At 40.0% G+C, this 121896-nt stretch overlaps 1 protein-coding gene and 2 long non-coding RNA genes across 4 annotated transcripts; 1 reads left to right on the forward strand and 2 right to left on the reverse strand.

The window, feature by feature from the left end:
- The first annotated feature begins 30934 nt into the window (after window positions 1-30934).
- RAB2A (RAB2A, member RAS oncogene family) lies at window positions 30935-92612 on the forward strand. Its single transcript, XM_081117320.1, has 8 exons — window positions 30935-31334; window positions 49940-50011; window positions 55611-55678; window positions 66585-66667; window positions 67105-67197; window positions 74655-74766; window positions 89165-89233; window positions 91291-92612. The coding sequence occupies exons 1-8, from the start codon at window positions 31289-31291 to the stop codon at window positions 91384-91386; spliced, it is 639 nt and encodes a 212-aa protein (XP_080973446.1). The 5' UTR covers window positions 30935-31288; the 3' UTR covers window positions 91387-92612.
- On the reverse strand, window positions 87171-101596 carry LOC308547263. Its single transcript, XR_013997484.1, has 4 exons — window positions 101422-101596; window positions 94196-94363; window positions 92901-92995; window positions 87171-87673 (listed from the first exon to the last, which is right to left on the reverse strand). It is a non-coding gene; the product is annotated as an uncharacterized lncRNA (long non-coding RNA).
- A 3907-nt stretch (window positions 101597-105503) lies between these two features.
- LOC308547264 lies at window positions 105504-110802 on the reverse strand. 2 transcript variants are annotated; one of them, XR_013997486.1, is made up of 4 exons: window positions 110436-110802; window positions 109697-109747; window positions 108826-108935; window positions 105504-105563 (listed from the first exon to the last, which is right to left on the reverse strand). It is a non-coding gene; the product is annotated as an uncharacterized lncRNA (long non-coding RNA). The 2 variants fall into 2 exon arrangements; XR_013997485.1 differs by lacking the exon at window positions 109697-109747.
- Between the last annotated feature and the right edge of the window lie 11094 nt (window positions 110803-121896).

Below are 121896 nucleotides of genomic sequence, written 5' to 3' on the forward strand. Positions count from 1 at the left end.
AAAGAAAACAAAAGAAATAGAAAAATGCAAGATGGTCATGAGTGAAAAGAGTAAATATGAAGATTTCAATTGTCCCCAACATATTATATAAATTTAGTTTATTCCAACAAAAATCTTAAAATGTAGGAAGAGAGTATGACTTGGTGTCTGAATCTAAAATTCATATATAAGAGTAAAGGAACAAAATTAGCTAAAAGAATTTAGAGAATATAAAAAAGAGGAATTACCATGTCAGTTCTCAGAATTTATTTGAAAGCTATAATAGTCAATTATAATTGTCAATAGTTATTGAGTACTTACCATGTGCCAGGCGCTGTACTGAGAACTTAAGGTGTAGTAGCTCATTTAATACTCACAACACCTCTATGAATTAGCAGTTATTAGCATCTCCTTTTTACAGAGGACAAAACTGAAGCAGAGAATTTAAGGGCATGCTCAAGATCAATGTCGTATCAGTTGTATAAGGCAAATTAACCAATGGAACAAAATAGATTTCTCAGAAATATCTATATAGTTATATAAATATACATGCGCAATGTATACATGTGGGTATATACATGTGTATATTTGTGTGTATATTCAATGCATTATATTATATTGGAGACATAGATAGATATAGATATAGATATAGTGATAGGTGGAATGTACAAGGGGGTTCATTACAAGTTCTTTACATTTAATTTATGTTTAAAATATGTATTTGGAAACTACTACAAATAGGACATTGTACCCGTGGACTATGACAGAGATAAAGGCACACCTGAAACCTGTATAATTTTGTTAACCAATATCATTCCAATAAATTCAGTTTTAAAAGCAGGATGTTTCATGTGTTTCTGGCTTGGGTGACAATGTGGAACCAAAGGAAGGGAAGGGAATTGACAGGCAGGGGAGGTGGGAGGAGAGGGGGGAGGAAAGGACAGGAGAAGGGGAGGGAGCTGAGAGGCCAGGAAGTGGATAAATTAATTCAATTTTCCAAGGGCCCAATTTTAAATACTTATAAGATATCCAGAGGGAGAAGCCTCGGAAAGAGTTGGAAACATAAATTTACAAATTTTGAGTTAGACAGAAGAGTCATCATTTTCAGTTTACAAGAAGAAGGGAAGAGTATTTTCATATTACATGTGTGCTGTTTAGACCATGCTCTAAGGAAACAGTGATCCTGACCAGGCATCTGGGGAGAAAGAAAGAAGCCCTGGACATGAGGGCTGGGTGAGGAGGAGACTCAGGGGGAACGAAAACCCGCAACCCGAATGTGGGCTGGAGGCAGAAACGTGGAACAAGAACCTACACAGGGTCAGAGAGAAGGGCCTGCCTTTGACTGCAAGCCCGGGGGAAAGGCCTGGTCAGGGGCCGCAAGGAAGCCTCTCCTGGCTGCGTGCTGAAGAGAAACTTGGTCAGAGTTGGGAAACAGAAGGTTTCAAAATGAAACTCAGCTACCGCGGGCTTCCTTCTGCTACTGAGAAGTCACCTGTCTGCTCTTCACTAGCGACAGCGTCAGTTAGTGGGTCCCGAAAGTGTCTTGACTTCCCTGAGCCTTGCCTCTTGCTCCGTCAGTAAAGGATGATCCTGCTGACCACGGAGGGTCGTCGTGAAGATTAAACCGCTTTGCGGGTGTGAAGCACTTGGCACAGCGTGTTTCTGACGTGAGCTTTTAAGATCCGCTCCCTTAGCAGCTCTCAGTACACGCTAGGGCCCTGCCATCGGTACCGTCCACACTGTGCACGCGCCTCTCGGGTGTGCCCGTCGGATATCTGGAAGTCGGTGCCTTTCGCCCATCTTCACCCACTGTGTCCACTCCCCGCCCTCCAGCTCTGGCAACGCCCCTGTTTCCTCAGACCTCCCAATTTTCTTAACAACCCGCTCTGACAGGAAAGCAACCTGATGCTGGTAAGTCACAGAGCTGGTAAATGCTGGAAGGAAAATGCAAACACTGGTTTTCTGATTATAAATAACACCTTTTCCGCACTGACCCATGGAAATCTTTCACTTTGATTCCATATTTTTAGAAGCTTAAAACCAGAGTGCTATGGGGAGCATAGGAAGCATTTTGAATCACAGTTCGCAGATAACATTTTGGAACAGTTGGGCTGTGTTTTGTTAATTTGATTGATCTGAGAGAGAGAGAGAAACACCAACCTGTTGTTCCACTTACTGATGCATCCACTGGCTGTACGGCCCTGCCGGGAGACGGAGCCCGCAGGGCACCTCGACGGACGGGGCACGCTCCAGCCAACTGAGCCACCGGCCAGGGCTGGAAAAGTTCAACTGCAGTGATTCTAAGCTACCAGTTCGGTAACTTAGGAAGAAGTACAAGGACAAAATGCAGAAATCTGTGCACGTGGCCCCACACTATCTTAGATATTTGCCCAGATTGTAACTGTTTTACTAAGAAGCAAGGAATACGTTAAAACAGCTAATTCTTCACTGTCACAAATGAACATTCAAGCAATAGGCAATTAATCACTAGCCGTTTCTTATGCAAATATTATTTCAATGCGAAATCATTTCCATAAGTGCAACTGTGAAATTCAGGAAATTGAAACAGAACACAGTTCAACTGTTACAAGTGTGCCTTACTCTCTAGATATGTTTCGTAAATGAGAGCTGAATTTTCGAATACAGTTTCCCATTGACTTTTATTTCAAATTTAAAGATACTTTTCCATTTTTTTCAAGTAACATACATATTTTCAGTTACAGACTGTGTTACAGTATGAACAGCCCTATTTATCACAATACACAAAGGAACACTGGCTGTTCCTTTTACAATTAAAGCCAAGAAACATGGCAAAGTGCTTTTAATAGTGACTATTCAGTTATGGTGATTAAACGTGAAAGTCACACTAGCTGGGTGACTTTAAGTTATTTAAACTCTTTAATCCTTAATTTCCTTAACTGTAAAATTTCCTTAACTGATTATCCCTACCTAATGGCATGATTGTGATTATAACATGAAACGCCAGATGCAAGATGCTTCATCCAATAAGTAAGTGCTCAATAAGTAATAACAGTAGAAATAGGGAGAGTAGTAGTGGTAGTAATTGCAGTGGTAATGCAACGGTAACAGTAGCAGTAACAAATAATCAGAATCACGGAGACCACTGGTAAACGGTGAGACCCTGACCTCATGAGCAATGAGAGGAATTTTGAGGATTCTTCTGAGAGGAAGAGGTGAGAGGAATGATAGGGGAGGGATGCGGGAACCAGAACAAGGTGAGGATTTGGGCCATCCAAGGGGCAAAGGCAAAGTGAGGAACCCCCTGTGGTGGGGCATGCAAAGGACTTTTAAAAAACAAAATTTCTAATTTGTTTTTCTGCTGAATTTGGCCAAGCAGTGTGCACAGCGGGGCCCCTCCTGGTGACCCCTAAATGCTGAAGAAAGTTAAGTTCCTGACTGAATTCTTTGTGGGAGTCGATTTTTGTAGCAGTTAAGGAAAGGGCAGAGTTTGACAGGGATGGCAGGCACCGACCCAAGAACCAGCCTCAGAGATCTTGAGGTGGACTCTGAACTTCTGCAGGATGTGGAATGGGCACCGGAGTTCATCCTAACTAGATCTTAGGGGAAGGGAGACATAGCTGACATCTGTTAGGCATTTGCTACCTGAATTCTTTTTCCTTCCCATTTATCACCATCACCACCAAATCCAAATTCCCCTGGTTCACTCCTATTCACTGTTCCGACTGTTACTGGTCCAAAGTCCGTGTGTCCGACACTTTGAAAGATCAAAACTCAAAAAGTCAGCTTGGAGTAAGGAAATGTTTATTGATCGAGAAGGCGCCAACTGAGAAGATGAGAGACCTAATGGTGCCTCGAATCCAGCTTCATAAAAGTACAGAGTTCAGGCTCCTTTCAAGTCCAGGGAAGGAAAAAGGGGAGGGGCAAGAGGTGATTGACAATCACCGACATCTGGGCATCAGCAGGGGCCTGAGGAAGAAATCTCTGAATCTCTTTGTTCCCGGTAGGTTGACTCCAGCTGATCTGAGTCTGGGCTTGTGGCTCCTGCAAATCTTTGATAAACAATCATTATTTTTGTACATATTTCCCCCACCCCCGTGGAGAGGCACCTTCCAGCAAGGGCCTGTTTTTGTAAAACCTCAAACTGCCACAGAATTCCTCTCATGATCAGCCTATCTATGTGCAAGAACACGGCGAGCCCGAACAAGGTGGAGTCGGGGAGGCTGAGCAGTTCACTGTTACAAGATGTCAATTTTCAAGTTACTGAAGGTCTTCCCAGGCCCTCCCGTGTCCAGATTAGATGTCACTGCTCGGCTCTACAATAGCACCCTATTCACTACCCATCACAGCACTTTTGTGAATCATTGACTCTCCCCCCAAATAGACTTTAAGCTCTGTGAAGACAAGGCCAACGCCTTTTTGTATACACCACTCTGTTCCAAACACAGAGCACTGCACCCAACAGGAATCAGTAAGTCTTCTTTAAAAGAGAAAACACATTGAAGAGGGAAGGAGGGAGGGAAAAGGGAGACAGTGACCAAAGCACGACACACTGTTTTTAAAAAGGATAGCCCAGTTCAGCTGGCCATGGCAGGGGAGAGCCTAAAACCCAAACACTGACCCAAAGCAAGGTTTGTTCACGACACTCTCACTCCCTGTCCAGGACTGAGCTCTCAGAGCCGTGGCCACCGGAGGAAAATTTGCAGGAGGCTGTCCATGGTTTCTAAGGAATGTACTTTTTTTCATCTTTACTCTCTGGATTAATCAGTTGCTCCAGGAACAAAGACACTAGAAAACTTAGTTAGAGACAAAGAAGGCAAAGAGATGTTTCCCCCTCTGCGCTTTTCCTTCCCCTTATAAAGGGTTGGCTTAGCCTGGCGATGATCAGGATCTCTTGTGTTAAAGTGAGATGGGGTGTATGTGTGTGTGTGTGTGTGTGTGTGTGTGTCCCCAAGACTAGAGCAGCAGACAAATGAAAACCATAGCAGTGCCGAGGTTCAAACTGTCAAGAGCAGAGCCCGAGAGCATTCATTCCGAGTATATGGCTATATTGCTAAGAGTTCAACCCAGAAGACTAGAGTGAGTGTGAGCAGACTTTCAGAGGGAAGAAAGGAGCACATTATTTAAATATTACTAGTGGATATTGTTTAAAATATGCAGCTACTTCCACCCATAGCGCGTGCAGCTTGCTTCTGAGAGCCAGTCCAAGCGTGGTGTGCAGGCGAGTCTGTCCAGCTTCAAGCATTGGGGAACGGAGTGACTAATCACTGCTCTTCGCTCAGCTCTTCATTCCCAAGAGCTGGATAGGCTCCCCCGACGACAGCCTGTGAGTAGAAGGGGTTTTAAGTAAACGCTCCCGATGCAGACAAAGGTGATGATGCTCACAGTGGAGGCTGGGCAACATTCCAGGACAGATTAAGAAGAAAACTCACCTCTCCAGCTGAAGGCCAGGGGCAAGGGAGAGGGCGTCCTGCCTGGCCCAAGGGCTAAGCAACAGATGCACAGGATTCCTGGTGGTGTTTATTAGCAAATGGGGTCCCGGAAATTAAACTAATGATCTAAGGGAGTTGCAATGCCAGAAAAAGGGAAAAGAAAGAGAGAGAGAGAGAAAGCTCAGGCCTAACAAAAAAAAAGGGTGAGATTTCGATGGCCAGGAATAGACAGCTTGGGTCCCACGCAGCCCTGCACCTCGGCCAGCTCTTCATTGATGCTCTGAGCAAGTCTGCCTGCTTCAGACTGGGTTTTCGGAGCTACACGTGTACAAAGGAGAAAGCACTCCAGGAAATTCACCCTGGGGAGACTGAGATGTAATCTGTGACGCAGGATGGAGCCCGGAACCCCAGGGTGGTTGTGAGACTGCAGGGGAAGAAGGGAACATCAGCTGCCTTCGGAAACATGAAGGACAGACAGATGCTCTCACTTCTTGCCTGGAAAGTGCCCCACTTTACCAGGCTCTGAAGCAGAAGGAGACAATGGAACAGGAAATCTGGGAAGACCTGCGCCTCCAGAAAGGATTCAGTCTCTCGGCAGTGTCACCTGGGAAAGACTCGAAGAGGAATTCATTCAAGCGTGTAAGGTGTCATCTTCTTTTCCCCCCTTCCATCCTTAGAGTGAAGATACCAGTTCAAACAAGAAAAATGTGAGGAATTCCCGTGCCCAGTCTGATGAGGTCAGCAACTGTCTACTGCTCAGCGCAGCAGAAAACCCGATTGACCTTTACCAAGCGGTGAGATAAACAATTATACAGAATGGGCACTTTTCCTTTTTATTTAGGGGTATTTATTTTGTTTTTTTTAATGTTTTTTTTTTTCTTTTTGGTCTTTTTTTCTGTTATTGTACGTTTCCTTTTAAAATAATTTTAATTTAGTAATTGTGTATCCAAGGAACTAGTGAAGTTTAATTATTTACATACAGAGCATTTTAAAAATAAATTTATTAGGTTATCATGAATTTGAGGAATTGGTGGAGTATAGATGCTGAAGTGTTAAGTAATAACCATTTTTTGGTTCAAGGTAAAAATGAAATAAATAGATATGATTAAAAATTAATTACAAAGTTAAAATTAGATTTGTTTTTAAATCTTGCCTATAAATCTTCTAATACTATAATTGAAATACAAATGTGCATAGGCCTTCAAAATTATTTCCCCCTATTTACCTGATAAATACTGACTCAAGAAACTATGTTGAATTCAATCAATTATCTTTAGATCACCTAGTGACAGTTCAATTGTCCTTGCGTAGCTTTGGTTTTTGAGTGCAAACACGATGCTCAGTTTCCCACACAGAGTACACTACTAGCATATGGTACAATGCATGATTTACTACTAAAAGCTGCTTGCAAAGGAGGTCTGCAGAATGAAGATTTCTCAGACGTCTGAGAGGATTCTTCTGCTCCTGCTGTTAAAACATATTTTGTGGACTTAAAATATATTTATGGAACCAGGTCTGCTGGCGTCTTATCGTCTATGACTGGATTTCTCAGTGTGCCAAGTATTTTTTTATGTTGATCATTTTAGTAAACCTTTTTGTATCCCCCGAGTTCTCAATACAGTGACACCCTGCCCCATCTGTTCGTCTGTCTCTCTCCTCTGTAAGTCCCCTGCTATGTTGCCAAGGCAACACTACCTGCTACCACATCATAACGAATGGTCAGCCCTTCACTAGACTTCTCATATCAAATGCAACTCTTGGCTTTCAAAGCCATGGCATTTTATCCTTGGGGTTACGGTTTCCTCTCTCGGAGTTACCTGCCTTGTGAGGCTGGAGGCATTCTCCAGGGCCATCTTCCCACTGTTTCCTTAGCCAAGAGCTTCCTTTCACAGTTAGGAAGCCAATACCACCCCATCTTTCACCCTAGCAGACTCAATCACCCACAGAAGCATCTAGAGTTATGGGGATAAAAAAACAAACCACTGGCAGGAATGATGTATTTCACAGAACTAGAACAAAAACTTCAGAAATGTATATCAAAGCATAAAAGACCCCTAATAGCCACAGCAATCTTGAGAATTTACAATAGCCAAGATTTGGAAGCAGCCCAAGTATACATCAGTAGATGAGTGGATAAAAAAAGCTGTATTTGCACAATGAAATACTACTCGGCCATAAAAAAGAAGGAAATCTTACCCTTTGCAACGGCATGGAATGGACCTGGAGAGTGTTACGCTAAGTGAAATAAGTCAGTCAGAGAAAGACAGATATCACATGACCTCGCGTTCAGGTTGGATGTCATGAGCAAAATAAACTAACAAACTAAAAACAGACTCACAGATACAGAGAACAGACTGACAGCTGTCAGAGGGGAGAGGTGTTGGGGGCTGGGTGAAAAAGGTGAGGGATTAAGCAAAACAGAACAAAAGCCTCATAGACAGAGACAATGGTATAGCGATGACCAGAGGGAACGGGGTTCAGGGGGAGGTAGAAGAGGGAAAAGGGGGCATAAATGGTGATGGAAGGAGACTTGACTTAGGGTGGCGAATGCACAATATAACATACAGATGATGTATGATAGAATTGCACACCTGAAACCTATATAATTTTATTAACCAATATCACCCCAATAAATTCAATAAAATAAAGAAAAGAAAGAAAACCACTGGCAGGAAGACTCACACCAGTAGTTTTCAAACTTTGGTATGGCCTGGAATAACCCAGGCTTCGTGTTAACAGTTTACCACCTCTGTAATCTGCTCTTCCTTGATTCTAATCAGTAGCTGTGGAGTGCAATCGAGGCTTCTTTTCCACAAGCTCCTGGGTAGATGTACAACAGAGCTTAAGGAAAGTGACCTAGATTTCCTAATTCAGGGGACACAGAATCATAGTTTAGACAATGTTTTTGTGTGCATAGGACTTGAGTTACCTGCATCAGCATTGCTGGTATATTTGATTGAAAATGCAAATTATTGCTTGGCTGGCATAGCTCAGTGTTTGAGCATTGACCCATGAGCCAGGAGGTCACAGTTGGATTCCCGATCAGGGCACATGCCCAGGTTGCAGGTTCGATCCCCAGTAAGGGGCATGCAGGAGGCAGCCGATCAATGACTCTCTCTCATCATTGATGTTTCTATCTCTTTCTTCCTCTCCCTCTCCCTTCCCCTCTCTGAAATAAATAAAACCATATTTTTTAAGATGTAGATTATTGGGCCCCACCTCCTAAATCAGAATTTGAGCATGGGGTCCAGATATCTGTATTTTAACAAGCATGCAATGCAACTGTGATGACACTAGAGAGATCAACCAGGCTGGATCCAAATCCCAGCTCTGCCACCTAAGAAATTATAGCACATTAAAAGAACTTCTCCATATCTTTTTTATCGGTAAAAATGAGGGTGATAGTATCTATCTTATTAAGGGATTATGCACATGAAATAAACAGAAGCCGTGCACTTTGGGCTACTTCTGAATTAGGCATGGTGCACTAGAGAGGACATTTAATAGAATTAGGCAAAACCACCATCTAGTCTGGCCATTATTTCTGAGTAATGATGGAGTCTTTTTAAGGACAACCCGGGGGACCTTCTTTCAACCAAAAGTCATGCTGTAAAATTCCAGCACAGTTTCAAGGGAGAGAGCAAAGGGTGACAGAAGTAAACATGTCATTTCAATCATTTCAGGAATCTGCTGATCCAGAAAATATTTTTGTGTTTCATAAAAACCTGGATACGGATAGTGATGCACATATACACTCCCCGAAGGGAGAAAGGTAAAGAGCTGCCCTGCACAATGGTGTTTCAACACATTTTCTTCCTCTGCATTGCTCCAGCAGCAGGATATTTCCTAGACTTAAGAGGAAGAACACTTCTTTCTACCGGACTCTTGTTTCCTGAGTCACATTAAAGATCTTTCTCCAGCAGTCACTGACCTTCCAGATTTCTAAAACCCTTTGATAATGATGCATCCATAACCAAGAAAGACAGTTACTCCCTGGAGGTTTGCATTGGCCATCTCACAGGTTTGGGGGTGCAAAGTCAAAGCTATCTGGAGTTAGGGTAGAAGCAAAGCATAACATTCTGATTCCTCTGTTTCTAATTTCAGTATGGCAGGGTCCTGCTCGGTTGAAGGTTGCTGCTCATTTCTAAATGGCCCTCTGAAAATAAACAACTCACAGAAAAAAGATTCCTCAAAAGTAGCAATGGTGAACTTAAACACCCAGAACCCTTCCCACTGATCAACCTCCTCTGCTAGGCAGGGATGGAGAACAGAGAGCCTGATGTTGGGAGTAACACTAGGAAGACAATTAAATAATTGGAAAATAAAACCTTTGGGGAAGGGCTAAAGGAAATAAGATATTTAGCCTGAAGAAGAGAAGGCTGAGGAATGACCTAATTATAGGCTTCAAGTACATGAAGAATTAATCTACAGCAGATGGTGACCAGCTGTTTTCAATTCCCATCGACTATAGTACAACAGAAAATTGGCTTAGGGGGTAAAATAAAGGATTTAGGATAGATAAAAGAAGGAATTTACTGGGTTTTGAGGGTCACAGAGGTTAAGAGGAGATAGGCTCTATTACTTAGGGAGATGACAGCCACTCCTTCTTTGAGTTTCCTGGTTTGGATTGGTTTGTTGAAGTGCACTGAGGGGGAAAGAGAGCTTTCTTCTGGCTGGTGAAGGCCAGACCCATTCTGCAGTTGTTCGTCACACCTGTGCTTTATTCATATACCTCCCCATGGTTGTAGTTTTGTTTTGCTTAAGTCATTATGATCAGCTCAGCGGCATTTATCAAGTGCCAAGTGCATGCCAGGCATGGTGAAAGAGAACTATATAGATTTCGCTCTCTATCCTTCAAACATGTGCCATTTGACAGTTCTATGCATTTATTGAGTACCTCTGAGTGTCAGGCACTGTTTCAGGAATAGGGGCTATCCAGGTGAATAAAATACAGTTTTTCTCAGCAGCAGTGGAAACTGGGGGAGGGGAGGCTGTGTCTGTGTGTCTGTGTGTATGTTAGTAGCAGGGGAGGCATGTGATAATCAGGAATTAAAAACACACAAATGATATGCCTTTAGTGGCCTATCATTCTGATCCATTTACCAAGTCATATTCATCACCTGCAGTTTGAGAACCCCCCTTTTTACTATAAAATGTAGTAAGAAATACATTTGAACTGTGATACAATGTACACGCACATACACATACACATATGCATTCATACACACACAGCTGAGAAAAGCTGTCACAGAATATTACTTTATTACCACTTTTATGTTTCCTATTTTATTCATTTTTTTAATGCTAGTCAACTCCAATACATTCATTTTACAACTCTCTAATTGGTTATGACCCAGAGTGTGGAAAACACTAATATGGGGAAGTTTTGCTGAGGCCTGAGGGACAATAATTCATACTTTATGCCTCACTCACAGGGAAAAATGTAGGGTGTGGGTCTAGACTAAGAGAAATAAGCCAAGGGTCTCCCAGTCCTCTCCGAACCTTAAACTAAAAGGTATATATGTTCTAGTCCAAGTCACCAAGGTGAAAGAGTATGGGAACAAGAGTCCCAGGGAGTAATAAAGCCCACCGGGTTAAGGCTTGCTGGGATTGTCCCCTATGTTCCATACCCTTTGGGGTGCTTGGGGCAAGGGCAGTTGACTAAGAAGGTTAAGAAGAATCAGTGGCCTAACAGATAAGACATATTTGAAGTCAAGAAGATACCAAGCCTAGAGGGAGCCCAGCGATATGGAGGTCACTCATGAGACAACGCAACAGACACAGCTGCAAAGGACCACAGGTGCTGCCAGCCCCAGTGGCTGCTACAGCTCAAAGGTCATTCTCCCTTAGCAGCGTGAGGGGATGACACAGGTCTACTACTCACTCTGACCTGAAATAATGACACTATAAGTCAGCATCGTATCCTACTACCTGGGGAGCCTGGCCAGTGTGGCTCAGTTGGTTGGAGTGTCATCCTGTGCACCAAAGGGTCATGGGTTCAATTCCCAGTCAGGGCACATACTCAGGTATTGGGCTCGATCCCTGGTGGGGGTGCATATTGATGGTTTTTTCTCTCTCTCTCACTCTTCCTTCCTCTCTCTCTAAAAGTAAATAAATAAATAAGTAAATTAATTAATTAAAAAAGATATCATCAGGTGGGGATGAAAAATAAATTTAAAATAATAAATAAATAAATAAATAAATAAATAAATAAATAAATAAAACAAGCAGAAAAGCAGAACAGAAACAGACTCATAGATACAGAGAACAATTTGACGGTTGCCAAACAACAACAAAACAACAATTTTAGTAAGTTGAATCTAGTAATGTAAAAAAAGTTAAACTGTCTTTATTCACTGATGACATCATTTAGGTAGAAAATTCAATAAAATCTACTAGAAAAAGCTACTGGAACTAATAAGTGAATGAAGCGAGGTTGCAAGATATAAGATCAATAAACAATGTAATGGTATTTTAATTTTAGCAATAGTTCAAAATTGAATTTTTAAAATACCACTTATAAAGCATCAACAAATATGAAATACTTAGGGATAAAAAATATAAAAGGTCTACAAAAGATATGGAAGCCTTACATAGTGAAAATCACAAATCATTACAGTGAGAAATTATTGAATATCAAATAAATGGAAATACCTTGTTCATAAATGGAAAAATTAGTGTTAAGATGGCATTTCTCCCCCAAATTGATCTATAGATTGAAACAATCCCAATCAGACCCAGCAGACTTTTTTTGATACAAATTAACAGGCTCATTCTAAAATTCATATGGAACTGCAACCACCTAGAATAGCAAAGGCAACTTTGAAAAAAAACAACACAAATTTTGAGGGCTAATCCTATGTGATTTCAAGGGTCACTATAAAACTATATTAGTCAAGACAGTGTGCTATTGACATATAGACAAACAGACCATAGAATATTCAAGAAATAGGCTGACACATATATGAACAACTGATTTTTTATAAAGGTGCAAAAGCACTTGTTTCATAGTAGATTTTCAATAAATATATGTAGTAGTGTATCTTGCACTTCTATATAGTTGGAAAGGATTAAGTACCGTGTTTACCTGTAGACATCGTGATGTGTCCAGAGACATCCATTAGTTACTAGATGCCTACTACTTTGTGATGGCGAGATCACAGGCAAGGCAAGTCTCCCAGCAGCCCGGACACAAATCCCTCTTCCTCAGGCAGGCCGGGGCAGCACATCAGAGACCACTACAGGGCACACAAGCAATGGTAGGTAGGGTGACAAAAAGCTTTGTGCCAGGTGCCCCGAATGTAGAGGGTACAACACATTAATGATTTTTATAAACGTTAGCACCTAATTAGTAATAATGACTAGTTAAAATTACAAAGTTGACTTGAGAGTCATTTTATCCTTTTAGCCCAAGTGCCAAAACTGCTAGCTAGAGCTCTGCTTGAGGGCAATTTTTGTGGCTGTAGCCTGTGGGAATCCTGAGTGAGTCATAGGTGGCAGCAACCTGGAGCCTGGCTACCAATTTCAAGGGGATAAAGATGAAGCAACCTGAAGGTATTTATGATTCCCAAGGCTGGGGAGGAATAGCCAGCCCTTAGGGCAAATGGGTCTTTATCTAGATTGACAAGTGTTTAGCCAGATAATGAGCTTAATCTTTCCCTGGGACATGCAGATCTTGTGATTTTTACAGGCAGCCTCACAGCACCGGCTGCAGGTGGGAGGCATGGTACCATGTCGAGTGTTGGAACCACCACACCAAAGTAAAAGAAGAATGTCTTCCCTTCACCTTTCAGGCTTGTCATTAGCCATGAGTCAAAGCAGTTGGCAGTGAAAGATTATTACTCATAAGCACCATTTTTTAATGTTTTTTAAGTTGATTTAAGAGAGAGGAAGGGAGGGGAAGAGAGAGATAAGAAACATCAGCGATGAGAGAATCATCAACCGGCTGCCTCCTGCACACCTCCTACTGGGGATCGAGCCTGAAACCCAGGCATGTGCCCTGACGGGGAATTGAAACGTGGCCTCCAGGTTCATGGGTTGACGCTCAACCACTGCACAACACCGGCCAGGTGATAAGAACAATTTTTAAAAGAACTTGGTAGGAGAAAAGGCACAGAAGGAAAGAACTTATATGAGTAGAGAATGAACAGCATTATCACTGGAAATATAACATGTGAAGCAGTGATTGGTCAGAACCATAGATGGGGAAAATATTCAGCTGATGAGCAAGTAAGACATAGTGACTAATTCTTAAGACTTTCAGGAGTTAACCTCTAACTGGAAAGGTGTTTGGAAAAGGCTGCACATTAGAGATGAAAATTGATTCACCAGGTGACTCATAAAACCATGAACCTGTGGCTTCAATATTCAGAATGCATTTTGTTTAGGACAAAGTTTCGAATACAAGAGGTTTTTGTTGGTACGGTGGTGGGTTTGTTTTCTTTGTTTTTAATCAGAAAAATCCAAGGACCTATACTCTCAAGTTGTCACGTTTCCTTATAATCGTGCATGACTGTGCATATAACTTTGCTCACTCAATTCAAAGATTTGAATTCCAGAAATATAAACTCAGCACTATCATTTTTTTAGTGCATGCTATAGAATAGGGATAAATTCAGGAAAAGTAAAGAAGACTATATAGTTAAGAGTTATTTGCAGTCAGGCAGACCTGGGTTCATATCCCAGCTCTGCCACTTACTAGCTGTGTGGCCTTAGGCAAGTTCCTTCATCTGTCTGAGCCGATGTACTTATCTGTAAAGGGATCCAACAAGAGTACCTATCGTGTAGGGTTATCACAGGTATTAAATGAGACCGCACAGGCACACAGCCCAGGAAATAGTATCTATCCACCAAACAGTAGCTGTTGCTACAATTGCTACTGCTGCTGTGTTGTCGTTGTTGTGGCGTTGTTGTTATGGTAATATCAAGCCTAAATGTAAGATCCCTAGCAGAAAGGGGACATTCTGATCCATGCTTCAAGAGGAAAGTGTTCTTTAACCTTTCAGGGAAATAGTGTTATCAAGGAAAATGAAGTAAAACAAAGATTAGTTGGGAATCCCACATTTTCTTTCCATTTACTTTCTTCCCCAGTGGTTGAGTGAAAGGCAGCTCGGGGGCATGGTTCTTCTCAAACAATAGCTATACCCCAAAGCCTAGGATATAAAGTGCCAGAAAATCCAGCTGCCTCCCAGGGTTTCGGATTAAACATCAATGATGGGGCAGCCTCATTTTCATGTCCTGTTTCAGGGGAAAGGTGAAAGTTGCCAAATTTTGTGGTATAGAGGCTCACATCAGCTCCACACTAGCTGACTTCTGCTTACCTAGTTTTTCTTTTCACACACTTCAGATTGGCAGGAAGGAGGTCTGCATCACTTTTGCAGTAGGAGTTACTCTTCACCTCAGTTCTTTCAGGACTCCAAACCTTTTGACATCAGCACACATGAATTATTGGTACTATAAAATAAACATTGATGCCCTGGCTGGGTGGTTCAGTTGGTTGGCATCCCAATATACCAAGGCTGCAGGTTCAATCTCAGGTCAGGGCACACACAAGAATCAACCAATGATTGCATAAATAGGTGGAACAACAAATCGATGTTTCTTTCTCTCTCTCACCAATAACTTTCAAAAATATATTGATAACAAATACTTTTTAGAAGGGCTCAGGACAGTCACAGCATAATCTGCATGCCAACTGTGTCATCTTTTGCTGTTTTTACTACTTCTTTTCCAGCAAAGCCCAAAGCAACCTGAACTGCAAGAGGGTTGATGACTTGTCCAAGGTAAAGTGACTGAAGGATGAGCTAGGAGAAGACTTTGTTGTTCCACCTACTTACGCAATCATTGGTTGATTCTTGCATGTGCCCTGACCAGATTGAACTCCTAGAACAATGTTTTTTCATTTTCTTTTTCTCTAGTTTTATTGAAATGTTATTGACAAAGAAAATTATAAATTATTTAAAGTGCACATCGTGATAATTTGACACATATATACATTATGAATGGATTCCTTTCATCTAGTTAATTGACACATCCATCACCTCACATATTTATAAACGTTTGTGTGTGTGTGAGGGAACGTTTAAGTTCTACTCTCAGCAAATTTCAATTACACAAGACAGTGCTATCAACCATAGGCACCATGTTATATATTAGAGCCTTATATACAACAATGTTCTTTCCACCATAATTATTTTTTTTAATCAACAGGCACAAGCATACATCTATACTATATGTCAGACTCTGTGCTCAGAATTAATTTTTCATTTTTATCTCTCTCTGAGATGTATTTTAAGGAACTGACACATTGGCACATATGATTGTGAAGGCTGGTGATTCCAAAATCTGCAGGGTACGCTGACGGGCTGGAGACCCTGGGAAGAGCTGGTGATACAGCTTGAGTCCAAAGGCAGTCTGCTAGCAGAATTCTCTCTTCATTCGAGGAGATCAATCTTTTTTCTATTAAGGCCTTCAACTGATTACATGAGACCCACCTACATTATGAAGGTAATCTGCTTTAAACCAAATCTACTGATTTAAACATTAATCTCATCTAAAAATACCTTCACAGAAACATCTAGAATTATGTTTGACAAAACATCTGGGTCCTGGCCTGGCCGGTGTGGCTCAGTGGGTTGGGCGTCAACCCGTGTACCAAGGGGTTGCCGGTTCAATTCCCTGTCAGGGCACATGCCTGGGCTACGGGCTTGGTCCACAATGGGGGGCATGCAGGAGGCAGCCAGTCGATGTTTCGTTCTCACATCAATGTTTCTCTCTCTCTCCTGGCTTTCTCTCTCTCCAAAAAGCAATAAACTATTGAAAATATATACATATATATGGGTCCTTTGGCCTAGCTAAGTTGACACATGAAACTAAACATCACAAGTGGGAAGGGAACAAATGGAAAAGGAAAACAAAGAAAGAACCCTAATGGACACAATACTGAAGAGCCAGGCAAAGCAAGAGCAGGCTAAGGCAGAGAAGAGCAAGGAGAGTGACCACACCGATGTCAGGAGAATTTCAGAAATGGTGCCAACGAAAGCCAAATAAAAAAACAAAACAAAAAGACTACAGTGGTCAGTGGTGGTCAATGACACAGAAAATCAAGAAGATGAAAGGTAACATAATTCACTGGATTTGGGAAACAGGTATTTGGTGATATGCCCCGTAGTTTCAGGGACACAGTGGAGGTAGAAACTAGATTGAAGTCAAATGGAGAAGAAATCGCTAAAAAACAAAAGCAAAAATGACCGCTAGAAATGGCGAGAGTGGAGGGGGTGCTCATGTACTGCCAGAAGTGTAAGTAGTATAAATTTTTCTATCAAAAGTCTTTAATATGATCATACAATTTAGTAGAACTATTCTACTTCTAGAAAATTATCCCAAGTAAATGAATAGATGTCTATGCCAAGATTTAGCTATAAGCTATTTATCTGAATATGGTTTCTAATGGTATTACCAAAAATAAAAATAAAAAAGGGAAGATTCTAAATGTACAATAATTGGGTACTGAGTAAACCAATTATGTTCTATCCAGGGCAGATTTACTGCGAAGATAATGAAAGCTAAGCTTTGGAACATTCACTCGAGTGGACTCCTTCAATACAGTGGGGTATGTTCTCATAATTTTGTACAAATAATTTTATAGTATTTTCCTCAAATATGGATCTCCAGATTGTATAATCTTTAGTCCCCTCCAAAACTGGATCCCTTCTCTGTGTAGTCATATAGTTATAAAAATTAAGCCGTGCTTAATAAACAAACAACTCCCCCAAAATGGGCAAATGATTTGAACAGGGATTTCATCACAGAAGAGATGTTGATGGCACAGGGAAAATCAAAATACCACTTCTAACCCGCTAGCATGGCTAAGTTTTTTTTCGATGCTGGTGAAAATGCAGAGCAAATAGAGCTCTCCTACATTACTGCTGGGAACGCAAAATGGTAGCACACCACTTTGGAAAACAGTTTGGCAGCCTCTTACAAAGTTAAACATATACTTGCATATGACTCAGCAACCTCACCCCCAGGAATTTACCCAAGAGAAATGAAATTGTGAGTCCACACAAAGGCCTGTCCACGAATGTTTAGAGCAGCTTTATTAAAGATCACCAAAGACTGGAAACACCTCAAATGTCCATCAATTGGTGTATGGATAAATAATCTGTGGTACATCCAGATTTTTTAAGATAAATTGGACTTTATTAAAATTAAAATCTTCAGCTATTTGAAAGACATTTTTAAGAAAATGAAAAGACAAGTTACAGATTTAGAGAATTCACAATATATGTATTTTACAAATGACTTGTATCCTGAATATATAAAGATTTTTCACAAATCAATAAATCCAATTAGAAAATGGGAAAAATATTTGAGCAGATGTTTAACCAAAGAAGAGATTCTAATGGCAAACAAGCACACAAAAAGGTGCTCAACAGCATTAGGAAAATGCAAATTACAACCTCTGAAATCATTGAGAAACCACTGAACACCTAGAATGGCTAACATAAAAGAACAAATAAACAGAATAAATTCAACAAAGTACTGATAAATAGAAACAAAGTACTGATATATTCAACAATCTGAATGAACCTTAAAAGTCTGTTTTAAGTGAAAGAAGCCAAATATATACATACAAAAGAGTACATGTTGTATGATTCCATTTATACGACATTCTGGAAAAGATAAAACTACAGGAACAGAAATCAGATCTGTAGTTGCCAGGGTCTGAGAGTGGGGAAGGAAATTTGGGGATGACAAATGTTTTATAATTTATTTCTTGTTGGGTTTATATGACTGTATATATTTTTCAAAAGCATCAAACTGAGCACTTAAAAAAGAGTAAGTTTTACTGCATGTAAATTATATCTCAATAAATCCGACCTAAAGAATGAAATTGTAGAAAAAAAATTTGATTTAGAGAGGAGAGAAACATTGATTTGTCGTTCCACTTATTTATGCATTCATTCATTTTTTTAAATAGCTTTTTTTTTTCCCCCCATTTATCTTTATTGTTGCAAGTAACATTGGTTGATTTTTGCATGTGCCCTGACTGGGAATTGAACCCACAACCTTGATGTATCAGGATGACGCTCTAACCAACTGAGCTACCTGGCCAGAGCTAAAAAAAATATTTAATGACATGGAATGGTGACCCTGTAATATTACTTAAGGAAGAAAGAAATTTATAAAATAATCTATATTCCTATTTAGATCAAGCATTTTATGTAGAAATACATAAATTCATGTACAGAGAAAAGAACAGAAGAACATACACCAGTATTTCAACCACAGTTGCTTTGGAGGCTCATGGGTGGATTTTAATTTTATATTTTGGAGCATATGCATTTTCCAAATTTTCTTTGAAAGTACATATATCATGTGATTTTTTTAAGTGGATTTTTGTTGGTGGAGGTGGGGTTGAGGGTTTTTAAAGAACATATGAGAAATGGGGGATTCTAGCCTATTCTGACAAGCTTAGCTGTTTAGGGAGTTATTAGAAAGAGACTCATCTCAAGGAAAGGGTTTTTTGTTTTGTTTTGTTTTGCTTTTTATTTTAAAATGAGACTTTTCTGTCTGGGAAGAGTGAGAACAAGACACCTGTGCGATCAAGCACTCACGTGATACTGCCTGGGAGACACAGTCATGAAACAGTGTTGGGAGCAAGACTCACTTATGCTCAAAAGCCTTGATGACTCACCTCTCCCCGAATAATGATTTTGTTTTCCTTGGTGCCCACCCACATATACTCTGTGTTCTAACCAAGAGTTGACTCATCATTCCCGACCACGGCCTGAAAACTCCTGCTCCATGCCTCTACTCTGTTCCTTCTGTCTAGAATGCTCTCCCATCCCTCTCTCCCCAGCAGCAACAGTTAATCCCATGCACTCTACAAGAGGCCTGTACCACTTTGACACTGTAACCTAGCTACACTGTCCCACAGTTGTCCGTGACTCCTCTCCTCTCATTAATCCTAACTTCTTAGGCTCTTTATATCCTCTACAACATGGAACACAGTGCCTTATAAATATTTGTTGACTTTCACTGAACATGGCATCAGATTGAGGGTGCCAAATTATGGTACTTCCATAAACTGAAATGCTTATACAATGAACAAGTTCTATTCCACAATGATTAGCAAAAAACATAAAGATCTCTGTTTTCATTGATCTTAGAATCTACTGAGAAAAAATAATATATAAAATGTAGAATTGCAAACAATGAGGAAAGTTTCACTAAATGTGGTAGACTTTGGTGGTCCCCAGTGAACCATGCCTCCTAATAGGTTCCCCTTGTATAATCCCCATGTTGACACTGGTTGACCATACAAATAACTTTGACTATTGGGCATTACATACGTGGCTCAACCAAAGGTTTGATGAACACTTGCACAATGGGACTAGACCTCCTCAAATGCACTTTCTTAGAATCTAGTTATCATTCTGTGAATAAGCCACCAGCCACGTGGTCCATGTAGAGGATCACCAAGGTCCCTGACCAACAACCCAGTTGAGCTCCCAGTAGGTGGCCTGCATGATATGCCTTGTGACCTTGAGATGCTATCTCAGCACCTCCGTGAAGACTACGTAAAGCAGAACTACATGATCAACCAAAAAAAATCACCCAAAATAATACCATTAGCACTTAAACCACTGAATTTTGGAGTGATTTGTAACACAGCAATAGATAGTAAAAATGCAAGGCTATAAGAACAAAAACAAAAAATCCTGTCTAGGCTGGAAAATTGAGGACTTTCCAGAGAAACTGATGATTTACATGGACTCTGAAAAAGAAAAGGAGTTGTTATCTTCCAGAGAGAGAGCAGTATGCACAAAAGCCTGTGTTTGAAGGGAAAAAATGCATTGAAAACCAGAATGAAGGTAATTTTCTTATGAACCTTCATCTAATTATGAAACATAGAAAGGCAAACATATGTGTGCATACATATTTTTATTTTATACAGAAATAGTATATTCAAAAAGGAGATGAAAGCCCAAAGCTAAAACTGATATGCCTATTCTTGTTATTACTCCAGACTTGCTATTATGAACCATCTGTGACATGAACACATTGTGCTGGGACCATCTGTAATGCTCCTAATCTAATGGTTTAAATGATGGCTCATGCTATCATTAGAAGATATTAGCACCTCAAAAAACATTTGTTGGAAATAACAAGGTACTGATCCCTTCAGATCCTAGCAAGTGGCTATACTGTAAACTAATGCACAAAAGAGCAGGCAGAAAGGAAATGAACACTCTTTGAGTCCCTTCTATGGACCAGGACATTTACATTGTCTCATTAATCCTCTCAGTAATCTCGTGAGGTAAGTATTGTTATTTCATGTTTACTTATTAAACAAAATAAGGTCTTTAAAGGTTCATTAACTTGCTCAAGATCACACAGCTCCTTGCCCAGCCAGTGTGGTTCAGTGGTTGAGCATCAACCCATGCACCAAGAGGTCACTGGTTTTTGTTTTGGTTTTTCAATCCTCACCTGAGGATATTTTTTCCAATGCTTTTCAGAGAGAGTTGAAGGGAAAGAGAGAGAGAAACATCAGTGTGAGAGAGACACATCAACTGATTGCTTCCCGCACGAGCCCTGGATGGGGGCAGGGATCAAGCTTGCAACCAAGGTATCTGCCTCTGGCCGGAACCGAACCCAGGACCCGTCAGTCCAAAGGCCAACACTCTAACCACTGAGCCAAACTGGCCAGGGCAAGAGGTCACTGGTTTGATTCCCTCAGGGCACATGCCCGGGTTGGTTGGTGGACCTGAAAGTTCCAATGCTCTTAGTCTACGTAGGGACCCCACCTTAAGTCACCTCATTAGCATAAACTCAGGTGTGATAAATAAAGGGGGGGCTTCTTATGAATAACAAAAGACACTCCTATCACTCAGGAATTTCCAAGGGTTTTAGGAGCTCTGTGCTATAAAAAAGAACAAATATATTTCTTATTATACCACACCTCTTCATGAAGCCAGAGATTCAAGGATGGCCTCTTGTCTACAGCAGCATTTCTTAGCAGGAGGTGAAACTGACATTGTGGGTTGGACAGTTCTTTGCTCTGCAAGAAACTAGTTATCTGATTTATGTCCCCGAATTCTCTAATGAAACTGCACTGGCAATGTTCACTGATTTATACCTTAATGATAAATCCAATAGGCATTTTCATCTTTATAATTTCTAATCTTTCTGTTAAATGGGTTATTCAAGTCTTCCTTCAAAAATTGTCTCCTTTTGGTGTCTGTACTACCACCCTCTGATGCATAGAGAATCTATCTGGGGTCCATGAACCACACAGATATGGATGGGGGTGGGGGAGGACTGCTTCCAAACTACACGTGATTGACAGTACAGTCATTGGATTTTACAGCAAGGGTTCACCTAAGGACTTGGAAATGTTACCAAACTTTCAGGGCCCTCTCCTATGCAGTCAAAATGAAAGCTAACTATCTCTGTGCTTCAGTTATCTGTGATATGCAAGAAGCTCTAAAGTGCAGATATCCAGGCTGGACACCTCTCCTCTGAGGCCAAGGCAGGCATTGAGGCTGCTTATTACTTCTTTGCAAAATGTATTTCTTCCTCGTAATGAACTACTGGTTTTGGTGTGTTCTGTCTTTAGTTCTCTACAACAAAATAAATTTTATTAATTTATTATTCATTTTTATTGCTTTTATTGCATATTCTGTTAATTTTTATGAACTCTTTGGTTTTAATAGATACATTAGGAGTCTGGAATTTCTCATTAGTTTTTTTTTATCATTATTGATTTTAGAGAAAGAAAAGGAGGAAAGGAGAGAGAAACATCAATTTGTTGTTTCACTTATTTATACATACATTGGTTGCTCCTTGTATGTGTCCTGACCAGGGATCAAACCTGCAACCTTGGTGTATGGGGATGAAGCTCTAACTAACTGAGCTACCCCACCAGGGCTCTCATTAGTTTTAATAGAAACATCACAGTTGCAATGGTTTGTTAGAGTTATGTCAATTTTTTTTAATTACATTTCCACTTTATGTTTGAATTTTTCTTCCAAGTTTTGGAAGATATATACCCTGAGTTGAAAAGGTCTATAATAGGTATACCTTATACTAACCTGCATATGTTCCATGCTGGTAGACAGAAATCTAATATGGTAGGCAGAAATCTATGATGGCCCCCAAGATCTCTACTCCCTGGTGTACATATACTTCTCCTAGTTGTTTAATCAAATACTAATTTAGATGCTTATGGGGATTTTGAAGATGCAATTACTGTCTCAAATCAACTGACTTCAAGATAGGGAGATTGTACTGGGGGGTCCAGACCTAATCAATTAAGTTTTTAAAAGAGATGGGGCCCTGCCCGGCCGGTGTGGCTCAGCGGTTGCGCATTGACCTAGGATTCAGGAGATTGAGGTTTGATTCCAGGTCAGGGCACATGTCCTGGTTGTGGGCTTGATCCCCAGTGGGGGGCATGCAGGAGGCAGCCAATCAATGACTCTCTCATCATTGATGTTTCTATCTCTCCCTCTCCCTTCCTCGCCCTAAAATCAATAAAGATATATTTTTAAAAAGAAATAAATGAGATGGGGCCCTTCAGGACAAAGAGATTCAAGGCATGAGAGATTAAAAATGAAGGAGAGTCTCTATTGTTGGCTTTGAAGATAGATACAGTCACATGGCAAGGAATGCAGACAGCCTCTAGTTGCTAAAGCAGCTCCTCGCTAGTAGCCAGCAAGGAAACAGGGACCTCAGTCCTTCAACTGCCAGAAGCTGAATCCTGCCACACCACATGAGCCTAGAAAAGGGCCCCAAGCTCCAGATGATAATGCAGCTAAGCTGATGCCTTGATTAACCTTGTGAGACCCTGAGTAGAGAACCCATTCACACGATGCCAGACTTCTGCCCTAGATTAGTGAGATAAAAAAAATGGGTTAAACAAAAAACAAAACAAAATCTCATAGACACAAACAACATAATGGTTATTACCACAGGGGAAGGGGGGGGGTTGAAGAGGGTATAGGAGGGATAAACGGTGATGGAAGGAGACTTGAACTGAGGTGCTGAACACACAATACAATATACAGATGGTCTATTATAAAATTGTACACCTGAAACCTATATAATTTTATTAACCAATGCCACCCCAATAAATTCAATTAAAAAGAAAAAATATATTTTTAATTTAAAAAATATGGGTATTGTTTTTTGCCCTCAAGTCTGTGGTATTTTGTTACACAATTGAAAACTAATCCAGTAGTACATGCTTACATTGAGATATGACCTCTATACCATATGATGTGGTGTGAGTCAGCACAGTAGGGACTGCACCATTCCTGGAAGCCTTTTCTACTCTGAACAACTTGCAATAATTCAACTATACACACGAGTGGCTGGATAGATATTTTTCTTTTTTTTTTTCCATACAAGGAATCTTACCTGTTGTGCAAAGAGGGTTATTTGGCTCCCTGGAAGGTTCTGGGCTCCATGAAGGCTCTCCATTTCACAGTTCTAGCTCCAGTTCTTCTTAGAAATGAAGAGATCCAAAGGCCTATGACCAGGGCACTGATGAGGGCAACCCACCCTTTGGCTCCAGTTAAATCTCTAATGTTTGAGGTGTCAGCTGTGGATGCTTGTTTCCTGGTCCTGCCGAAACTCCTGAAGTAGCTGGTTTAGGAGCGTAAGGTTGCCAGGGGTGGGAAGCAGTTCTCTTCAGTTTAGATCACTGCATTCTTGGTCCAGTCCTAATGATTCCAATTTGGGATCTGCAGCATTGTCATGTAGTCCCCATTTTGAACCTTCATATCCAGGGGCGAATACTTGAAACAGCTTTGGGATTGTTTCTCTGTGAGTCAGAAGTCAGTCATGCATATGGCTCGTCTGTTGGTGTCACCCAGCCTCCCATAGTCAATGGGCTTCTCAGAGTAGTCCCTCATCTCATCCTCGAGCACCCATGACATCTCAGTGCGTTCGTGTGACACTAGTCTCATAAACAAGTTGAGCAATAGGTGGGACTTGGGGCCAAGTCCCTGGTGGCAGAATAGGAGGCCATGGGAGAAAGTGGCAGTGACCAACAGCAGCATGTTGCATAAATACTTTTTATGAAGTTAATGTGTCCTCAACTTTTTTTTTTTTTTAATATATCTTTATTGATTTCAGAGAGAGGAAAGGAGAGGGAAAGAGATAGAAACATCAATGATGAGAGAGTCATTGATTGGCTGCCTCCTGCACGCCCCCCACTGGAGATTGAGCCCACAACCAGGGCATGTACCCTGACTGGGAATCAAACTGCGACCTCCTGGATCATAGGTCAATGCTCAACCACTGAGCCACGCCAGCCAGGCTCAATTCTTCCTTAATCAGTACCAAAAAATATCTGTGGACACTCTAGCACCTCCCAACGCAAGGGGAAGTGTAACAGATAGGAAGTCTGAGTAGAGAGAAAAGAACAGCATTCATAAATTAAAGTTTAAATATTTAACTTTTGCAAATTTTACTAAAAAAAGAAAATTGACTATGTGAATACATTTGCCTTGGAAAGGTTCCATGCAAGCGAGGGACCCTGAGCTTAAGCTTCATTGTCTTCATGATAAATCTCTCTATATATCTATCCTTAGCACCTGGCATAGTACCTGGTGTATGAATGGTAGGTCTCAAATTCTTTCTTATACAGCTACATTAAATGAATCATTGGGCAGTTGTTTACTTCAGTGATTTAGTGACTTCAAAATGTTCTTAAATGAGTTAATGTTAATTGAGGGATGGCTGGATACTGGGTCCACTTTCAATAAAAAAGTGGGTCACTTATAATAAAACATATATTTGTTTCCTTGTCTCTGCTTGTTTCCAAGAAAGAAAAGGTAAACAATTCAGTTTTTGTGTTTTAAACAGTAATTCAAGAACCTCCAACTGTTCTTTTATAAATAAACAAAATAGCTTATCTCAGGGTTCAAATGAGACAATCTCACATTTGGTGTTTGCATTTGGTGTCTTTTGGAGTGAAGTGAAAGGAGAGCCTTCCAAACTGCAGTAAATTCAAAGAGAGGAAGCAAGATCTAGTTCTAAGGAGGTTTTTGTCTATAATTGATTTTTCTAAAGGAAAAATTAACCAAAAGTATAGTATATCAATGCTGAATAATCTGTTCTAACAGACACTTTTGTATTATAATTTGTATCAAATGCAGTATCAAGAAAATTAAAATATCCATTTACTAAGAGTAACAAATGTTCTCCATTAAGTCTGGTAATGAAAACCTCAAGGTAAGATTCTAAGACTGACATAGTCTGCAGTCCTTCTAATAAAGATTTCCATACTGTAGTGCCAGCAAAGACTACTTTCAGGGAATAATATGACAGTCAAACTTGTTTGTACTTAAACTTGCTTAATTAAAAGCAGTATTTCCCCACCTCCATTTAATGTAGATTTTTAAAACTGAATACTCCTTGTGCATCCCCATTCTTATTCCAATACCAACTTTTCCAAAACAAGGAACACCTAGCAATTAACACAAAACATAGAATTCATTAAAGATAAATGGAGAGTAGGGTTTGAAGCAATTGCATGGTGTAGACTCTGCTGACTCACACAAAAAAAGCAGATAATAAAATATTACTGATGTTAGAAACAGTTGGTCTTTTAATATACTTAGATACATGTGCAGAAAATCATTCACCCATGGTTTAGTATATGTACCCTCTCCTAGTAATAATGCACTTTTCGAAGTGCTCTCATATCTACCTCCCAGCAATTCTATTATATAAGCCACTGGAATTATTATCCATTGAACATATGACAAAGAGCTTTAAGATAATTTTCTCAAGGTCAGCTAGGTAGTGGCAGGGAAGAGACTATAACTCAGGCCTCGCAGAAGCCAATATTGGGCCTTTCTCCAGAACACTTTCTCCGCTGAAAGCATTACCCAAATGTTAAGAACTTAGAAAAGTAGTTAATTTAAGAACACTATTCTAGTTTTTAACTCTTTTAAGTTTTTATTATTAACTCAAAATGTTTTATGTAGTTATATTTAATCCACTATTTTATAAAATAAGCTATTATTCCAATACTCACTGTTTCTCTGGTCCATGTAGGTTCCTTGTATTATTAATGATTAGTCTATTAGTGAAAAGGATAGCCTACATATAAAAGAGAGTTTGTGTGGCCAGTGTGGCTCAGTGGTTGAGCGTTAACCCATGAACCAGGAGATCACGGTTCACTTCCCAGTCAGGGCACATGCAGGCTCAATTCCTAGTAGTGGGGGCGTGCAGGAGGCAGCCAATAGATGATATTTCTCTCTTGTCTATGTGTCTATCTATCCCTCTCCCTTCCTCTCTCTCTAAAAATTCAATTTAAAAAAACCACATGTTTAAACCTAGTATCGCCTTTCAAAAAAAAAGGAAAGGAAGTTTCTTCAGCCTTCTACATACACATTGACTAAGGATGTGAACTTGCAATCATTCACTTTTGATTCTTCAAGTAAGCATGTGAAGGATGAGCAGGATGGAATGGAAGAGAGAAAACAGTTCTATCTGGCTTTGACAAATGGTTAAAAATAGGTCACGCATAGAAAAGTAAAACAGGGAATACTAAGTGGGTTACCCAACTAGAATAGAAATGGCAGATCAGGTGTGTAAGGTGAACAAAGTACAAGGGACAGGGCTGAAGCAATTGGAAAGACTAGGTTAAAGCAATACCCATGAAAGATCAATGTCCTTAAAGGCTCAGCTTAAATAGGTCTCCTTCCATAAAACCTACCCTCATTTCCCAAAACAAAATTCTGTCCTCTAAAATAACACTGGACCTCTCCTGTAGCCTTCCCAGGCCAAAGCCACTCATGACTCAGCACAAGGAGAGTCTAATCTCCTTTAAGACAGGGTCTTTACAACCTCATTTAACTCCTACAATTCTTAGTGATAAGATGGAGACAGAGAACAAGGGGAGGGTGAAAGGAAGGGGGAAATGACTCCGCTGTCTAATGTCTACTGTGAGCTTGGCATTGTGCTAGATGCTCTACTTACGTCATCTCATGAAAAAAACTAAGGCTTAGAGAGTTTAGTAATTTACCCAAGATCACTCAACTGATAGGTAGTAAATTCAGGACTTGAAACTAGTTCTATCTTCCTCCAAAATTGGTATGAGCTTATTAGTATTTGCTGAAAAATTATTCTATCATAGTATTTAGAAATGGCCAAAGAGGGCATTTCACAGTGGTTCTTAATTATTTTTGGGTCACGGGCTCATGCAAGACTCTTTCCCATAAAATTACATGTATGTAAATACATACAACATTTTGTATACCATTTCTGGAGGATCAGAGCTCCTGGAGTTCATTCAAGAACTGGCTAAGGATACCATGGAAACCAAAGTAAGAACCTATGGATTACAGTATTCCAAGCCCCTCTTCTCCCATCCCATCCCACCCTCCTTTCTTTCCACATCTCAGAGCATTAAACCAGAGAAAATGTAAACACATGAAAAGTTTGACTGAGCAGTAAATGTAAAACTCCTGTATTATACTATAGTTTAAAATGTCATAGAGAACTTGAATAAGGAGACCTTGGAGAATGTACTTACAATCTTTCTATTTCACAGTTATGACCTTCAAACCACATATGATGTAAGACTGAAAGATGAGGTTATTGGAATTCATCCCCAAGGGGGTGAAATAGCTAAAAATCAAACTGAATGGAAATTCCCAGGAAGTATTCTACCACTTAAAGGAAGAAAGGTTTATTTCTGTCATTTCGCCGGAGGAATTTTTCTTGAAAATGTTTTTTAATTTTGGGAGTAAATGTTTTAAATGACCTTTCTGTGGTTACCCTGTATTGTTTCAAAAAGGATTTAAGACAGCATATAGGCATGGAGAAAATATTATTAAGTACATGTAGGAAAAAAAATAGACTTAATATATAGAGAGAAATGGAGCTGATTTTAAAATATGAATTTAGCCCGGCCGGGCATGGCTCAGCGGTTGAGCGTTGACCTAGGATCCAGGCGATCGGGGTTCGATTCCCAGTCAGGGCACATGCCCGGGTGCGGGCTCGATCAATGACTCTCTCATCATTGATGTTTCTATCTCTCTCTCTCTCCCTCTTCTTTCCTCTCTCTGGAATCAATAAAGATATATTTTTTAAAAAAATTATGCAGCACCAAGAGTTTTATGTATTAAGAATGTATTTTTCATAATTTACAAAATATCTTCATATACATTCTCTCAGTTGATCCTAAATTGATTTTGTGAGGCAGTTATTATCTACATTTCCCAGATAAGGAAACCGAGGTTCAGGGAAGGACTTGAAAATCGAGTCCTTGCTCTTTTGAGATTGCACTGCTCAGTAGCAACTGATCATTACAATTCCTGTGCACAAATAGGTAACGCATCACAGCTCTGTGCAAGAACAATATACTGTACATTTGACTCCTGTGGCCCTGACATATAAATGAGAGGATTACTACCTATTTTACAAATGGCTTTAGATCTGGAGGTTAGATAGAAATCAAATTAAAGGACTTGGAACAGCCCACTTAGGTAACATTTAACACCTTCACTTTATAGTTGAGTGCACTGCCCTTAGAGGCCAAATCATTTGTCACAATCATCCAGTCATGTAGTGGTGGGGCCAAGATCAAAAGCAAGGTTTGCTACATTCTTTTCCTTTTTACTGAATTTTTGGGGTGACATTAGTTAATACAATTATATAGGTTTCAGGTGTACAATTCTGTAATACATCATCTGTATATTGTATTATGTGTTCAATATCCCATGCTTTTCTTTACACAGCATTGCCTCTATAGCATTATGCCCATTTCTATGATTTCTTACATACCCAATTCTGACCTTTCTCTTCAGTTCCCCTTGTGTCCACTGGGTAAAGTTCTATGTGCATACTGACAGGGCTACAAGACCCTGCAAGACCTGGCACCAGTGACTTCTCCAGCTTTTCTCTTCTTCTAAGAGTGTGGGAATGTTCCTGACTCATAAGGGTGCTAGGCTTTTGTGTAATATCCTGATAGAGTTGTCCTCTTGGGGCTATAAGTAAAGGCCACACCTTAGAGTAGTAGGAAACTGAGTTTCTCCTGGAAGGAGGGGACATTCTAGATGTCTATCACCAGAAAAGGCTGAGGGAAGGCACCTCACATGGCAGAGACAAATGGGCCCTGGAACCTGGAGGCCTTGGGGAGGGACCTCCCCTCCCTTAAGCAAAAGATGAGCAAACCAGATTATGCAATTCCAGGTAACTTTTCATGTCAAATTCTTGTCTGCTGGACCTTTAGTAAAATCCCCTCCAAACACTCCCGAAAAAAACCTGTGAGTTCACGCTTGGCAAGGCCGTTCAAACCACGTAGCAACCAACCACAGCCAGCCCAGCGTGAAGGTGTTAATAGAATTACATAATGAGACATCCCCAAAGAGGGAGAATATTAGGCAACAGGAACCAGGCCACTAAATTCCAGTCACTTCTCCCCTTTACACAACTTTAAATTCCCAGAACAGATCCATGAACTTTGCACATTCTGTTTCTTGTGCCCAAAACTTCAGTTCCTTTCCCTAAACTTTGGTCTTTTGGATGACTTCTTAATCCGTCATTCATATGCCTGGTGCAGACATCGCCTTCTGGCTTCAGGTGCCCTATCCTGACGCTCATTCTGTCCCGCGTTTCCTCTTCCAAAATGCGTGCTTCTTTACAACAGGATCTGCGTTCGGCTGCCGTTCCCAGGGGTCCGGGAAACAAAATAGGCACTCGCTAATTATTAGTTGAATGAACAAAAAGTTACTGATCAAGCCCCTTAACTGCAATTTTCAATAGATAAGTCGTGAGCCCTGCGAAAGACGCCAGCCACACATGAATAACTCAGGGCACGCAGCTCTTCCTCCGGGCGCACCCCTCCCTTGGTGCCAGTTGTGTTTCCTTTCAGGTTGACTCCACACAAATGGGTATTTAAATATATTCCTGTCTTGTTTTTTTTACAGGATGGTAAAATTATGTATTTATATTGATATAAAAACATAACTTGTTACTTATTATATATTATAGGTAGTTGTTATGTGTCATATAGAAGTCATCTATGTAATATAAACAGACATTTACACACCGAGTCTTGGGCTTCGTTCCCCTTACCATAAGTCAGGCCTTTTGTATTTCCTAGTTCGGGGCCGCGTAGTATTCCACGCCAGGGGCATACCCTGCGTACGTCACGTTCCTTTTTCACGGTCTCGAACATACAAATGGCTCCATTTTCACTGCCAAGCCCGGGTCTCCACATTCTGAAAGCCCGTCGCCCGCCCGCCCACCCACCTCGCGGGGGCTCCCGCGCGTGCAAACCCCTCTCCGCGAGACCGGGGCGGGGCGGGGCCCGAACGCGACCCCCCACCACGTGACCCGCGCCCCGCGGGCGGCGGCGGCCGCCGCGCCCTCCCCTCGGCTCCGCCAGCTTCTCCGGGCCGCCCGAGTCGCCCGCTCAAACGCGCGGGAACGAACCGGCGCGCGGCCTCGGCCGGCTCGGGACGGACCGGGCGCGGCCGGCTCGGCGCTGGGCCGGGCCCCGGCGGGGCGGGCGCTGGCGGGGCGGGCCTCCGGCAAACTGGCGCAGCCGGCGTCGGGCTCCTCCCCTTTCCTCCCGCGACGGCGGCCGAAGCCCTTCCGGGTCGGCGCGGAGGCGGGGCGGAGGCGCCACGGCAGCTGTTATTGTTCGACTGGGCTGGGCCGGGCGCTGTCTCCCTTGGCTCCGCGGTGTCAGTGCGTCCGGCTTCCTCTTAGCTCCTGGCTCGCTGCTGCTGACAGCGACAGGCGGAGGTTGCGGCGGGCGGGGCCTGGCGTGCGGAGGCCCGGCGGCTGCAGGGTGAGGGGCGCGGAGGAGGAGGAGGAGCAGCAGCAGCGGGAGGAGCCGTGTGCCCTGGCACCGAGCGGCCGCGGCCATGGCGTACGCGTATCTCTTCAAGTACATCATCATCGGCGACACAGGTGAGGACCCCGGGCCGCCTGGGCAGGTGTCGGCCGCCTGCACGCCCGGGCTGAGGAGCGAACGGGGTCTGGCCCGGGCGCCGGCGCCGACGCCGCGCGGCGCCTCCCTCCGGGCCGGGCCGGGCCGCTCCATTTCCGCAGTGCAAGAGCTGGTGACGTGGGCACTGCGAGCGGCCGCGGCCTGGCCGCCGGTCCCCGGCCCCCGCCCGGCCGGCCCTGCAGCTGCGGCCGCGGCGGCCGATTGCGGTGCTGGGTCTGGGAAGTGTGTGACCGGAGGGGCGTGCAGCCCAGGGCCGGCAGGGCCCGGCTCACAGGATTGCAATCCCTCGCCGGGGCTGCTCACTTTGGGGCCTCTTCGCCGCCCCCGAGAAAGAAAAGGGGGAGGCCCAGGAGAGCAGAAGGTGATGGATGGGAGGAAGGTCTTGGGATTCCTAAACAGTCCCACCTTCTCTGACCTACATGCATCTGCCTAGGCCTGGGCAAAGCGCTGCCTGGTGTGGGACAGCCAGCTGAGGGGGAGAGAGGACCTTTAAAAAAAAAATGGGTGTTTGTTTTTTTTTTTTCAGGGTCCACAAATATAAAAAAACTATTGTTTTTCTTTTCTAACACCTTCAATTTCCGAGTCATAATAAATCACGTCCCATTACTTGACGGCTGAGGAATCCCTTTCGAGGTCATTAAAACGTGAAATAGTTCTATAGACTTTTGCCACGTGTAAACTGGGGTTATTTGATAGTAATGCAAGGCCTTCAGTGCTCTGGGTGTGTGTGTGTATGTGTGTGTTGGGGACACTGATTTTTTTCAGTATATCATATCTGGGTCACAACTGCCGATTTTCAAGTGACCTGATGTTTGTCTGAAGCAGAAAGAAATTCAGTTATTCTCACTTAAAATAACATCGGAGTATATTTCACTGATAAGTAAGCAGACGTGTAAAATATTTCTTAATACCTGTGATTTTGGTATTATTTGGAATCTAATAATAAAACAGGCTTCCTCAGGTGTTATAACTATTAATATACCAGAGTCTGATTTCACTGATGACTCTTGCACAATTTTGGACGCTTTACACAACTTTGGAAATGTAAGATGCAGCTTGTGATTGCACTAGTGATGTAGCAGATTCAGTAAGTAACGCTAGAAGCATGTTGATTGCTGCCTAAAAGAAAAACTTTCTGCCATAATGTGATTTTTCAGCTAGGCTTTTTTGGTGTGAGTCTGTGTGGAAATTGGATGATTTCCTACAGAAAATCCCAGGTAAAGCCGTGGTTTGCAAATGTTTAATAGCAAACTTATATACTTTTAAAAATGCTGTGGCATTTTTAGGAAAAGGAAGGAAAAGGAAATGAGGTTCTAAAGCCTACTGGCAAATTTTGATTTAGACTGTAAAACCAAGACTAGAGAGGGACTTCACCTTCACTGTGATATGAATGGTTTTGAAAAGTAGAGAGAAAAGTGATTGTGGACATTTAGCAGTAGTGAAGATTGAAATTAGCCTTTGCAACTTGCCTTCTCTCTGCTTATTTATTGAGCATCTACTATGGGAAGGGCGGTGTGTTGGGAGTACTGGGGCTGCAAATGTTAACATGTTGGTGCTGTTCTCTTTGGATTTTGTTCTCATTCAAACACAGCCCCCTTTCTTGCTATTGCTGTTGTTACCTAGGTCAGGCACTGAATATTTGACAATGGACTCTAGACTTCAGTACTTTCTCCCCACACAAGTTCAGCCTGTATAGTTTACAGTCAGATTAATCGTCCTGAAACATGGCTGTTAGGAGACTATTCCTCTGCCCACATTGTTTTGTTTGACCTTGAAGGAACTCCATATTTTAGCCTTGTTAACATTATTCCCTGCCTTGCTTCTGCCAGTGGCCCAGTGGCTTTTTTTCTGATCCCTGTTGCTCCATCTGCTCGGAGTGCCTTCTCTACGGAAATTCTATTAGTCTTTCAAATCCTAACTTTGGTCTTCCATAATGCTCTCAGGGTCAACGTATATTAAGCTCTTTTGATATGTCAGACTTTTCCTAGTATGCTGGCTGAAAGTGACTACTCCTTATCTGGATGTATCTCACTTTGTATCATCTTCCTAATACTCCCCCCCCACATTCCCTCGGAGTGCACCTTTCCGGAAGTACTGCCGATACTGGGTTGATGCCTGGAGTGGAAGAAGCTCCTATCCCATCTCCCTGCTGCAAAAGTCTATTTAATATATTGTCCTCAAGTGTAGATAGCTGTTCTATCAGTTTAATATATGATCTTAGACGAAAGGTTGAGATGTCATTCATCTTTCTGATATTAATCCCAGAATGTTTTATAGATACTCTGTAGGCATCTATATTTGATTATGTACTACTTGTTTTGTATGGTTCTGTATTTCAGTAAGAGCTTAGTAGAAGGTAGACCCTATACATTTAATTAAATTAATGAAAGAATAGCCAAACAGGCCACTGTGTTCCTATTAATATACATTAATAACTTCACAGCAGAATTTTTTTAGCCTGATTCTGCCACTTTCTTACTGTTGACTTTGGTGGAAATGCTTTACCATACTTCCTTAATTCAAAGTATACTCATAGTTGTAAGATGTGGCCCTCCCCACAGAAGATGATATTAAATTAGTAGTGTGAGATCCATCTTGATTTTTTTTAAAGTCGTAGTGTGAAAAATACACATCTTAGAATGAAGGAAATCACTGCTTTGCCTGTTTCTCACTTTCCTTTGCCTATAAAACAGCCATTAGCTTTTCCTACTCTCAGTAGTGAGATAAAATGAGGACACAAGTGAAACTACCATGCTCATTTTCCTTTTCAGAAATCCCTCTTTCACAGAAGAGATTTTTGTGTGTGATTTTATTTGTTTTTAATTTTGAGAGTATGTTTATTAAAGCTGGGGACAGTGAAACAAGGAAGGGCCTAGGATAGGAGAAGCAACAGGAGAGGACTAGGTGGGGCTGCTTTGGCTCTCTAGAAAAGTTGTTGGAAAGGAGAGCCACGGTGCTGTCAGCTCACTCGAGAGTCAGAGAAAATGGGGGCCTTGGGAAAGGTTTAGGGGGTTAGCCCAGGATGAGCTGTCACTGCTCATTGCTCCCCTGGTTGCATCTGGACATGCTAAGGTTGCGGGTTCGATCTCTGGTCAGGGCACGGACAGGAATCAACCAATGAATGCATAAATAAGTGGAACAACAAATTGATATTTCTCTCTCTCTCTCCCCCTCCGCCCTCCCTCCCTCTCTCCCTAAATAATTTTTAAAAAAGAAAAACTGGGGAATTCAGAGGTAGAAGAATTCCATTAGTTTCTTTATGAAATATGAATATTTTAGATATGTATTCATAATTTAATAGTTTTGAAGAATAGCACTACATCAAACACCCATGCTAAAGAAATACAGATCCTATCACGTAGCTCCCCTTCTCTCCCAGGCTGCTTCTAGCCTGAGGTCTGTATTAACCCTTCCCTTCCTTCGTAGTTGTATTGTTTATGCATGTCTAAACTATGTTGTTTAGCTTGTTTTTAAATGTGGTAGTTTTATTGAATGAAAGAGCTAAAACATGTCAGAAACATACCTTTTAACATCATTAAACATTTAGGCAATATACTTCTGTTATACTTAAGTTTTTGCATTATGCATGTTATTTGTAGTCTTTCAAGATTTTTGACCAACCTTTTCCTTTTCTTTCTCTCCTAACCAGTTTATTTGCTACTTGCTTGCCCTAATATTTATATGGCTCCTGAGACTTTATATTGAACCATAGAGGCTTTGACCCTGTGTTCTCATTCTTTTTTTCTTTCTTCACTTTACTAGTGACCCTGCCTACTCATCTCAGCTTTCTCAGTGCTCTTGCCCTTTTTATCCCCATTCCATTCCTGCTTCTGCTCCAACATGAAATTAATTTTCTCCTTTATTGTCCTTGCTGCACCCCCCCCATGTTTTACCTTGCCAGCTCTCCCCCTCTTCCAATCACCACTAATTTTGCTGTTTTATTTGAGCAGATCCTAATTTTGCCAGCTCAGCTGATTTTCCCTCTCACTGTGGCCCACCTGTGCTTGCTCCATTGCGTTATTCTCTGCTCATCCTCAGTCTGCGAGGCTGTGTCCTTTGCTACAAAGATGCAGCCACATCCTGACCTCCCTTGCCTCCCTTTCTAACTTTTCATTTTTTACATGAAACTTTCCCATTTGATTCCGTCAGCCTTATTTATTTGCAAGATTTTAAATACATTCTAGCTGTTATCCTTCACCTGTAAGTAAAGGACACTTGGCAAAAAGATGCTCAAGTCCCTCTGCTATCATATATACGTACTCATCCCCCTTAAATTTCTACAGTGTTTGTTAACTCAAATGACTTGGGTCTCACCCTTGGAGATGCTGTTTTAGTAGATCTGCAGGGAGTCCTGGACATCTATATTTTTTAAAAGTGTTGTTCATAGTAGTAATGCTATGACATTCTCCTCTACTGGTCAGTCTTGGGCCGTTTTTGCTTGCCTATTTTTCTAAAATTGACTTTTTCTTTTTATTGCCAGATTTTCTGCTTTCTGGGATTTTAAGCCATGCCTAAGATATGTCCAGGCTGAATTTATATAGAATTCTGTATCACATTAGCTTTTGGCACTATGTCTATGTCGTAGATTCTTATGAGGAATTCTCTATACTTTTTATGCTTCACACATAATATCAAAAGCTTTTTATTTTTTAATCCTTCAACAGGTGTATGAAGTTACTATTTTTAGATGAAGCTGAGCTATGTCATATGGGACAAATTATTTACTTATTTTTTCCCTCCTCTTACCCCTACCTATTGTTAGTTTTTACTTTTCGTAGCTATGATGTGATGTAGCTCTTTAAGTTTCTCCCAGTTTTCTCTTCAAAATATTCCCATTTTCAGGTATAGTTAACAACTGTTTCTGGTCAAATCTGAGGGGGAAAGGAAAAAAATTGATTGATGCATGCTGCAGTAAAATTCTTGAAAGCAAGACTATTCCTGGCACAGAGTTAATACTTAAGAAAGCTGTGAATATGTGCTAGGCAGCCTCTGCTGGGTAGGCTACATGCACTGGTCAATTTATTTCCCCTGCTCAAGAACGATTGAGGGCACTTATATATTTTTTTAAAGCACAGTTTTTTAATGCAAATGAGAGAAAGGGTGTATTAGTTTTGTGTTGCTAACATCCTTAGCAGCTCAGACAATACATCTTACAGTTCTGAAGTTCTCCATAAGTTCATGTACATGTCAGAAGTCTGACATGTGTCTCATTGGGCTAATGTCAGGCTTTTAGCAGGGCTGGGTTCCCTTGTGGAGAGGGTCGGTGATCATTCACCATGTCGGTAGAATATAGTTCCTTGAAGCTCTAGGGCTAAGATCTTCCTTTTCCTTCTGTCTGTCATCTGAGGGCTGTTCCCACCTTCTAGAGTCCACCCATATACCCACGTTCCTTGGCATCTAACTTCCTTTCTCCGTCTTCAAAGCCAACAATAAGGAATCAAGTCCTTCTAGTGTCAGATCTTTCTGACTCATCCCATCTCTCTGACTGAAGCTGCAGAAGGTTTTCTGCTTTAGACTCCTTATTAAATTGGGTTTGCCTGGATACTTCAGGATAATATCATCTCAAAGTCTGTAATCTTTTTTTTTTTAATATATCTTTATTGATTTCGGGGTGGGAAGAGAGAGAGAGACATAGAAACATCAATGATGAGAGAGTTGTCATTGATCGGCTGCCTCCTACACACCCCTGACTGGAGATCAAGCCCGCAACCCAGGCAGGTGCCCTGACCAGGAATCGAACCCCGATCTCCTGAATCCTGGTCGATGCTCAACCACTGAGCCACGCCCGGCCGGGCTCAAAGTCTATAATCTTAATCACATCTGCAAAGTCCCCTTTGCCTCCTAAGGCAGCATATTCACAGGTTCTGGGGAGTGGGGCATGTATATCTTTGTGTGGTGGTAGTGATGGGGGGTGGGGCATTGTTCTGCCAACCACAGAGGCATAGGGAGAAACCTAAGATAGAAACAGTGAGTTGAAGTTCAGAAGCAACATTAATACTTGACAATGGCTGTTGTGTACACCTTTTAGGTTTTTTTGTGTGTTTTTTTAAGTGTTAACGTTTATTGATTGATTTGAGAGAGAGAGAGAAACATTGATTTGGTGTTCCACTTATTTATGCATTCTTTGGTTGATTGTTGTATGTACCCTGACCGGGGATTGAACCCATAACCTTGGCGTATCAGGACAACACTCTAACCACTGAGATATCTGGCTAGGGCCATGTGTACACCTTTTAGAAGTGGTCCCTGTATTTAGCACTGAGCAGTGCAAACAGAAAACCTTGCTCATTTACCCTAATTATATTATCTGGTGTGTTTTTTTAAAAAGTATATGCATTCATGTACTTAATTATAACTGATAATGGGTCTTAATGTAGTGTAATGTAGTGAAGAATGTAAATGCAGCTGGTATATTTTCTGCTACATATGTGGCCTTTCCTAATGGTCCAGCTCATTGAACCTGAACAGTACTATCCATGAGGAAGGCGGCATTTTACCGGTGAGGAAAGGGAGACCAAACACATCACGTAGCTAGTAACTTACTAAGCTGGAATTTGAGCCCAGGCCTTTCTGACTCCAAAGTCCATGCTGTCTCTTCCATATCATATCTTGATTCCCTCAAATCCTGTATCGGACAAGGATGAAGTCCTTTTTCTGTTCCTTAGCAGCTGTGTGAGCTTGAGCAACCTCTGGAGTCTCTCTGATCTGAGGTCCTCATCACTAAAATGGAATGGAGCATGAGATAAATTTGTGTGACACTGTCGTAAGATAGTTAATCTTCATCTTTACTTTTTATCTTGCTGCTTTGAATGTTTTTATACTTTCTCCATATGCACTTGAAAAACTAACTGATGCTTGACCAGTGCTGTAGAGTGATGCTGTTCAAAGCAAAAATTATTTCTTTTGCCCTCCATGTGTCCTCCTATGTTGATTTCCACTCCCCCCCACCATTTCTGCTTAGCTTGCTCATTTGGGGCCAGCTGATACTTTGAGGAATCTGCTATCCTTGACTCTGTTTCCTAGCTTATGTTGGTGCTTTCTTGTACGTAGCATATTTGTTTGCATCTAGATGTTTTGTGGGAAGTTCCTTAGTTTATCAGCATATTTTAAACAAGATTCAAAATTGTTTATCAAGATTCATTTTATTCCAGGTATATATATGCAGCCTTGCTTTATTTAGTCTCTATGACCATCCAAGTCCACTAATGATTTAGAAAGACTGTGGGATGAAAAATAAAAATAGAAAGAATCCAGGAATTTGTTCTAGGAAGAACCCATTTTATTACAAGGAACAGAAACATACTCCACCTAGCTCACAAAGAGAAGTTTTTTGTTGTTTTTGTTTTGTTTTGTTTTTAAGTGAAAGAGTTTATTAGTGAAGCAGTGAGGCTGAGAGAGTCGCTACTTCACAGACAGCAACCACAAAAAGAGGTTTTAATAATAATTTAAAGGGTGCTCATGGGAATCCCAGAAAAACCGTGTAAACAAATCTTGAGGAACTGGCCACTCTGAAATCTTTGTTTTCTTCTCATAGCTTCTCGTTCAACCCTTGAGATAATTAGGAATGTTTGGTTTGGGTTTTAAGCATTTTTTTCTTCTTTTTTTTTTTTTTAAACAATGTTTTCATTGTTGATTTCTGACTTCATGTCACTTAGGTAAGAGAACATAGACTATGTGTAGTGCGGTTCTTCAGTGTTTGGGGCTAATTTTGTAGCTGAGTACTTGGTTGGTGTTTGTACATATTCCATGTATGCTTGAAAAGTGTATACTTGCGTACGTGCAGGGTTCCATACATGTCCATTAGATTAGACTTGATATTTGTGTGGGTCATGTCTTCTATATTAATAGTCTTGAGTTTTGGGGCTAGATGTTAATATATCCTATTATGGTAATGGGTTGGGGTTTTTTGGTAGTTCTGTCAGATTAAAAAATTTCCCCCCAGTAAATTTGAGTCCTCATTTGTAAGGAGTATATGAACTCAGGTCTTTACATCTTGGTGAAGAGTTGGTTCTTTTGTCATTGAGTTACCTTCCACTTTTTACATATTTTGTAGTATAGTTTTTGGTATTTGGGTGTTTGATACTACTTTTGAATTTTAACTTTTGGTTCATATTTGCCTAGCATGTACTTTTTTTTTAGATCCTCACCCAAGGCTATGTTTCTATTGATTTTAGAGAGAGAAAGGGAGAGGGAGAGAGAGAAACATCGATGTGAGAGAAACATCGTTGCCTCTTGTACACTGGGGATCGAACCTGCAACCTGGGTATGTGCCCTGACTGGGAATCAAACCTGTGACCTTTCAGTATACAGGACAACACTCCAGCCAGCTGAACCACACTGGGCAGGACCCAATATTTACTTTTAAAAACAACCATACAAATACAAGATGGAGGTCAGCTGGTTAAATAGCAGCCCATTCTCTAAAAACTTAAAGTTTTACATGACATGGTTCAGTATGAGCCACATGAGTGATAAAGGTCACAAAGTGATAAAAGTAACAAAGGAATCAATGTGCTACTAGGTAAGTAAAAGTATAATGTACAGCCAAGGCAGGTAATAGTTCTACTCTTGTCAGGACTCAACTATAAGTCAATTATGAAAACTCTTGTTTCAGAGGGACACCTACACATTGGAGTCTGTGCTCAGGAGACCAGTCATGGTGGTATATGAAAGCTCTATCAACCATGACATTTTAGGAACAGTTGAAATAATTGAAATATTTTACCCTAGAAAAGAGAAAACTTAAAGGGGAATATAATAATGACCTTCAAATACTTAGGTGACTGTCATATAAAAGAGGGCTTAAACAGCCTTTTGTAGCTTTTCACCAACAGAACTAGGACCATGAGTAAAAGAGAGAGAGATTTGGACTCCCTATGAAATGGAAAGGGCTTGTTAAGTGGTGACTTGGTTTGTTACTGGAGCTATTCTAGCAGTGGTATGATTGATACGTATTAGAGCTTGGATGATGGCATTTATGCAAAGAGTAGAGGATTGGATTGGATTTTTTTTCCTCTTTTTTTTTAATCCTCACCTGAGGATATGTTTTTGTTGACTTTTTTTTAGGGGGGGGGGAGAAACATCAATGTGAGAAACATCGATTGGTTGCCTCCCAAACACGCCTGGACTGGGATCAACCCCACAACCTAGGTATGTACCCTGACCAGGAATCAAACCCAAGATCCTTCTGTGCGTGGGACAATGCTCCAACCAACTGAGCCACACGGGCCATGGTGGATTATTTTTCTTTTTAAAGAAGTTTAAGGTACTGTGTGGGCAGTCCCTGTGCTGGAGTTAGAAAAATGAAGAAGACTTTTCTACCCAAAAGGGAAAGACCAGTCTGCTACAGTAATTACAAGATAACGTAACAGAGATATGTGCAAAGTAGCAAAGGAACATGGAAAGGATTAATTATAACTGGACTGAATGGCTCAGAACATATTCAGATTTTTGGTAAATATTTATTGAGTACCTACTGTATGCTGAATACTATGCTCTGACTTCCATATATGTTCTCGTAGTGATCTTATTCACCCCACTTTACAAATGAAAAATCAGGTGTGACATTATCAGACGTGGTCTCATTTGTTTGAATAATTTCCCACTTAATAATCCTATAGAATCAGTTTGAGCTTTTGCTCCTGTTTTTTATATTTGTTATCTGTGGAAAACAGAAAATTGAGCTGAGTTGTTCACAGTCTTTCATTTCACCAAAAAGGTTGGATGACCTTATACCAGCGATGTTGTACATAGAGTGGAAGTATAGGGTTTTTGTCAGGATTTTGTGGGGGCTTAAGACTAAAGGGGCCTTGGGACCCTACTGTAAAGAGCATTGTGTGGCGTAGAGAATTGGGTTTTTATCGTCTGGATAACTTCAAAGAAATAGCCTTATTCCCCGTCTCTAAACAGGATCAATTTCTACCCTTAACACACTTTTCTGACATAAATTAATGAGCCCTTTCCACCATTTAATCTTTTTTTCTTTCTTGGCCTTTTTTCTCCCATCCTTTCTGGCTTAATGTTTCCTTTCTTGAAGAATTTACCTTAGAAATGGAAAAATCAGGTTGTATTTGAGTGTGAATATGTGAATTTCAGCCTTAGTTATGAGTAAGTCTTGTTAATAAAAAGTTCTACTGGTCCTTTTGTGGCTTTTAGGAGTTTAAATAGGAAATCAGAGTCTTTTATTTCACAACTCATTATTTTACTTGCAGGCTTCCTTATAATTTTCTTATCACACCAACATTTAGTATAACTATTTTTGGAGACACTAGAAGTTTTGCTAGTTATTTAAATACCACATCGCTATGGAGGTTGTTGGATGAGGCCCTAAAAGTATTGCTTAAACCTAAAATAGATCTGTGTGTGTGTGTGTGTGTGTATGTAAATAATAAATACTGTATATGTAAATAAAATGGTGAAAGTGAGAAGTGCTTGTGGTAACAAATGAAAATTAAATTCTCTACCACTTACAGAAATATGGTAAACAATGGTTTGTGTATCCTTGCAGAAATGTTCTATGTGAGTGTGTGTCCCAATCCCACCAATAGGATTATACAATTAAAAATGTTTGTCCTATGCCTTTTTTTCACTTCAGGGTGAATCTTGGGTGTATTAACATATCACATATAAATCTATCTCATTGTTTTTAAACACCTGCACAACTGAACCATAGTTTAATCAGTTCCTGATTCTGTTAGTCCTGGTCTGTGGTTCCAAACAGTAGAAACGTACTGTGGCTAAATTAAGCATACAATTTTATTGGAAAGATTAGAAGCTCCACAGAATTGATAGGAAGGCAGTATTATCGAACTTAAAAATGGTAAAACCAAGGAAGGCATAAGGCACAGCCAAATTCCTGTTGTAAGTATGGCCTTCTGAGGAAGATGCTGGGCATGTGCCTGTGGTCTCTCATCTCCACTGTAGCCACCATGGAGTCTCTCTTGATATGGTCCCTGATACTGGAACACTCCTTCAAGCTTCTATATTATAGACAAGAGCATTTGATTGGCTCAGCCTAGGTCATATGTATATGCCTTAGCTTCCAGGGAGCTCAAAGAACGGTTCTCTAATGCTAGATTGCCAGAAACAGCAAATGTCCACCACACCTGTTGATGAATATTATACACAGTTCTGTGGTAAACATTCTTGTGCATTTGTGGTCAACTAGGACTTACAAGTAAAATTTGTGGGTCAACTAGGATTTACATTTTACATTTTGATAAATACTGCCAAATCACCTTCCATTAAAAAATATTAGGATATTTAATTTTGAGCTTGGTATATATTTCATGTACTTATATTCAGCAGACTAATCTCAGTATTAATTGTGTTGACTGATGCTTAGTGTATGTTTGGGAGTTTAACAGTTTGATTTAGTTACTATTAGCATGTACTTCTTGGTCTCTTATTAGTTTAATCTGGCAACTGCATGAAATAGTTCTTTTTGCTTACAGCCTTAACTTGAATACCCATTTGTATCATAACATACTACTAAGACATCATGTACAGTAAATTTATTGCACAATGATTATATTGTACATTTACATTCAAATACCTTCCTTCCATAGCATTCTGAAAAAATATCCTCTTTGAGCTACTTCATTCAAATGTATTCTGAGGTGTACACTTCTTAATTGGCATCTTTGTTTGTGAAAGAATTAGGAAAATGGTCAGATTAAAGTGTATTAATATACCTGATATTAACTGGAACATTATTGTTTGGGATAAAGTCATTGTCAAAGAAATAGTATTCATTTTTTCAAACCTTCTTTCTTCATTAAATTTCTGTCCTGTCAGAGTCATTTAGCTTATGACTATTCCTTCTGCCTCTTTAGTATTGCTACTAATACCGAGAAAGTGTGACAACATTCTTTTTAGTTAGGAGAGGTATTGGTTGCAAATAGTAATAAGTATCTGAGAAGAACAAATTGAGGAGGTTGGGTGGTATAATGGAAAATATGATTTAGAATCAAAAAAACCAATTTTGAGTTTCAATTCTGCCTCTTTATTCACTTGAGGCATATCACTTAAACCTCAGTTTCTTCATCTTTAAAATAAGGTTGTTATTCCCACTTTACTGATTTCATAGGCTTACTGTTACGTGTTATGGTCAGATAAGATTACATATGAAGAGGGAGCATATTTTCACCTTCATATTGTCAAAGGCCATGCAGATATTTTAAATAAGACAAGAGTACATTAGCATAAACTTGATTATAGGACTCCATAGATAAAATAAAAAAGAAAAGTCCATATTGAAGTGGTTCTTTGAGTATTTGGCAGATAGCATGTAGTCTACCTATTTTAAGCTGGATGATTGCCAGAGATACTAAGTGGAAACCAAGATAATCATGCTTTGAACTTAATCTGTGCTGTGGTAAAACATATCTTCAGCATTTTCAGTTACTTATCTGTTATACTAAGCATGTAGTAGCTTCAGATTGGTTGTAGCTGGAAAACTAAACTGAAGAGGATTGGACACTGAAACTAGCATTTTCAGTTGGTTGTATCTAGGGTGGTGGTTCTCAAATGTACTGCACATCAGAATCTCCTGGAGAGCTTGGTAAACCACAGATTGGAGGGCTCCACCACTAAGTTGGTGATTCAGTAAGTCTGGGATGGGGCTAATAATTTTCGTTCTAACAAGTTTCCAGATGATGCTGGTGTTGCTAGTCTGAGGACCATACTTTAAGAGTTAGTGTTCTAGGGAAACCACATAATTTTATATCTTCCAAGCTGATCCATACTTTATCAGAACAACAGGAGTAACTGAGCCTCCTCTTGCAAACCCAGGATATAGGGTCATCCTAATTTTACCTAATGGAAAAATCTTTTTACAAAGAGGTTTATGTAATAGAATTGTCACCTGGTGGATGACTCATAACACCCAACTTATATTTATTTTATTATGTTAAATTGCCAACAGATGATTCAGATTTCCCCCTTGATTCCTGTCCTTGTAAATGTTAATCAAAAGAGAGTAGAAGTATTCCTGATTCTTTAGCTGATTTATTTTGCCATGAGTACTAAGAAAATTATTGTACGTGAGTTTTTTCATATACTCAGTAAGAATTTTTTTTAATGGGGGCAAATATTAAATAAATGATGTCCTACCAAGTATGCATATTACCAAAAATCTGTAACTTAATATTTGTGTCATTCTTTATTCAAGAGTATAGTTATATAATTATAAATGAAACTTTATTGTGTTAAATGTATTTAAATATAACATTTACCCTTTTTTAAGGATGAAGTCCAACAAAGGTTTTTAATTCCCAATTACAATGAAATTTTGGTCCCTACTTTTTTTAATAGTTTTATAGCTTTTTAGAGAAAGAAAGGAGAGGGAGAGAGAGAAACATGGATGTGAGAGCAAAACATCGATCAGCATGCCCCCTACTGGGGGACTGTGCCCACAACTCAGGCATGTGCCCTGACCAGGAATTGAACCAGCATCATTTGGTGCAGGGATGATACTCAACCAATGAGCCACACCGGTCAGGGCTTGGAACCTATTTTAAAGGTTTCATTTTAGAGGCTTATTTTTTCCTCCCAGAAAATAAGGGAAAATTGTTTAAAGAAAACATCAGATTTGGACATAAGTTTAGTTGTTTTTTGTGCTGAAATTACTATTTTTCTATACAAGGTAGTTCACATAATCATAAGTTCCAAGAATTCATTTAAAAATCAAGCCTTGTTTTAGAGAATGTTTTTAAATAGAGAAAGCATGGTGTTTTGGTAAAAGGTCTCCTTTCTGCATATCTGACCAGTGATACAGGTTAGAAAGAAGTTCTCCAAAGGTCTGCGCATTAGTCTTGTGGGGTTAGGTACTTGAGCAGAGCATTGATGTACCTTAAATCTGTTGAATTAAGCTTACATTTAACTTGAACATACAGAGATGTGGCTTGTTTTAACCATGTAGAGTCATAATACATATAACAGAGCACTTAAAAAACAGCATAATGCAGTAATCGAAATCACAAGTGCTCTTAGATTTTAAAATGCAGTAAAAGTTGTCTTAAAGTTTCAAATTAGCATTTTCAATCATAAAATAAGTATTGGCCGTTTTTCTGGAAGTACAGGTGTGTTTGGAAATGTCACTTGGTGACATTGTATTTGTTATATTCCACCACAGGAATCTGACCCATACTTTGATAAGTCGGAAAGAAAAATCCTCCATGTCTTTTTACATCATATTACTGTGCTTTGTGACACAATAGGGCAATTGTTTTCCATTTAGATATAAACAGATAAGCAGTTAACTTTAAATCCACCCATAATAAAAAAACATTAAAAAATTTACAACTATAAGTAATACAGTAAATCGTCAGATCTAAATGGTAGAGTTAGAAAGGAATGTAATGATTATCTGGCTCAATTCTCTGCACATACAGTAAAATCCAAAAATGATTAAAAATCACATTGGTTACCCCCCCCAGGCAGCCATTTCCAGAGATAGTGAGAAAAATTCAGAATTAGCTATATGTGCAAAGTTACTTTTTTTTTAATTTTTATAATTTATTTGAGCCAGGAAGCAAGATCTCAAATGATTTTCTCTCTTCTCTTTTTTAATCGACAGCTAAGACAATTTTTGTAGTACGATAGGAAGAAGGACAGAAAAGTGAGTTATAATATTTGCCTTGTATCCATTATGTGCTGGAGATACATTCTTGAATGTGGTCTCTATCTTAGTGAAGCTCATGTTCTATTGGTGGTCACATTCTGTTGTGGGAGAGCCTGTAAAGCATTACAATAACAATTGATGATAAAGGAAGAAGAGGAATTAAGGGTGATTGTGTTTCTTGTTGGTGTGATCCATTGGAAGGTGGTTCCAGAGATAAGGAAATGCCAGAGAAGCTGAGTTTGTTCTGAGTTGTTGGTTGGGAGGATGGTGGGCAGAAGAATGAAAAGGAATAAATTAGGTTTTAGAAGTTTGAGTTTCAGGCCTGAAGGAATTAAGGTGGACATGTTCAGTAGACAGTGAAAGTAAAATGGTAGCTAGAAAGATGGAGTTAATAATCACTGACTAATTTATAGAAGTTGAGGTTATAGGACTCATTAGTTAGTTCTCTTGGTTCTGAAGAAGAGGTAAGTAACCAAGATGGGATAGTGGGGAAACCTCCAAGTATTTAAGGCTTTCATGAACAAAGAAGAGCGACTGCCTAAGAATTAAGAAACCATGGAGATAGTTACAGTCTTATAAAGCCAAAAGAGATTATCTTCAAGGAGGTTGTATGCTGATAAACTATAGTTTGTAGCACAAATAGATCATATTTCTGGATCAAATAAGATGAGGACAGAGAATAGGCTAGCTAACTCAGTGTGGCAACTTGAGAAAGCATCGGTGATTGTGAGTCAGACACCCAAGTATTTAGAAACAGGTTTATCTAAAATTAAAATAGAAGTCAACAAATACTAAATAAGATAAGCTATCTAAATATAACCAACTCCAATAAATGGTCTGTAGTAAGATTAAGGAGACTTGGGAAACACCACAATGGCACTTGGATATATTCTCTGCAATGAAAGATACTTTGATTACCTGAAGAAAGAATATGGAGTCTTGAAAGTAAAGAACCCAAAGAGTGGTCAGAATAAGTGGTATTGGTATTACTAGAGCAATACATATTTTGTTACAAGGTAAGAGTTTTCAGGCTCTTGTATCACTTAAATAACTGTTAGATGATTCTTGAGGTTCCTCAGTAATAAAATCTGTGGTTTCTAATTATATTTTTTCTATACCATGTGGGAAAAGTTGAGGAGTTAAAAATAGAAATTAAGAGCCTCAGCCAGGTGGCTCAGTTGGTTGGAGTGACATCCCCATACACCAGAAAGGTTGTGGGTTCAATTCCCAGTCAGCACACATACCTCGGTTGCAGGTTCTATCCCCACTAGGGGTATGTCCAGGAGGCAACCTATCAATATCTCTCTCCCAAATCAGTAAACATATCCTCATATGAAGATTAAAAAGAAATAAGAAATGAAGAAAAGACAGGATTTTTTTTTTTTTTTTTTTAAGAGAGAGAAAGACATTAATTTGTTGCTCTACTTATTTATACATTCATTTGTTGATTCTTGTATGTGCCCTGACTGGGAATCAAACCCACCACCCTGGCAGATCAAGAAGATACTCCAACCAACTGAGCCACCCAGCCAGGGCCAAGACAGAGGAATCTTAAGTGCATATTACTAAGTGAAAGAAGCCAGACTGAAAAGGCTACATACTGTATGATTCCAGCTACATGACATTCTGGAAAAGGCAAAACTATGGCGATGGTAAAAGATTAGTGGTTGCTAGGGGCTGCGGGTGAGGGAGGGACTAATAGGTGAAGCATAGAGGATTTTTAGGGCAGTGAAACTATTCTGTATACTGTAACGGTGAATATACATTTGTCAAAACCCATAGAATGAACCCTACTGTAAAATACGGACTTTGAGTGATGATGATGTGTTAATGTAGGTTCATTGATTGTAACAAAACAAGTTTTACTACTCTGGCGCAGGATGTTGGTAGTGGAGGAGGTCGTGCTCATGTAGGGGAGGGAACTTGCTACTGTACTTTTTGCTGTATTTTGGCTATGAATTTAAACTCTTAAAAATAAGACCTCTTTTGCCCTATAGCTGGTTTGGCTCTGGATAGAACGTTGGCCCACAGACTAAAGGGTCTGGGGTTCATTTCCGGCCAAGGGCACATTCCTCCGTTGCAGGCTCCATCCCCTGCCCTGGTCCGGTGCATGTGGGAGGCAACCAATCAGTGTGTCTCTCTCACATTGATGTTTCACTCTGTCTCTCTCCCTTCCACTCTCTCTGAAAAGCAATGGAAAAAATATCCTTGGGTGAGGATTTTTAAAATAATAAAATCTATTTTAAAAAAAGAACTGAGGGTTCATGTCTCAGTTATTCACCTATTTTGTACTTTCATACTTTAAAAAAATGTTTTTCCTCTCTATCCTAGACCCAAAAGGCTATTCAAAGGAGTTAGAAATCTGATAAAAATGAGTTAGACTTTGCACATTTTGTAATATAAAAGAGATCATGGATAAAAGGAAAAGAAGAAAACTAAGGTCAAATGTTTTGAAATTCCAGTTTATTTTCAGTTAACTAAAACCTTAAAACATTCAAAAAACTTTGAGCAAATAAAAGTTTTCTAAAACACAGCCATCTCTATATAGGACATTTCTTTGATTTGTTTTTGGGTACTTTGACAATCTTTATAATATTTGACACAAAATTAAGTGCCTTATCTCTCATAATCCAGCAAGTGACAAGATATTCATTGTGGCCCGGCCAGCATGGCTCAGCGGTTGAGCATCAGCTTATGATCCAGGAGATCACAGTTTGATTCCTGGTTAGGGCACATTCCCGGATGGCAGGCTCAGTCCTGAGTAAGGGGCGTGATCATTGATGTTTCTATCTCTCTCTCTCTCTCCCCCTCCCTCTCTCTCAGATCAATAAAGACATATTTAAAGAAAAAAAAAGATATTCATTGTCCTTCTGTCATGAGTATATAATGTAGAAGACGTTGAACAGCTTAGTTTAATTGTCATTGCCTCAGAAAGACCTTCTCCAGCCCTTTAGTCTAAATTAAGTCTCTTCTGTTACTCATACTAATAACACTTCATTCTCTTCTTTCAAATGGTGGTTATTATAATTATTTCAAGTTACAGTTCATATAGATTATTTGGGCATTCATCCTGTTTAATTTCTCTACCTGTACTAGATTATAAGAAGGAAGCATAACTGTTTTCCATGCAATCGTATCTTCAAGTTCCTAGTGCAGTGCATAGTTAGCACTCAGTAAAGACTTTTTGAGTAAATGAATGAATGTGAATGAATGAATGATGACTACCTTTAGTGTTTGTAGAAGTGTAGGATGTATCAAATAAGCAAACTTGGTCTAGTGTGAGGATAAGGGCCTGAAAATGAATAGGATGGTGGTGGTGGTGTTCAGTATACAATTCTGATTAGAGGGCAGGTAGGCCAAATATAGAAAACAGGCCTTCAATTTAGGAATGCGGAAGTTATTTATAACCATAATGCTGTGAAATTTGGTGGTAGAGTGAAGAAGTGCAGTTCAGATTAGAGTTGATTCTAAAATGAATTAGTCAGAAGATACAACAAGCAACTTTTCCCAGAAAAGTAGATCCAAACACTGGTAGCTTAGTTATTTGTAGGAAAGAAGATGAACTACAAAAAGAGGAATTGTGTTTAAATATTTTTACTACTACACAAAAAGGAAACGTGAACACTTAACTGCATGAGTACTGTGCTAGAGGCTACTGGGAAGACCTCACTTATCTTCTAGGAGTTACTGCCACTTTCATCTTTCAGACTGTGAAATGTTGAATGAATAAGAAAGGATGAAAAGAGTGTTTTGAATTGGTTAACATCTTCCATCTAAATTCTCAGTCCTCTAATTTCTCAAGAAACTAGAGGACTGAGAAATTGTGGTAGATTGTTCACAGAGCACCAGAAACCCTGGCTGCCTGTTTTCCATGTGCTTTTGTAAAGTTTCTTAATTTCTATGAGTTTTGTGTTTTAATTTTTTTTTTTTTTTAACTTTCAGGTGTTGGTAAATCATGCTTATTGCTACAGTTTACAGACAAGAGGTTTCAACCAGTGCATGACCTGACTATTGGTAAGTGTTGTAAAAGAATGAGAAGCATTCAGAAGTTTTGGGTAGTGGACATGAAATGTGCTTAGAGGGGTCCAATCTATTAGTAGCGAGTCAAAAAAAATCAGTGAAACTCACTTTGTTGCTGTGCAGAGTTCAGTCTCCATCACTTTTTAAAAATATAAGTATAATAAAAATAATGTTACCCAACTTTGTAAAAGTGATTGGATGCAGCAAGACATTAATATTTTTTTATTGTATTTAATAATGAAACAAATGACAGTATAGCATAGGGGTAAGAGCGGAGACTCTGGACCAGCTTACCAGAGTCAAATCAAGGTTCTGCCATTAACTAGCTGGGCAAGCCACTTTACCACTTCATCAGTTTCCTTATCTATAAAATGAGAATAATGGTAGTACCAATCTCACAAAATTATTGTGAGCAGTGAATGAGTTAACAAATATGAAGCATTAGAACAGTGCCTAGCAGCAGGTAAGTATTCTAGGCTTACCTATAATCACTTGTCAAGAAAAACTACCATCAAGCATTTTTTACTTTCATCAGTTGTGAGGAATCAATGAGTCAGTTACTGGAAAGGAGTTATCAACAAATACTAGCCATTATTAGTGATACTACTCATTAATATACAAAAGTTTAAGATGAGTAAAAGACTAAAAACTTGAAGTAAGTATACTGTTTCAGGGTCATATTTGTTTTAAAAAAATTATATTTATACCCTGAAAACTACAAAATCTAGCTGGATTATTCTTCTATGGCTGTAGCCCATAGTAGACTTCAGTAGAAATTAGTCAACTGTGAAAAAATAAGGTAATTGGTAATCTAGTTAGATTTTACAACTGATAGCTTGATGTATCTTTTTAGCCAGTGACTGCTATTTTCAATATATATTAATTCACTATTTCTAGCAAATTGATTCTGTCTTGTGTATTTTTAAAATATCTAATTGAATATTGAGTTTTATGAATCAAATTACTAGATCAATTAATAGTTTTCAACCAAGCCACATGTATTTTGTGGATATATTGAAATCTTTCTTTAGTAGCAACTGTCAGTAAGAATATTCAAATTCCATTTTTATTTTTATAGTTTTAAGTATATATAGCAGTGACTACTAAAACTACTACTATTTCTGGTTTTCATGACATAGTTTAACTTTGGTAAGCTCATTTCTGTGTAGAAACTGCTCTTTGCTCAATAGGCCTTAACCTTGGTAGCTATCTCTTAGGCATGACTCAATCCGAAGACAACTAGCCAGTATAGGATACTAAACAAAAGTGACTTCCTTTTCATTGAAGTTTTCCTTTAAATTTCTAAATTGTTATTGCACACCTGATGGAGAGGATGGGCCTGAGCCTGCTGTCAGAAATTTTTATAGGCTATACTTGTGGAGAAGAGATAAGGAAGTAGACCAAAGGGAGTTGTTTGGAAAACTGTAACTCATGTAACTGTACTAGCTGGCTCCTCTCTCAGTTTGCTAATGGGAGGCACCGGAGATAGGAGGCTAAAAGCAAAGAGAAACCAGGGGTCTTCTCATCTCTCTGCATGGGTTAGCTGTGTGTCCTCCATAGCTCTAGCCCAAGCGCATTCCTACCAGACCCACTGGTGATCTGGCTTCTGAGCTCTGGAAACCCTGATTTCTCTCTTTGTCCCTGCCCCAGCCTAGGGATGGTACCAGCTTCCTGCTGTTGCTAATCTCTGGGTTGCTTTAATATCTCTTTGGGCTTCTCAGCTCTTCCATTACTGTAATCAGTTCCCTACATTAAATTCTTTCTGTTTTAAATACTTAAGTATGGTTTCTGTTTTTCTGGTTGGACCCTGACTGCTATACCTTATGATACCCACCACAACAATATATTTTTCAGACATGAAAACAATTTGGCAAGTCATTAGCACATATTTTTTAAAAGAACATTGAAATGTTTGTGAAAATAGACATAAGACAATCTCTTGACTCTGCTGCACACTTGCCTTTGTCTGATGATTAGAGAAAGGTGAAATACTTTATATTCTGAGTATTTTGCTCTGGAAGGTTGGTGTGAATAACATTTGAAAAAGTAAGCATCACTCCCTGACAATGTCAGGTAAATGAGACCTTGCCTTTGGTTCCACAGACAGTTTCTCTGGCAGCCAAATTGTCTGTTAATTGAAAATGTATCTGGGAAGACAGCCTCAAGGGCATAGGGGATAATGGTTTATCCTATTAAAAAAAAACACAAAAAAAAACATAAGGAAACTTTTCCAAATAGAATTCTTGGGGGTGCCCGCGCGTGTGTGTGTGTGTTTAAGGAAAAAGATTTAAAAATTTTAACAATCTGTTAGAGAAATAAGGTTTCTTGATTTATTTATTTATTTTTGTTTGTTTCTAAAATTTTTAGGACACATTAGGTTTCAGTATTTTCTTTTGCCACATAGCATAAAGGTAAAACCTGCTCTTAACCCAGTTAAGAATGAGAAGGTAAATGGGAAAGAGTTATGTTTCTGAAGCTGAAATTGAATTGTCTGTTTTTGTTTCATTTAGTATAAGAAAATGGAAATCAGATTTTTTTTTCCCCGCAGTAAACAACAGTGCTTGTCAGTTTTCCCTTGTGAGATGTCTTTCCTTTTTACCATCATTCTTTATCTTATTCCTGGATAATACAGTAACCTTTTAACTAGTTCCTTTGCCTCTTGTTTTTTTGTGTGTATTTTTTTTTTAATTCTCCACTTAACCCTATGGATAAATGAAGTTAAAACATCAATTTTATTCTGACATTTCCATGCTTTAGAAACAATCCTAATTTTTATGTAACATTTTTTTTTAATTGGATATATTTTTAGAGGCAAAATTTTTGTTTAAACACTTTAAGCTTCAGCAACTTCTATCTACTTACTTTGAATATCGATATAGATGATAGATAGATAGATAGATAGATAGATAGATAGATAGATAGATAGATAGATAGATAGATAGACATAGATATATATAGGTATATGTATCTCTGTATCCCAAAACCCAATTATGGCCAAGTTAAGCAAAAAGGAATATATTAAACTATCTGGAATTTTATAAAGAACCCACAGAAGGGTGGAGACTTGGACGTGGAAATGGCCAGGACTGAAACGAAGCCTTTCAGAGCCCTGGAAACAGGCACCATAACAGTGATGCTGCAGCAAAGGCAGCCTCGGCCTTTCACCTGCGAGGACGGAATGGCTGCCGGTCAGTTTTAGCATCCTAATCCCTCTGCACAAGATGTCAGTTACCAAGAAGAAGCATCTGCTTGCCCTTGCTTGCCTTGCCTGCCCACCCTTGGTAACAGTAAAGGGTCTGTTTCTAATTTGTAGTTGTTTTTTGTCAAATTTAACATTGTGCATTGGATTGAAGAAATCGTGAATCCCAAGGAGTAATGCACCTTTTTTGTATTGTGGTTAAAAGCCCATTCATGACAATAGAAGGAAGAATAGGATTTCTCTCTCCGTTTGTAGAAACAAGAGATTCACAAAAAGGCTTCCATTTTGTCAGATATCTTGCTGATATGTAGTATTTTGTACTTTAGTATATTCCTCTTAAGTACTGGATATTTCATAGAACATTATTACCACTGTTTTTTTCCCCTCAACTTTCATTTTTATGTCATAATGGTAAGCTGGTGGGTGGTTGTAATGTGTGTCCTCTCATCTTGTGGCATAAGATGTATATGACTATGTATATACATATACACACATACATACATACACACACACACACACACACACACACACAGGGTGTCCTGAAAAATATATACACACTTTAACAGCTGATAGCTCAATTTTGAAAATGAAATATGTTTTGATAAACACTGCCTTTATAATTATTCAAAGTGTGTGTGTATACATTTTTGGGGACACCCTATATTTTTATTTTTCTGAACATTTAAAAATATATATATCTTTATTGATTTCAGAGAGAGGAAGGGAGAAGGAGAAAGAGAGATAGAAACATCAGTGATGAGAGAGTCATTGATCAACTGCCTCCTGCACACCCCCTACTGGGGATTGAGCCTGCAACCTAGACTTGTGCCCTGACCAGGAATCAAACCTCAATCTCATGGATCCTAGGTCGACTCTCAATTGCTGAGCCATGCAGCTGGGCTGAATATTTTTTTTAATGCTCACCCGAGGATATGTTTTTATTGATTTGAGAGAGAGAGGAAGGGAGGGAGAGAGAACCATCCATGTGATCAATCAGTTGCCTCCTGTAGGTGCCCTGACTAGGAATCAGAATGACACTCCAACAAACTGAGCCACACTGGCCAGAGCCATATATGTTTTTAAGTGAATGTATGTGTATGTATATAGGCAGGTGATTTGTAAACACTGTAATGATTTTTTATGGCATAACTTTTAAAATTTTGCATGTTTTCTTCTCTTTTCTCTAGCTTTTCTCTATTTCTAAGCCTGAGAAACATACCATTAGTTCCTTGGTACTCACTATACCTCTAGGTGGAGTGATTGTTAAAATCTAGAGTAAAAACTCCATCAAGTTACCATGGGAGGACAAATTACCTTTTTATTTCACCCTACTAATCACATTTGGGGGGATTATAGGAGATGCTGAAATGGAAGTCTGACACCAGGTAGTATGCCCATCCCTGGGCAACTAAAGGCTGTTTTTCTGCCAGGAAGACATCTGGTTTCTGGGGATCCTGTGTGTCTTTCTTCCACCCTGACTGATCTAAATACTGATAGAACACACTCTAACCTGTAATGATTTGATGTGATACAAGTGATGGGCTTCTTTCAGAGTTTTCTTCACAGCTGTTTGCTCTTCTGAAATCATCTCTTTTTCTCCTTTTTTGATAATTAAATGAGTACTTTCAAAAGAGATGGTAAATGCCAGGGGAAAAGCCAAAGTAGTAAACTTGTCAGTGTAAAGTTTATATTCCCTTGGACCTGCAATTTGTCTAAAGTCATAATCATAAGTCAAAAATGTAAGCAGAAAAGTTCATATACTTATTATTAGCAAAGGTATTTGCCATGGAATAAAGTCTATGACATGTTATCTACTGAAAAGCAAATCGCAGAGCAGCATTTATATGTTCTCATTTATGTAAAATTGTGTACTTATTTCTGTGTGTGTATTTATTCGTGGAGCAGTGCCTGGAAGCATATTTTAACTGTGATTATCTCTAGTGGACATATTTGGACGTTTCTTTTCTAGTTGATAACCTATACTGGAAACCAAGACTATGATGTTGAAATTCTTCTATCCCTTTTAGTGATTTTTATATTACATTAATCATTTTTAAGAAATTTTAATATTTGTAACTAATAACGGTTTTTGAATCTCATTTATAGTTTTTTTTATATTACTGAGTCTGTGAAATACGAGAATGACAGTTGGCTTCTTGACTACACTAGTTTTGAACATCAGTGTTTTAATTATGTTCTTAGCTTATGTTTTATTAGCACCTCTCCCTTAGCTTATATGTTTACTAAGGGTAGGAGCTGTACTTGTTAAAGTTCATCTGTATATCACCTGGCATAGCATGTCCTTGAACTGAATGTCTTTTTTTTTTTTCAATCCTTAAATGTGAAATATATTCCCACTAGATTGTGTAACAAATCATTTTCTACTCTATTCAGGTGTAGAATTCGGTGCTCGAATGATAACTATTGATGGGAAACAAATAAAACTTCAGATATGGGATACAGTAAGTATAGCAAAAATACATTGTATGACTTCAGTAAAGTTGTTTTATAAAAGTACATTGTATGTTTGTTTTGTTTTCATGTTATTTCATGTGTGTTATGGTTTATTAAACACAAATACCCCTGCAGCCATGAGATGAAATGTGGTTCCAGAAAAGATTAGTCTTTCTTCCTTTTATAAAAAAATCTTCATTCGAGGATATGTTTATTGATTTTAGAGAGAGAAATATTGATGTTAGAGAGAAACATCAATCGGTTGCCTCCCATACGTGCCCCTACCAGGAATCAAACCCCACAGCCTTTCAGTGTACGGGACAACACTCCAGTCCACTAAGCCACACCAGCCAGGGCAAGATTAATTTTTTTTATGCAGCGTTTTCAATAGGTGTACCCCAGCTATTGGATGTTGTGAACAGAACATAATTGAGTGACTGTTTAGGCTGTGGTCTAAACGTAAATACTACAGAAACTATTTTTAAGAAAAACAAGCAGCATGTCTGAAGTACACGTGAGGTAAAATATGAATATTAATACCATAGAGTCTTTTTTTGTTAATATATCTTTATTGATTTCAGAGAGAGGAAGGGAGAGGGGGAGAGAGAGATAGAGACATCAATAATGAGAGTCATTGATCGGCTGCCTCCTGCGTGCCCCTCCAAAGTTTAATTTAGCCCTAGCCAGTTTGCTCAGCGGTTAGAGTGTTGGCCCGTGGACTGAAGGGTCCTGGTTTTGATTATGGTCAAGGGCATGTACCTCAGTTGCAGGCTGGCACCAGTCAGTGTGTCTCTTCTCACATTGATGTTTCTGTCTTTCTCTCCCTCTCCCTTCCACTCTCTCTGAAAAGAATGGAGAAAATATCCTCAGACAAGGATTAAAAAAAAAAAAAAGTTTAATTTAGTCCCAACCACTTGAAGCCACCTTGCTTTCAATCCTAATTCTATCATTTATGTTCATTGTCTATTACTTGCTATAATTTTTTAAAAAATTTTATTGAATTTACTGGGGTGACATTGGTTAATAAAATGGTATGGGTTTCAAGTGTACAATTTTATAATACATCATCTGTATATTGTATTATGTTTTCACCACCCCAAGTTAAATCTCCTTTCATTACCACTTGTCCCCATACCCTTTACCCTCTTCTACCTCCCCCAACCCCTCTTTCCCTCTTGTAATCACCATACTGTTTTCTGTGTCTATGAGGTTTTTTTTCTTTGCTTAATCCCTTTGGCTTTTTCACCCAGCCCTGCAACACACCTCCCCTGTGACAGCTGTCGGTCTGTTCTCTGTATCTATGAGTCTGTTTCTAATTTGTTTGTTAGTTTATTTTGTTCACTAGCTTCCACATATAAGTGAAATCATGTAGTACTTGTCTTTCTCTGACTATTTCACTTAGCATAATACTCTCCAGGTCCATCCATACAGTTGCAAATAGTAATATTTACTTCTTTTTTATGGCCAAGTAGTATTCCATTGTGTAAATGTACCACAGCTTTTTTATCCACTCATCTACTGTTGTACACTTGGGCTGATTCCATATTTTGTCTATTGTAAATAATGCTGCAATGAACATAAGAGTGCATATATTCCTTCAAATTTGTGTTTTGGGTTTCTTCTGGTATATTCCCAGAAGTGGAATCGCTGGGTCATAAGGCAGTTCCATTTTTAATTGTTTGAGATAACTGCATACTGCTTTCCACAGTGGCTGCACCAATCTGCATTCCCACCAACAGAGCACAAGGGTTCCCTTTTCTCCACATCCCTCTCCAACATTTGTTGTTTGTTGCTGTTTTGATCATAGTCATTCTGGCAGGTGTGAGGTGATACCTCATTGTAGTTTTAATTTGCATCTCTGATGATTAGTGATGTTGAGCATATTTTCATATGTCTATTGGCAATCTGTATGTCCTCTTTGAAGAAGTGTCTATTCAGGTCCTTTGCCCATTTTTAATTGGATTGTTTGCCTTCCTGGTGTTGAGTTTTATAAGTTCTTCTTAAATTTTGGATATTAACTCCCTATCAGATGTATCATTGGCAGGTACTCTCTCCCATTCAGTGGGTTGTCTTTTCATTTTGTTGATGGTTTCCTTTGCTGTGCAAAAACTTTTTAGTTTGATGTAGACCCGTTTGTTTATTTTTTCTTTTGTTTCCCTTGCCCAAGGCTATATATCAGAAAAAATATTGCTATGAGAGATGTCCGAGATTTTACTGCCTGTGTTTTTGTCTAGGATTTTTATGGTTTTGAGTCCAACATTTAAGTCGTCGATCCATTTTGAGTTTATTCTTGTGTATGATGTAAAAAGGTGGTCTAGTTTCATTTTTTTGCATATATCTGTCCAGATTTCCTAACACTGTTTATTGAATAGACTACCTGTGTGTTCTTGCCCTCTCTGTCAAATATTAATTGACCATAAAGGTGTGGGTTTATTTCTGGGCTCTCTATTCTGTTCCATTGATCTATATGTCTTGTTTTTATGCCAGTACCATGCTGTTTGATTACTATGGCCTTGTAGTATAGTTTGATATGAGGTAGTGTGATTCCTTTAACTTTGTTCTTCTTTCTCAAGATTGCTGTGGCTGTTCAGGGTCTTTTGTGGTTCCTTATAAACTTTTGGAATACTTCTAGTTCTGTGAAATACGCCATTGGTATCTTGAAAGGAATTGCGTTGAATCTGTAGATTACTTTGGGTAGTGTGGGCATTTTAATGAAGTTAATTCTTCCTGTGCATGAACACAGTATATGCTTCCACTTATTTATATCTTCTTCTATTTCTTTCTTTAGTGTCTTATAATTTTTCGAGTATAGGGTCTTTCACATACTTGGTTAAATTTATTTTTAGGTATTTTTTAATGCAGTTGTAAATGGGGTTGCTTTTTTAGTTTCCCTTTTTGATAGTTCGTTATTGGTATATAAAAATGCAGCTGAATTTTGGATATTTATTTTGTATCCTGCTACTTTACTGAATTTATATATTAGTTTTAGTTGTTTTTTGGTGGAATCGTTAGGGTTCTCTGTTTTACAGTATCATGTTAATCTGTCATTCTATGTAATTTTTTTAAAAAAAATGTCTTTATTGATTTCAGAGAAAGGAAGGGAGAGAGAGAGAGAGAGATAAAAACATCATTGAGCCCAGCCGGGCATGGCTCATGGCTCAGCGGTTGAGTATTGACTTAGGATCCAGGCGATTGGGGTTTGATTCCCGGTCAGGGCACATGCCCGGGTTGTGGGCTCCATCTTCAGTTGGGGGTTGCAGGAAGCAGCTGATCAATGACTTTCTCATCATTGATGTTTCTATCTTTCTCTCTCCCTCGCCTTTCCTCTCTCTGAAATCAATAAAGATATATTTTTTTAAAAAAATTGAAAAACAAAAACAAAAAACAAAACATTACTGATGAGAGAGTCATTGATTGGCTGCCTCCTGCATGTCCCTTACTGGTGATCGAGCCCACAACCCAGTGGGGAATTGAACCACGATCTCCTGTATCATAGGCCGATGCTCAACCACTGAGTCACATTGGCGGGGCACGCTATATAATTTTTAATTACAATTTCTCATCTGAACTGCAGAACACTATTTGAGTGACTATTTTCTCTATTGTCCCATTTTAGATGCATAAGAGAGTAGTTACTTTATTATATACAATGGATGTCTTAAGGTAGCAGTTCTCAAGTTTTTTGGTCTCCGAATCCTATTATACTGTTAAAAATTAGTGAGGAGACCCCAAAGAATCTTTGCTTATGTGCCTTATAGCTGTCAGTGTTTACCATATTACAAACTGAAACTAAGAAACTTATTAAATATAAACTAGTAAATGAAATATAAAGTATGGGGAATTTTATCGTCAAGTACCTCTGGTCTTTTATTCTGTAGTTACTCAATCGTAGTTTCTCACCTGTCACCTGTAATAGCTAATGAAGGAAGGAACCTTGGAGAATATTCAGTCTCAGACTGGATTCCTAAGAAGACCAAGCAAGTTGCCAAAGACTATTGTGAGACCTAAGTTTCCTAGTGCTTCTTGTGTATCCCTTCGTCCCTGAAATGAAAAACCCTAAATCTCTGCCTTGCTCTGCCCTAGAGCTATACATTGGACTCTAGGTTTTTATGCTTTTTTATCTCCTCTTTCTCACTGAAGATTTATGCTTTCACTATTTTTTAGGGGTTTCCTCCTGAGCCTGTAGCATCTCATAACTCTTTTGATTTATATTCTTTCAGGTGACATGATTTCCAAACTGCACCGAAAAGAGAAAAATAAAGTATGCAAAGTCCCTTTTTACTAGAGATTTAAAATTAGTGATCATTAGCCAAAAAGAAATGTTTTCTACTTGTGCATTAAAAGATTAGTTTTTGAAAACTGATTGTTTAAACTAGGTTGCTTTCTTAGTTAATAAACTTTTGTAACACACATCCTTCTGTAGTGTAGTATGAACCAAACTACACGATATTCTTTAATACGTGTTTACATACCGTGTACTTTGCATAAATGCTTGCTTTGTTTGAAATACTTTTTCTTCCTTCCCGTTTAAGACCAACTCAGGTGTCAGCTCTTGTGGAGCCTTTCTGACCCCCATGGGATAGCTGATTCTCCCCATAGTATTTTATGTATATTCCTGTTACAGGTCTGATCGTGTTGTTATTGTTTTTTATTCACATATCTAACCTCAGAATAAGCATCATGAGGGAAAGGTATCTTACTCAACTTTGTATCATGTATTCTTAGTTTACTGACTGATGCAATGTTTGGTAAATTTTATTTCATGAATGAATAAAGCATCTCATTTTGTCAAAGCAACTTGCAGGATTGGTGGAGGTGTTCAAGAAACAGCATCTACTAAAATAGTTTCAAAAGGCAAGACTGATATAGTAGTGAAAATTATGTGATATTTTAGGCATAAACCACCTCTTTGGTTTATCCTAGTTTGTTCGGTTGTTCCTCTATCCTTAAGATGTTCCCTTAAATAATCCCCCTCTCTTCCCCTGGGCTTTTTGAAACTTGAGCAAGTCATTCATTTCCCAGCTATTTTGTAGGTTAACTATCCATCCCTTCTTTTGATAGGAGTCTTTTTTTTTTTTTTTTTAACGTATGAGTAGATTGTTTTATCTTGCAGTGATCTTTCAAAAGAAATCTGCTGTATGCTGGATAATATGAAAGAGAAAAAGAAAAAAACTCTTGTTTGCGCTTCCCTTTTCTAGAAGGGGTAATTTTCTTTCCTCTGGTCTAAAAGGGAGAGATGGTGGTGCCTTTGAAGACATTATGACCCTATCCCCCAAAAGAATTCCAGGGCTTCCATTCACATGGAGGGTGCTAGGACCCAGTGACTTGTTCCAGGATTTACAGAATGTTCAAAAAAAAGTGTGTTAACTTATACTTTTGAAGGTTGTTTTTTGAGTCTCTGACTTAACGGCTTTGCTGTTACTGTCATTGGTTTTCTTACTTTCATACCTGATTTCCAAAACTCTTTAATGTACATTATCTGACACACATTAAGGTTGGTTCCACACTCAGTTTATATCTGAGTGAAAGTTTCCCATATTGCGGTTTTTCAGTGTGTCTATGCATGTGTATAGCAAGCTACACTTTTAGCAAGGATCATGTCTGTTCCCAGCCCAAGGCATTTACAAAGCTATTCTAGAATACTTCAGGGAAATTTTTGCCAAGTGTTATGGTTAATTAAATAATCCCCCTCTCTTCCTCTGGGCTTTTTGAAACTTGAACAAGTCATTCATTTCCCAGCTATTTATTTTGTAGGTTAACTTGAAGAAATGATCTTTTTCCCCCAATGACTAAGTCTCAGTATCTTAGTATATTTGTCATTCATTTCCATTTACAAAAACAAAAATAAGGAGTTTTCCTTGAAAATATCCACATCCACCATCTTTGTTTTCTTTTGAAAATGGCTAAGTCCAGCTACCAGCAGATACCCTCTGGAGGCCTTGCTGGAAGCAGTGATAACAGTAAGAGCATTGCCTCCCTTAAAGCACTTTCCCTGGGCCCTGTGTGTGTCACTTTTTATCTTTTATCAGAAGTCAAATGTGTGATATGCTTGTCTCTGCCACAGTAAGTCAGTGAAGGAACATGAGCTGCACCCAGTCCTATTCAGTAGCTGAAGGCAGAGGGCATGAGGAGCCTGTTCTCCCTCTTAGACCCGCAGCTGGCCTTTGTCCTTTCCTTTTTCTCTTCTTACTTGTCCTTTCCGTTTTGTCACTTTCCAGTCTCCTCCCAAATAAATTTTATTCTCCCCCAGAATTTGTAACATGGATGTTTTACATTTATATATCTGCTTAATTTCCCAGAAGTATTTTTATTTTATATTTATAAATATTTTTGACATCAGGTAAGAGTTAGTGAAACCGTGTAAAAAATCATGTGAAATGTACATACTAAAAATACCTTTTCAGCTAATCACAGACATTTTTTCAGTCCTTTGTAAAATATATGAGTTTATACCCAGCTCCTCACCCCCCAAAATGAATATTTTTGTGTATCAGTGAAGCAATAAGGATAGATGACCAGCATTTGGTGGGGCTAGGGGAAGGGCTGGAACCAAGCACCAGGAAACAATCCTGCTTCTGTGACTCCTGTCTGCTCCCATCCTCCCAACCCCAGGAGTTGAGAGGCTTTTAGAAGCCCAACTATGTTGCCTCCTTTGGTTCATCAACTTTTTATTGAACAACCACAGGGACAGGAAGCAACCTTAGACACCTTAGACACTGTAGTCTACTCTAATGTTTACTTCCCACCTGTGGTCTCTATTTTCTCTTAAATGTCAGCATTAAAAGAATTTGAAGTTGGCAATCACATCCTCTAAGTCTTATTTACAACCCTTGTTTCTCTGATGATCTACTTGAGTTTCTATAGGAGACTGTCTTAAAAGGCCTAGAATTATAGTCCTGGTTGACTTATCTCCATCCTTGCTGTGGACACTGAGGCAGCCTAAAAGTCACTTTGATTCTTACTACTGTCACTGTTGTCCAAAACAAAAGTCTTGTTTCTGCATTTGGATTTCATCGTATGAAATTTTCAGTGTCCTGGGTGACAGCAGTTCCGTGATCACTGATCTAGATTCTTAAGTTGAGTCTGTTTAGTGAAGTACCTGAGATCTCATGCTTATTTGGCTACTTAGAAATCCTTTTTTTGGGTGGGGTGGGGAGGTCTTGGTTAGGGTTTGATAACTGAAGTTGTTAGGTAAATGACTAACAATGAAAGTAAGAGTTAATACTGTAATATTGATTCTCACAGATCTTAATTTTCTAACTTTATTGGCTCTTTGGGATCAATCAAGATAACATTTTAGTGCCTGCTATAAATACACTTCACTATTCTATTAGGCTATCGCTCAAGAACTAAAGAGGAAAAAAGATAAGCATTTGAGCAGTGTGTTGGTTTTATCCAATTGGTAGTATTAGAACTAAATGATCCCATGAAAGTGCTTTTGGATTTGCGAGGTGAAAAGGATAACTGTGGGCTGTGGCGGACAGGCTTGCTAGCTTTGTGAGAGAATTAGGGGCTCGATCTGGTCATCAAAGGGAATAGAAATTGGATAGTGGAGGGAGGAGAAAATGGTTTTTCAGTCAAAAAAGTAAACAGATACAAAAGCAGGAATAATCAGATGAATATAGCCAGGGCAGGATATCAGACAAAAAATTTGCTGAACAAGACTTTTATTGACTAAGAAGATAAAATTTTGAAAAAAACAAGTAGAGATCAACTCTTAAGAGCTCTAGTCGCTCTTATTTCATTAAATGCATTTTTCTTTACACCCTTAGCTTCTGTTAGGAATCCCTTACTACAAAGAATTCTATATCCTATTCTGTTTCAAGTTTCTAAAATTTCTTTAACCAACACTTTATAGTGAAGAGGATCAAAAATAACGTTCTAGCGAGCTTCGGTGCAAATATGGCCAAGTCCAAGAACCACACCACACACAACCAGTCCCAAAAAAGGCATAGAAATGGCACCAAGAAACCCCTGTCACAGATATAAATCTCTTAAGGGTGTAGACCCCAAGTTCCTAAGGAACATGTGCTTTGCCAAGAAGCACAACAAGAAGGGCCTGAAGAAGATGCAGGCCAACAGCTCCAGGGCCATGAGTCTACATGCCAAGGCTGTCAAGGCCCTCATAAAGCCCAAGGAGGTAAAGCCCAAGATTCCAAAGGGCAGCAGCCCCAAGCTCAGTCAACTTGCCTACATTGCTCACCCCAAACTTGGAAAACGTGCTTGTGCCAGCATTGCCAAGGATCTCAGGCTCTGTCACCCAGAGTCCAAGGACAAACAAGGCTCAGACCAAGCCCTGGCTGCTCAGGCTCTGGCTCAGGCAGGCTCCCAAAGTACCCAGGCCCCCACGAATGCTCCATAGTAGAGGCCTCTGCCTGCCAATGTGAGGACTGTTAGGACTCCTGGGCTGCTGTCTGCATGGAGCTGGAGTCCTCCTGTGCTATTTGTACAAATAAATCTGAGACAGGAAAAAAAAAATCTGTATTTTCTAAGTTGACATTCTTTTTCATCTAAAACAATATAGGTCAATCACAGTTTGGACAAGTTTCTATTAAAGTGCTTTTTTAAAAACTAGATTACTTAACCATTGGGCTAGCTTTATGCAGTTAGCTATTTGTTTATAGTTAGATAAGCCATAATAAAACACTTATTTGAGCAAGAGTTTTTTTCAAGGCTACCAGTGCCATTAACAAAAAGACTAGGCCAGAGTGGAGGGAATTTTTCCTACAAGTCAGGTCTCAGGAATTTGGAAACTATTCTGAGTTCTGATCTTTGCTTATTATGTAATTAGGGATTTTAAGATGCATAGCGACGTTCATAGTCCTCATTTGGAATGTGTGTTTTTTTATTGAGTTTTTGTTTTATTTTTATAATGATGGGCAAAATCCAGATTCAGTGGATTCAGTGTAAGGTGATGCATGTTATTTCCATATTACATGTTTGTTCTTGGCAAAATAATTTGGAAGAAATGGAAGTGGTATGTGGATGTGTGCTTTTCCTAAATTTATTTTCCCTTTTACTATTTCTTATCTGGGCTGTAAACACTGAAGTTTTAGTTCTGTAGTGGTGTTCCTCTAGGAGTGTATTTATTTTAACTCATCCCACAGAATGTCCTAGCAAGATTGTTTTAAAGGATTTTTTACCTTGCTCAGTATTTAGGCACGGCAGATACAAGAGCTCTAAGCCTGATTTTTATTTTAAACTAGTAAAATATTTACCTTTTTTGTGTTATTTAGCACAGACTCCTTTTTTGGTATATAATTCACAGTAAAATGAATCTCTTAAAAATCTAATCCTTAGTTTTTCTATGCTAAGCAATTAAAGGAGAAATTCCCATAATGCTTGCATTTTGAACTTGAACTTAAAAGAACTTTTTTTTTGAAAGATATATCCCAATAAATTATATTAACATAATTTTAATTAATTTCATGCTTCCAACTAGTATCATCTAGTGTTTTAGCCTCAATCTGTGTGAAATGAGTTAGCTATCTTTACAGCCCTTTTATATGTGGCTTTCTTAGTATCTAATTTAGCATGACATTATTCTGAGTACCAGAAATGCTCATGAGTTACCAAGAGAGGCCCTAATCTTTGGTTTCCACATGGAGGTTATTTTTACTGAATCTTAGCATGTTAGGAGTTACTGATGTTTACTTATTTAGGTGGGATACAGTAATTACCATTTTGTGCATTCGAGTAAGACACCAGGATTCATTCTTTCACTTAGCAGGCTTTGTCTGAATGTTGTTGTGTGCCCAGACCCCGTGCTAGGCATTGGGTGTGGGGACAGGGGAAGGAGGGAGTGTAGTGGGAGAGCCAAGAACAAGGAGTATAAAGTGTAGAGTGTTCGAACAGGGCAGAACCTGAGCTTCTGTATGCGTACTGAGAGTAAGAAGGGCTTAATATTTACATTAGAAGATCAGAGTTCAGAACACGCAAACATGAATACGTTTCAAGAAGTTAGTAGATTTTGAATACAAAAATTGTGAAAACTGGCTTTATGTTTACTTAATTTACATATATTTCTCAAAGGTAGAAAAGAAGTGATTTAAAATGAAAAATTATTTTTTTATAAAAACTGTCTCAATTTTAATCTTAAAGGAAATAGGCATATCCCTCACTAGCCTTTCTTAAAAAATAGAACATTAGTTCTACCAGTAAAGGAGAAATTAACTAATTTTGCATAATCTCTGAAGTCTGTTTTCACAAGTAAATATAAAGATGACTTTTACATCCTGTTGCCTTTTGACAGCATTATATATCAAATACAGAGAAAATTGATTAAGTGTGGAGAAAAATTATATAAATTAAATTCAGAACCATTTTCTGTTTTTCATAATAAAATGATTGCTCAAAGAATTTCATCTGATGACTGTTGAAAGCTCACTGCAGTTTGTGATATAACTGATAAAATCTGCATCCTTGGCCTTCCAACAACCTTTACACCAGCAGATGGTGGGCGTAAAGATGTCATTCATCATTTATTTACAATGGACTTTATTTATTCTAGTGTCAACAGCTGCCCCAGGGAGTGGGTTATTGAATTCAAATGTGAGGCTCTGGGTTATTTGCTTCCTTTCAAATTTGTCTTCAGAGCTTAGTTGCTAGGAGTCCATTCTGTGCTCTAATAATGATTCATGTATTGTGAAGCCATTCAGTAAATTGGGTTGTCAGGGATTGCCAAAAAAGGTTTAGAGGTCTTGGGTGAGGAGTGGAGGGGTTGCATGTGCATCTGGTTGGTTGACTTGAGCAATAGTAGTATTATGTAACTTTTTCCTAAGATTGGTGAAGTTAGGTTCTCTTCTTGTCCTTTATGCACTCATTCCCTACCTGCCCATATTCTGTATATGAATAATAAGGAAATGAAGAGGACAGTCTATTAAAGGAAACTCTCAACCTTTTCTTTCCTCACAGGCGGGGCAAGAGTCCTTTCGTTCCATCACAAGGTCATATTACAGAGGTGCAGCGGGGGCTTTACTAGTATATGACATTACAAGGTGAGAACTTAGAAATTTTTTAGTTCAGTGGTCAATGTAGAGAATTTTTCTAAATATGGTGACCAATAATGAAAGTATAGCTTTGCCTTTATGCCCTGACTATTTGCCTTCAAAACTTATATGTCTTAAATGAAATATAAATTTACTACAGAACTTTGCAACTAAGTTATTTTCTTATATAAAAAAGTACCCCCAGGTTGATCAATTTGGTAATATTATTTGTATATTGAAATTTAATAAAGTGCTATTACATTTACTTTCTAAACTGAACTGTAATCAGTGAACTCTAAGTCCAGGCACTATACTTTAAATCTGTTGTCATTGCATAAGTGGATATGGCTAAAAATAAGTTATCTTTAATGGAATATATACTGTTCCTTGTACACTGCTAGGGGAAATCCTTTGACAATAGTAATCAAATTATCATTTATGTTTAGGAGAGATACATTCAACCACTTGACAACCTGGTTAGAAGATGCCCGCCAGCATTCCAATTCCAACATGGTCATTATGCTTATTGGAAATAAAAGGTAAAAAGAGTAATTTGAAGCTTTTTTGCATCAATTATGAAGACTGTGGTTAGCTGTTTATGTGATTGCTGTTAAAGCACTTATCTTTTACATTTGTCCAAATATAAGTTAGTGGTTTCTTAAATTATAAAATTTTGAAAATCCTAAGACGTTTCATTTGGGTGTTTTTTCATTTGGGTTTATTATTATTATTATTATTATTATTAAATTGAGGTGACATTGGTTAATAGGATCATATAAGTTTCAAGTGTACATTTCTATAATACGTGATCTGTATACTGCATTGTGTGCCTACTACCCAAAGTCAAATCATCTTCTGTCACCATATTTTTGGCCCCCTTTGCTACCCCTATTCCTCCTACCCCCTTCCCTCTGGGAAACCATCATGCTGTTTGTTGTCTATGTCTGAGTTTCAGTTTTATATTCTACATATGAGTGAAATAATTTGGTTTTTAAAATACAGATAAACTTTGTTGGAAATTATTATTATCATTTCAAATAGTTTTTATTGGAAGATATACTTTAAAGAATAATTTGAAAATTTTATCTGATTAGTAATTTAAAATAAAACCCACTGATTATTTGGGGGATAAGTCACTATTAAATATTATCTAAATTATTTTAAGTACATGGCAGTAGAAATGAGTATCTGTCAGAACTCAGAAAAATGTTTTTCCCCTTTTTCAGTCTATGAATTAATACAACACAGTGATTGATCCCATGTATTTCTACTTAAAATCCTGAAACACTTTAAAAATTGTTTAGTGGATATCACATCAGCACTTTTAAACTTACTTTTAAGGCTTTATATTGGTGTCATATTAATGTTTTTCCCCCAATCTTATTTTACTTTATATCTCTAGGGAGCATTATCTGCAGTGAATGTCCTTGTGCTCTACATTTAAAAAGATAGTACATGGAAAAAACATGTTCTTTCCCCATGGTTTCTATAAACTCGCAAGAGCACAGGCAAGTTACCACTAACTTCAGTAGAAAATTACAGTGGTAAGAAATGAAATTAGTATTTCTAAAATGCTACACACAGTTCATTCATTCTTTAGGTTTTTAAAATAGTGTTAAAAAGATGTTTTTAGAAAAATCATGATTTTAGGTAAAATCATGATTCCACGATAATGAGCACATCAAAGCTTTTATTTATCTCATTAATTAATGGGGAACTGGTAAGATATTACAATTGATTTAAAAGAAAACTCAGAGTACAACATTTATAATCAAATAAGGAATGCTGACATGAATTTACAAATGGATACAAAACTGAACGATATTTGTAGAATGATAATTATATTTCATGGGGCACAGTCTGCATTTCTGTTAGCCACATTATTTCCATTACCTGTTTTATAGAAGTTAGTTTCTATCTCTACAATCTTTGAAAATTTGTGGGATGCAGTTAAAGCAGTGCTTAAAGGGAGATTATAACACTAAATACTTATATTAGGAAAAAGTTTCAAATCAATAACCTAAACTTTCACTTTAAGACTAAAAACTAGAAAGATAAGAGCAAATTAAACCCAAGGTAAGCAAATGAGGAGATATTAAAAAAAACTATAATTTTAGAAGATAAATAAAAGAGATACTGCTCATGAAAAAAAGAAGACACAGTACCAGTATCAGGAATAAAAGAGTGATACCACTACAGATCCTTCAGATATTATAGGATAGTAGGAGAATATTGTAAACAAAATTAATGGATTGGGGAGATGTTGGTCAAAGGGTACAAACTTGCAATTAGAAGATGGAACGCACAGCGTTGTGATTGTGGTTACCAATACTATACTGTATACTTCAAAGTTACTAAGAGACTAGATCTTAAATGTGCTTACCACAGAATGAAATAATTGTGTGACATGATGGAGGTGGAGGTATTAGCTAATGCTGTATTGGTAATCATAATGTGTTATGTAAATGTATCAAATCAACAAGTTGTATACCTTAAACTTACACAGTATTATTGTCAGTTATAGCTCAACAAAAAATAAATGATCCCTAAACAATTTTTTAAAAACCATTTTCTTCACAGCTATTTGATTCCTCAACTGTAAGCTATAGTTAACTTGATCTTCCTAAAATTCCTATATTAGATGACTACTTTCTAATCTTTAGAGTCCTTAAGTTCAAAATCAAAACACGCTAAATAAATGGAGAGATAGACTTTGTTCATGGGTAGAAAACTAAATATTTTTAAGATGTCAGTTCCTCCCAGATTGACCTAATGACTTGCCGTAATCCCAAAATTCATCAGCCTTTTTTTTTAGGAGGCAGAAATTGACAAGCTGATTTGAAAATTTATATGAAAATACAAAATTGGAGGATTCACTGGTTTCACTAATACTGATTTCAAGATTTATTATGCTACTATAATCAGTTTAGTCTGATAAAATGGCATATGAGACATAAATCAGTGGAACAGAATGAGAGGTCCAGAAATAGATCCATACATACATGGTCAGTTATTTTTTTGACTAAGATGTCAAGTCAGTTCAGTGGGGGAAACAGTAATCTTTTCATCAAATGGTGTTTTAACAGTTGAATAGCCATGTGCCAAAAAATGAACTTTGACCCTTACCTCACACCATATATAAAAATTAACTGGAAGTGGATCATAGACCTAAACATAAGAGCTTAAAAGTACTTAAAAATTCTAGAAGAAAACAAAATTTTAGTGTCTCTCGTATTGTGAAGCATTTCTTATTGGACAGAAAAAAGCATAAAAGGGGAAAAAATAAATTATACTTCAACAAAATTTAAAATTTTTCTCTTCCAAAGACGGTTCCAAAAATGAAAAGGCAAGCTACAGACTAGGAAAAATATATGCAGAACATATATTGGACAAAAGATTTGAATCTAGAATAAATGTAGAATTCTTACAAACAACCCAGTTTTTTAAAATGAGCAAAAGATCTGAACCAGCACTTAACTAAAGAAGATACACAGATGGCAAGTAAGCACATGAAAAGTATTTAACACTACTAAACATGAGGGAAATACAGATGAAAACCTCAATGATATACTATTGCACACTCATTGAAAGTGTTGGCAAAGATGTAGAGGAACTGGAACTCATATATAGCTGGTGGGAACATAGTGATACAGCTTTTTAAAACAATATGGTAGTTCCTTTAGAAAGTAAACATTCATCTGCCATACCACCTAGCCATTTCATTCCTAGGTTTTTACCCAATATAAACATGTTTCATATGTCCACACAAAAAATGATACACAAGTTTTCATAGCAGCTTTATTTGTAACAGCGCAAAACTGGAAACAACCCACATTTTAACTAACTAGTGAATGAATAAATTGTGATATAGCCATACAATAACTACCACTCAGTAATAAAGAGGAATGAGCTATTGGTATTACAACAAAGTAGATGAATCTCAAAACGATTGTGCTGAGTGAAAAATATAGACAAAAAGAAGACATAGTGTGTGATCCCATTTATATAAATCCTGGAAAAGGCAGACTAACCTGTAGTGACAGAAAGCAGATCGTTAATTGTTTAGGGTACAGGGGAAGGAAAGGATGTATTACAATGGGGTGTAAGGAACTTTGAGGCTGATGGCTTCACAGGTACACATATATCATCAAACTTTATATTAAATATACAGTTTCTTTTATGACAATTGTACTACTTAAAAGCAAGATAGCAAATAACTATACTGTATAGATTTGATTATAGAAATTATTGTTTTAATAGAAATCTAGGCTTGCTGTTAAGAGAAAATATTTACGTAAGCAATACTTCCATTGTAAAAGGCTAATTTTTGGTTATTTTGTAACTAGATGTATGTATTATCTTGGCTTTCTTGCTTATCCTTTCCTCATTCATATCACCTCACTAGACCATTTAAGATTAAGGCTATTGGAAGGAAGTTTTAATCTTTGTAATATGGAAGTATTCATACTATCATTCAATGGTGATATGTGAAATGATAAGAGGAAAATATTTGGAGATGAAAGAGAATTTTTATATATTTATCTCCAGTGTTTTCCTTGTGTCTGAAACAGGGTGGGTGGCATCTTACTGGTGGCTTAAGTTTGGTTGCTGCCCATGAGGAGCTTACAGTCCAAATGTAAAAACAAAAATCAAAGTATAGTATATACAAGAGATATTTCTAATGACTGTGGATAGGTGCCCTTATAATTAGGGGTCTAGTAGCTGTGGAAAGTCATTTTAAGGAAGAAGCTAGGAGAAAGGGAAAAAGAAATATGACATGCAAAGAGTGAATGGGAATGAGCAGAGATAAATGAGGTGATTATTATTAGATGAGATGAATTGGGATAGACATGGAAACAGGGAATAAGCAATTTTTGAATTATATACATTAAGCACTAGGGAGCCAGTGAAGGGATTTGAGAAGGGCAGTGACCTAGTCAGAGTGATAGATAACACAGATTTTTCTTACTACAGCATTTTAAATTGGTTATACAAGAAACAGGAAGCAATATCTACAAAGATGGAAACTTTTAATAGCTAAAGGATTATAATACAGACCTTAAGCAAAAAGGGGACATAGTAAGAGAATGATTTAGGAAAGAAAGATTTAATTAATGAAAGCACTTTAGATGGAATTAATGGGGATGAAATGTCAATGACAACAATATGATTTTATGCCTGGAAAACTGAGGAAGTTACCAAAGTAGAGTTATAAAACAGAAACAGTCCCCCAAGCGTCCTGGTTCTTAACCCTCTATGTTAAGGTAACATTTCAAAATGTAAACATAATCAGAGACTGGTAGTGGAAAACTGGGAATAACTTTAAATATCTCCATAAGAGATTGTTTAAATAAAGCATGGCATATGCATAAAATGGGGGAAAGGGCAGTTAAGGGAAGGGTATTTTCTTGAAGATTTTGTGCTAATTTTCCCTTAAGAATGATTGTCAGATAAATGAGCTGAATTTCAGGAGCACGTTTCCCCGTCCCCCACCCTCCATTTTTAATTCCTACTAGAGTGCAAGCTCCATTAGTCTGGGGGGTGGATTTTTGTGTGTTTTGTTGAGTGGTCTTTCCCCAGATCCAGGAAGGGTCTTGACTCACAGGAGGCCCTCAGATTGTAGTTGGATGAATTATCCTTGCCTACTTAATGCTATAATATTTGCAAACTTAGTTTTCCTGTTTTTTATGTTCTCTTCTTACCATTAATATTTTATAGCACGGTCGCCTAAATTAACATCATGATATATACTTGCTATTCCCTTTATAGTATCTTATATCAGACTTTCTTTCCAACATTTCAAATTTTTAGGAGTGTTTTTTCAGCACTTGTTCCACTGAATGAACGCTTAGATGGCATTTAATAAATCATAAAATATTTCTAAAGTGTAAAAACTATGGAGATTACAGAGCAGTCACCGGAATCACTCACAGAAGTTTTAATCAACAGAAACAACAGTGACTGATAATGACTGACACGGCAACTTTGTAAAAATGATTGACAGCTTATCCAGTCAGCCAGTTTTGAAGTTATGAAATTCCTGCTGAATTTTGCAAAGTCGAAACATTGACATTGCTTAACATTAGGTGGATGAGACTTTAACATATTTTTTTGGTTTATATTATTCTTAATTTGTGTAATGTAGATTTGCATAAAATACTACCAACCCCTACTGTGCACTTGGTAAAAATAATATTATAAAAGACTACAAAAATGACATGGGAAAATGTTCCACAATTTAGTAAGTAAAAAAACACACACCAAATTACAATGAATAGTGGATACAAGTATATTCTGGTAGGGGAAAACAAAATGAGTAATATAGAATTATATTTTCCAAGGTGTTTAATTACTTGGGGAAAGTGAAATTATGGGTAATTTTTTTCTTTATATTTTTCCTTATTTGACAAAAGTTCTTCAATGTAATTGGTTATCAGAAAAGGTAGTCATTAAAAATGGTTTAATGGTACAATATAAGTATAGCACAGTGGTCTGGATGGAATCACTGTACCAGCTCCTCCTAGAGTGTGAGCTTGGATGCTTATTTAACCTCTTTGTTTTGTGCCTCAGTCTCCTGATCTGTCAAATGAATTAAATGAAATTGTAAATAACTATGTCAATGGAGAATTAAAAATAAATTGTTGCATTCATTCAATAGAATATAATACAACAGTAGAAAATTAAGAAACTAGACCTACATACATTATATATATAAATCTGAAAAACATAATATTGACCAAAATTAACAAGATGTATAGCTACATCTGTATTTTTTTTAAACTTAAAAAAACACAACACCCCGCCCTGGCTAGTGTTGCTAAGTGGTTAGAGCAACAGCCTGCAGGTTTGATTTGGGGTCAAGGGCACATGCATGGATTGCAGGTTTGATCCCAGGCCCCAGTCGGGGTGAGTGTGGAGGAAATCAATCAGTGTCTCTCTCACATCAATGCCCCCCCCCCACACACACACACACCCTCAGCCCCTCCCTCTCTCCCTTCCACTCTCTAAAAAAAATCAATGGAAAAAATATCCTCAAGTGAGGATTAACAAAAAAAAACACACAAAAAAACCCTTCTCTACATGAGTATAAATATAAAAGTACCATGAGAGTGAATTACCTTTGCGGTAAGAGGGAACAGAATGAGATCAGGAACAGACAGGCACACAAGAGGCAATACAGCTGTGTAACTACTGATTTTATATCTCAACAGAAAAACTGATACAAATCTGTCAAAGTACTGTGTCAAGGCTAGATGGAAGTATATGGGTATTATATTATTCTCTGTCCTTTTCTGTGTGCTTAAAATATTTTATAATAGTGAAGTTTTAAAATTTTTACAATAAAACACACTTGAGGTAGACTGTTACTTTCCCCCTCTACCTTACTAATACAATTCAGTGATAAAAATGAGCACCATGCTTTTCCCCCACATTTCTAGCTTAGACTTTTGATTCTCTTTCCCTTTTTCTTTTAACAGCTTTACTGGGAATTAAACCAATTGGGATTAATAATTAATTAATATATTTTTTTTAATACTTTGGATTTTTTAAGCAGTTTCCTTTAGCTTCTGAGAATTGTGTGACTTATTTTTTAATCACATTTATAGAAAGTCACTCTGGCTGAAGGGTTAGGAAACTAGTGTAGTTCTGCTGTCTCAGATTATTATGGTGAGTGAAATGGTTCCTTCTTTGGGAATCCAATATACTCAGAGGCAGGGTGTTGGGCTAGATGTTCCCTTTAGGTTTCTCCTAGTTTTGGCATTGTAGGACTGTAATTCAGAATCTTCTGTTTGATGGTTAGTTCTTTGAAACTAATCAGTGTGTTCTAAACACTTTGACCCTCATAATACCCAGCATAATGCAGTTGATTATTATGTGTTAAAAATTAATTGAAAGAATGATCAGTACAACTTTGAAACTCTTGGTACATTTTTTATAGATTTCTCTATTTGTCTTGTGTTGGTTTATATCATGGCTTTTTCTTTCCTATGTTTAGTGATTTAGAATCTAGAAGGGAAGTAAAAAAAGAAGAAGGTGAAGCTTTTGCACGAGAACATGGACTTATCTTCATGGAAACTTCTGCTAAGACTGCTTCCAATGTAGAAGAGGTAAGTGAGAGGCCCTTTTAAATATTTATCATCTTTTTACTTAATACAGTTGTTTTATGTACTTTAATATTTATTTATTGGTGTATCTTCCATAAGCTTTTTAATCACTAATAGTCTTTGAATATCATAAAGTAGGAAAATTCCTTTCCTTTGGAATGCCTTGTAACATTTATCTTAGATCAGACTCTTGAGTTCTATTCTGAGCCTTCTCTTGAAGCCAAAATGCTTTTAACACATCTTTGTATACATTTTCCCTAAAATCTTTTTTATGTTACATGAGAGGGAGGAAAAGGACACTAATGAAGTTTGGAAGTGTTTCAAGATGATGAACATTTGTAGCTTATTTATATCCACTTTTGATTAAATAAGTAAATTATTATCTTACTGCCATATAATATTATACAAAGCATGGGAATTCTTCCATCTTTAATAGATGAAATTTGCAATATCTCAGTTATTTCCATTAATCAACTTGAACTATTGGAAGTTCTCTGAACACATCATGTTCTTTCATGCTGTACATGTTTGAATATGGTATTAAGATACTGTACATAGGTGAGTAGACAGTCCTCTATAAGGTAGATATATTGCTGCTATACTCTATGAAAAGCAGAAATGAGGCTAAAACGTAAGTAGCTGCCCAAAGTAAGTAATACTGTAGTTCCACCTTCTGGGTAAGACTCTTAAGAGCAACTGCTGAAAGGGATTCTAGAAAACAAATGATTAAAGAATCTCATTGTTCTAAGGATAGCAGAGGATGAGGTCATAGGCAGCAGCTAGCACTGTGCCTTCGACATAGTAAACAGTGAGTAAATATTTATTGAGAATATTTGGAGCTCTTCTAATTAACCCTTGAACCCAGAAATTGACTATAGTAATTGAACAGCATTGGTATTCACTGAAGAATTCTTTCATAGGTAAGACATTATACTTATCTATACTTGATGAGATGCTCTGTGATTGTTCTTAATGCATTTCCTGTAGGCACCAACTAATGCTTTACCTGTTACTGCCAATAATTTCAACTTGATAACATACACCATACAAGAGCAATGTTTCACTTTACACAGCAAACCCAGAGAGAAATCTGTTCCATCACTTCGTTCAACTTGATAATAGACATTTAAACCTGCTTGCTAAAGAGAGGGACTCCTTTATTACAGGTGTTGTATTTTAAACCATATGCGTCCACATGTTATGGGAGTTTCAAGACATATGAAGCAGCCAGGCCAGTGTGGCTCAGTGGTTGAGTGTTTACCCATGAACCAGGAGATCACAGTTCAGTTCCCTGTCAGTGCACATGGTCCAGTTGCGGGCTCGATCCCCCAGTAAGGAGGCATGCAGGAGGCAGCCGATCAATGACTCTCTCTCATCATTAATGTTTCTCTCTCTCTCTGAAATCAATAAAAACTTATTTTTAAAAAAAAGACATATAGAAACATTTCTTTATTGATTATTAACAGTGGATTTTTCTTGTTGATTTGCAAACCATATAGACAGAATTGTGTGCATTTTAATAAAGTGCCATACTATGAAGTCAGATAACAAGGCATCAACTATTGAAAAGTAATCCTAGATTTCTAGTTCTGTCTCTATTGCATTTTTGTTCATTGTTCTTACTCTTAACAAGTGACAGTAGGTATCTATTTGTAAGTAGCAAATTATTGTTGTCATTTAAATGAAATACAAGTATCCACCACTTTCAAAAGTTCCCGATTTACCACTTTGCTTTTACCATACTAATGTAGGTCTTTGGTAAAAGCAAAGTAGCATAACTCGAACTTTCAAGAAATAGAGGGGGATACTCTTCACCTTGCGCCATTTCAGCTTAGGAAAGGTTTCATAGGAACACCCTACTTTCAAATAGTGGTGGAAACCTGGTTACTCTATTAATGTTTTAGCAGCACTTACTGCAGACATTCTGTACCTGTGGTCATTAATAAAAATAATTGCCCTGGCTGGTGTGGCTTAGTGCTTAGAGCATCAGCCTACACACCAAAGGATCCCTGGTTCAATTCCTGGTCAAGGGCACATACCCGGTTTGTGGCTCGCTCCCTGCCCCCAGTCAGAGTGCATGCAGGAGGCAACCAGTCGTTGTGTCTCTCTCACATCGGACTCTCTCTCTCTCTCACTCTCTCGCTCTTTCTCTCCCCCTTCCACTGTCTGAAAAGCAATAGAAAAATATCCTCGGGTGTGGAGTAATTAATTAATTAAAATAAAATGATACTCTAGTCTGCTTAAACTAGATTATAACTTACCAAGTTAAAAATTTCTGAGATAAGATCTATTTAGTAGGTAGATAGATATAGTTTTATGTTTATAAAATTATAACAATCCCACATACACACATATATACACGGAAATATTTATATACACACAACTCTTTATTTATATAAAACCTCAGTATTAGCAAACTGATATGATACGTAAATGTTATGTTTAAATGTATTTGTTTTCAAACTATGTTATAATTTCCAAATTACAAGTTATAATGGAATTCTTTCTATGAAGTGGATTTTAATCAGTTTTATACAACTTGGTATAGCTCCAAATGTAATATTTATTATCATTTATCCTTTTTATAACTCACTGAGGAAATATACTCATAAATATGATAGTAGTAGTACACCCTAGAGTTCATCTCCTAAATGTCAACGAAATTAAAAAGCCAATTTTAACCAAAATAGTCTTGTCTATATGGTATTCCCATAGTAACAGGAGATCAGAATTCATTCTTTACATTTTCAATTCCCATTACTACTGATTTTTTTAAACATAATATTTGGATGCTATACACATATTTAAGCATGTAGGGAGAAACCCTGTATTTAGTTGCCTATCATTTACTCAAGCAATATTTATCTTAAATGTGCAGAGTATTTGTAGTGTCATCACTTTTTATATTAGGAAAATGAGGTTTAGGCTCTTTTACCTCTGGCTGAAAAAATTATTTTGACCTTAATTACACTAAAGATTTTGCTGATAAGCAAATAAGAATCAACTGTTACCAGCAGTAAATATTTTTGATAAATTTGACTTCCACTTTTAAGTGAGACTTGAAGGTCATTGAGGACACCAAGATACCATGTCTGCCTGGTAACTTCCCTGGCTCCCCATCAGGTTCACAGCTCCTCAGCTGCCACCCTCTGGCAGCCCATTCCAGAACCACAACTTTGTTTAGTGTCCTACTCTGCAGAGTTCCAGGGAGATCTGACCCCTATGGTCTGTCCTGTGACAGACAGAGGAGTTGGTATGAAGATGACGAGGAGCTCCCTCTCCTGTCACTGTAATCCAGTGATCTGTATTGCACACGTGTGCTATCAGCATTTAGAAGAGTGTCTCATAAGTGGAAAATTTCTTTAAAAAGTATTTTCAAATGATCAAAACATGTCAAGTACCTGGAATAATAAGGCTGTTGTATATTTTTATGGCACATTGTCAATGTTTTTTTACATACATCCCTTCCATTTTTTGTAGAGGACTCAGACCCCAGGGTCAGTTTCCCGTCCATTCCCCTTGATGCTGTGCCGCACAGTGGAGAGCAGCAGTTCTGAAGGTTATTCTCTCCCCTCTGAGGCGTGTTAACAAAAGGACCACTTCTACATAGTCAGGCGAGTTTAGTGGAAGCTGGACGATACCCCCCTCTTTTAAAAACCAGAATTTATAATAGTATATTAGTTTTTGAGAACCCACTGTAAAGAAACTTGTTGGCTTTTATGTAACCCAGAGATTTCCAAGTGTGATTTAGCCATTCCCCCCAAAAATAGAATTAGGGTTGGGGAACACACAGCACCTGAGGGATTGATGTCTCTTTTATTCTGCTTATTCTCTTCATGGTAACACAGGTTGCAGTGGAGAATGTGGAGACTATTTTTAAGCTCAGAATATATTGTAAAAAAATTTTTCCCAAATAAGTTGTATTTAGAGCATTCCTTCTCAAACATTAATATGCATTCAGATCACCTAGGAATACTGTTAAAGTGCACATTATGATTCAGTAGGTCTGGGGTACAGCCTGAAAGTCTGCGTTTGGATCCAGCTCTCAGGTGATAGTGATGCTGCTGATCATGGGCTCACTCAGGAATATAGAGACTGAAGAATCTGGCAGAGTCCTTTCCCATCTCCTCAGAGATATTATCTCTTTAGACCTTCTCACTATCTTAATCATCTCCTTTCTACCGATTCTTGGCTCTCAGCCTGTAATTACATAATTACATTCAACTATCTTAACAATAAAAACTGTTATTTTCAGTTCTGGATGTGTTCCCTTCTAGCTTGTAGTAAGACCTATGTCCATTTCCCCATTCTTTTTCACATCTCAGTGACTTCTACCATGGCCAAGGTCATCCTGCACCTCCTAACTGCCTCACCTAACAAATGCTTTTCTGTTCTTACCTTAAACAATCCCTTGGGGATTTTTGACTACTCTTCTAGAAACTTCCTTTTTCCTTAGCTCCATGAAACCTTTTTCCCCTCTTTCTTTGTGCCTTTCTAGCCTTCCCAGACCCCTTTACCAGCTCTTTCTTTCGTGTTGAAATGTCACCTAAATCCATGACTTCAGATACCCTTCTTAGGACGTGTGTTCAGCTCCACATTGACCACTGCTGCCTGGACATCTCTGCATAAGTGGTTCTCGGACCCTCCCAGTTTACCACACACAGACTGAGCTGATAGCCCTTCTCTGCTCTGTGGATCTTCAGTTCCCTGCATACTAGAGCAGTTCCTTTCTCTGCTTTACAGTAATTTATTTAGTCAACGTGTATCGTTTTCCACTCGTGCCTTGTTCTTTCTACCTGTTAAATATCTCTCCACATCGTCCTCTTCCTTAATTGCTTCCTAATTGGACTCCCCAACTTCATGTTTCAATCCTTTTTCTAAAAATGAAAATTGAATATCACACTCCAATTTTACTGATTTATGTCATGGTTCCTCACAGCTTCAGAATCAAAATCCTTCGCTTAGAATACAAGTCTCTTTTTCTGCCAACTCCCCACAGTGTGCTCTCCATATTAAACTAAGCCATCAGCTGGGTGCTGCTCTTGACTCCCTCCACAGGAAGTGTTCTCTGTACTTGAAATGCCCTTCCTTCCTACTCGATCCTTCAAAGATATAGTCAAGTCTGATCCCTCCTCTTGGAATGACACGTGGCACCACCTCCCTGTCCCCCTCCACCACCACCCACCACCACACACAACCACACAGAGTCAGAATTTATATATTCTTTTCTCTGTATTCATTCCTGTGTCATCCTGAGCATGAATTTATCTTAGCACTCTATGACAACATTTGTTTTTCATGTTGGCTCACCAGAAGGGCAGAATTCCTTGAAAACAGACTGTCTTTTCATCTTGGCATCCCCAACACCTACCACAATTTCTTTCCCATAAAGTAGATAACAAATGTTTGGATAGTTCATTTATTTAATTCAGCCTTTGCCCTTCCTTCAGGTTTTTTTTTTTTTTTAATATGTTTCTGTTGATGTTAGAGAGAGGAAGGGAGAAGTTGGAGAGAGAGAAACATCAGTGACGGGAGAAAGTCATTGACTGGCTGCCTCCTGCATGCCCCCACTGGGGATCTGGCCTGAAACCCAGGCATGTGCCCTAACCTGGAATCTGTGACATCCTGGTTCATAGGTCAACGCTCAACCACTGAGCCACGCCGGCGGGCCTTCTTCAGTTTTTAATCAGGTTTTGCTTTGGTCTTACTTGTTAACGTGTAGGTGGAATTCTGTCCTAAACCTTCTTTGCCCTAAGCATTCTAAAAACCTATTAGCCCAGCCAGAGTGACTTGGTTGAGTGGCATCCTGTGTACCAAAAGGTTTCCGTTTCAATTCTCAGTCAGGGCACATGCCTGGGTTGTGGGTTTGATCCCTAGTCAGAGCACATATAGAAGGTAACCTGTCATTGTTTGCCTCTTACATTGATGCCTCTCTCTCCTTCTCTCTCTCTCAGCATGTCCTCGAGTGAGGATTAAAAAAAACCCATGAGATTTTTGGAAAACCCAATGAACAGATTGGCTCTTCCTTTAATCAGGAGCTTCTTCCAGTAGCAGCCTGGGGTCTTTGTGGTTTGAAAGGTTTCTTTAGACCTAGGGATAACTGCAGCAAAAATTATGGCAAACTAGGAAGAGTACCCCTCCCAAAAAGCCTCCTACCAGCTTTTCAAAGACTTCAAAATACCCCAGAAGTGATATCTTGACATCTATGATTCCTTTTTTGTTTTCCCTGTATATTTTCCCTCTGTATCAGGTGTGGAGAACCTTTTTTCTGCCAAGGGCCATTTGGATATTTATAATATCATTCATGGGCCACACAAAATTATCAACTTAAAAACTAGCTATGAAAAAAGCTCCTAGATTTATTGAATTTCAGGTCCCACCTGCAGTTGCCTTGGCAGGGCCAGACCATATACGGCCTACAGGCCGGATGTTCCCCACCCCTGCTCTACATGAACATTTTATTTCCTTAGAGTTATACATCACCAAAACTTTAAGTAGTATATTCTCTCTAGCATGGGCCTAAAAGTGAACTTGGTGTGAATAATGGTTAAATTTCCATTTCCCAAACATTTGTCACTTTGTCAAATATTCTTCTCAATCTCTTAGCCATTTGATGGGTTATTTTTTCCTATATTCATCAGTTTTACTTTTAAGATTGGAAATTTATGTGAAACCAGAAAAATATATAAACATCTTGTTCAGTTGTACACGTGAAACCTGTATACATACACTCATGTCAGAAATTGAGGCAAAAGTCTAGTAATTAAAAATATCTTAAAACTGTTGAAAAAATCAGGGCTGGAAATTCTTGGCTTAGCTGTTAAAGTACTAAAGATAGAGCTAAGTTGAAAGTCTAGCCAGCTAACCCTAAGACAGATTGCAGAAACCTGCCAGGCCATCTAAACTGACATCAGATAGGTAGATTTCTATGTCAGGGGAAAACACAGGCTTGATAAGACTTTAGTAACTAAGAAGACCAATTTCAAGGTCTTTTGCTAAGACTTGTGTCCTGTTCCAGTACTTGAAAATCTTACAGATTTAATTTGCATTGAGAACACATCTTACCTGCCTTATGCTGTGTTGTCTGGACTTTCCACTGGAAATCTGACCTGACCTTATCAGGCTTGAGGAGAGTTTAGTTTAATATTTACTACTCTGTTCCACAAATTGGCAGATTCTGCTAACGAGCATCAGTTTCTCCCTCTTTATTTAACCATCACCCCAGGGAACTTTAAGGATGACCCAAAGCACACTAACTTAGAAAGTTACACTCATCTTCTCTACTTTTAAACCAGGATAACTAAACTTTACTGAAAAAAGTCACTTATTACACACTCTCACATTTATCTGTAGTGTGTATTTATAGGCGCACAATTATGTAGATCACCAACCACCAAGACTTTCCCACGTGTATATAACAAACGTTAGAATTCCATGTCTAATAAACTCTTCATTCCATCCTTGAAACCTGATTTTCTTCCTTTTTTATTTATCTCAGTTTACAGCATACCCTTCTATCTAATCACTTAAGCCGAAAGTGGAGTGTTCCTTAAGCACCTTACCATTCTTACCCTACTTAACAAGTCCTGCTAATTTCTCCAAAGTAGATACTAAATTTTCCATATTTGTAGATCTTTGTTTTCCATATTTGTTGCCACTGGTTTAATTTTTCAGACCTTCATTGCTTTCCTAGATTATTGTTTTAGACTCCTACTGGTCTCCCTCTTGCCAATTCTACCTCCTTATAATTCGCCCTCTAAACCAGGGGTGGGGAACTTGCAGCCTGAAAAATCATTTGGTCTGGCCCTGCCAAGGCAATCGCAGGTGGGACTCAAAATTCAACAAATCTAGGAGCTTTTTTCATAGCTAATTTTTAAGTTGATGATTTTGTATGGCCTACAAATGATGTTAAACATACCCAACTGGCCCTTGACAGAAAAAAGCTTCCCCAGCCCTGCTTAAACTATCCTCTGATTTTGTCCACCTGCTTCCTGCCTTTTCAGGGTTCCTTGATATCTTCTAGACATGTCTGTCCATCCCCAGCTTCCAACATAACTGCTTAAAAATCTGCCTCTCTGTCCATAATGCTCTTTCTTCCTCTTAATTTTCCTAATAAATGAGTAGGGGCTTATGTATTACTCAGGGCCCTCATGGTGGTTTTTCTCTTGACAGTTTTTCATCATCAAGTGGTCATGTCACATTTTCTCTACTGTGGAAGTTTCCCAGCTATGTTTCAGTTTTGGATTTATATCCTGTATTATATCTTTGAGGTTAAAGATACTCATAATTTACCTGAGTATGCTCAGTGCCTGGTACAAATCAAGTACTCAGTAAATGCTTGTTGCATGGAAGAACTAAATTACTAAGGAATTAAACATATCTGTGTGCTGTCTCTGACAGAATAGGAACAGTAGATTCTTAAATACTATAATCTGCCAAACCTTTCTATTGGTTCTGGTTTCTTCCTCCCCTTTATTTTCCTAGTAAAATTGATCAAGATTTGTTTAGGCCATCTCCTTTCCTCCTTAACAAGCACTCACTGGTGCTGTTAATTTTTGTAAAGGGAAGGAAGGACACAAAGGATGAAAGTAATCACAAATATTAAATACTTTCCAAAATAACCCTAGAAATCCAAAATGATTTTTAGCTAGAAGCTTTTGAAAGGATGTGAGAGTGTGCTTTTTAAATCAGCAGATTTAGCAGTGGCTCTTTTTCTTTTAATGGAACACAGGAAACTCAGTATGAAAGAAAGAAGAACAGAATGGCATTGGGTGGGGGTGCCTTGGGAATGGGGGGGAGAGGGAAAATGGCTCTTCCATCATCGGGCTCTCCCTGCTTCCTACCCATCCCCAAGAGGTGGCCCTGACAGGATTTCCATGAAATATAACTTGAAAGCTACTGTATTGGATGGTGTATGTATGAGTCATATCCCACTGAAGCTAAACCAAATAAAATCAGAACATCTTAAAGTCACAGAATTCGAAGGAGTTTTGTATTTAAACTGTGCAATCTTGAATTCTAGTCTAATGTTCTTCTAAGACTTTCCTATCTTTGCATAATATTTAAGTCTGATCTCAATATGTTTTATTCTTCAGGGCTCACTAAACACAGTACGTGTTGCTAATTTACTTTTTTAATGTTTAGTTTTATTTAATCAAGAATTAATTTTAATTCACTGAAGAGCATTGATCACTCTTTCTCTCTAGTTTACAGTGCTTCAGGGCACATTCACATTTAGCAACTGTACCCTCTTCTCACTGCACTCAAATATTCATGATGACGAAAGCCCCAACACGCATCAAGTACTACATGACAAGCACTGTTTTCATTGTGCTACACTCATGAATGTGTTACATTTATCCTCCCAACAATTCTGTGAAGTAGGCATGATTATTACCCTCAGTTTACAGGGAAGTTAAGCATTGGGTCCAAAGCAACACATCCAGTAAGTGGCACTGAGGTTTGAACCTAGGTAATCTGGTTCTAGAGCCCCACCCTTAACCATTCTGCTACTCTTAGAGGTCTAACTTCATCCCTTAAACTGATCTTCATGAAAACAAATGAAAGAAAATTAAAATTAATTTCCTTACTATACCTACTTTGAATTTTTCTTCAGAAATAATGAACACCTATGTAAATCATTTAGAATAGTGACTGGCCCATAGTAAGTACTTAGTAAATATTGGTTATTATTAGCTTTGGCAAATAGACACTTGTAATGTCCATAGCATTATTAGCAATTGAGAAGAAAATTAAATAGCATTCTAGTCATCTCAAGTTTCCCAGTACTAGAACAAAACTAAAGAGTCACTTATTTTATAGGGTACTTTGTGTCTAACATCTGTTCAAGATGTTTAAATAAAACTAAGATCCTTTGCCCTGGCTAGTGTGGCTCAGTGGTTAGTGTTGGCCCATGAACCTAAGAGTTGTGGGTTCAATCCTCAGCGCAGTTGGGGTGCAGGAGGCAATCAATGCTCCTCTCTCACATCTCTCTCTCTATCTCCCCTCTTCCTTCTCCCCCCTGACTCGTATCTGAAATCAATGGGGAAATGTCCTCCGGTGAAGATTAACAGCAACAACAAAAACCCCAAAATACTAAGATAATTCAATTTATTTTGAATTCTTACCTAACAGTGCTGTAATTTTTATCTTTCCACCAGGTGGCAGCATGTTACACAAGGAGAGAATTTCAGTATTTTGCCTTAAAAACTGTTAAACCATGATAAAAATATATTTTTTGCCTCTGTTCTCTCTCATCAGCTGTGAGGCCCTCTTCACATGTTGTGCATGGCCTATAGCCAGACCTGCCTTAGTCCTGCCCTGCACATGTTCTCCTTGTCAGTGCAGAACATTTATTTGTCCTGCATCTTCAACAGAGTTTTAAGCCCTGTGCTTAGATTCTCCCAACTAAATTGTTTATTTCAGCAACAATAAGAACTATATCCTGGTCCTGTATCTTCTGTAGTGCCTAGAGAAGTGCTGATCTGTGGTAACAATTAACAGATGCCCTTGGGCAAATAAGAAATGATACAGGTAGGGTACCCATAAGCTTGTGTTTGCTGAATATGTATTTGAATCATAATGAATTTATAGTTTTTTGTTACATTTACTTTAATTTGTGCTATAAAAGTCCCTGAAAATTCACTTAAGATTAGATATTATCAGGACCATTCAGATAACTACTGCCAAGGGTTGAAAGATTAGTGTCTGAGGTGGAAGGCAATTAATGCCTAATGAAGGTAAAGGACTGAACATGGTAATTAATCAAAGTAGGGCAAAGGGTGTGAGCTAATGGTAAAATGAAGAGAGTCAGGCTTCTGGTCCTGGAGTGGAGCACTGCATGGGAAAGCAAGAGGCTCGCCAAATTAAGTTGGCTGCAAGCAAATCTGTTTATACTTTGTAATCATGGATCTTCCTAGATATTGTTTGTTTCACAGTGTTGATAATGCAGTCCTTTGACATTAGTTTCTCAGCAAATATTTTTTCTATTCTATAACCTATTACTATTTGGATTGGCTATATGTGAAATGTGAAGTACATATGAATATAATGTTCTTATAGATCTAACTTACGTGTCACACAAAACCTGTAATGGTCTTTAGGATGTCTTGTTTTAAAAATATTGCATTAACTAACATTAAAATTTTTCTGTAGGTATGCCATCAGCTTGCCTATTTTTCTGATAGTAAGGAGATAAGTAAAGATAAGATAGATTTTTAATCTTTCCCTTGTAAATGTCAATCCTTGTAAGAATGATGAAAGTTTTCAAAAACGTACTTTCAGTTTCTTATGTTGAATGGCAAATACTGACCCTCTCTCTCCTGGATGACTTGGACCGTCATCATTAACACTGTACTCTGCCATTCGGAGCTGTCTGCACAAGTCTGTTGCTGCCACAGCTGCTGTCATGTGCAAGTTCCCCCAGTACCCCTTCCCCTAGTGCTGCACATGCCATGTACACAGACGCCCCCCTCATGCCTGCTTTCTCTATTTCTCCTTCCTCCCCACCCCCTCAGAATGCTTCTATAGCCTGGGAAATAGAAAAGGTAAAACTGGTTAAAATTCTGTCTGAAATTGGAAGGAATTTCAAGTTAAGGCTGTCCTGTTAAAGCATGAGCTTTTTTTTCAAATATGTCTTCATTGATTTCAGAGAGAGGAAGGGAGAGGGAGAACGGGAGATTGAAACATCAATGATGAGAGAGTCAAAGCGTGAACTTTTAAAGTAAAGCCTTTGTAGTATCTATTTAACTTATTGTTGCTACTTTCCTCACTTTTTTTTTCTGTATTCTAGAGGTATTTCAGAATGTTACATCTCTACCTTGAAAAATATATGTGGGGCTTGATTTTTAGTGAGTAGAGTGAAATGAGAAATTAAAGAAAATGTTGGCTAATTATTGTAACAGTTATGGGTAACTCTTGTCTTTCCAAGTTCTTGAGATGCTTTGCAGCTTTAGTGGACAGATAATGTCTGTGACACCCAAGACTCTTATCTTAAAAGTTTCATTTGAGCTCTAATAAGCCTTAGTGTTCATTATATCTGGGAACTGGATAATTCCATTTCATACCTGTTTTAAAACAGGTATACTAATGTCTATGTTTGTCACATTGGGTTTTAAACTCTGAGGACTCATTAAAATTGATCACTAATTAATCACTTAATAATATTAAATATTTTTTGCTATGATGTAGATAAAACAATTCATTTATATAGTATCTTCTCTATAATAAGTACTATTTAGGTAATAAAATTAGTAGTGACTGGGAAATGTTATGTAGCATAGCTTTCTTAAGCCAGTTTTTAAAGAAATTCATCAACAAATTAGCAAAAAGTCAATTTATTTACATAAATTGTCACATTTAATAATGACTTTTATCACATAAGTGTTTATATGAAGTTATAACTCATGAATAGGACCTTGTAGTTCTAACATTCTGGTGAAATGTACACATGTGGGTGCCCCTGTGAGGAATTCCAGCCCTTTGAATTTATGAATCTGTTGACTTCAATATTTAGTCAACCTGGTTTCTAAGGCTATCACCATAATTGGCATGTTATTGGAAATAAAGTTAAATTTTTTCTGATTTATCAGGATAACTTCAATTTCAAGGAATGTAAATCAATTCATAGTTGGCTGAGAGCCAGTTTCTCCCACCCTTTAACTCCAGCGCACACATTAAAGGCACGCTCACTTCCAAAGCGCCTTGTGAATCTGCAGTGATTCATTCTTCTTGTTATTTTGCTGCACATTCTCATGACCCTCTCTGATGATTCGATCAGCCACTTAGAGTTTATGCATATTCATATCTCTGTGCTCCTTCCGCAGCCGTTCACGTCTCCTTCACTCACTGGTATGTTCTTGGTACAGTAATTGAGCTGCAGTAGATTGATTACTCTGGGGAGCTGTAAGGCCTTTAAAGGTGAAAACATATCAGTCCTGTTAATTAGGAAACAAAAGCTCTGGTGGCAAGTCAGCAGTCAAATATTTCCAGTGTAGACAAGACGAAAGGTATGATTTGTTCCTCTCCATGAGCCCTGTTTACTTTTCAGTTTTTGAGTTAAGTCTGTATCAGTGGTAGTAAAGACTAGATATCTTTATGAATTTTCATAGAATGCTAATTAAAGAGGACCTGTCTTATTAATACTATTTTTTGTGATCTCTCAAATCTGATAATTTAGAAACACTTTCTGTAGCATTGGCAATACTTGCATAAAATGTTTTAATATTTTGCATAACTATAGAATGTTTGTGGATTAATGTTGGTATTTAGAGGTTTAATTTGGTTACAATGTTCTAACTCTTTTTTGTCAATATAGTAGTGTGCTATATGGAAAAAAGGTGAAACTTGATTCAACATGGCATAGAAGTTGATCTGCCTTTTTACCTCTTTATGATAAGCATCCTTTAATTTTCCCTCTTAAACTGTATATTAAGGAATACATTGTCCTGGCAAAAAGGATTTTGTGTGGAACAGTAACCTCCAAAAGTAAGCTAGTTTCAGCATAGCAGTTAATGCAGTTTATATAGTGGATATGTTTTTCTCCTGTGTGCTATTCTCATGTTATACATTTTTCTTTTGAGGTATAATTCACATACCATAAAATTCACCCTTTTAAAGGGCACGGTTTGGTGAGTTTTAGTATGCTCACAAAGTTGTGCAACCATTACCACAAATTCCAGAACATTTTCATCACCCTAACCAGGAACCCTCATCCTCATTAGCAGTCACTCTCCATTCCCCCTTCTTTTAACGCCTGACAACCAATAATCGACTTTTTCTCTCTATGGATTGACCTCTTCAGACATTTCATATAAATGGAATTGTACCATATGTGATCTTTTATGTCTGTCTTCTTTTACTTGGCATAATGTTTTTAAGGTCCATCCATATTTAGCATGGATCAGTAGTTAATTTTTTTATGGCCGAATAAAATTCCATTATATGGTTATACAGTACCACATTTTGGGTTTCATTCATCAGTTGCTGAACATTTATGTTGTTTTCACTTTTTGGCTATTGCTGCTAATAATACTAATGAACATTCACATACATTCGTGCTCTGTTCTTGATCTTAGGGAGAAAGCTTTCAGTCTTCACCACTGTAGGCATGATGTTAGCTATGGGTTTTTCTTAGATGCTGTTTATCAGGTTGAGGAAGTTCCCTTCTAATCCTCCTTGTTGAGTGTTTTTATCATGAAAGGTTGTTGGATTTTGTCAAATGCTTCTTCTGCATCTATTGACATTATTATCCGGTTTTTGTCCCTTATGGTATTACTAGATGTATTGCATTGTTGATATTCTTATGTTGAACTTTATGATATTCTATAGAGCTTTTATATAATATTCTTTTACTATGGTGGTTTTAAATAATTTGAACCAATTTCTCTACCTTATATTTCAGGCATTTATTAATACAGCAAAAGAAATTTATGAAAAAATCCAAGAAGGAGTCTTTGACATTAATAATGAGGTATATACATGTAAAAATTATTGGCTAATATTAATTTATTTTTTATGCTTCTTTTTTTATATGGTTTTTTTTCAGTACAGTTTACATTTATTATTATTTTGTATTAGTTCCAGGTGTATAGCAAGTGGTTAGACAGTCATATACTTTAATTAATTTAGACTTTAATTCCTAAAATGGATATGTGGTGTCATTTAACACATTAGTTTATAGTCATCTCACTGAAGAGTTGTTGGATATTGTAAAATAGTTTAATGTTTGTGTTCTAGTAGAGCATCTTTATCTGTGCAAACGTATTAAAGTAAGTGGCCCTATCCATTTATTGTAAGCAACGCAAAATTATACAAATCCTCCAAAGAGAGAAGAAAATCCACTTTCATCCACCTGTCCATAGGTGTCATCTGCTTTGGGGAATAATTTTCCAGTTGTGTAAATGCATGTACTGTGTCACTGATGCAAGATGATGCTCTCCCGTTGTCTGGTATGAAAGCGGGAAATACCCACTGTGGAAATGACTCCCAGTATAGCATAGCATATTTTCAGGAAACTAAATTAATATATGTAATTGGCCATTGGCTCTGGTTTGTTTTTCTTGGGGTTTTTTGTTTGTTTTTGTTAAAATTATTTTGAGCCAGTTTTGATTAGTGTGATTAGGATAAAATGTAAAGCTTTGAAGCATATAATTCAGCATGTTTACCAATGGTCATCATTTTGACCTAGATCCCCACTGTGCGGATATGGCAAATTGTTTACTGTTACATAAACAGTAAACATTCTGTGCCATTCTGTATTAAGAGTTTTTGCTACCAAGAGAAACTCTTACTCCTTCCTGAGTTGCCGATAGGAAAGCATTGTGTTAGGATGTGTGTCTTGGCCTATACATAAATGAGGCTGTTTTTTATTTGCCTCAGTGTTCTTTGCTAAAACCAAAACAGTTTGCCTAAGTTTTCTAAAAAAGTACTTGATTTTCTCATTTGTTTTAATTAGGAGTATTACGGCTTCTAAATCCTATCGTCTGGGCTTATATGGCAATAGATCTTGAGTTAATTTAAAGGCGACACTATTCAGAGGCTAACGCCACGTAAATTGAACAGTAATTGAGCCTCTACGTAAAAGCGCACGTTCATTGTTTCTGTCCGGTTTCATATAGTAGCTGACTGCTGTACTGTGCCTGGTGCAGCTTTGATTGCAATGTGCTGTCAGGAGCCAACAGGCCGTGCGATTTATTTGGCCTAATGCCAAGTCTGACTCCTTGATTCCTCAAGAAGTTGCTACCAGCCCAGAGGGGGCAAAACCAATGAGCCATAGGGCATGCTTTTTATTAAAGAGGAGTCAAAAGAGCGAAAAGAAACCACATCAGCTGCTGTCAATACTGAGCTGGTGCCAGAAACCCCAAGGCTACTACTGTTGCAGAACAACTGCCAAGCACCATAAATCTGAGATTTACTGCGACGGAAAGTTTCCTTAAGAGCTTAATTTCTGAAGCTACTGTATTACTTTTCTCAAAGTGTTGTATTTTTAGGTAAAATCCACTTGAGGGAGTGAGGGTTAAGACATAAGTGTGAGTTTGATGAATGAAAGAACTGCTCTGTGTGTGGGTTCTTGGCAAGCTGCCATGTCTTTGGGGATCATAGAAATTATTGATGACACAGAACACTCTGTGCCCTCAGCCTGTACAGCTGATTCCACATGGAAGAGAAATGCTGTCTAGAGAGAAGATTTGACATTGTATTAGGAGAGTATAGGCTCTACATGTTTTTACCCTTTAACAATGACTTGCAATTGTTTTAAACATTTTCTCCACTGTGAGAACACCCTGGACAGCCGCAGTATCCAGTGTCTGTTTACCCCATACCCAGCATGATAAAGAATTATTTTCAGAAATGTTTCCACAGCACTGTTCCTAAAAAGAAGAAATGACCCCTAAGAGAGGTGGCTTTGATTGTTGTAAAAATCTCCTTAATATTTTTCTGAGTTGTTTGGTAAAATTGTATCATTAAGAATTAAATGGATTTTTATTGGATCCAGTTACATTTATTATTCTTTGTCTTTTATTTCAGGCAAATGGCATTAAAATTGGCCCTCAGCATGCTGCTACTAACGCCACACATGCAGGCAATCAGGGAGGACAGCAGGCGGGGGGAGGCTGCTGTTGAGTCCGTTTTTACTGTCTCGCTGCCCAAATGGGGCCTACTCACTGCTCCTTTCACCCTCTCCTGCTCAGCTGAGACATGAAACTATTTGAAATGGCTTTATGTCACAGAAGACTTTACTCTTTCAAATTCTTGTATAACTTTGAATAAATGGTTAATGTTCACTTAAAAAGACAGATTTTGAAGATTGTATTCATATCTATTTGCATTTGATTTCTAGGTCAATTGATGTGATTATTTTTGTTAAATGTTGTCTTGTGCCCTTACCTACGACCTGAATTGTATTAAACACTACAAAGTCATCTTGAGTATTTTAAATCAGTTTGTGTAGTTAGGTTTCCCAACACCTGTGGTTACCTAATGTTTAATATTAATAGAACTGTCCTCAAAAAGTCTGTCAATTTTCAAGGCTATAAGGAAAAACAAGGATTCTTTTAATTCTGTATTTATCATTTACTTTCTGTATATATAGTTTAATAACCTGCTTGGGTGTAATTTGCCAAGCTTGAATTCATTAATGCATTTGCATAAATTCTAAACTGTTTAGAGCTTAAAGCTACTGAAGCATTGTTAGGAATTGCTTGGACACTGAATTTTAAACTTTTTGACATTGTTAGCAAGCATGTTCATCTTTTCTTGTCACTAGTCCAAGAAAAATATGCTTAATGTACATTATAAAAGCTATGTATATGTTAACCTGTTTTAATGCCAAAAGTTTGCTATTTGTCCACAGTTTCTTTAAGACCTCTTCAGAAAAGGATTGGTTGGCCTTAATGAATAGTCGGGTGGAAGCACAGTATCATGCGTGAGGTGGGCAGAATCAAGAGCTGCGTACACCTGAGCGACTCCAAGAAGAGTGAATGTCCACATTTAGATGGCACATTATGAGGACTTTAGTTTTTCCTTAAACAATAATTTTTCTTTTATTCACATGATTTCTAAGTATATTCTTCATGCAGGACAGTTTTTCAACCTTGATGTACAGTGACTGTAAAATTTTCCTTTCAGTGGTAACCTATAATCTTTTAAATACGATAAGCATCGTGTCTGTTTTGAAGGGGATACGACAGTAAATCTGCCAGATGGAATATCCTGTTAAAAAGTAGAAAAGCTTTAGTAACTTACTCAGTATGGTGGTTTTATCCTATTTTATTTTTTCTTTTCTCCCCTGGTCTATGATGAAATTGTTATATAGCAGTGAAAAATAAAATCCTATGTATAAAAGTGTTCTTTTTTTATTATGGCCACATCATTTTTTTAAATATATTTTTTAGTCCATCTATAGCTTTTACATGTATCTAAGCATATTTTTTAAAAGGGTCAGAATGTTTAATCCCTTTTTAAAAATTTTGCTAAAATGTAAAACTTCACAGTATTGAAATTCTTTTTGTTACTGATGATGTAAGCAATATTTTCTATTTCTCAACCAGCACGAAAGCACATTTAAACTACAAGAAAACTTTATAAAGAAATTCTAAATATGAAACTAACTACTTTCAGTTCACTCATGGCTTCACCTTTGCTCTAGGTCCCTGAGTGTTCAGCAGGGCTCTGCTAAAGCTGTGGAGTCACTCGGGGGAGCCACCTATCTCAGTCTTGTGTTAACCAGCTCCTGGAGGGCAGAGAGAAAGGGGAAAGGAAATGGAGTTTCTTGAGTATTCTTATATAAACTATTTTTTCCTGAAAGTGGTCATTCCAGAATCATTGATCATACCATTCACTCTCTTTAGTGATGAGAAAAAGTTAAGGCAACTAGGACTTGTTCTACTCTATACCAAGAAGAAGATTGTTTGGATATTATTTTTAAACTGCTGTTAGCTTTTCCAGAAGTTTAATGTGTTTCTTTTCCATGCTGTCTAGCCTAGTTATTTTATAAATCAAGTATAAGAGCAACTAATGGTTAAAATAAATAAATAAAACCAGCACATGCCCTTTAATACCCCAAGATGGAGCCCTCATACACAGCAGCCTTAGCCCGCCTTAACCAGGGCAGCAGGGGTAAGTCGTGAGTGGACTTCTCTAGTTCATTACCACTTTCTCTGCACGTATCATCTACTTATATCAACTGACAAAGCAGTGTTACTGTCTGCTTCCTACTCTTGGCTCATTTTATTATCCCTATCACAAATAATGTAATAGTGGCACCTGTAATTGAATCTTTAATACTGTAATTGACTCTTTAATCTTTGATTAGTTTTTGTAGCATCGTATGGACATGTTTTAAGAGCTAGAAAATCAGTCACTAAAAAAATAAATACAACTTTTAATGTCTCAACATGTAACATTCCAAAGTTGTAATCTTCATAAAAATAGTGTTACTGTTTGTCTTCTGAATTTAAGACACCTGAATGGAGAGCAGATTTTTGAAAGAGTAGCATATAATTAGACACACAAGTCAACAGTAGTATATGGGAACTGAACCAAATCTTCATACAGTATTTGTGTGTGTGTGTTTAAGAAGTTTTAATACCCTACTAACAGGAAAAGTGTGTCTACTAATAGTCAATAGGGTAGGAATGTAAATGATACCAAAATGTCTAATCACAAAAAATTTTATGTCTGGCTTTGGAATATATTAAATATTGATTTTCTCATGAGTAGTGAAGCCCCACGTGAGCTCAGCAATAAGGATGGCAGAATAGGGTTTCGCTGTATGAGCTAAAAAATAATGCAAGAACAAAACCATAATAATGAAAAAAGGTAACCCTGTTTCATAATAAGAATTGACTATACAAATAGACAAACCAGCGTATCTGCCTGTGTTCCTTAGAGCTTACATGTGCTTTGGTTTTCAAATGAAAATGGGACATACCTTGCAGTAGAGCATCTCGTATCGCACTGGTGTGTACTAGATAATGGTATGTACTCGGCTGAAGTCATGATGGGTAACTAACAGTGCCATTGTATGTATCCAGTGTTCATTAGCTTTACGTGGTTATGAGGCAAACTCTTAAAAACTGAAGGACAAAGGACCAAAAATCTGATAGAGAAAAAAAAAAAGGAAAAATCAACTCACCAAAAAAATGATATAGAAGTGTCCCTAAAATATATTTGAAACACACTTGGAGAGATGTTGAAATTACTATTTCTCACCTATGAGAGTAGAAGAATTTAGTAAAAGTATGACAGCACATTCTTGGTGAAACACATCGCTGGTGAATGTGCCGATTAGTGCTGCCTTTCTGGATGACAACTTGGCAACACTAATGAAACCAAAATATGTTTTCACCTGTTGCGTCAGGAGTCCCGATTGTAAGAAAATACCCCGGTGATACCCTCCAATAATGCAAAAGCACATATGCACAAGGTTGCTCATTGCAGCATTGGCTGTAATTGCAAAATAATTGGAAATGACTTAAATGTCTACACACAGGAGCACTCTCCTATAAAATACACTGGTACATCCACACATTGGAGTCGTCCACAGCTGTACAAGTATGAGGGAGACTTCTGTGAATTGTCATGATTTCCAGGATATAGTGTTGGGAGAAAAAGCCAAGAGGGTCTGCAGTTTACCGTCTTTCACGTAATGAAGGCAATATAAGAAAACATGTATCTGCTCATCTGCGAAAGAAACAGGAGGAGTAGAAACTAACGGGGGGGTTGCCTCCAGAGGGTGGGTACCGAGTGGAAAGGGACTGGGAATGGGGAATTTGGGACGAGTGATACTCGCCCGGTGTACATTTTTGTTGAGCTCTGACTCGGAACTATGGTAAAGTTTCACATACTCCACAACTACTTCAAGTCAACCATGATGTGCAGGGAACTCAAAATGAACTACAAATTAATGACTGAACCTACCTATATTACAAATCAGTGACATTACGACACTGGCAGGGGGTAGGAAAGAAAACCAGCAACTTTGGAAAACAGGATTTTGAGTGTATACTCTAAGGCTAAGGCTAAAGACAAAGTGAACTATACACAAGTAGTACACTCAGTAAGTGGACTGGGTTAGCAATTCTGAAAGTACTTGTCATAGTAAGATTGAGCAAATAGATACATTGCGGATAGTGAAAGATCCATAATGAAAGCAAAGTTTCTCCAAATAATAATTGGGAAAGGTGCAAATGAACCCTGTGGTGTTGGGTTGGAACTGGAGATGTTAGGAACTCATGGTTTTTATATGTACAGGTGTGTGGGGATATACAGATAGGCGAGTGCGTGAGTATACGTTTATTTCCGAGCTTTGTCTACAGATGGGACCTACAAACAAAGAAATCTCAGTAGCAATGAGCACATCTAGTGCTCAGATAGTGGTTTCTAAATAGCATTCTGTTATAAAGGGAACGAGGGCTCCTTGGAGAGATTGGTTGGTTGATTCCAGGGCTGGGGCAGAGAAATTAGAAAATGAGCCTGGAACATCTTATGCCAAAAAAGTAAGGAAGTACTCATAAAACCGGAGGAGGCATATGTCAGAGGACACAGGAGCCAACCTGTTGCTTCCGATGACCAGATTCGGGACAATTTGAAAAATTAACTGATGCTAGTAATGGATTATAAACCATGGAATAAAATATCCATGATATACATATATGATTGAGTAAATAAATGGGGGAGCGGGGACAGCTTTTCCTTACAGTGGAATACCAATTAGTAGAGAGAGAGGCATAATGTATATAGAAAGTCATCAAACGAGAATTGATAAAGATGCATAACCCATGGACACAGTCAACGGGGTGAAGGCCTGGGGAGGGGGTGGGAGCAAAGTGGAGGGGGTCAGTTGGGGGGGAATGGGACACCTGTAATACTCTCAACAATAAAGATAAATTTTAAAAAATAAAATTAATAAAATTAAAATACTCCATGCACATTTAAAAAAAAAAAATCGCTAAAGAGGAATCATTAATGAATGCTAAAAGTAGTGGGCAAAGCATGACAAGAAAGAAGATGTGTGCAGCCTCAGTGTATCTCCACAAGATACTAATCAAACGGACTGCAACGACACCACCTGCATTAAGTGATGAGTAAGATGTGAGGACATCGTGTACCAATGGGTGGGGTGCGCTGAGACGCGTAATTCTTCGGGATTCTTTTATTCTAATCCTCACCTGAGGCATGTTTTTATCGATTTTTAGAGAGAGGAAGGGAGAGGGAAAGAAACATCAATTGGTTACCTCCTGTAGGTGCCCTGACCAGAAATCAAACCCGAAATCCAGTGTGTGCCCTTGACACAGAATCGAACCCGCAACCTTTCGGTGTATGGGACGACCTTCCAACCGAGCCATCCGGCCAGGCCTGTGGGATTCTTGCCAAAATATATAGCCTCAAATAGGCGTCAGGAAACCTCAGACAAACCCACATTGAGGAACACCTGCAAAGTAAGCGGCCAGTGCTCTTCAAAAATATCAAGGTCATAGAAGATAAAGGGAGAGGAAGTGCCCCGGCCGGGAGCTCCGCTGGTTAGGGCACCTTCCCACACGCCAAGGTCGTAGGCTCGATCTCCAGCCAGGGCGCACGCAGGAATCGCCCAACGATGCATCAGTAAGAGGAGCAACAAACTGACGTTTCTCTCTCTCCCTCTCTAAAATCAACAAATAAAAAATTTAAAAAACAACACATGGGCAGGGGTGGTTGCCTGGTGGAGGGGTTCAATGGGGGGACATATGTAATACCTTCAACAATAAAGAAAAAAAATTTAAAAAACCCCAACACCACACAAAGAATGAGACAGGAGGCAGGAGGACTACATGCCAGGTGGGATGCTGGGTGGATCCTGGAGCAGGGCGCTGATGGAGGAGGGGCGCACGGCTTCTCTGGTAGGGGCAGTGGGGTACGTGGGTATTTGCTTTATAGTGTATGCACGTGTGTTTTATGCACTTTCTTGCAAATACAATTTTGTCTCCATTAAACAAAAATGCTGCCTTATGAGTTGCCCTCAGAACTTGAATGTGTGACGTTTACCATTCTCCCTTGTTATGGGTTGAACTGTCCCCCCTCTCTGAAAAAATACATGCCGATGTCCTAACCCCCAGGACCTCAGAATTTGTCTTTATTTGGAAATAGGACTGTTGCAGATGTGATTAATTAAGATGAAGTCCTACTGGCATCCTTCTAAGAATACGGCCGTGTGAAGACAGACACACAGGGAGGCCATGTGACAACAAGGCCAGAGATTGGCATTAGGCGGCCTCCGACCAAGGAACACCGAAGATTGCCAGCAAACCAGCAGAGGTAGACGGGCAAGGAGAGCTTCCCCTACAGGTGTCAGAGGAGCGCAGGCCCTGCTGACATCTTGACTTCAAAGCTCAAACCTCCAGAACTGAAAGAATACGTTTCTGTCGTTTAAGCCACCCAGTTTGTGGCACTTTGTTACAATCACCCTCGAAAATGAATACATCTCTTATATTCTAGGAATGAAGACATTTTTTCATCTGTTGTCCCTTCCATGAAAGGTCATATTGAAGCAGTGGATTTAAGGGAGGTAACAGCTGCCTCACTGCTCAGCACACTAGAGCCAGCTCATCCTGAGAAAAGCAAAATTAATCTCTAGGAATATTATGTTTACATCTGCCTGCCTCAGAATGATTTCCTTTATACATCAGGATGCTGTTCAGAATATGAAGACTTCGTACATAGAAATTCCATGAGAAATCATAGATACCACACACAGGACTTCCTTGATATGACACGAAAGATACGATTTTTAACGTTACCACCCAGAATTCAGTTTAAAACTGAAGCACGTGTCCCTTTGAGGATGACAATGAAAGTGAAGACATAACAAATGCTAGGAATGGTGTCCTTCCTGTTGTGGAAACAAGCAAGTAAGAACAATTAAAAAGTGGGGGCAAGCTGACCAAGAGGGGCTGTGTTTGGGGCTTGAGATACTGAGATCATTTATGGTAATTTGAGTATTGCTAACGAGGTACAGAGCAGGAGGCGGAGAGTGAAGGCGACTAGCTGGAGGCTGAGGGAATCGCTAGGGAGAAGGCCGGGCGGTCTTCTAGTTGACAATTAATTTTGCATTAAAATAGCCACACTCCAGTCCCCGGAGCTGCTGCTGCAGGAAGGGCGCGTACAGAAGAAAGGGGTACCGGGCACAGCCCCTGCCCTCCGCCGCCTCTTTTCCTAAGTGCTGTGCATGGGTCCGGAGCGGCCCCGGCACAAGTCAACCATTTCCCTCCAGCAGGTGGTGATTTACGTTAAAGCACCGATTTCAACATCCCCTTAGCAATTAGTATTTATCACAGCATTTATTATGGACTGCAATAGTGGTTTAAGTGGATTAAGGATTGTGATCAAACGGTCAGTGGTTCTGTCAGGGGCTGTGGCCACAAAGTTATCTATTCCTAGGTCCTATCCTATGGAGACCGACAATCTCAGAGGACCGTGTGCTGATTCCCCGTGGCCAGCCGCTGGGCCGTCGTAACAGAGTATTATAAACTGGGGGGCTTACGTCACAGAAATTTACTGTCTCATTGTTCTGGTGGCCAGAAGTCCAAAATCAAGGTGTCAGCAGGGTTGGTCCCTCTGTGGGCTTGAGGGAAGGATCTGTTGTAGGCCTCTCTCCTTTGGCTTGTACATGGTCGTCTTGCCCATGTCTCTACATCACATTTCCTTTAGGTGTGTCTTCGTATCCAAATTTCCCCTATTTATAAGGACACCAGCCATATGGATCAGGGCCCACCTAATGGCCTCATTTTAACTGGATTACCTCTGTAAAGATTCTACCTTCAAATAAGGTCATATTCCGAGGTACTGGCATTTAGGATTTCAACATGTGAATTTGGGACGGGGTGACAATTCAGCCCATAACAAAAGTGGTTATGGATTTGAGAGAGGAGAGAGGGAAGCACTCAGCTCTTCAGTCAGCCCAGTGTGTCTTTATGAAGAAGCTGGGGTTTGAGCAACACCACATACGACATGAGCAAGCCAGGGGTAGAGAAATTTTACAGAAACGCTTCTTTATCGGTCCTGACTGTCTTCATCTGTGTCTACTAAATCTAGAGTAAAGCTCAGCACGTGAAACAACCCCCTTCCTAATTCTGAATGTCTCACAACTTCAAGACCCATGGAACCCAGTTCTTTGCCACCTGAGCCTCCACGACTCCATGGGGCTGGCATGTGTGCGTCCCCACGTGCTGCCTGGTCCAAGGGCCACGTGTCATCCCATCAGGCAGCATGGAACAGAATAACGGACCTTGGCGCGGGGGGGACACAGGAAGAGATTAACCAAAGAACATATATGCATAACCCAGGGACACAGACAATAGTGTGGGGAAGGCCTGCGGTGGGGCAGAGGTTGGGTGGAGGGCACAAAAAGGGAAAAAAATGGGAGACATCTATAATACTGTCAACAATAAAATAAATAAATAAAGTTTGAAAAAAGAATTAAGTAAAATTAAAATAAAATAAAAAGATTACGTCCTTCCTACTTCGGTATTAAGTAATGGTTGCCTCTGTGGGAGGGACACTTACTTTTCACTGTCATCCTTTGTATCTTCTGGTGTTATCTACTCAAAAATATGTAAGTACAAATTTAAAATAAATAATTTAAGTCCTTGCTTTTATGATGGCAATTTTTTTAATGTCCATAATTGGCAAAATAAAAAATTTAAAATTGTAATCTTGTATTAATTTCCTACAGTTACTTAAGTTGATTTTTTTTTTTTTTTACTAACAGCAAAACAATCCCAAAGCACTGAGTACAGTGTCTTGCACATACTTGGCACTCAAATATTTGATGAGTGAATGAACCATCTCTAGTATGAAATGCTTGAGCTTAGGGTATGAACTTTACAAATAAAATAAAAAAAGTCTCCGCCAGGCCGGCTTGGCTCAGTGGTTGAGCATCGACCTAGGATCCGGGAGATCGTGGTTCGATTCCTGGGTTTGGGGCTGGATCCTCAGTAGGGGGCGTGCAGGAGGCAGCCGATCAATGACTCTCTCATCATTGATGTTTCTATCTCTCTCTACCTCTCCCTTCCTCTCTCTGAAATCAATACATATATATTTAATTTAAAAATAGTCTCCACCAGGACATCGTTAAGAGCCCATCATGTCACTGTACTCTAACAACAAACTCCTAATTGCTTTCTCCAGGACTAGGTTCTCCCACTCTCCCTATTGTCCGTCCATAAGCACATGTGGGACCCAGGCAGGGAGTAGGCGAAGGCTGGGAGGAATGGGGACTTCCAAGGACTCCAGATGTCCACGGAGGTGGGTTACAGGTAAAGCCGTGCCTGCATCAGAAGCACGTGGGGCTTGTTACAAATACAGATTCCAGGGCCACAGGATCGAAATGAAAGCCGAGGGCGGCCTGAAGTCTGGTCTGAAAGACACTCTGTGAGACCTTCCTGCTGCCCTGCCCCCTTCCCCGAACCCAGTCCTCCTCCAGGGGCCACGTCTTCCTCGCCTGGGGACCCTGGGTCTAGCAGAATGTGACCTTATTTGAAAGTAACATCGCTGCAGGTGAGGTCATACTGGGGTTGGGGGAGAAGGGGCTTAATCCAATATGACCGGTTTCCCCACAGGAAGAAGAAAACAGCATGTGAAGAGGCAGACACCCAGGGAGAGTGTCGTGTGCCAGCCCAGACAGAGCCTGGAGCGAGCAGCTGCAGGCCCGGGGCTGCCAGGAACCCCCAGCCAGGACGGGGAGGGAAGGCTTCTCCCCGCAGTCCCAGAGGGAGCGTGGCCCTGCCCACACCTGGACTCCAGCCTTCTAGCCTCCAGAACGGGAGAATAAATCTCTGTCATCACCCAGTCTGTAGTTCTTTGTTACAGCAGTGCTAAGAAGTGACTATTTTAATTGTAATACTTGCCCACTGAGTGACAATCTCACCCACCACCATTTATATTTTTGTTTTTTCCTTGAAGGTGATAATATAAATTGAACTATATGTATTGATCGAATTCTGTGAGGCAAGGATTCCCTTTTTATCCACCCCCCTCCCAAGTCTTTCTACACTCTGGAAACACATGCATACACCATATAACGGGGGTCCCACTTCTGCAACTGTGGGCCCTGTGGGATCCTCACTCAGGTGTGCTCTAGGCCAGGCTTCTCACCTGGTGGTGCAGCCAAGCCCCGCTTACCTGGTTAAGTGCGGATTTGGATTCCAAGAGCTCAGGGGACAGCCCCAGCTTCTGCATTTCCAACCTGGTCTTTTGTCCTAAGAGGCTGCTGGACCTCAGATATGCTTGGAGCAGCAAGGCTTTTAGTTCCTAGCCCATCCAGGTCCTGTGGGTGCCCTTTAGAAGACAGCAAGGGCTGACCCGGGCAAAAGACAAAACGGTTCCCCAAGTGGGGTGTGACTTAGGGGAGAGCATCCTGCCAGCTTGGGATGCCCACTCCAACAGTGACGCAGGCAGGGCACAGCATCCCTTCGCCAGGGTTATTTATTTTCATTGCCAAGGGCTTATCTTTTGGATTCCAGTTTACTGGTGGAGAAATGGTCAAAATGCCTTGCACAAAATCAGAGAGACTTTGTTATCAGCTCCACAGTTACCTGCTTGTCTGTGCCCCTGATTTCTCTCTAAAATTTTAAAGTTCTTAATAAGTCCAGATGTCCTGAATACTTAAAATGCTTTAGTGGTTCTGGTCAAGATGGCAGCACATCAAAATTACAACTAAACTACAGACCAACCATCATTCAGAGCCTCCCAATAACTAGCTGAACAGAAGCCCTACAACTAAGTATATAAGGAAAAAGCCACATCGAGACTGGTAGGAGGGGCTGAGAATAAAAATCTGGAGGGATATCTTGGGGGCAGCGGTCCCCCCTGAGGAGTGAGGGGTCCCAGATCCACACCAGGCTCCCCAGCCCAGGGTTCCAGTGCCCAGAAGTCCCCATAACTTCTGGCTGTAAAAACCAGCAGGGATTGAGGCTGAGAAAGACAGAGGCTGCTGGAGTCCCAGGCAGTTCCTCTTAAAGGGCCTCTGAGCTACAGCTGGAGCAGCAGCTCCAAAGGCACCAAGGATATCCAGGGAACTGAATTGTCCAGCATCAGAGTGAGAGCTGGAGGGGCAGATTTCTCCCAGACAGAAGCGCTGGCAGGGGCCACTGTTCCTTTTCTGAGATCTCCCCACACATACACAGAGCTGCCAGGAGGGCACCATACCTGAGTCTCCATCAACCTGGCTCACACTCTTTGCCCAGCCCTGGTGACTCCCTGAGACCCTGGCCCACCCAATTTGAGGGCCCACCCAAACTGTTCCCAGTGGTTTTTCCATATGAATGGCCTATCTTGGCTATTGCTTCACTTTCCTAAAATTCCTCAAATAAGCAGCATCTGACCTTGGTGTGCCTGGTACCTCTCACTAAGTGGCCCCACCTGGCACTAGCTGCAGATGGCCTTGATTCACAGCTTGGCCTCTCCTGGGCATCTCCAAGCCCAGCACAAGTAGCAGCCATCTGCAGATCACTTTGTAGCTCATGCCAGGTGGCCCCAGGCAGGGCACAAGAGGCAGCTGACCTCCTGGGAGGCCCCAGAGTCATTGCACTCAGTGGAGAGTTTCAGACCATACTGAAGCACCATCCAACCTCCTCCACAAGGGACACACTCAAGTGGCAGACACAGCGGGCACCAGAGCCCTATTGAAGTAAGTCCTGCTCCTTGGGGTCGGTCAGCTCCTGCAAAGCTAACTGTTCACAGGGGTTGCAGCCAGTCCTTGCAGCCAATCCACTTGGTGGTAAATCCCTCTCATTGAGGTGTCAACAGCAACCAAGGCTCAACTACAACAGGAGGGTGCACATAGCCCACACGGAGCGCACCTGGAGTGCTGAGCTCTGGAGACTGGGGAGGCCGTGTCCTTGGATCCCACAGGCACCTACTACATTAGGCAAGTCTACCAAGCCCAGGGGACAGAGCAGCTCTACCTAATACATAGAAACAGACACAGGAAGGCAGCCAAAATGAAGAGACAAAGAAACATATCTAAAAAGAAAGAACAGAACAAAATTCCAGGAAAAAAGCTAAACAAAATAGAGACAAGCAATCTACTAGATGCAGATTTCAAAACACTGGTATAAGGATGCTCAGTGAACTTAGAACTTCAACAAAGAGATAAGAAACATAAAGAGAACCAGTCAGAAATGAAGGGTGCACTAACTGAAATGAAGAATGCATCACAGGGAACCGGCAGTGGAGTAGATGAAGCAGAGGATCAAGTCAGAGATTTGGAAGGTAAGGAAGCAGAAAAAACCCAACCAGAACAGGAAAAAGGAAAAAGAATTTTTAAAAATGAGGATAGTTTAAGGAGCCTCTGGGACAACTTCAAGCGTACCGACATTTGCATTATGGGGGTGCCGGTAGAAGGAGAGAGAGCAAAGAATTGAAAGACTATGTGTTGGGGTGGTGAACACACCATACAATATACAGATACTACATTATAGAGCTGTACCCCTGAAACCTATATAATTTTAGAAACCAATGTCACACCAATACATTTAATTAAAAAAAAAAAGAAAAGAAAACCTATGTGAAGAAATAATGATAGAAAACTTCCCTAACCTAGTGAAGAAAATAGATATACAAGTCAAGAAGCACAGGGTGAACCCAGAGAGGGTCACACCAAGACACATCACAATTAAAATGCCAAAGGTTAAAGGCCAAGAGGGAATCTTAAAAGCAGTTAGTTATCTACAAGGGAGCTCCCATAAGACTACTAGCTGATTTCTCAACAGAAATATTGCAGGCCAGAAGGAGTAGCAAAAAACATCAAAGTGGTAAAAAGCAAGGACCTATAACCAAGACTACTCTAGCCAGCAAAGCTATTATTTAGAATAGAAGGACAGATAAAGAGTTTCCCAGACAAGAAAAAGCTAAAAAGCTAAAGGAGTTAATACCAAACTAGTGTTACAAAAAATGTTAAAGGATCTTCTTTAAGATGGGAGGGGGTGCTGAGGGAATGGGAGAAAAAGGTGAAGGGATTAAGAACTACAAATTGGTAGTTACAGAACAGTCACGGGGATGTGAAGTACAGCATAGTCAATAATATTCTAATAAGTATGTATGGTATCAGATGGGTACTAGATTTATTGGGGTGATCACTTAGTAAGTTACACAATGTCTCATCACTGGGGTGTACACCTGAGACTAATATAATGTGTCAACTGCAATTGAAAAATAAAAAATTATTTAAAGAAAAAAAGGTGCTTTAATCATAATTTTAACAGTAAAAATATTAATATTTAAATTTAAGTAATAATTTAAAAGGAAGTCTAAATGTTTTCATTTATCAAACATCTAATTATTAAAGCAGAGAAACTGATTACTGGGACACTGTGACCATGTCTCAGGAGTGACGGGAGGGTCAGATAAAATATAAGCTAGCATTGCTTTTTCATGATAATGTTTGACAACGTGAGAAGTGGATTTCATCAGATTAAGAACAGCTTTACAGACACTCTACCAGAAGCATATCCCTGAAATAAGCTTTTGTCCTTCTGAGGATATAGCACTGAAGTTAGCCAAACCTCCCACTTATCACTAAAGGGAAGTGTTGGACATCGAGGTGGCCACACTGTCCTGGGCTGGCCTCTGTGCAGGTAATTCTCACCCTCTGCGCAAGTCATTGACTGCATTTCTTCAGTGAGTTTTATTACTGTGAAGAAAAACTTTTTATTTCTACCACATGATTGGACACTAAAAATTATTTAAAAGAACTTAACAAAACCAAAGCCATGCCGGAAAACCAATGTGTTGTGTATGTATCATTTTTATGCCTGGGACCAGTTTTATTATTTTTGGAACTATTACAAGACTTCTGTTAAACATGTTGAATGTTAAGAGGAAACAGACTCTTGGCAAATGTGGAAAACCAATTACAGAAAACGTCTCTGCTAGAGCTCGAGAAACACCAGGGAGGCACAGAGAAGCTTGTCCTCCCCCTTCTCTAACTGCCGAAAACACAGACGGAGGAGTTGCCTTGAAGAAAAATACGACTGTTGTATTGTTGTCTTTGTTTTTATATTTACAGGCAAAAGACCATAAAATGATACTTCTCAGTTAAGTCTACTTACAATGGAGTACAACATAGAACTGCTTTTCCTAAGGCAAATCTGATGTAAGGAAAGCAGTATTTTTAAAATAAATAACCAAATGATTATTTGCTACACACACACACACATATACATACACACACACAGCTTCACACTAATAAAAGAAATCAAATTACCTTAAATTTTAACCACTTGAATCAGGAATATTAATTTGCTCAACTTTTGAGAGTATATCTGTTGATAAAAGCATATGTGATAAAGGCATGCTATCATGTAAATATTAATTAAAGAATATAATTTTATCAATGTAAATACTGACAAGGTTGAAATAAGTGAAACTTCAGTTTTAAATTAATTATATTTTGAAAAACTAGAAGGCTGATCTAGAGAAAGAATCAATAGAGGGAAGAAAAAAATTTCCGGTTATTTAGCTATTATTTCATGATGCTAAGAGCCAAGTGTTGGACACTGTCCTAAGAGCCGAGGTCGTGTCTGACTCTGCTCAAAGCCATGTGGCTATGTGTCCTCGGTCACTCACTAAACCCACTTACTTATTTCTATGGATATGATCATTAATCCATTTTTTATCAGACTTTTTTGACAGTTACAGTATTTAAATATTTTTGCATTAGCCCTTTCAGGGGTAAGACACGACCTCTGACCTCAAGGAACTTCCAATTTTGGAAACACAAAGCAGCATCTCAAATACAATGTGGTAAATGAAGTTATAGACACAGCGCATGTGGGAGGAGCCCAAGGAAGTCCTCACAGAATATTCTGGACAGAAAGCATTGCATACTTGAGGGTTAAAGCACACAGGGGAGGAATTTGCTGTGTGAGAGAAAAAGAATGAAGGGAGAGGCCACAGCTTAAACGCGAGGTGCAGGCAGGGCCGTGTCAGGATGGGACCTGAAGCAGGCATGATCAGAAGAGGAAAGGAAAGGCCCGTTCATTGGGCTTTTTGAAAAGATTAAGAAGTGTGGGCAGAGTGAAAGGAATCAACTAGGTAAGGCGTCACGGCAACCGTGGGAAGCCACGAGCATTCCAAGGCTGAGGAGTTGAAGAGAGAAGGTGGCATTCCCAGAATCTGGCTGTGACCTGGGGCTCAGGAAGAGAGGGTGGCCACCGGTTGAGTGCTAAGGAGTCCTAGGAAAGGGATAAATTTAAAAAAAAAAAAAAAGATAAATGAGTAGGTGCTTGTTATGAGGTTGAAAATATTTTTACACATTTATAAGATGCCGTAATATTTGAATTTGAGAAATATTCATTGGTTAGAGCTTAATTATAGAACTTTGTAAAAATAAAAAGGCAGCCACTAGCTAATAAGAGGCCAGGTGGTTCTGTAGTTGGGCCTGCCTCTCTGGGCACCTTGGGCGTTGAGAGACCTGTTGCAACCTCGCCTGTCACCCACTGATGGCAGAGGGACTCAGTGGGTCGGGCTTGCCAGGTGCTGTCCTATCTTCCATGCAGCTGTGTGGCTTCCCTGCCAGTGTCTCACGGGAGATGGTGAACCGACTGCCTACCAAGGACAAAGCACTCAGTGCTAGCTGCCGGCGTGGGTGGGGGTGGGGGGACGGCTAAGTGCAACCCTTTCATCCTTCTGGCCACCAGAACACCAAATCCTGACGCTGATCCTTCATCACGAAAGTTAAACAGACTTAGCCAAGTCAATTGTCAGTGAAAATGAGAAATCACATGAATTAATGAGTCACATATGATCCCCTTCAGAATAATGTTATTTCTCTCTAACCCTCCTGACACAGGCACTGTGAACAAGCAATGATGGGGACTGATTTGAGACTGACTGCCCTTTTCTCCCCATCTTTGTGAGAGCTACAGAAGACCACTATCATGGCCACTAGCTGTGAAGCCAATGCCAGGAGAGACCACGGAAAATGGGAGGGGCAGCAACCCTTTACCCTTGATTGTCATTAAGGAAGTGCCACTTCTCAGCTGAAGGTGCAGAGCCTCAGTTTCTGCTCTGGGACTCCCCCAATCCCTGTCCTTCGTTCCTGGCTCCTGGTCCCTCTTCACCTCCTGAAGCACTGAGCAACTTGTAAGAATTCAGCCAAAAACTGACTGAGTGCACCAGCACCCCTTCTGGGCCTGACACCAACTAGATGCAGCAGACAAGGTCAGCAGGTATTGCTGGGGTCTTATGAAGCAATACCTCCAAAAGAAGAAAAGGGAAAGAGGGAAAGAGGAAAAGACAGAGAAGTAGACGGTGAGAGGACTTCTGTCCACGTACATGACTGTTTAAAAGAGAACAGAAGATGCAAATGTGAGAGGTGTTTCTTTTAAAAAATTACAAGGCCCTGGCCGGTGGGGTTCGGTGGTTAGAGCATCGGCCCACACCCCGAAGAACAAGGGTTTGATTCCCCGTCAAGGGCACACCTGGGTTGCAGGTTCAGCCCATGTGTGTCTCTCTCGCATTAATGTCTCTCTCTTCCCCCTCCCCCTTCCCCCCTTCTTCCCTCCCACTCTAAAAATCAATTGAAAAAATATCCTTGAGTGAAGATTAACAACAACAACAAAATGACAGGGATGCTTGGCTTTCTGTGTCAAAATAAATTCAGAGGGCAATTGTGTATCCACATGGTCACCTGAAATATAAATGAATGGAAGGGCTAATGTAAAAATATCCAAATTCCTAACTGTCAAAAAGGCCTGATTAAAAAAAAAAAAAAAAATGGATTAATAGCCCTGGCTAGTGTGGCTCAGTTGGCTGGGTGTCGTCCTGGCAACCAAAAGGTTGCCAGTTTGATTCCTGGTCAGGGCATATGCCTGGGTTTCAGGCTCAATCCCCAGTAGGGGGTGTGCAGGAGGCAACTGATCAATGTTTTGCTCTCGAATCAATGTTTCTCTCTCTCCCTCTGTAAAAATCAATAAAAATATTTTTTAAAATATTTTTCAAAAATGGGTCCGTAATCATAACCATGGAAATAAGTAAGTCTATGTAGTGAGTGACTGAGAACTCATAGCCACATGGTTTTGAGTAGAGTCAGACAGGATTTTAGGCCCCATTCCCAGCTCTGTACCCAGGGCAAGCTACCTAACCTCTAGAGCTTCAGTTTCCATGATTCTAAAATGGGGATAAGAATTGTACTTGCTCCCTAGGACTTTTGTGAGGATCAAAGCAGATACTGGGAATGGTGCTCAGCATATAACAAGTGTTCCATAAATATTATCACTTTATATGGGCTAATCTGTAGTTGCTTATTGAACACCAAAGCAAAAATCCTAAGGAAAAGACTTGCTGGAAGTCTCAAACTTATTTGACAAGACATTTCATACCTTATAGACTACCTCATACCACCTGCTGCTTGTGTTTATTACAAACATCTTAATTTCAGCTTAATCTTTAAATTTTAATCACTTATTCAATCACTTTTAAGTAAAACCAGTTTAATTATAAAAATCAACAACTGAAAAGCTAAAATTTTAAATACACAAAACTAAATTTACTTCACTCACAGACACCCACACAGCTATCCACTTTTCACTTCTGGAGAAAGCTCATCTTTATGCTGATGATTTCTGCTTTTTTAGTCCTTTATTATGATGGGTGAGGGTGAGGAGCCCGGGAACAACTGTCATCTGAGGAAGCTGCAACAATATTTAAAATTTTTCCTTGTAGCTCTTCATTTTATAATACAAAACAGAGGACAAATCAAGTTAGTATCATTGTGAGGAAAGTCTGTATAATAAATTTATTTAACATCAAATCTGGTTTAGTGGAAACCCCTCCATCCTGCTAATAAGGAATGAGGTCATGTCTCCTACAATGAATCATGTCCATTAAACTTATCTTCTTTTCTGGATGCTTTCCTTCTTTCATTTGTTTGTCATTTCCAAGTCTCTAATTCTTGTTGATTGCTCAGTTAAATGAAATCACTGATTTTTAATTTTCTTTTTTACGTTGAAGAGGGCATGTAACTGAAGCTACAAAATATCTATATCAACACAAAAATGATCTACAATAATTTTTCCCATTCAGTTTTTTAAAAAGCAAAAACACCAACTTAATTTTATTCAAAACTCTCCAAACATTTTCTATTTGTGTATCTTTTATTTCATGCATGTCTTCTCTCTTTTGCCATTTTTCTACTTTGATACTAGGAACAAAACAGGGAAGATGGTTATTCTTTATTATAATATTTCATTACTTGGGAAATTTCAAGATGAAAGAAAACCCTGTTCTTCACGTTGACTAACGACTGATTGATCTCCATACATTTACTGCTCTCATCTTCCCTTACTCCAAAATTGCACACTGAGAGATTACAACTCTGCTTAAATAACTCCCACGTATTGTCAAAGATAATCTGAGATCATACTGTCCTCGAGGGCTCTTTAAAAGGTCTCACCTATTCCATGGTCTTGAGATAGGATACACAGGATGTATCAGGACTTTAAGTCTAGAATCAGAATAATTTTAACAAAGGAAGCACCTTGGAGGGCCACCAGCGCAGCGCGTCTTACACATGTGGAAGCTAAGACCCGATCAGGCCGCACTGCCCAGGACAAGGTCATCTCACGCACATGTGCATGTGCATGCATATATACATGTATACTCATACATATACACTTTGCTTAAAATTCTTACAGGATATTTAGATGAATGATCACAGATCCTAATTAAAGAAATCTTGAAGACAAAACTAACCCATTCCATAAGGCAGTCGGCCTTTTTCAACCACCCTAATATTTTTAACCTTAAAGGAAGGAAATCTCTATGTCCAGCACCACGATTGTGTTTTCTTGCTGATACCGAGTTTGTGTGTTCAAACAGCACCTTTAGGCCATTCTTAAAACCCGTAATCTCGTAAAAGTTACGGTTCCCGCCGCGGGGTCCCCCATCGCGGGGCCTCGAGGGCGAGCGGGTCCCGCGGCCCCGCACCCATCCTGACCCGGGCAGGGCGGCGCGCAAGGACAGAGACCGCGGCGGCCAGACAATGTCCTGCATTCACGGCGGCCGGCCAATCACGGCCCGGCGCTTCCGGGCCCCGCACGGCGCCGCCCGCCGCAGCGCGGCCGCCGCAAAACCTGGCCCCGGGGCAGCCATCTGCGGCCCCCGCCCCCGCCCCGCGCGGCCGCGGCGCCCACCTGGAGGAGGGGCTGCGGCGGCGGGCGCCGCGGCGTCCCGCGGGGCAGGGGTCGCGCACAAGGGCAGGACGCGCCGCCCCCTCCGGTTCCAACCGGGCGCTGTCCCTTTAAGACGAGCCTCCTGCCGGGGCCTAGAAACGCGTCGGCGGCCCCGCCGCGAAGGGCAGAGACATCCGGGCTACCGGGCTGGCGAGGACGACGGCCCCTCGGGGAGCTCCCAGTCCCCGCGGGGCGCCCGGGTGGCCGCGGCTGGGGAGGGCCCCCGGGGCAAGAGGGGGCTTTCGCCGCCACGCGAGCCCCCAGCCTGCTGCGCCCCGCCGCCGCCCGCCCCCACCTCGCGAACGCCCGCGCCGGGACACCCGGCAGGCACGCGGGTCACGGACGAAGCTCCGTCCGCGGGGCCGCGCCGCGCGCGCCCGAGCCTGTCCCGGGCCCGCCCCACCGTCCGCGCGTGCACAGGGGCGGGGCGCCGCGGAGGCAGCCAATCAGCGCCGGGCGGCGCGGGACCGCCTCCCAAGTCCTCGCGGGGGGCGGCGCGGGAGCGAAAACTTCGTGGGGGGTGCGGCGCTGGGCGGCGGTGCCCGGGGGCCCGGAGCTGGGCGCCGAGGGGCCGGCCCTGACTCGGGCGCTCCGCGGGGTGAAAGGGGCGGGAGCGGCCGGGAGAGGCGCGGGCGGCGCGTGAGAACCGGCGCGGGCGGGCGAAGGGGAGGCGCCGGGAGCAGGTGGTGCGGCCCGAGGGGGCGGGGCGGGGGCGAGGAGGCTGGTCCCCGGGATGGGAAAACCGGGGATGGAGGTGCCGGGAGAACAAGCTGAAAACCAGAATCGGTGGCGGTTTGTTTATGCAGCGCAGAGAACTTGGAGAACTCGTGTCCTCGCCGGCAGAGCTCTGCTCTAAGACAGTCCTCCGTCCGAGCCGGTTTTTTTTCTTTAAGGAAAGGGGTTATATCTTTTTAATTTCTGGTGATATTTATTAAAATTGAAAGTTGGTCACGTAAAAATTTTCATGGGGGCTGGGAAAGGAACACGAGACATTTAAAAAGAAAGCCCATTTCCGTGACCTGCGCTACCACGCGTTCGAGGAGCGGGGTTGGCGTGGAGCGTGGGGGGCGGCCGGCCGCGGGTCAGAGTCGGCTCCGGGACCGCGAGCAGCCCCCCCCGCGGCCTCGCTCCCCCGCTCGGTTAGAGCCGCGCGCCCCCGCCCGTCCCGCAGCCTGTCGCGTGACGACCTGCTGTGTGTTTGAAGAAAAGCGGGTGCGGGCGTTGCCCCGCCCCACGGCAGGGTCCCCGGGGGAGCTGTCCCGGCCGCCCCCTGCGCGTCCCCGGATCCGCTCGTCCACTGGCAGCGCGTCGCCCTGCTCGCGGGCCACCCGCCCCGAGGTCCGGGCGCCACGGAAAGCTCGTGGCCGACGCGCGCTGAACGGAGCGCCGCACCTCCCCCCAAACGCCCGAGCCCCCGTCTCAGCAGCCGCCCCGCCGCCTCGGCCACCAGCCCTCACCGTGCAGGCGCGAGCGCGGGACCCGCTGACTTCCGCGCCCCGTGGCCCGCCGGCTCCCGCCTCGCCCGCGCGCGGTCCCGCGGCTGCCCGCAAAGCCCCTCCCCCACCTCGGGCTCTCCACCGCATTGCTTTAAAGTGAATTTGATCGCGTTCCTCGCGTTTCCATCTTTTGGGGGGACCGCTGTTGCCCTCAGGATGAAACCCTGCCTCCCTAAGTTTGCTCTGTAAGCCCCTCCTCGCGTTTTCGTTTGCAGCCCGTCTCCCGCGGGATCTTCGCCGCCCGCCACCCCGCACCCTCCCCGCGCACCAGTTCACCTGAAACGCTCGCGTTTCTCCGGACGCGCCCAGCCTTCCCCAGCTTCTGCCGCCCCTGTCTCCCCCTTTCCTCAGAGGTGGACTTCTCTTCCCTCGCCTGTTACCCAAAGTGAGGGTTAGGGGCGCCTTCGCACCCCTCCCTCCGCGGTGCACCCGTGGCCACCCTGCGGGAGTGTACGCCCCGCACCTTCCCGGCGGGGGTGCAGCCTGCTGGCCGCTGTTCCCAGTTCCCGGGACGGTCCTGGCAGCACTGGGCTTAGCCCAGTAACCTGCTAGAACATACAGTGGTGGGCACAGGGAAGCAAAAGGAGCGAGTAGCCCTAGGTGTCTACTAATAGATTAATTTTATATTGTACTTGTCAGTGTTGAATTCCTCCTTAGTTACAAGTTTCTCTATAAGAAGAACGTATATATATTTTTAAAAAATGGTATAATTAATTTTACTTAAACCAATGATGTTTTTGTCACAATTACGATAAATGTCCTTTAGCGAAAATAGTGTGTGGATTTTGAAGAGAAATTCTGGAACAGAGCCTGGCTGTTCAGTGCAGTTGGGCAGAAATGTTCATTTTAAAGTCAGACTCTGAAACTTCAGAACTGAGCTAAAACTAATGCTCCAGTAATGACTGAGGAAAGGAGTGGAAGGAAAGCCTATTAAGCTCAGTTCTGGTTCCTTGTTTATTATTAACTTTTAGGATAGCAATTATCAATGATAAGAAATTGCTGTGATGCTGACTTTTTAAGAAAAATCCTGAAATTCTTAGTATTTTTCTTTTGTTTACATGAGATGTCAGTGTAACATTGAAATTCTCATTTTCTTTGTGTTCCCTCACAGCTAGCAGTAGTAACATGTACATTTAGATCTGTACTATTTCTAAACACCGCCCTGCTACACACTTTCCAATAAAGTTAAACAAGAATTCTTTGTTGAGAGATGTAATATTTAGAGGGTAGGATAGGGGAATAAATCTTAACTACTACAAATTGTTTCCCTTCAGCCTTACTCTGAAGGAGATCCTTGTTGGTTTTCTCATTACTGTACAGCTATTCTGTTGACTTTGTTATGTTTTGGTGGAAGAGAGTAGAATTTAGTAATAAATAAAAATTTTTAAGAGGAGGGAGGGAAAGTTTGTTTCTTTAGTAAAATAAGTAAAAAAATTAAATGGGATTATATATGAGTAAGAACAAGTAATGTATTTAAAGCAGAAAGTTATTTATTGTGTCTACAGAAAAGCATTCTGGCAATATGTATCATATCTGTCTACAGGACACACCAAATGATTGCTATAAACAAATTATAAGGGAAAAATAAATGCTGGAGAATCGTTTTGAGTTTAGAAAATATTTTAGACACTGTGATTTGGCAAAAGTCCTATAAGTACAGTTACATTTTAGCAAACTGTTTTTCAGCTTTTAAACCTTTTTTAAAATCTTGCTCTGGCCGGGTAACTCAGTTGGTTAGAGCATCGTATCCAGCGAGGTTGTGGGTTGGATCCCCAGTCAGGGCGTATACAAGAATCAACCAATGAATGCATGAGTAAGTAGAACAGCAAATCTCTCTCTGTGTGTCTCTCAAATCAAGTCAAAATTTTTTATTTTGCATAGTGGTTAGAGCATCAGCCCATGCACGGAAGGGCCATGGGTCCCATTCCAGATCAAGGGCACATACCTGGGTGGCAGGTTTGTTCCTTGGCCCCTGTCAAGGTACGTGCAGGAGGCAACTGATTGATGTTTCTCTCTCTCCTCTCCCCTTCCACTCTCTCTCAAAATCAATGGAAAAAATATCCTTAGGTGAGGATTAACTGAAAAAACTTCATTTATTTCTGAACTTTATGGAGTGGTGAAGGATTTTAAAAAATATTTAGGGTGAAACATTTTTTATTTTTTTTAAAAAATATATCTTTATTGATTTCAGAGAGAGGAAAGGAGAGGGAGAGAGAGAGATGGAAACATCAGTGATGAGAGAGTCATTGATCGGCTGCAGCCTGCAACCCGGGCATGTGCCCTGACTGGGAATCAAACCCCGATCGCCTGGATCCTAGGTCGACGCTTAACCACTGAGCCACACCCGGCTGGGCAGGTGAAACATTTTTTAAAACAGCTAATTTTAAGAGTATATCCACGATGAAATACATTCAGCCTTATTTCAGCGTATCAAACCTGAATAGGTGACCACCTGAAAGAAATACGTTTAAGATGAGATCCAAGATTACCATTTGCTACACTCGTTGGTTTTAGCAGAGATTTCAAGTCTGTTGGGCACTGAAAATAAACTACCCATCCAGCAGAGATGTGCAGATGGTAACGACTAGCACGGAGTGTAGTGGGAAGGGGGGACTTGGAATGAAAAGACTCGGGTCAAAGTCAGTCAGTTTCACACATTCTGTGAGTTATGCCTGAGGCTTAGTTTCCGCATTTGTAAACTGCACAATGTTTTGCCATCTCGACAACCTCACGGTGTTGATGTGAGGATCAAAGGAGGGTGATGGATACCACAAACCCTAAAACAGTGGGCAAATCGTTACTGGAATTGTCCTAAACGTTCCGCTTTGGGCTTGAAGACATTTGGTGTTCATGGAAATTATTATTATATATATATATATGAAGGAAATAAATTACTTTTTCATAAACTCGATTCCCTAAAGGGGAGTCATATATACGTACAATTGTTTGTGTGTAATAACTGATACTGAGACAACTGGAGCACTCTATATAAAAGTAATCATGTAGGTACAGAGGATTCTGGCGCACTCTAGATTCTGTTATGCAAGGTGATATTGGTGTGTGGGAGATGAGAGACAAACTAATAAAAATGGGTAAGTAAAAAGAAGGCAACTATTTAATGAAGTATATCTTGCTCAGGGCCCACCGTCAAAATTTAAAAGTGGGAGATAATTCTTCAACAACAGTGTTACTTGTTATTGACCTATGATCAACCTGAAGGACAAAGTAGCCACAAAAGCACGTCTAGGATCCTGGACTCCTTTCCCCAAGGTTGGAATACTTGGCCAGCAGTTAGTCATCCTCCCAGGTTTGAGAACTTACCATGTGCAGGAAGCTATTGTGCACACTGTATGGATGGTAAAATACATACAAGTGCATTTCTCTTAAGGAAGCTGAAATCGAGTTCTGAGAAAGGAAAAACCCGAGAGCCCTACTGCATCCGCGAGCGAGCCTGCACCTGGCGGGAAGGAGAGCCGGGCGGGCAGTGCTCCGCTGCTTCTCTGTGCAGCCTTCCAATCCCCGCAGTGCGCAGAGGAGGCGACGCCCGCCCGAGCACGTCACCCTCACCCTCTGCCATTCCATCATCAGAGTCCCGTTCTCCTGAATCCTAAAGTTTTTAATTCTCTAACGTTGCTCCTTAAAATTTAAATCTCCCTGGAAGAGGTGTAGATGGCACCTGAAGCTCACAGACACCTAAGACATCTTTTCCCTGCTCAGCAGAAATTGTTCTTACCCTGTTGAGACCAAGAAAGGGAACGGGAGGGATGCCTAGGAGAAGAGAGTGTGAGCGGCAAAGGGAGAAAGGGTGGGACCCAAAAGCACTGCGACAGTCTGGCCTGGGAGCCGTGCCTACAGCTTCCCTTTGTGCTGGTGCGGCTTCGTGCCACGGACTCCAGCCTCTGCTCTCAGGCTTCCAGGATCTGTCCGCCTGGCTCTACCCACATGCCCTGCCTGTCACGGGACCCAGCTAAATTCAGGCTAGCTCGGTGGTAACCGTGGTACTGGAGGAAAAAGCGCTCTGAAGGTCGGAAGACTCGAGTTATTTGTGACTTGGAGCCATTCAGACCTTCTACAGGCTTCGATTTCCACATTTGTAAAAGGAGAGAACTGATTACATTCCTGCTATGCTCTGGGTTTCTCCCTTTCCCTGCTAACTTCTCTCCCAACGCTTTTCACTGTAATTAAGCCTCTACCACAGGTGGTAAAAAAACGTGGAAGCTGCCCGGCCCGTGTGGTTCAGCAGTTGAGCATCGACCCAGGATCCAGGAGCTCGAGGTTTGATTCCCGGTCAGGGCACATGCCCAGGTTGCAGGCTCCATCCCCAGCAGGGGGTGTGCAGGAGGCAGGCGATCAATGACTCTCATCATTGATGTTTCTGTCTCTCCTTCTTTCTTCCTCTCTCTCTGAAATCAATAAAAATATATTTAAAACAACAAAACAAAACAAAAAAAACTATAGACTCTCCCAAAAGGTGGAAACGACCCAAATGTCCATGGATGAATGGATAAGCAAAAGGTGAAATAGTCATACAGTGGAATATAATTCAGCCTTAAAAAGGAAGGGAATTCTAACACTTGCTATGCAACATGGACAAAATTGAAGCTATGATGCTAAGTGAAATAAGCCAGGCGCAAAAGAGCAAATATTGTGTGGTTCCACTTGTACGAGTTACCTAGAGTAGCCTAATTCATAGAGGCAGAAAGTAGAACAGAGGCTACCAGGGCTGGGTGAGGGAGGGGAATGGGAAGTTATTATTTTTTGTTTATCCTCACTGGAGGATATTTTTTCCATTGGTTTTTAGAGAGAGTGGAAGAGAGGGAGGGAGGGGCTGGGGAAGAGAGGGAGAGAGAGAGACATGGACGTGAGAGAGATACCTTACTTGGTTGCAACTCAAGCAAGTGCCCTTGACTTGGAATTTAACCCAAGACCCTTGGGTGCACGGGCCGACACTCTAGCCACCGAGCCACACTTTCCAGGGCACATGGGGAGCTATTTTTAATGCGTACAGCGTTTTAATCTGGGATGATAAGTTCTGGAGATGAATAGTGGTGATAGTTACACAGCAATATGAATATAATTAAGGTGACTGAACTGTACACTTAAAAATGATTAAAATGGTACATTTTATATCACGTATATTTTATGACAAAAAAGTATTTTAAACAAACAAAGCAACCTGGAAGCCACAGGGGCACCCTGGCTGGAGACCAGTTTTGTGCGACGTGCCGAATGCCTTGCCCTGACTTTTCTGTGCAGCTTGGCCCATCCTCACTCCCTTCCTGAATGGCGGGACCCCCTTCATAGTCTTCTCCAAGTATTCACCCCTCGTTATTCTTCCTCAACATACACCCTCCTGGGCCTGGGCTGGCATCTGCATCCCCCCAGCTCTTCTCAAGCAAAACCCTCTGCTCTGCCCCTCTGTCCCCCTCTGTAGCTGTCATTCCAAGCCCAGGCCTTGTTCCCCTGTGTTCAGCTGGGACATCACCTGGAACTGCCCAGGTCTGGAGTGTGGCCATGTGTATCCTACACCCACAGCCTCCACCATCCCCATGACTTTGATTTTATGCCGTCTGCTCTTCAATCTCAGGGAGACCCCAATTCCCTCAGCCTCCCCCCACTCTGTCCCTTGAGGGGCGCCACACACTTGTGTGCACTGGTTCTGCTGCACATTGGCTTATTGTCTGCAACCCCCACTGATCTCAGAGGGAAGCTGACCAGCCCTTTTCTACGAGTCCACTGGTGACTTCCTTTTGCACTCTTTAAAACGGAACTCTCTCTAAGCCGCATTCCGTATCGCTTTAGGCCCCTATAATGCCCTGTAATAGAGCACCGTTGCGTCGTGTTCCAGCAGAGCTCTGCACGAACCACCCTCATCTTTAACTCCTTTCCTGCAGCCCTCCAGAAGTCTATGCTCCCTCTGCTCCAAGCTTCTGCACCAGCAGCCCCCACTGCCTTGTGTCTGCTTCTTTCTTCTTTGTCTGCCAAACTCCCCTTGGCTCTGCCGGCCTCAGGTGGGACCTGGGTTCTGAGAAAGCCTTCGCTGGCCCTTACCCGGCTGCAGGAGGAGCACCCACGTGCCCCTAGCACCCTCTGCGTCTTCCGACTCTCCGGACTGTGTCCCGGTTCCCCCGGGCGTGAGATTCAGGGGCAGGGACAGGGGCTTGTTCATTCCGGCACATTAGAGCCTGACGCAGGGCCTGCTACACTAAATCAGCTGAATAAGTCACTGAATGTGCTTTTAAAAACATTGTTATATGTTTAGTCTAATAGATGATACTTTGGTTTACAATTTTACTTCTGTGGCTTTATTATATTCTTATAAATACCTTTTCCATGATTTTTTTTTTAAAAAAACAATAACTAGTTAATTTTAATGCTTGTATATCAGTTAGAATTAGGTTTGGCTGCGCATATCAGAAAATTCTCAAATAGCATTAGCATAAACAAAATAGAGGTTTTATCCCAATTCTGCACAAGTTCAAGCACAGACAGTGTTGGGCTCATAAGTGTCTCGCTCCACATCTGCAGGGGTCACTTTTCCTCAGCTTCTCTTCCCGCTCCCCAGGCTGTGCCGCGGTCTTTGTGGTCTAAGATGGAGGCCAGACTCGAATTCCAGGCTGCAGTGTGGAGGAAGGAATAGAGGGTGAAGGCCCTGGTCAGCGGTGCTCAATGGTTAGAGCGTTGGCCACTCACCCAAGTGTCTAGGGTTCGATTCCCAGTCAAGGGCACGAACCTGGGTTGCAACATTGATGTTTTTCTCTCTCCCCCTCCCTCCCTTCTTCCCTCCTTTTCTCTCTCTCTAGAAAGCAATGGAAAAATAGCCCCCCCCCCAAAAAAAAAAAGAAAAATGGTGAAGGTCATGTGCCAACCGTGTTTCTGAAAGTTCCTCAGCAGGTCACATCCAACATTTTTGCTTACATACTGTGGAGCCAACTTAATGGCGCTTAGCTGCAAGGGAGGCTGAGATACACAGTCTTTATTTTGAGCAGCCATGTACCCAGCTAAAAATTCTATTGGTATGGAAGAAAAGAAGAAATGAATATTGGGAGATAAAAAGAAAGGTAGGCCATACCTGAGTTTAACAGGATATATAAATATCGTAGTCCGCCCTTATCCATGGGGTTACATTCCATGACCCCCAGTGGATGCCTGAAATTGCTCACAGCACCAAACCCTACATATCCTATATTGTTTTTCTTAAACACCCATACCTATGATAAAGTTAAATTTATAAATTAGACACACTAAGAGATTAATAACAATAATAAAATAAAACAATTATAACAATACTCTCCAGTAATTTTAATATATTTTAGTCCAAACCTATTCCTGAGTCTGTGTGTACCATCCCTCACGTGTAGTAAATGGCTTGGTGTCGCTCATTTCAGGGGATCCCTTGCCGAAGTCTTCCTACAGGTTCAGTGTTTTCTGGCAAAACAAATGTGGTCACTCGGGACGCATTTCTGTTCATGTCTTCTACTCTCAAATATAACGCCTTTTCCATCTTCACTAAGCATTTACCATGCACTGTGGCCCTAACTTTTGCAGTTTCAGGTGCAACAGCAAAACTAGCATGACTTTCTGTTTCCTTCTTCACAATTTCACGGAAGATTCGTTTTTACCATAGATCTTAGCAACCTCCGCATACTATTTTTGTTTTCTTATTAAGTAGAGAGCTTTCACCTTTCCACTTAAAGAAAGCACTTATGGCTTCTCTTTGGCAAATCCAAGTTGCCAGCATCACTACTCTTACGCTTTGGGGCCATTGTTAAGTCAAATTAGGCCACTTGAACAGAAGCACTGCGATACCAAGGCAGTCGATCTGATAACCGGGACAGCTGCTAAGTGACCCCCTGGTGGGGAGTATGTTCAGTGTGGAGACACTGGACAAATGGATGATTCACATCCTGGCTGAGACGGAGACAGAGGGGGACTGGGTGAGATTTCATCATGCTACTCAGAATGACTCAAAATTTAAAAGTTATGAATGGTTTATTTCTGGAATTTTCCATTTAATATTTCAGACAGTGGTTGGCTGCACGTAACTGAAACCACGAAAAGCAAAACTGTGGATAAGGGGGGACTCCTATATGTCAACATTATAATTCAGATGAATCTAGATTTCAAATGTATCTTCCCATCTCTCTCCCTCTCTCTCTCTCTTTTTAAATCCTCACCTGAGGATATTTGTTTCCGCTGCTTTTTCAGAGAGAGTGGAAGGGGGAGAGAGAGAGAGAGGAGAGAGAAAGAGACATCAATGTGAGAAACATCGGTCAGTTGCCTCCTGTACGTGCCCCAACCGCGATCAAACCCCCAACCTGGGTATGTGCCCTGACTGGGAATCGAACCCACAACCTTTCAGTGTACAGGACAATGGTCCAACTGACTTTGCCATGCCAGCCAGGGCTCTTTCTGTCTCTTAATCTCCTTTGTCCAAAGGCCATGGCATTTATACCCAAGCAAGTCACGAAATTTCCAGTTTTTTTCCCCTATGACCAGGTAAAAGTGTAAAAAACAGTGCTATCGCCTTGTCCTTAGGGTTAGGCTCCGAGGTGGGGTGAGGTGGAGGTGGAGGGTGTACATAGAAGGGCTCAGTAGTAACCAAGGAGGGATTTCACATTTTAGCACTTCCAGTATGACCCCTGAATCTCTTTGCTTTGTCCTGTTTTACTCTCTGGGGAGGGTTCTCTTCGCCCTTCACCAGGCACCTGCAGTTCCACCCCGGGAAGCTGGAAGTCTCTATTCCACCACGGGCCACTGTGGACGCAGTTTAGCCCCGGGTGTCAGTGGACACCCTTGTCCAATCGCCCAAGGGGAGGTGTCATCAAAGGCCACACCTCGATCTCTAGAAGACGGCAGAGTGCAGATGCTGCCTGCTGGGGACCCCAGTCTGCGCTCCGCAAACCTGCTCTTGCTTAGTGCCAGCCTTGTCCTTTCCCCCTGGGCCACTCGCCCAAATGTCAAGGCCTCTACTCACCTGTTCTCTCGTTCCCTCTCATTCCTGTACTTCTCTGGGCTTCTTCCTTCCCCATCTGATGTTTCAATCTTCCATTATTTTTCCTCCGCCACAATCCCCTCTAGTGTCCTCAGAAACCCCAATTCCTCTCGTGGCTCTGTCCCGTTTATATTCTCCACTTAAAATCAGCTTCCCCGAATCTCTGACCTCATCACGGGGCCAGCTCTCCAACCCTCTCCCTCAGCTGAGGACAGTCTGCTCCTGGCTCTGCACCCTCCAGCGCTCCCTCCCAGGAGGCCCCTCCTTCTCTTCCTGCAAACTTGCAAGAGCTCCCCCACTTGGAGACAGGGCACCCTTGTCTTTACTGCACTGTCCCTTTCCTTTCTTTCACCACCAAATAAAGGAATACACTGTATCCACTGCGTCACCACTGCTCTTAGCTCAACTCCTTGTCATCAGGGTGTACCCACCGCATCTTTTTGGAACCAAGGTGTTGACATCGTCAATGACCTCCAAGTTATTCCTTGATTATAACGTGACACCATTGTCATTACCCTTTCATCAACATTTTCTCTTGTTTTCAGTCATGCTGCATATTGTGGTTCTTATCTTTTATGAACAATCTAATCAGTAATAAAAACAATGTAAAAGAGCTAATGTTTAGTGAGGACTTATTTCGTGTCATGCAAATGAAAGATGCCTTACCTGTGTTATTCCACCGAAGCTCTATGAGGCTGATGAAATGATCATCCCCGCTTTACAGATAAGGAAATCGAGGCTTGTAGGCTTACGAAGGTAAATGATGTGCTCAAGACAAGAGCTAGTAAGAATTACCAAGCTAGTTGACTGAATTCCAAAGCAGTGCTTTCTGCCAGTACTCCAGCTGCTGTTCCTCTTTTCTTGATTTCACCGTACATGAGCCTTCTCTAGGATTCTGCTTTAGACTTCCTGCTCACCCGTCTACAGACAT

Source organism: Miniopterus schreibersii (assembly GCF_964146895.1).
Source record: "Miniopterus schreibersii genome assembly, chromosome: 17".
Lineage (NCBI taxonomy): Eukaryota > Metazoa > Chordata > Mammalia > Chiroptera > Miniopteridae > Miniopterus > Miniopterus schreibersii.

What these genes read in the sequence shown, in the direction of transcription:
- RAB2A (XM_081117320.1), top strand. Translation starts at nt 31,289, where the DNA reads ATGGCGTACGCGTATCTCTTCAAGTACATCATCATCGGCGACACAG. An exon ending in AGTGCATGACCTGACTATTG is followed by an intron (nt 50,012 to 55,610) that starts GTAAGTGTTGTA and finishes TACTCTATTCAG; the next exon opens with GTGTAGAATTCGGTGCTCGA. An exon ending in AACTTCAGATATGGGATACA is followed by an intron (nt 55,679 to 66,584) that starts GTAAGTATAGCA and finishes CTTTCCTCACAG; the next exon opens with GCGGGGCAAGAGTCCTTTCG.